Source organism: Gallinula chloropus (genome assembly GCF_964237585.1).
Source record: "Gallinula chloropus genome assembly, chromosome: 9".
In the NCBI taxonomy this organism is placed as follows: domain Eukaryota; kingdom Metazoa; phylum Chordata; class Aves; order Gruiformes; family Rallidae; genus Gallinula; species Gallinula chloropus.
Genome location: NC_140094.1, coordinates 1,571,984 through 1,693,354, shown reverse-complemented (window position 1 = coordinate 1,693,354; position 121,371 = coordinate 1,571,984). Strand labels below are relative to the sequence as shown.

Here is a 121,371-nt window from a genome sequence, read left to right as displayed (position 1 = left end):
TACACCTACCAGCACAACAAAGCTAAAATACAGCTGTCAGCCCTGTTCTGCCGCGTTGGCTCCCTAACGTCTCGGGCTGGGTTGACATTTTACAGCACTTTAAAAGAAAAAAAGAAAAAACTAATAAAAAATTTTACCCAAACCAATTGTTCTAAGCACTCTTTACCTCCTGCTATACCTGTCCTTGCAGGCCTGGAGAATAAAAGGTAAATGGGGATACAGCTCATTTAGGAAACAGGAATAAAACTGATGGAAAGTGGCCACAGAAGACAGGCAGACAGAGAGAGATATGGGAGTTTCTTAGCACAGTAAGAAACTCACCATTTATTCAGGAGGCAGTACAGCAGTAACACTCACAACCTCCCTCCCAAAGGGGGCTTAGAAACAAATCAATGACAAAAAATATACAGCCAGATTTTTTTAAAAAACTCTTATTTTTGAGATTAATCTCAGGATTTTGAGAGAACTTAAGTCCTACCAAGAGGGCCAGCAACACACAGGACACAAACGTGAGACATTCACCTCTCCAGAATACAGACTCAGTCTTTTCTTTTTGTTTTAAAGCTATTTTAAAAAGTTCACATTCACAGAGAATTCAGTTTTAACAACCAGATCTGACCTGTGGTGATGCCAACAAGCCAGACCCACAGGAGTTGGCAGCTCTACAGACAGTTTGCTCACCACCACGACTGAAGGAGCAACTGGCAGCCGGGCAGCAAGCTCTTCTGATAGCTCCGATGGCTCCACAGGGAGCAGAGTCCAACTCCTCTTAGCTGAAGGGATCGTTACCATGACATAAGACATTCACAGAGGTGAGACAAGGAACGTGGAAAGAGACCTGAAAGGAGATAGAGAGAGTCAAGTCTCCAAAGGACTCAGTGGAGCCTTCCTGAGAGAAAAAGTGGCAAAAAGTGAGTAATTTCTGGTACAGATGACTGATGTATGAGCTGATTTAATGAATCAAAATGCAAGTAGTTAATATGTACAGTAAGAGGGCAGCACAGCCAAAACCTTTGAAATGGACTCAATAGGTTGTGCATATCTATATCCTAAATGGATTATTATGATTCATGTTTCTTTCAAGGCTTTATGCAAGCAACAGAACTGTTCTAACATCTGATGATATTTGGCAGAAACTTGCTCTTTCCATCCGCTCTATCTCATCTATTTGCTCTGTTCAAAACTTCCTTAAAAACCAACCTTTTCTAGCAGCATGAAACACTTCCAACTTCCATGGGAAATTTCTGTGCAACTGAGTGGCTGTTAAAGGCAATAAGGAACAGCAGGGAGACCTCATTCTTCTGTACTTACCACTCACTTTCATTCCTAGAAGACACAGTGGAGACAAAGAGCAACGATGTGGCTCTCCCCCCTCCCAACAGACAGGGCAGAGGGTAACCCTTGGCTATTCCATCCACCACCCAAGAGCGGAAACCTTTCCATACAGGCCTTTCCACACCTATCCCACTTAGTAGACAAAAAGCCCCCTCATTTCGCATGGTGTCACCCACGGGAATTTGTTGGGGGGGGGTGTTTCACTTCTTGAATCTGAGGCCAGACAGCACACAGTGCCTGTTGAGTAGCCATGTGAGTATGAGCAGTGCCCATTTTGCAAGAGTTCAGCAATTGTGTTTATTCGTGGTATAAGTGCTTTCAAGGTGAGACAGTTGTAGAAGGAGCAGGGTTTCTCAGGTTAAACAAAATTAGTCTTAAAAAGAGATATGACAGAAAAGAAAGAATTGTCCCAAAAGGTTTCTAGTGCAAGTTTCAAAGTGGTGTAAAACCCCAGAAACCTTCACTGGACTAAATGACTGACATACTGTCTTGTCTCATACCAAGAGGACAGCGCAACCTGATGGGAAGCACATTGCTGCATGGGGTTTTCTGTAGTTTGTAGACTAGTAGCCCAGCTTAAAATGTGCAGGATCACAGTTCAAATCCCAGCAAAGCTGAATCAGCTCTTCACCCCTCCACACCAGGTAAAGGAAGTTGCACCCAGTTCACTGAGCTCCTCCAGAGGCAAGACCTTCAAAGCACTGAAGTGCAAAGCCCTTCAGCTTTCCTCTGGTGTTTCCACAGGTGTTACTTACACACACCAGTGTTTCTCAAAGCTTCTACAAGGTGGCCTTTGCTTGACAGCGATTTCTTTGACCCTCCCCTCCACAGAGGCAGCGGCAAGCAGCCGCTTCACAGTTCACGGGCGCTGCGCAGAGAGCAGGGTCATGCGCTGTAGTTGAGCAAAGGTTCCTGCTGCTGCCCTTGCCCAGCACACATCCTGCCCGTTCATTTGTTAATGTTTAGATCAACCACCTACTGTCAGTCACCACACCTTGGCTGTAGTTTGCTACTAAAGAGATAAAGTCCATCTTAACCAACAGAAAGCACAGACAGCCGTACGTTAAAGCGTAGCACGCGTGAGATGGTGTCTGTACGTGCACTCCAAGATTAAAGAAAAAACCACCTGTACTCCCCCTGTGCATGAAAACCAGGGCTTGCAGCATTGGTTTAAGCAGTGTTAGAAAATATGTGCCACAAAACAGCAGGACCAGTTGGGGCAGGGAGCTGGAAAATGGTTTAATTTAAGCCTTTTGTGCCAAAGTCTGTGGTAACTTCCACCTTGTTTAGCTGAGCTGAAGGTACAATGACATGGTTCAGAGGGGTTTCCTGCACTTGCTCCTGTTCTGAGGAGTATTACCACAAAGCTGTGAGCTTCTAAACAAAACATAGAGACTGACTGAAACATCTGAATTTATGTAGTTACAAAGCCAAATTCTAACATGTGCTTCTAATGAAAGATTCCTTCACACAGCAGCTTAGACACAAGGACAGGCTTGGAGTTTGCATCCAGAATAAACTCAACAGGGCACACGTTGAGGAAAAACATGGGTTGTTGGTATTCTTGCCCAGCTTCTGCTCCTTCCTCTGCACATGCCATAGCTGTGTGTCTGTGCACAGGCTATTACTGGGAGCTGGACCTGGAAACTGATTTGGTATATCAATCAACAACAACATTGTTTCTCCCATGCTTTTTTCTTTTTACAGCAGGATGGCTTCCCTGAGATAGGTCACAGTACAGCTCCAGAAATAGTTATGTCAGCAAAACTGAGAGGGTAGGGCAGTGCACTGCAGGCACAGCCATAGAAACAAACAGCATGGCAGAGGAACACTTAAGATCAGAGATACTGAAATCAAAGAGGATGTGTTGAGCCCTCACTAACAGCAATATCCAACCAGAGTAAACATCTGACCTAAAAATGCTTAACAGACTGGGGAAGAGCTAGGCAGTAGCATGGCTTCTGTGTGGGTTTTTTTCTCCTTCTGTGTCACACTGGAGCATTTTGTTCTGAATAGTACCCCTCAGGAAAGGGAATTTTGTTTCCTTTGTGGGGAAAAATGCATTCTTATTTCAGTTTATAAATTAAAAATCTTATACAGTCTAAAGGTCAAATGCAAATGATGGCAATTAAGGTTCCTACTGGGCAATCCTAAGAAGGTCATGGAGCTATCCAGAAAAACAGAGAGAAAGGAAAAGAAGGAATACTTTGAAACAGGAGTAGGGAAACACCTAAGCAGACAGTATCCCAGAAGCTTTCAAAAAGGGGAAGTGTGATTTAAGGGAAGCTACATTTAGCTCTGGGGAACCATCCAAATTTCTCTTGTCATTAACACCACTGATGTCACCATGAGGATCAGCATGAACAGGATGTGACCGCTCTTCTCTACTCCTGCAAGTCACATTTCTTGACCTGAAAGCAGGCTCCCTGGGCTCACAACTTGACAATTCTGACAACTGCTTTTGTTTTAACCTCTCTGTGAGGATTTGAACCAGCTCCACACATCTGCATTTAAAAATTTGTATTAGAAAATGTTATTGGTTGTGTAACATCAACACTGTTTCCTTCAGAAATCCAATGATTTGCACTTCTGAAGGGGAAGCCCTGAAAAGCTCCCACAGGGGAGGCCCCAGAAATTCCTTGCTTCACTTCAGGTTGAACAGAACTGTTTGGGGTGTTTCCCCCCTCAGTGGATGAACAGGTTCACTGTGTTTAAAAAAAAAACAAACCAGATTTCTTTTGATTAAACTGACCCTTCCTAATCCCACACTTATTTCAGCCAAGAGTACAATGAAGTATTTGTTCATATGTCTGTATAGGTGGGTAAGGAATATTTCCTTTATTTGTTTTTAAAAAAGAAAAGAACTAGATTTGTCAAAAGACTATGAAAGGTGTCACACAGCAAACAGTCAGCAAACTAACTGATACATATTATTTTAACACTGTAGATTCCCAATTCCATTCATTAGCATCAACGTTCCCATGCAGCATCCAGAAAGGAAAGAGTTTTTTGTTTCAAGGAAGAGACACTGAATTTTTCATCTTTCTTACGCAGGTATCTCCAATAAAGTTTTTAAATACATCATATTAAAAAGTGGAAAAAACCTTCCATCACAGGAAAGTTATTTAGATTGGAAAAAATCAGGCATTCATAAATTAGGGAATGGCAGATTTGTACCTGCTCATGCAGCCATAATTCTATCCCCTTGTGGAATCATCCTATATGCTGAAATTAAAGCAGAATGCTGTTTGGGGAAAAAAGAGCATGTCATCATGTCTCATTTTTCATAAGTACAGCTCACAGTTTCTAAAGAGAAGTTTAGACAGGCCAAAAAGGAGAAAGACACACAATTATAACAACCTCTGCAAATTCATCCTAATCATTGGGTGAATCTTGAACTTTTCAGTACTAAAAGACAGATCACACTGGCTGGAACAATGCCTTTAGAAGGCTAGACCAATGCAAACTCCCAGGAGAGCCCATCCACTTTTCCAAGGAGCCTGCAGATGTGCCGCACATGGCACTTCAGACAGAGAGAAACAGGATGAACCGCTCTGTCTGGGATGCCCATGAAAACACTCGCTCCACTCAGGCTCCTTCTCTCTGCTATGTCTTCACCTAGAAACTGGGGAGCGAGGGCAGGGGCTGGGCAGCAGGTCCACAAACAAGAGTTGTGTGATGTGCAAACACTCCAGCACAAACGTGCTTTCACCACACACCAGTGCTGCCCTGGCAGCTCCTTCGTGCTCTCACCCCGGTTCAGCTACGTGGTGCCTGTTCCTGACAGGCTACCAGCATTTTCCAGAGGAGGCACGTGCCCAGCAGGCACTGCAGCAACCCACAATGGGCCTAGATCTGAAGATGCATGGGGCAAAGTGAAGGTGCTTCTCTGGACTGAGGGCCTTCTGCTTGCCAAATTTTAACACTCCAAGGCAAATAATGGGAACAAACTGGCATGTCACAAATCTGGAATAACTGAGTAACTATCAAAGTTACTCAAACAAAGTTTGCATTTAGCTCCATAATAAAGAACAAACATTTATTCAGCAATAAGATTACTTATTGGATCTCTGCCTCTGGAGTAACTCTCCAAGCTTGCCATTTACCTTACTTTTACAAACTTCCTCCATTTAACTGGAATAAACTGGTAATTCCAACAGTTGCTCTCTGTAGCTTCCCCGTGTGGTTGAAGTGGAAGAAAAAAAACCCCACATTATGGGGCTCTTGAGTCCAGAGAACAGCAACAAAACAAAACAAAAAACCCAGAAGAGAATAATCAGAAATTTATAAGGTCCCTTTACAGATTTGCCTTGTCTCTGAAGTCTGGAGCTGCTTAACAAGAAGGGAAACCACAATAGCATTCTCGGTGTTTCACGTGTGCACGGGGCACAAGGCTGCCAGCTTACACTGTTTTACTGCATGTCTAATCCCTGCTCTGCTTAAAGCTCCACATGGTACCTTCACATGAGAAAAAGTGAGGTCATACCTACACATACAAAGCAGCACCACTGAGACTAGATGTGGCTCCTAGTGAGAAGATCCCTCTTTACATCTCTCTAGAGCCCAGCACAAGGATAGTGACAGGGACCATGGGCTTGGATAAAGAGCTTTGAGAAGATGCTGTGCTGATACTGATTCTGGGCTCACAGTTGAAAAGCTCAGCATTAGTTAGCTTTTGCCATGTGCCACTGCACAAGAACAAGCCTGGCATCAACAGCTCCACTGGACTGAAAACAGTGGCTGGGTTTTTTTTCTGGTCTGGGAAATTAAATGATTTTGGGCTCAGCCAACACACGGTTAGAAGATCATTTGGACAAATTTCTTAACAGAGGCATCCCCAACCCCCACCTGAGTTTTTTTTTGTGCCTCAAGTTCTGGTTGTCAAAAGAAAAAACAAACCACAAATTCTAATCTCCCTTGAATTAAATACTGAGTTTAACCCAAGCACAGCTGAGTTTACATCTGCTTGGCTAACAACAATTCCAGTTCTGAATTTCAAATGTTTGGGGATGACACTGACCTAGCTGAATCACATCAAGCCAAACTGTTACTATTGGAAGTAAATCAAGTACCAATTTCCTTTCAAATTAGTTTGGTTTGCTTGTGTGTGTCAAGAGTCAACTCTTGGATTCTGTTGCTTTTCCTTGGTCCCTATTCACCGAACTGCAGTGAAAAGCCACTAACCAGAGACCTGCAGCCAGGTCTTTTGTTGGCAAGCCAAGCAAGCCTGATCCCATCCACTCTTTAGAATGGTGAAGGAAAAATACAAACACTTCTCAAGAGGCTAGAATGAATAAGCTTAGTTCTATACAGACAGAGGTATAGATATCCAGCAGGTCTTCTCCAATCAGATTGGGGCAAATCACACATGCACTTCATTTTTGCAGTCTGCTAATGGTTTTTGAGGCAAAAATACAAGTCCACTTTAATCCAACAGCAAAATTTATTTGGACAGAGCTGGAATTCCACTCAGGCATTTGACACTAGCAACTGAGTAACATAAAAACATGACTCAACCTGCTTAGAGATATCCCTCAGTACAACGTATGTTTCGGTTTCAGGGGTGTTGCTGTCAATCTGTCATAAGGGAAGAGTACCTAAAAGTTTTAAAGTATTCTCTAATTTTCTAGAGGAGCTAATGTCAAACAACATATAAAAATTAAAAATCACACCACTACAATAAGAAAGGGGGGGGGGGGGGGGGGGGGGGAAGACAGAGAAACCTCATGAGAAATTCTTGGCATTTATTATTCTCTTGGAGCTGTGGATTTCAATGCATCTCACCAATTATGGCTCTGTGTAAATATTATGTTCCTATCTAAGAAGGAGACTGAGAAGAAAGTTCTTTAGACCAGTTGCGTGTGTGTCTCACAATCAGCAGGACAGAATCAAAACAAACCCGAGCAGACTGGTACTAAATCCAGTCAAGCTATTAGACAAGTCAAAGCAGCATCTGGAATGAAAGATTTTATTGTAAGAACTATACCACAAATGCATTTGAGAAATAACTATCTGTGTTCTGTCATTCCTGATAAGTATTATGGGCATCATTCCAGACAAAATGCAATAAATTTATATGAATTTATGACTTTACTGTGTATCTTAAAAGCACGTATATAATTAGCCCACAGATGTGAAATACACAGCTCTTGCCCCAAACAGCACCCTGCTTTGTAGTTCAGCTTTTGGAATCAAGCAGCCCAGCTGTTTTCATAGCAAATTTACAAATAGCTGCAGTATTTCACCCTAGTGCTGCACAGAGGGTAAACCTCACCCTGCAAGACCAGAGAGCTAATAAAATTGTTGCATTCTCTCTCCTCGTGGCTGGTGCTTTAGAGGAGAGTTATTTCACACAGTGCAGGCAGACACGACAGGTGCACTGACAGTGGCAGGGAAATTCCCAAACTCAAGATTTAACTGCTGCACTATAGCAGGCAGCATACTGACAGTCACTATTCTAATGTACAGCTAGTGCATGAAACTCTATAACCCTGGCTCCCTCAGCAGGTGATGGAATGCTCTTACCACATTAGTAAACCATGACCCAAGTTCTCCCTGGGAGAGAGAGGGGGAAGATTTTTTTTTTTTTGGTTTTTTAGAAGTGTTTTGACAAATCTAACAAAATGCAGAGGAGCCTCACCCCTGAGCTGGTCGTCCAGGAGCAGTACCAACAACCCCTGAGGTGCTGCAAAGCCCAGTGAGGCTTCTGCTGTCACTGGCAACAAGCAAGCAAAGGAAACTGCACAGGCAGGGACCTGGCTCAGCTTCTCTGGCATTCCAGAACTAAACTTCCCAGTAATTCTTCTACTCAATACTTACCAAGTCATAGCAAAATAGGAAGGAATAAATAGCATGCAAAAACCCTCACATGTATTTTCAAGGCATGTAGGTTAATCCCTAGGCTGCTTTTTATATAGAGCCACAGCTGTTTGTTTACAGATGAAAGGACTGAAAAAAAGTTACTCTCCTCTAAAATGCCCAGTGCTAACTCAGAATCAGACCACAGTTGCTGTTGCCTGTGTATTCATTAATTATAACAACCATTTACTAATGAAGATACCATGATTTTCTGTGAACACTTCTATCACATAGGACTATCTGCTAGAGAAACGTACAGTGGATGAGTTTATGGAACAGACTCTGCTACCCTGGAGTTCATGAAGTAGGTAGACCAAATGTATTTGAAAAAGCTTTGTTTGCTCTCTGTTTTCTTTAACATAAGATCATAAAGAAAACACAAGAACCTGGCTACACAAGTCTTTTTTATCCTTTAACATTCTGTGCTGTTGTCCCCAAGCACCCACCGAACCAAACTGGAACATTCTGCCTCTTCTGGCACCACACAAACAGAAAAGCTTCGGCTACCACTGCGTGACCCAGCGTAGCAGTCATCCCACCACGCTTCTCAGCTCTATTTTAGCAGGATCTTATTTAGTACTTCAAGTCCCATGACCCACATCCAATAAGGAGGTTCTGTCTAATGCACTGATCAGATAAAAGGATGCTTTTCAAGCAACGGTTATGCAAGGGCTCCATACTGCAATGCAAGCCCCAAAACACTAAACAAATGCAAAGTTATAAGTAAAACATATTCTTGCTCTTAAATCCACAAACATACCTGCCACCTGCTTGAAACAGAACTGTGTCTGCTGCAAACACTAAGTTTTGTTAAGATTTATCAATTCGCCTTTACTAAGACTAAAAAACACGTGACTGGGATACAATAATTAACATTTCAATACAAGAAAGATGTGGAACTGTTGGAGAGGGGTCAGAGGAGGGCCACAAGGATGATTAGAGGGCTGGAGCACCTGCCCTACAAAGAGAGGCTGAGGGAACTGGGCTTGTTCAGCCTGGAGAAGAGAAGGCTGCGGGGGGACCTCATTGCAGCCTTCCAGTCCCTGAAGGGAGCTTATAGGCAGGAGGGGATTCGACTTTTTAAAAGAGCAGATAATGGCAGGACAAGGGGGAATGGACTAAAGCTAAAGGAGGGAAGGGTTAGATTAGATATTAGGGGGAAGTAGTAGATTCCCCGTCCCTGGAGGTGTCCAAGGCCAGGTTGGATGGGGCCCTGGGCAGCCTTGTGTAGATCCAGGCCTGGAGGTTGGTGTCCCTGTCCCTGTGGCAGGGGGGTTGGAGCTCTATGATCCTTGGGGTCCCTTCCAACCCAGAGCATTCTATGATTCCATGATTTCCAGGAGGTAGGAGACTCAGAAAAACATGTCTGAAGACAGACAGGTAAGAGCAAGGAAGGTGTATCTGTACCAGCTCCTGGATTACAGACAGGATGCACTGGAAATTTTTCAGAAATATTGCACTAAGCCAATCACTAAATAATTTATCAAATCTCCAGCCCAAGAATCACTAGTAATCACTTTTCAATAAAATCTACCACATGGCAAATAGGTGCCAGAGTCTGGATGTGAACTCAGGTTTCTGACTTTTGGTCTGGCACCGAGTTAGTAAAAAATACCTCATCCAAATAACTGTAGCTTGTTGTGGGTTTTAAGATACATATATAAAATCTTCCAAAACCAAAATTAATTTTATTTTTAAGTCTTGTTTGAATGAGAAATATAAAAGAATGGAAAGTCAATTCAAATTCTCCAATAAAAAAAAGAATATCTGTAGGGAATTAAGATTATATTGGCCTCAGGTCAGATATTTACTGCACTCTAATGCTGTAAAAACAAGCAGTAGAAGGCTGGAGAGGGACTTTTTACAATGGCATAGAGTGATAGGACAAGAGGAAATGGCTTTAAATTGAAGGAGAGGAGATTTAGATTAGATAGGAGGCAGAAATCCCTCCTGGGGAGGGTGAAGAGGCCCTGGCACATGGTGTCCAGAGAAGCTGTGGCTGCCCCTGGATCCCTGGCAGGGTTCTAGGCCAGGTTTGGGGCACACTTAGCTAGTGGAGGGTGGCCCTGCCTAGGGCAGGGGGTGGGACTAGATGGACTTAGAGGTCCCTTCCAACCCAAATCAGCCTGGGATTCTATGATATGAGACAAACTGCTCGCTGCAAAAAACAGTAAGGGGTTTAAAGAGGCAATACCTCATGATCATTCATTTCTAACCTTCCTATTTCCAAAACACTGGGCCAAAATGAAAGCTGCTACTCTCTTGTGTTAATCCTTCTCACTCTCGATATACTGATTTCAAACATCATATTGACAATTGACAGTCAATGACTGTTGAGTTTCCAACATTTGAACACCAGCATAGAAAGCTTTCAGATGGTATCAAGCATCTGTTCTCAGTGAGAGTCAAAGACATCCACCACAAACTTCCCCACAAGATTGAGACAGGAAAGATACCAAGATGGCAACAGAATTCTGTGGGGTTGAAGGTCCTAAAAATGATCAGTCTTTCGGGGCAAGAAAAACCACCTCATACTTTTGTTATTCACATTCTACTTAGAGACACATTATGTACTTCAGAAGGTGTTTTATAAAGTGCCATAAACCCTGCCCCAAAGTACTTAATCTAATTTGAGATTATGTTTGCAGTAATAAGATTACACAGTTTTGAACAAGCACATACTAAATAGCTTATAAATATAGGTTGGTTTAACAGACCTATCATAAATATTGTGATACTGAAGATAGGATCCCTTAGGAAAAGCTGAAGGATAGACAGCATGAAACAGGGAATGCTTCAAGGACAGGAAAGCTTCTGGTTTGGATCACAGAGGAACGAGCTTTTATACAAATATTCCATTAACAAGTAATTATTATTTTTTAGCACACATTACCCTTCTTTAACATCTGGTAACACAGAAACACTCCTACTAAGGATAAAACAGCATCCAAATGTTAAAGCAATAATCTGCAAAGTACAGGCAGGCCAAAACACAGCGCACCCTCATCCAAGAGCAGAACACTTCTGACTCCTGTGGGACCACGACAATCAACGAGTTTAGATCAGTTCAGGCAGCAAAACGCTTCTAAAGCCTTTTCCCACTAACCTGTGTGCTGCTGCAGATGGCAGACAGAGCACATGGATACAGGGCAGAACTAATCTCTCCCACTTTCAACACGAGCATGCCCCATTCCCAAAGTCCCAGCTACAGCATGATACGGAATTGTAGCGCGCACCAAACTTCCACACATACAAGGAGCGTACTCATTTTCCATTGAATTACCACGCCTCCCTTTCTTCTCCTAAAACATGAGCCATAAAATTTAGAGACACATACACACTTCCCCCTCTCTGCTTTAGGGGAAATGGCTTACTGAAAGAAAAGATTGGTTTGCTGTGTCCAGGCCAATAGTTCTCTTTGGATTACAGAGATGGATTATAGCAGCTCACGCTGAGCTAGCACTGCTGCAGCTGGACTTTGATACTAGTCACCAGGCTGCCTGGTTTAAAGCTAACTCAGGTAGAGCTATACAAACTGCAGTCTGCAATGCAGCAGCAAATTAACTATTTAACTCAACACAGAAATCCTTTATCCCTACTTACTGAAAACCAGCAGCTGACAAGCTACGGATTTGGCATTCTTTCACATAAAATAAGATTTGCTGCAAGTATCTAAAAATACACTTCATGGCTGCCAGCCCAAGGAACCGATCAATGAAAGTTCAAGAGGTGCATTTTACAGTCCAGATGTTCTCTAACTGCGCTCCATCGACAACTTACAGAGATGACTGGTCACATTCTGCTGACTTCTCTTCCCTTTACTGTATCAGTTTGTGTCCAAAAGATGAAAAGTACACCTACAATTCTTAAAATATTTCTCCTTAAGCATTTTCTCCTTTTGCTACAGTTAGCATAAAACATCACAGCAAATCAATGGGATGAGAGCTTGTCCCACAGAAAACGTGGTATAAAGTATGAATCAAACTTGAAGCTCTGAAGCAGGAGGACCTTAAGAGCTCTGAAGGCACAAAAACGACAGGATCCACGTGTATACACGTGCACTCTAGACACTGACAAAAAAATTCCACAAGGCAAACATGCTTTTCCTAACCTACCTACATGCTTTTTCTCTGGATGTAAGGGAGAAACCCGGGCAAAAACAGGGAAGAGATCTTTCTTAGTTATTTAAGGAAAACCCTGGTAGGATTTTCGAGGCAAATGGATTGCAACAGTGAACAGCATTACTAGACCTTCAATTATTAAATACTCATGCCTGAAAGGTTTCCTCCAACACTTCTGTTATAAATTATTATAAAAATGCAAAACTAGACCTTGGGGAAAAGATGAGGACTAGTTTAAAAATGCATTTATTCATGCATTAAAACAAACACAAAGCCACCTCAAAACCAACAGAAATCAAAGCTTGGATCCATCGCTGCCGCGTCCCTTGTACAGGGGATACACGTACATACCCGTGTCTTCATCCATCTTGTCATTTGGATGTCATTAGCAGTTAGCAACTTGACTGTCATTGACACCAAACACCATGATAGGTGAGAAGGGAAGCAGCAAGGTCCAGCACGCAGATTCAGTAGCTGTTGCTATATGTATCTCTCCTTGCTCAAATCACGCGATCCCTTACAGTTCAGTCCTTTGGGGGTGAAAGGAAAAGAATGCTTAGCCTGACATGAAGCAAGCCATTAGAAACTGAGCACCATGTAGTTTCATTGCCCATAGCAGAGAAGTGAAAATCAGGTCACGCACGGCGCCTTGATAAATCATTTTTTATTTTGATCTTGGCTGGCAAGTCTTTTCTTTCTCCTTCCCTTGCAAAGGCACACACTTCTCCTAGGAGTGCAAATCTCTAAGCCTCCCCAGAGCAGCCTCCGAGGCTCTTCCACTGCAATTCCCAGTAAGCAGCCTTCACTTTGCCAAGTCACCAATCCATCACCTTTGCTACATGTTACAAAGCAAAGAGGATGAAAGCAAAGTTCAAGTGTTTGGTGTTTTTCCTTGGAAAAGTGCTCTGCCATTCCGGTCTGCTCCATCTTTCCTTCCCCAAACAACAGAACTTTTGCCCTTGGTTTTGTGTCTCTGCTTCAGCTACAGGACTCTTTGATGGCAGGAGAACATGCATTACATTCTGGGCTTTTATCATTCCTAAATAAACCCAGACAAACTCACTGCTCTAATTAAAACATTGGTATGCATTTATATTTTTGCCTTGAAAGCCAACAATTCAAACTTTGGCCGTCATTTCACTCCATTTTTCAGCCACAGCATGCTATCTGTATACTCAGTTTCTGGAGCAAACAGGAGTTTGTTTTCACCTAGAGGTTCATGTCTTCACAGCACAGGCCAACAGTTCCGTGCACAAGCCACTACACCAGCACTTCAGCCAATATTCCGCTGGCAGATCCCCCTACAGCCACGCTACAAAATCAGCCCAAGGGGTAACCATTGCTGTGGCTAAAGATGGGATTCAGGTGAGAAGTGAGGAAGTTTCCTTAGGGCACCACGAGTTTTGCTGCCTGAAGGGTTACTGGGACCACGGACACGCCTTCCTTGTCCTTATTTTTCACATGTCTTTTTGCAGCTATATACAGCGAGACAGATTCCTTTATGTATGATAAATGCTACAATCACTGCCATCTCCTTAGGGAAGGCAAAGAGTGCTGATCACAGCTCAAACGGGTACACAGCTCAGACTGAAAATACAACTTCTCTGCTGCAAGGCAGACTGATCTTCTGCAGGCTAAACAGTCACAGATATAGAACACGGGGTCTGATTAACTGAGTATGCCACACTTGATAAAATAAAACCATTACTGTGAGAGGGTTTGATCACTTTAAGTGGTTTTATTGTGTCAAGTGCACCATACTCAGTTTGATCACTTTTGTTGTCCTTTAAGGCAATAGTGTTATCACCTTATTGCTTTTCTTTTAAACTCCAGTTTGGGAAACAGAAAATAAGATGCCTGTCTTAAGCGTGAGGAAATCTAGAGACAAAAGGTCCGTTCATCATCCCCTGTTCCCAGCCCTTTCAAAACCGAGTACTGAAGCACCTGGGGATTTTACCAAGAGCAAGCACTTACATAAGTGAGTATCCAGAGACACCCTCAAGCTTACCTTAGATCATAGCATGCAAAAATGATCTCCTATTGACACTGCAGTGAATTTTCTACTCCACCTTGAGGTTCTAAAGCGTTAAAAAGCCTAAGTAATTATTCATAAGGTAGAAATACTTTCCCTTCTATTGATAAGTAAAAGAAGGTACAGTGCATGACAGACATACAATTTCTCTTCTAACTCCTACTTGTGTGTATTAATCATAGGCTTACTCCACTATTTATTTTCCACCCCTTCTATCCTCGAGCAGTTTGGGAAGCTCCTGAACTGTTCTACTCTTCAGGGCATTTTGTTGTTTGGTTTGGTTTTTAATACAGTCTGTGTGGTCCTAAGTGTTACTGCAGAGAAGCACCCATACAGAATTAAATTCAGTAAGCCAAAAAACTCTCAGACACTTGCAAAACTGCCGGTAGCATAATGTAAGGAAAAATGTGACTTGCACAGTAGAATAGGCAGTCTTTGCTCTTATAAAAACTTTTACTGAACTCTGTTCTATTCAGCTCTTACATCAGCTGGATAACAGATTATTTAAAATACAAATATTCTATATCATATACTTCAAACCTAAGCTCTGAATGCAAACAGTGCCATTATCTGTGGAACAAAGACCAATTATTCAATGAATAATCAAGCTACTCTGTGCTAGTTCTGAATGCCTATAATGTGTTATTTGATAATATGGTGTCTTCTGACCTAGACAAATCTGCATACAGCACATAATTAAAGGTTTCAGATACATTACATTGCTCTCCCACCAAATGCTGTTCATGTAGGATGCTTTATATACTCAGTGAAAGTAACAGAAAAACAATCTATTTCAGACTGAAGTGCTTTGTTATACCTTTTATACAAAACCAGTACCCAGCCCCGAGATCAGATGTCCTTCTAGAGAAGCAAAATACCACCACCACCTCTTTTCCCTCTGATGCCAAACTTTCCATTTTATAATTTAACATTTTGAACACTGGCCTTTGCTTTTTCTATCCTCATTCTGTGATAAAACACTCTGTAGCTTCACAACAGCATCATAATCAAGTGAAGTATTTCATTACGTTAGACATTACCTGGAGGGAAGCTCCTGTCCCACCACAGCCAACAAGAAAAAGTGAAAACTTTTTCTAGTGATTTTTAGAGCCTGTGAAGCACACAGGCACTGAGGCATGAAGCCCTCCCTCTCCACAGAATGTACTGTCCAAGCCTTATTTCCCAGTCAATTTGCCCCATGTACCTTCATCCTTATTTGAAGCAGAAGAAAGCTCCCTTTACATGTTCACTCAGTCTGTGAAATCTCTCCACCAAGGCAGTCTCTGAAAGTCAGTTAGCAGCAGGTTTCGATGAGGATGTAGATCATTTCTCACTAGATGATACACTGACTTCATTTAACCAAGCAAATATCAATTGAATAGCAGTTGATGCCAGTCACCTAGGCACTCTGCCTGCATTTCCAAACAGGTCAAACAGGTAACAACAGATTAGTCTCTGTTTGCTAGTGCACTGTATCAGGTACTTTTGTGCTCAGGCTTGGCAGGGTACCAGCTGCTCTGACTGCAGTCCCTTCCCCTCAAAACACCAAAATCATCTGACACTGAAACAAGCTCTTCAACAGCAACAAACCCATCCAATCTTCAGACAAACTGTACTCAGGGGGTGCAACATCCAGCTGCTAAACAAAAATGGACCATGCTTCTTTCTATAGCTTCAGAAGAGTACAAGGGAGCTGCTGACAAGCATTCTTAATCAAAAGAGAATGTAATTACAAACAAACAAACAAAACACACCCTTAGAACTGGACAGAAGAGAGCTCAATAGTCAAAGGGTTGTCAAAAGGTCCCCGAGCTCCTATTCCTCCATCTTTCCAGGGAATCCTTTGCCTCAAACTCCAGGCCTTCCAGGCATTTCAAAGAATACCTTCATTTACACTTCAAAATTCCTTTACCTTTTAGCAGAATAGGGATCTAGGTACCAGCCTAAAAGTAGCACTTCAAGATAACTGTTACAGCCTCTTGCTTAGCTAGAACCATGTTACCTTCTCTGCACAACAGTTGCTTTTCCAACAGCAGAATAAGAGTCATATGAAAATAATATCTTAAAGATTAACTAAAGATCTTGAGCTTAAACTAAACCAAACCTTCTTCTAAAGTTTCATCTCAAGAGTCACTCCGGTGACCCGCTCCTGACTTCCCAGACCATAGAGGAACCACCTTCTCAGTTAGTCGTGTCTCACAATCAGCAGGCTACCAAAGAAATTCTTCTGCATTTTCACATTAAAGAGCAAAAGCCAAGAGCCAAGTTTGGCAGAGACAGCCCTGAATTTGAGCATGTCACAGTTACACCTATGGCAAATCCATCCTTCAACAAACTCCTGCATATTTAAAAGACTGATTTCAAAAGATTTCAATACAAGTTCTACCAGACCATGCATTTAAACAAAGCCTCAACCACTACACACCAACTAGTCTCCGAAGCTGCCCAATTCAGCAGTGTCATGGCTCAGCCTGACAGGCACCTAGAACAACCACACAGCCATTCGCTCACTCCCCCAGGGACAGGGAAGGCAAAGAGTATAACTCATAGGTTAAGACAAGTACAGTTTAATATGACAGAAAAGGATGATGATGGTGATAATATAAAAGAATATACAAAACTGGTGATGCACAACACAATAGCTCACTACCTGCAGACCACTGATGCCCATCTAGCTCATGAGTGCCTGGGCAGCTTTCAACCAAGTTACATACTGAGCATGACATCATATGGTATGGAATATCTTTTTGGCCAGTTTGGGCCAGCTGTCCTACCTGTGTCCCTGCCCAGTCTTTGCACTCCCAGTTTCCTTGCTGGCAGAACTTGAGAAGCTGAGGAGTCCTTGACTTGGTGTAAACATTGCCCAGAAACAAACAAAATATGAAATCACCATCAACACTATTTTCACCCCAAGTCCAATACACAGCAGAACACCCAGTACTAGAATGAAAATCAACTCTATCCCAGCTGAAACCAGGATGGGGGGGTTGGGGGGGAGGGGGTGTAAAAGCAAACCCTTGGTTTTCTCTGTGCCTTTAGGTCGTTTTGTTCCTTGTTGTGAATTGGAAAAAAAAATCCACAGAGCACAAGTCTTGCAATGCTTGATGTAAGAATTAGCTCCATCCAAAGCACAAGATGCAGCTCAGCAGTGATTTAACAGACCCTACCATTCTGTTTCAGGCAGCAGAGCTGGCTGCCCTCAGCGATGCTACTACTACCACAAGATACTCAGCTATAGATCACCAACAGACAGGCCACAGCTGTCATCAGACTGTAATAGAAGCTATTAAATACTTCCTTCTCCCAAAAGCTACTCAGTATTCTGCTGTCAGCCTGGTTTCACAGCTGTTTACTGAGGGTTGGCTTTCCATAGATAAGAGATAGTAATACACAGGATACCTGTTCAAAACCAGTCCATTAAGAGTAAGGCTCAAACTCAGGTTTTCTTGGAAAACTTAAAATTAACTTCTTCCTCATTGCTCATTTCAGTACAGGACAAAAGCTTTCTAGAAAGCAATCTGCAGTCTTTTAAACTGACTCTTGCAGGGAAAAAAGGCAAAAAAATCCCAATGCTGTGTTCAAAACTTGACAGTGCTTCTGTTCAAAACAAAATAAAAACTTTAAAGAATGCAGCAAACAAACTCTATCCACTCTCTGCCCCAAAGCCAAAACTATTCTTAACTGTCCACAGGCACTTCCATATCACAGCAGGATCACTGCAGCACTGTCCTACATAATATGCATGTAACAATCACAAGGGAGGATCCCTGATCTAAACAGCAAGAAAGACTGTTTCAGACAAATCACTTGCTTCTGGTCCTCCCACCTTAAATAAATCCAGCCAACCAACCAATGCACCCAGGGGTTTCCAGGGGGCTATATGAAGATCTAACCATTGACCAATGAAGCAGACGGCGTATGAACGTTAATTGTCATATGTACAAAATAAACTGAATTTTAAAAGCACTTTTGGAGGTACTCTCATCTTCAGGAAAAATCCCAGAATAGCAGAGTATAAATAGAGCTTAATTGTTTTCTCAGAGGTACTATGTTTCGCTAACTAGAAAAAGTTAGGCTATGAGGATTTCAATACAAGCAACATGACATGAGCCTACAAAGGTTCATGCTGCCAAAGGCAGTAAGACTTCTCTTTGCCAGTGTTGATACATGATATGGAGATAAGCAGCAGTATCTGGATATATTCGAAATGCACTACACCTAAATTAACAAAGATTCTTAAAAATGTCCCACTTAATCACTTCAAAAAAGCAGCTACTACTGAGCAATGAATTTTGTATCTGCTGTGCATTTAAAAAGCCTATGCCACAAACTTGTGTTAGGATGCAAACATGTCAACAGAATTTTTAGTGACACGTATGCAGTATTACCCATATAACTAAGGCTTTCCTAAGCACCCATCACAACTATTCACAATGTTTTTATTAAAATGTACATTGCAGATCCTCCAGGCCAGGACCTGCCTTTTACCTGTACCTGAGCAGCCGATAGCACAAGGGCCCCAGGTTTTTTGCTTTAAATACTTGCATTGCCCATGTATTTTTTTAATGTGGAAGACTGAAAATGTTCAGAAAGCACCCTTTGCACTTGGTCCCTGTGCTTAGTTCCCATTTACAGTTCAGAACAAACACTTCAGCTGTCACTATTAACACTTTTACCTACATAAGAAAGTCAGGACCGGGCCAAATTCGCCTGCATAATGGTTTCACAGCAAGCGGCAACCAGATGGACAGCACACTGCCATATGCTTCCCTTTGCTGAAAGGTGGAAACATGAGCAAATACAAACCCAAAAAAGGGGAAGGTGAGGAGACAAATACCACTGCTCTATGCCATTAACTCATGCACACACTCCATCCTATGAGAGGCATGCACAAACTTCCCTGTTCTTGTACTGCAGAGTTGCAGGGACTCAATGGCATCCATTAGGAAGCAGCTAGGGAACAGCCGCTGGCCCCAGCATACCCCTTGCTCCGTAGGTCCATACCTGTGTTACATCCAACAGCATTTTGCCTTCCCCAGAAGAGCCACTGTCCAAGCGTGAGGAAAAGAACCAGCATCACCACAACCCTAACGAAGAGAAGGGAACAAAGCCCTCACCCCACAGGGTCAGCCTCTCTGGAAGCTGCTGCTTTTCCCATCGCAGCGCCCAGAGCTGAGATGCTCACAAGCTGGGGCCGCTCTGCAGCCTCCTCTGAATTCTTTTTGCCCAGAGGTAACACGTGTCAAAAACTTTTACGTAAACCCTGACGCTGTCTACACCTCACACTGCTCTTTCCATTGGAGCAGGCAATCTGGCCATATTAGAATGTCTCCAAGGAGTACCTGCCCTTTTGAGGTAGTTCTAAAAATAACACCTTTCAAAGTTAAACATATCTATTTAATTACACTACTGCTCCCTGCCTGGAAAGTCTTTCTTCCTAAGACCAAACAGAAGAGAAAGAAGGGGGGGAGGGGGGGCGGAAAGAAGGAAAAAAAAACAAGCATTCAGATTTCTGGAGGCAGCAGCTGGTAATGAGAAAAACAGTAAAAATGTGCAAAAAAAAAAATATCTTTCAGGTTGCTTTTGAGACACTTGTGTAAGCTAACGTGTGAACCTTGACCTATATCTCACTTTCCTGTTGAAAAGTTGTTTTCAAAGCTGTCTAATTTTATCACACCAGATAAGAATGTAATTATTTACTAGATGTGGGTTGTAAAATCCAGGCAGCTATCATATACAAAGAAAAATTACAGACTCCTTGCTAGCATAGACACACCACATGCCTCATGTTTACATCCTGGATGTTTGTTTCATTATTACAGACAGGAGCTCACTTCAAGGAGAGCTGTCCTTACATTTGCACCATTAGCTAAATCGACTGGTAGTCCAAATGGGGTATTTTTATATAAGAAATTATTTTAAAGTATTTAAGGCCAAAATAAGGTAGCAGCCAAAGTCTCACCAACTTCAATAAAAATTCTGTTTTGCCAATTTTATATATAACCTTTCATTTTCTATGATATTTAGAATATCAATATTTATAAACATACATTTTCTATGATATTTAAGGGATAGGGACCCTTAAATATCAGACACCCAACACTTTACACTACAAAGACTTTCGCAACTTCTCTGAGGAGCTCTGACACTCGCCTGTTTGCAGGCAGCCTTTGAAGCTCCTGGGAAGAGCAGAGATGCTCTTTGTCTCATGGCAATCCACTCAAGTCAAACGGGACTGATTTCCTATGCCTGTTTGCTTGCTTTTTAACCAAGTATTTGGTGGCTTATCAAACCCACCAACCCCAGATTCAAAAAACCCCAAATGGACATGAACTCCATGTACCTCATGGCTGAGCAGCTTGCTCCTCTGGCAGAACAGCAGCAGACAGTGCGCTACGCAGCACTTAGAGGTTGCCGCAGCAAAAATCAGAGCAGCAGGACAACAGGAGGATGAGATAGGTCAGAATGTTGCCCTAGTCAAAGCACAGACCCCAAAGGTCCTTCCTCATTCACCAAATAACAACCTTGCCAAGTAAGGCAATTACCTGAATTAGAAATCACTACTGAAGGCTCAAATCCCACTTAGGGATTTGTTAAGGTCAACAAGGGAAGTTTACACCTCCATATAATGCTGTTCTACAAATAAAACCCAACAAATCAAAATCTAAACTCCAAAATGCTGAGAGGTTTCAGGTTAGAAACTAATTTGCAAGGAGGTTATTTGGGTAGAAGGTTAAGCTCCTGAAAATTAGGAAGCATCACATTTAAGACAGTATATGACTTAAGCTCCATCTGCATTAATCCTCTTTTTAACTGTTAAGATCACCTACAATCTTTCCAGTAAACCACTGGCTCGTTCAGTGGACAGTGTGTCTCACAATGCAGAGCTGCATCTGTGCAACCCCAAACCAGATACTCGCTGATTTACAGGTCTGACTTGGCAATCCAACGATATGAACGTCACTTCATTTGTGTGTGACGCTGTAGGTACACACGGTGCTTCGCGGGGTGCAAAGAAGTTGCCACGACAAATCTTACAGTTGAAATACATCAAAGCAACGCTGAACCCCACAAGATAAAATGGACAGAGGGAGAATCTCTTTACACTGAAAATATTATGATTTGGAATAAAGCAAGAAATAAGCCAACATTGCATTTTATAACACGTCATTAGAAAACCTCCATTGCTATTTGAGCTTACAAGGCGACCTTTCTTTCACTATACTCATGCAAAACCATCCATTTCAACAGGATTACGTGAAGCTAATTGTGTCCTTACAACTAAATTAAGAATTAAACCCTAATACATCACTCTTGTCAAGCCCAATCCTAAACTCCACGAACAGGTGGACTGAAATATGACAGAGAGACTGAAGTAAACTTTTTGTCCTTTGTCACCCAGCCTCTGCTCCCACTGCACCACCTAAGAACCTGACAGGGAAAAAAGCTTTCAGTTCTCCTCGAGCAGGAGCCTCCAGAGCCAAAGAGCACACAACAGCCAAGTTCTACCCCACAGAGACAGCAAGCCAACATTCTGTTATTTATCACCTGAAGATGAAATTTCACCACGCACGCTCACATCTACCCACACTACAACAATACTCCTAAAAGCACTGACAGAGTTCAGAATGTTTTTTTCCAGTAAAAAGCCCCCCAGACTCCCCGTTTCCCCACACTGCAGATTCCAGACTTGCACCTCACGTTATTAAACCTCACGAGTGCAAAGTTATCAGGCCAGAACCAGCCAGGAGAGGAAAAGGACGAGACAGATCACAGTCTTGTTCTCACATACCAACTTGCAATGAAGATTCTGCAAATAGCACTTAGCTGACACCTTTGATGATAATAGGAGGTAGAAAGGACTCCAGCTCACTCTCCTATGTCAATATTGGCTCTGCAGTGTTCATAAGGACAAAGTATTTTGCCTGTTAAGTAATCCCATTGTCCAGGCAGCAGATAAGTTCAACACCCCATGTGTTGCTCTTACAGAGCATGCAGACAAGTTTTATGCTACATAACACACTTCAACTAATTGTTCTATTGCCAGGTAATGCAACTAATTTAAATGAACACTGATGATATAGGGATCCCATTGGGCAATGCAGTTGAATGGAATCCAACACTGAAAGCATGCTCTCAACAATGCCTGAGGTTCTGCTAGTTCTATCCCTCCGTGCTAAAAGTAACCTGTGATGCAATATTGCTGCAGAATCAGAAACTACGGTGTACAGGCCATCAGAGGTAAAACAGCAAGCTGCAACGTAGCCAGGTTTCAGGGAGTCACCACTGAATTCAAGTTAAGAGTAACAGCACAACAGTACCTGGGGCCGGGAGAGGGGAAGCGTGATTAGCTGTGTGCATCTCTTACAGGGCACCTTCAGAATGGTAATCATGCACACACCCAACTAACATTTCAGAACAGCCACACTGATGGGGAAAACAGCTTCTGCATTTATGTTGTCAGTCACACTCTGAAAATACTTCAGCTGAGTAGCAGGCTGGCACTTGTACTCACACTGCAAGCCTACAAAGCTTACATCTTAATTTTCTTCCTGACCTGTCCATAAACCGGTTGGAGTCAAGATCTTCATCTCACCTACTGCTCCACTATCCGATACGTGCTCTGGCTATGGTCTCTTCGCCCACTGTTGCTTACTACCTGCTAACCACATCTGACTCTTTGTGCAACTCACAGCTTTTTCACCTTTCAGGCACACACCCCACCTTGCCCTAAACTGAGGAAAGCCAATTTTGCGACCCAATGGGTTGAGCTGCAAAAACTCCACTTCCTTCAGTAACATACAGGAACAGGTACGCGTACGCACTGCTCTGGGAACGCGGGCTCTCTGCTCACACAGTCACTTCACTGGCTGAAAGCATCCTTTTAACTGTGTTTAGGAACCATAACACATTTAAGGCAGCACACGTTTGCTTCTTACTTGGCACCCCCCTTAAATGAGAAGCATTTCATCCCTTCTCTGCTCAGGGTATACTGCCACACTGTAAAGACACTGTCCACAAGAACAGGTAACAGCTTTTCCCATACAAGATAATTGGTGCATAACGTTAATTGCAGTATCTTGTGGCAAAGCTCTCACGTGCTACTCTTGCACGGTGTGATTTAAAACCAGCCCCAAACATGACCACACCATTAACAAGTGTCCTGCAGGAACTTGCAGCATCTTCACAGGAACTACCAGAATCTCACTGAGTATCAATACTGTCTCATCCGATCCATGTTCAGGTAATAACGTTCTACAGCACATTAAAAAAAAAATACAGGTTGCATACCCTTCTTTCTTTGTGCAAATTCCAGTAATAAGTCTTGGAAAAAACCCCTAGGAATCCTGACAGCTGCTCATCACAAAACAGCAATTTCTAACCCTGGGCACCTATAATACAACATGTGTCCTGTGTTGAAAGGAGCCTTCTCTGCTGATCCCATCCACAGCTGTAAGCATTCACCGGTACCTTTTGTAGCCCACTACAAACAGTGTCAGGTGCATGTACTCAGTATTCAATTTGCAGGTTGGTTTGCTCTCCAAGCTGCACCTAAGAACCGAGCAACTCTGCAGGAGATGCGCTTAGCAGATCCTTTTCCTAACTTCAGCGCACTAACAAACTTAGAAACCAGGCGTGTTCAGGTACCATTGCCCTTCAGGAAAGTTACTGCGACACGGTATCCTGTTGCAGCACATCCATCCTAAATTTGCAGATTTCTCTTCTACAGACCTGACCAAAAAAAAAGGCCTATGAAGCTTAAAAGGTTCTTACACAAGGCAAACTGAAAACTGCCTAGTTAAGGACAGCCTAAAAGGATTCTGACTTCAAAAAAGAAACTCCTGCTCCTTCTCTTGTTTTGGCAAGCAAAGAGGCTGCCCTCGGACAGAGGGTTCCCAAAAAGAGCCGCAGCATCTTACAGATGTGCAGCACTCTGGACAACGAAATCGCTCGAGCGGCCGTAGCACGGAGATAACGTGCGTTAGGTGGGCTCTCACGCCCACAGGGAATCACAGCGACTCTGACGCCAAGGCGTTACCGGGGGTATCGGTATTCGGGCACCGCACGCCAGAAGTTGGCATCCCGCGTCCGCCCCAGGGGCGCAGGATCCGCAGGGGTCTGGCTGCGAGGGACGCCGCCGAGAAGCGGGGGCGGAGGGCTGCGGGGCGAGGGCCGCCGGCCGGCTGCCACAGGCCCCCCCCCGACCCGCACAGCCCCCTTGCCCTGTGGGAGCAACGCGCGCCCCTCGCCGCAGGCAGCCGCGGCCCGAAGACATCTCCCCCCCCCCCCCCACCCGGCCCTCTCAGCTCCGCCCGCAGCCCGACCGACCCCGCGGGAGGGTCCTCCGGCCCCGCCGCAGGCCGGCCCGCGCCGCTCGGCGCCCCGAGACACCCCACCCCCGGCCCCGCCGCCGGGAAGTTGGCGAGAGGCGGCGCCCGCCGCCAAACTTTCTATTCGCCGCAAAGGGGTTTCCCCCCCCTCACCCCTCGCCCCGGCCCCGTCTGCCGGCGCTGCGCGGGGGACCCCTCTGGGCCGCCCTGCCCGCCCCCAGGGACGGCCCGCCGCGACGACAGAACGCGCGGCGGCACCGGGAGGTGGAAGAGGGGGGTGGGGGGGTCCCCAGCGCCGCGCACAGCCGCGGCGGGGCACGGCACATACCTGCTGCCCGCGACGCCGGCACCCGCGCAGCCCGGGCGGCAGCGCTCCGCCAACGGTCCGGCGCGCGCCCCGCGCGGAGCCAGCGGCGGGGGGGAGGGGGGGGAAGGGGAATGCCTGCGCGCGATCCCGCCCGCGCGCGCCCTCCCTTCCTCCCGGGTCGCCTAGGAAACAACGGGCCGGCGCTCAGGTCGGTGAGCGGGAGGGGGAGCGGAGGGGGGGGGGGGGGCGGTTTAAAGGGGGCGCGCGCGCGTGCTCGCCCCGCGTCACGTGGGCGCCGGCGACCCAATCGCGGCTGCGAACGGCGGGCGCTGTAGTACTACGGGCTGGGGAAGGTGAGCCCCGGGGGGCGGCGGGGTGAGGGGGAGGTGGGGGGGGGCTCTGCCGCCACCGTCCCCGCTAGCACCCCCCGCGACAGGAGCCGCCGTGTCGCGATCGCCAACCCCCGGGACGGGGAAGGTGGGCGGGCAGGTGGGGAGCCGCAGGGCGAGGGGCCGCTCCAGCCCCGGGGGGGCGGCGGCGGCACCGCAGCTCAAGGTGTGCCCGCCGTGTGTGTCGTGTTTCCACAGGCAGCGGCGTTGCATAACCGCGGGCGAGAGGGCAGCTGCCAGATTACGCGATGCAGATTAGAGATTACGTTGATTCAGCAGATTGTCCTGTGCGTGCCTGAGGGAGATTACACCGGCAGAGATAAGAATACCCCGCTGCTGTGGTAAGCCGCGCTCTGAGCGGAACAAATTAACGCAATACAACGTTAAATGGGTGGGGGAGAGGAGGCCAGAGACCCGCTGAGGCCAAAACTGGGTAAAAAACGCAGTTTTAACAGTTCTGCCCCAGATGCTGAGCTGCTGTGCGGTAGCTGGCTGCCACTAGCAGTACCGGTGACCACTCTCAGGATGATGTTTAGCTAAAAACCCCTCAAAATCAGTGTTGTGAAGACAGGGTGCATGAGCTGCCTGGCAAGTGACTGCCACGCAAAAGTAAATACTAAATACCTAAACATATATATATGCATATATTATATATATCTCAACATTATTCTTAAGTGAAATCAGTCTATTTTATCACAAGCCCACGTGCTGAAGTGCCTCCCTGCACACCGGTTTGCCATAGAGCAGTTTTGGATGGAAGATTACTGAGAGTTGGGAGCGGACGTTCTGATGGGCACTACACCTACCACTGAGATACCAACAGGAATTAATGGTGCAGCCAGAACCTTTCAGTTCTGTTACGTTTCAGGCGAAATGTAACTCCCTTCTTAGAGAGTTTTGGGGTGAAACATGGGAGTGAAATTGCCATGGAAGAACTCAGTAAACACACAGAATGACAGAATAGTGTTGTGGGAGGTTTCTTCCAGGCTTGACAGTGGATTCTTTAACGCAAGTGTCTTCTAGACTGTATTAATTCCACCCTACATAAACACACACAGGCTTGAGACTGGAATCTGTATCTCAAAATTAAAACTATGTAGTATGACTACGAGTAGATAACGTTTGACAGAAGCCTCAACTGAGACGTAGCTTTGCCAACTTAGGTACGTGTATCTCCTGCAGCAGAACTGGGGTGTCAGGTGGGAAGTTTGGTTGCAAACTACTCAGGAAATTTTAAGAATGGCAAGTTCTCCCTTAAATTTACAGTAATTCCTCTAAGCTGTGATTCCAGCAGCGTAACAGTTTTACCAGCTGTTTTAATACGTAGTTAATCCTAGAGGTTATCCTTTCAGGAAACTATCGGAAAGAATTTTGAACAACTGCATTCAAAAAATTCACCTGTCAATCACAGGCATGTCCAGACTTGTGAGCTCTGCCTTTGCTTCTCTGTCGCTCCTTCCCGTTGCGGCTGTCCCATCTTAAAAGGGAGAAGAAAAAGTGTGTAACTTTGAGTAACACATTGTCCTGACGCAAATTTGCTGTGATATTTTGAATTTCTTCCTCGTTGAGACCTCCATTTTTTTCAGTTTGGTGATTTTTTTTTCTGATGCCTTATGATTTGCTGTGCTAACATCAGTTATGAGCTGCAAATGGTAAGGGTATTAGAAGTAACCTCCTAGAAAAGACAATAAACAAGACTCCTTCTAGCAAGACTTGGGGACAGTTCCTGGCTCCTGGAGAAAATGAGAGCCACAGACTACTGACTGCTCAGTAGATTTCAAGGACATATCTCTGAAGGAAATTCATTTTTAATTAGTCTACTAAGCATATAATGCATTTTTTAAATTTTTCCCCCTTCATCATTTTCGTGACACAAATATTTGAGCTCAGTATTGGGGCAGAATGAGATTTCACCTCCTTTGGATTTTAAAAAAGAATACATAATGCAGCAAAATCCCATTCTTCAAGACAGACGTAAGGTGCAACTTAATCTAAATGAACAAACAGTGTATATTTGAAATAGCCATGTGACTGAAATGATCTTCTTTAATTTGGGGGAGAGTTTATATAGAGATTAATTTTAGGAATGTTTGGATAGCAAAGAACCGTAAACCAAACCCCAAATCATTATTCAGTGCTTTCTTTTTATCTGCCTGCGCTCATTAAGGCTTCCAGTTACCATCTTGTGGGGATACTGCATCTCATGGATGCTTAGAATAGTTGGCCATTCAAAGTGACCTGATGATCCTAAAGGTCTCTTCCAACCTTGTGATTCGAGTAATAAAGAGCATAAAACAGTATCAGTATCTACCAGCATGTGCTGGTGAATTAACCTCGATGTATAAACTGTAATCTTTCAATGTGTTGCTATTAGCACCACCAGTTTAGATGATGAAATTGTGGGGAAAAAGGCAGAACTGAAGTATTTCCACCAAACTGGCATGGAGCAAAAGAGGTTATAGTTAAAATTTCGGATTAAAACACTTGACATGCAAAGACAGGACACCAGTACTCACCTAAACTTCTTTTCGGAGTGCAACAAGCACTCCAGAGAAAAAGATTTTCATGTAAATACTTGGCTACCTAATGGTTTAGTTTTCAGTTTTAACTAAAAAGCCACAAGTGTGAGTACTGTGAGCAACATCCCTTTTGAAAGGGATCTTTAGACCCAAATTGTGATGCTTCCTGTCAGAGCGGCAGAAGGGAATTGTGTGTGCCCAGGTGCGTCCTCTGGGATTGTTCAGGAAGTATTTTCACCCCCCCTTCCTTCACCACTCCCTGCTGCCTTGAATACACCAGCAACAAAGCTTGAAAACAAACAATTAGTGCCACAGTCCTGTTCAAACTGTCCCGTTCGCTGCAGTCAGTTTATAAAGGGTTTGTAGCACATGTAACAGTCCGAACAGCCAGAGGGGTGGACAGAACATCCATTCAACACACCCATGCAGTACAAAAATGGTCAGATTCCCCTAAGGAAGTTTGTGCTGGATCATTGGATTTAAGCATCTCCTCAAAAAGTTCAACTTATACCAGTAGTAGCACTGGAGAGCGGGCAAGATACAGACTGACAGTAGGATGAAGGGAGATGGGGGATGTCTTGTTTGCGGTAGCAAAATTCCGTTATTTGGCCTGTTTGAGGGCCCATATCCTAATTAAATCTGGAAAAGGAGCTAGTCTGAATTTTATGTTATAAACCCTATTTCTATTTTCTGTTACAAGAGCTGTTGGCCATTACAGAATTTTACAGCATTTTCTCAGAAAAGGGAAAATAAATTAGAAAGGGCTGCTTGCTTCAATAAAAGAAACATTGAAATCAGATTTTTGACTGCCACATGTTTCATTTTTATGATGCAGTTTCTATATACTGCATCATTTGAATGTTTTGAATGCAGCAGTACTCTGTAGCACTGGTAACCCTAGCAAAACAGGCAGGTGATTCCGTGAGCGCAATGGGGTGTTACCCTGCTCTGTACTTGGCCTCTGTGTTTGTCTTTGCTGTAACCTTACCCACCTTACACTGTGTGTACATTTTAAACCTTTGTAACAACACTTAAAAAAAAATCCACATCTCAACTGCTAAAAAGAATCATCACCAGGAGTATTTTTCTTCTAAAACCGAGGATTTAGTTCTGCAGTGAATCCTGTTGGGCCGTTTCCTCGTGCCGCACGCTGTGTTCGCTGCGCGTGGTTGTGTACACAAAGGAAGTGAGGTTGCCTATCCGTGAGACAGCCCGAGAGGACAGCCCTTGGGTGGGGAGCTGTTACAGCCCAGTGGCACAGGGAACTGCCATTTTGGGTTCTCTGGTATGGACGGGGTGCTCACAGAGCTAGGGAAGCCGTTGGAGGTCCCCAGAAAACCAGAACCGTTTGCTTATGCAGTAAGTACAACTCCATTCATTATACCTCTCGAAATGGGCCTCTACAGCAAGTTGCCTCTCTAGTACTAAAAGCTGAAGCACAGGCAATTATTTCTGGTAAAGTTGATAATTTCTTTTATTTGATCATTTAATGGGAAAAAATCTTTCTTCCAATATAGGACAGTTTGCTTAAATATTTACTTTGTGTACACTTTAAAGTGTAATTAAGGAAAAAAAAAAAGGGGGCAAACATTAAAACCCAAGATCTGTCATGTTAGGCTTGTTCAGTAACCTATTTGGTAGGATAAAACTTCCCTACACCTTATAAGAAAATAGAATATAGCAACGTTAGATGGTTAGAGTGTTGGCTTGTCTACAGAATAGGCTTCTTTTCAGCAGTGTCAAGCAAATACTGGTTTCTGGCCAAGCAGAAAGCTTCTATTCCATACTTTAAAAATAATTGCACAAGTCTTGACCTTGCTGAGTTCTGCTATATTCACAGCCTGTATTACTAATTTCACCTGACATCCAGACATGAGAAACACTCCAGTGAAACACACACATTCTCTCTGAGAAATTACGAGTTGGGAAGTTTTTTTTCTGTGAAATGCAAAAATTCTACTACCAAGATCTTTACCTGTCTGAATGATTATCTGTCTGACTCTCCAGGTACCAATGTCAATTTAACTTGCTAGCCAGAAGCAGTATTTCAGATTGCTTGAAAGCACCAGATATTACAATTCTGAATAAGCATGGCAGTTTGAAAATAAGTATTCATTGTTTAAACATGATTTAGTGTGAGTTTGGTTTTACTCTGTAGTACTGGGGAGTTCACTGAACTTCACAATACACCTGAATGTTTGTCATTAACTGTGAATTAATGGAACTTACATGTAACAGTAAACTACTGACAATGTAAAACAAAGGTTTTAGCAGCAACACTGAAAGATGCATTCCAGTAGCTTCAGGGCAAAAAAGCCACTGGGATTAAAAATGACATACTAAATGCATGTGTTTGTCTTTAGGTGCTGTTTTAGAAGAATAGCCTCTGAGCAAGAATAAAAATTGTTGTCGGAATAATATGCGAACAGGTAATGTATTCCCAGACTTGACTTGGATATGTATACACATCTAATTAGAATTCATTAAAATTGCATTGATTTTGACAGCTGCCATTGGGATGGTCCAAACTGCTCTACAGGGCTGTCTTCACTTACTGCTCAGCAAACTAGAGTTCACCGGTCAGGGGTAGAGATTCTCTTAGGGAGATACTTGCTTTACTCAGCCCTAATATTTCACAGTTGGTGACTGATGAGAGCACAGCCCAAAGCTGCTTACAGGCAAGGAGGAGCATCAGCCCCTTTACTTTCTGTGAACATTTCCCACTCCTCCCCCTTCCCTTTTCGTTTCAGCAGACGTCAGGATTAGACAGTCTGTAATGTTTCAGCCTCTGGACCAGGCAAGACAGATGAGTCAACATGTGGATTATCAAGGCTGGTTCAGTCCTTTGGGGGTTAAGGTGGTGATGAGCCTTTGTTTGTTTTTCTTTTTCATAGAAAGGTCAGTTTGCAAAAGTTTAAATGCAAACTCTAGTGTAGGGACAGCTTTTTGTGCATGTCCTCAAAAAGAGTAATTGAGATTCAGTGTATTTAGAGGCTGCTATTACTTCTGCTGGTGTTAAGCATTCACAATCTAGCATTAGGAAGAACAGTCTTGTTTCATTCCTCTTCACATCTCCTCCCACCAAAACTCGACTTCTTTATAAAGTGCCTTTTGTGTCCTATTTCTTCTTCTCTCTCCCATTAAAGGACATATCAAAATATGCATATATTATGGCAAATAAATGTTGATAAGAGTTTCTACAGCTGTATGCGTTGAAAAGCTAAATCTTCTGTATTTTTTTTATTACCCAGCATCACTTGACTTGTTAAACTTTTCCACTGACTGTGGCAGTCTGCACACAGTATACTTTTGACTTGCAAAGCGCACAGTTTGCATTTTTAGATTAATAAAATGTATTGACTTACTTACCTCATGAGAAATCACAACACATTCACCGATGGTAATGTAATTGGGTTTTGGCTCGCATTGAAGCCCCTTCTGATTCTCCAGCATATTCCTCTGCATCATTGACTATAAATGTAAAAGGATAAACTGTTGCTTTCTGCCTTTCCTGTCTATAAATACAGAGCTGTAGCTTTCAAATTTGATCCACATGACTGCATTTCAGTAAAGCAGGTATGGAGTACAATAACATGTATTTCTCTATTGTGGGAACCCCCGCTACTACTCGTAATTAATAATAGCTTTTTAGTGGTAAAGGATCCTGAATTTCTTTTCATTCTCTTTCATAATACTGTCATCTACTTTTTACTGTATTACTCTGGTACTTTCAATAGCTAGTAGCAAAGTTTTAATACACAAAATAGAATTAACCAAAAGCACAATTGGATGAAAAATGCAGCACCTGATCTACATGGACATAGAGGTCTTTTTTTCAGATATCTCATTACTGGTAAAATTGAGGTTACCATTTTTCCCTTAGCACTGGAAAGAAGTCTAGCTTTAGAAAGAAATAGTCTGCAGAGAAATTGTCTGTAATTACAATCAAAAAGGCTTCGAAGGCTTCCTAGGCACTTTTTGTTCTCTCTCTCTCCACCTCTCTAACTTTTCTCTAATAGACCTAAGACAGAGAGCCTGAGGTATTTTGCCAGAACAGAAATGTCTGGTTGGGCTGCAGAGCTGGTCCTTAGTATGCGGATAGCAGTGAAAGAATAATTCTCCAAAACGTTCTGAGAACGGAATGACTGGAGGCATTTAGCTCTCTTCAGTACTCTACTATCACACCAACATAAGACAGGCCTATTTCTGCATTAAGATGAAGAAATAGAACCATTAAGGCAAAGATTTTTAAGGAGGTTAAAAAGTTCTCATTAATTCTTGTGAGAATCTCTTTGAAGGCTTTCCACGAGCTCTCTGAAGGGATGTTTCTGTGGGGCCTACCTTCTATCATCTCACTTCCCCATCTGGTAGAATTTCACCACCACTCAATTCCCTCAGATGCTTGATAGAGTTGAGTGCAGGTCAAAGTTGAGGGTTTTGCTTTTTTTCCCTTTATTCTTACCATTGTCTAGATACCCTGATACTCTGTTTGCATATTCAATATCCTCTCTTCATTTAAGGAAGGATTTAGCCTTCAGTTTAATTACACTGTCACAGAAGATCCTCTGTTATGCTTGAATAGACTAAAATAAAATAATTTATAGTTCTTTCTTGATTTTTTTTTTCTGTTACCATTTTACTGCTATTGCAATTATACTGTTAAACATGCAAAACAGTCCTAAAAGTCTTTTAATAGGGAACTTGCAGTAAATGAATTGCCCATAGACAGGCACAGAGAGCTTCACAGTTGAAATAAATTTCCATTTAACTTCTAACAAGCATTCTAACACATCTCTGTTATGCCACATCCTGAGCCAGTGCAACAAGGTCAGACATGAACAGTCTTTCCAGCTTTACCTTCCCCCTCCTCCAGCTCCCTAATTTATCTGCAGACACGCTGAAAGGTCCAGTTACCATTTGGATGCTAGCACTTCAGTGACATGAATTCCTCTTGAGCTCCTTAGGATAACTGCCTTTGTCTTAAAATAACGTAAGGACTTACACTCCTACATGGATATGCCACTACAGAAATGGGAGAATGTATTAAAAGTTGGGAGTCTGGAATTATGAGAGGTGGTCTAGAGTATAGCAGGATGCAAGATGGTTTTGTCGCACAGGGTTAGAAGTAGCTAAGCTTTTCTGCTACTCAGAAAAATCAGGTTTATTTTACATACAAAGCTGGAGAAGCTCCCTCTAGGGCAGAACATCTTATGGCTACACTTCCTCACATTTTCCTGCAGGAACAGAGGGAAACTCCAACACTCTTCCCTTAAGGATACGAAGAAATTTGAGGTCTTGATTCCTCTTAAATACTATTATTTTATATAGGAAATGACTTCTATAAATAATGAGACAGAATTTCTGGGAGAAATAACAGCAAAAACAACACCTGAAGTGTGAGGTAACACATGATTCTCAGGCTTGTGATGTCAGAAGACTGCTCTGTTTTTCTTTTCTCTGAGATACCAAGGTTTCAGAGGATTGAAGAAATATACAGAAATACATACATGCCTATATATAGTTACTGATGCATTAAATGTATCGTAAATATATGCAGTCCAACTTCCAAATTTAGACTGCTTTCAAAGAGACTGAAATAGTACAGTTAGATATTCTCTTCAACATGGAACGGACACCTGCTGCTTCAAGTGCCAACATTAGTATCCTGCGTTTGAGGTTCTATTAGACTGCCTAATTGTGTTTCAAACACTAAAAATTCATGTAAGCAGCCTGCTGAGTTAGGAGAAAGCCTTTTTGAGATCTTTGGAAATTACATTGTACCATGCAGTCTCCTAAATAAAGTGACACTTGATAGCCAGCTCCTTCCTTGGTTGTTAAAAACCAGGGTAGGAGAACCTGGCGGTGTCCAGCTGTGCCGTGATTCAGCTCTTAGTACAGCCTGAAGCAGTCTCCCAATGACCTGGGCCACACCTGAAACTATTCTGGGTTTGGCAGTGCTGACTCCAGTTCTCTCAGAGAAGCTGGTTAAGCTAAAGATAGTTTGTGCTGCTGGAACAGGACAAACAAGACTTCATGTAGGTCATCATGTGAATCACTGTACTCAGTACTGTTTGTGGTCATGAAAGGCAAATGAAGTAACGGGGAATTCAGAAGTTCCTCTTGCTGTGAGAGAAATCTTGCATTATTCATATAATTTAGGAGCTTTATGTCAGATATGGTGATAAATTTGTGATCTTTTTGCATGTCGTTACATGAAGGAGTTCTGCAAGATAAATAGCACTATATATTGCTGGCCTGGAAGGCAAGACCAATACTTTGCTTGTTCATAGGGTGGTTTTGGTTGTGCACAGTGGTTTGTTTGGTGGTTTGGTTTTGGTTTGTTTTTAAGGAAGCCACCCCCTACTCTCCAAAAGTATAATTAAGGACTCCTTTTGTTGATAAAAATACAGAAATCAATTTTTTTTCTCTGTGTTTGTTTTGTACTTATTTTTAAGATCATGAAGAACTCTGTGGCACCAGTTATGGATCTTTTTGTCTAAATGGAGGGATTTGTTATATGATTCCTACTGTATCCAGCCCGTTCTGCAGGTCAGTATGTTACAGTACTGAGCAGGAGCTGTCTAAAGAGCATTTCTCCATTTTGCTTCTTTAAGAAATGAGTTAAATTGTAAGAGGAAATACCCATTACCTATGGCTGTTCCAAAGTAAGTAACTGATGCTCAGATTACTGATCTCACTTGCAGAGGCTTCACAATATCAGAAAAATAAATGCATCTACTCAGTGTATCCTTGTTTGACAGGTGCAGCAGTACTCAGTTGCATATGCCATACTTCCTCCCCCCTCACAGTACAGAAAGGGACGAAATACCCTTTTCCTCATGGGGCACAGACTGGAGGAAAAGCATTCAGAAAGGCCAAGTACATTCCCAGGTTTTCTTCCAGCTTAGTTCTACTGAAGGGATTCTTATCAAATCAAATGGCCTGACCTGAACAAAAGGAGGAGGCACAAAAAGGAATATAATCTTTTAAGGGCTAAAAAAGACCCTAATTCACGACTTACCGATTTCTCTGAATCTCAAAGTGCAGCTGTGCAGTGACAGCCAGAGACCACTTGATGCAGAAACAGCAAGGCAGCAAATGCAGGTATTTCTTACTCCATTCATTTATTGGACCATTCTTCTTTCTGAAGCCCATGTAACTCGCTGAAAAAGAAGCATTTCCTGGTGTTGCATGTTGATAGGTTTTCTGCATCAATACAGCCCTATCCTTTTATTTTCTCATTTACCAGGACGTAAAAAGACAGCAAATTCTGATTTTTCATGGCTCTGCATTTACTAATTCCACGTTACTGTTCATCAAAATAAATGACTGTTAATTTAATGGATTTACCTAACACAATAACAGGCATTCAGACACCCATTACATACACTTAAGGATATTACCTTCTTTTCTTCCATGGCAGTTTCTTCTCCCTCTTCAGTCTTGCACTATAACAAATGGCAACTGGATGAAACAGTTGAAGGAGGAAACAAAATCTTTTCTAAGATGCAGTTCAATATAAACATTAAAAGTCAAGCATCACCTAGTATATGAGAAGAGGCAATTCTGTGGTAAATTGCCATTGAAAAATGCACCCAGCATATTGTTGTCATTAGCATGTTGCCCAGTGTCATACAAGGAATAGAACCAGAAGGGAGGATAAAGCCCAGAAGTGCTGTATGATGGTGATTTATTCTGGCTGCTAAACCTTGCAAGGTTATATGATACAAAATGAATACTACACACCCAAGTAAAACCTGTTGAGGTACACTTTTTTACCCCTAGAAGGAATCCCATATTATTGACATTAAAATACTTAATACTAAACAGCATCTGCTACACAATTTCAGAGCACCCTTTCACCTAGTGCTAGACTGTGCAATGAGGAAGGTGTATTTGATGCAGTAACTGTAAATCTGAAGTCACATATTCAGAACGACTCATTCTTCGGGAGCACAAGCTGGCCAGGAGAAATTATTTCCCCTTTAAAAGGGCTCCAAACAAAGTAATTTGTAATTCAGGTACTAGAGGATTTTGTAATCTACAGAAGCAGACAAGTAACTTCTTAAGAGCATTTCTGTTATACTCAGGCAATCTTACTGCATTTAAATTGTCAAGTATTTTTCTTCTTGTATCTAGTGGTTAATTATGAAGTTATATGGGTTTAAATAGCAGCATTCTATTTAAGCATGTCCTCATTCTAAGCATGTTCCTTAATCAGTCAGAGAAGGCTAATTATAGATGAGAAAGGTTTTGTTTACACACAGATATCTTTGTAATCAGCAGCGATGTGAATAGAAACAACAGAAAAAATGCATCACTATACAGCAGAATTCAGAAACATATTTGGTGCTTTGGAACTTCTAGACTGGCATTATCACAGGGATGCACAGTGTTTCTTTGATGCAGGTTTCTGCCAGATCCCACCAAAAGCTTCCAAGTGTTCTCAGATGATCATGCCCCACTAAGAGAAAAACAGAGTAAGTTGTAGAATCAAAGGGTGGGTGATCATCAGCACAGCACTGATTGAAAAAGGAAAACAGAGCAAGAACAGAAGTGTAAAAATCTTAAAACATATTTGCCATGACATGCTGCTTACTTAGACAAACGTGTTGTGCTAAACAGAGGTATTCCAGATCACCTGCTGCAACATCACTGGGAGTAATTTCACAGTTTTCCTAGTTAAACTGTATCATTCTTTAGAAATACATATTTTGTAGCATGGTAACAAATGAAAAGCCAGTCTTTACTTTTGGAATGTCAGTTATTTTTACCGTTCAGACATCTATATGTGTGTGTGTATATATATGCAAGCTAGAGATTTAATAGAAACAAAACATTACTTGACACCCCCCCTCCCCTGTGCAACATTAGCAGACTTTAAATACAGCTGATGTGTGTCAAAACATGAAGTTGCTCAGCTGCCATCTTCCCTCATTCCTTTCCTCACAATGAGTTAATGTTCACAGCAGCAAAAGGCACACCTGTCACCATAAACAAGATGAGCTTCAAACCCAGGAATGCTCAAATGTACTAAATAAACATGCAGCTGAATGGAGAAGGATGGGAAATCAGCTGCCTCAGGTGTATCATAAAACAAGAGGCTGAAAGCTGTTTGCCTCAGCACCTGATGTGCAGCTGTCCCATATCCATTAATTAAATGCAGGGCAGAATTAAGTTAAGGTTTTGTTGTCTGATGGGAAGCTCTGGTATTTCCATTTTCTCTTACACAGAGCAAATTCCTGCCAACCTTCTTCCTCTATTTCAGACAAAATACAAATGGTGTAAGACCACGCAAACACAGCTCCTTTGCTTCCCAGGGCAGTACATGCATAATTGAACAGTGAATATTCTCCTTTTGAGGAAGGGATCATATTCTGCAGAGGGCAGTGTGTTCAGCTAAGTACTGCAAGGGACAGAGGCAGACCTTGGAAATCATCTCCCTGAAATTCTTGCGTATGGTTAAAGGGTTTCTCCATTTCCCCAACTTCGCTTCTACCCCAATCCAATCTCTCCTCTGCCTTTCTTATATTAGTCCAATAAATCCTCTGCAAATTATTTCTATTGCTTTCTGGATACTCCACCTTTGTCTGGCTCTTTCTCTGAGATGGGTCCTCCCTTCTCCCTTTAAAATGTCCCCACAAGTGATATACTTGCTGTGCTGTAAGCCCTCAGAACATACACACTGCAAGTTGCCAGTGGAGGGCTTCCCACTCAGGTGGATTTTTCTTTCTCTCCCTCCAAAGCTCTACTTTCACATGCCCCAGGCTCTTCTGAAAACGGTGTCCTAGTAGTGCTTCTGTTTTTAGCTTGAGAAGTAAGAAAAGAAAGTTAGAATGCTCACCAAAAGCACAGCAAAACAGCAATTCAGATTTTAATAGAACATAAAATATAAAGTGCAACGTAGTCATACGTGTTTGGAAGGTATTAGTGACCAGAAGTACTGTAGTTACCAGATAGGGTAAAGCTTGCCACATGAACACATAGCTAAGGGACTGCCAGAGGAAAATAACCCCTTTGTGGTTGTTAGAGACTACTTTTCTGTCTCTCTTGCAGTCACTGTGTACGTAGCTCCACTGAAATTATTAGAGCTAATTAATTAAGACCTTGTAGTTTCTTTCCCATCAATTTTAGGAGAGCACTTGGAGTAGAAACCTTTCCTTCCCTTGGTTGCCTTAAAGCATCAATTGCTTCTATATTTAACATAGTCCTTCACCTGTTTGTACATCAGCACTGACGACCTCATAAAAGCTCCTGCAAGCCAATCTCTGAATTTTCAGAAGTGCCTGAAGTGCAGCAGAGCCAGTTGGTAGGGTGGCATTAGCTGTAATCGTGTTTAAATGTAACCAAGAGACACCTTAGCTCAGTGTTCCTGTTTCTATGAAAACCTCCATCCTTTTTAGGTTGTATGACAATATTGTCTGCATAGCATGGAGTCACGTTTGGCAAGTGTGTCAACAGGTCAGAGGAGAGGAAAGCGGATGGGTGGGTTTGTAATCCCTAATCCCTGGCTCACAGTTAAACAGATCCTCTCGAACAGGCAGGTCACGGCACACATCTTGCCCAGGAAGAATTAGTAGGTGCAGCACCCAGGGTATTTCAGTTTCGTGTTTGCTTTTTTGGCACAGGGCTTTTTCCCTTTGCTGTGACCTTGGATTCATATTGACTCTACTTTTCCCATGATAGTCTCAGGCCTTCTGACTCCTTTTCTCCCTGAAGATTTAGGATTACCTTAAGCATCTGGTTCTGTTTTCTGTTTAGTCGGAAGCAGCTACAATCTCAGAGACCATTTTCATAGGTGGTCATGACATTCCCAACTTCTTTTCCATGGCCCTTGGCAGGACATGAATATGCCTTCCATGCACTCTTCACTCCAAGTTGCCCTACTGATCACAACAGTTCCCTAACCCTGACCTTTTACCTCATCCTACATGCAACCCTCTCCAACGATAAGGATTGTCTTGTCTTCCTTATGCTTCATTATTCTCTTCAGGCTACTGACTGACTCCCTTTACTCTCATTCTCTAGAACTTTTCCATGAGCCTTAATTTGATGCCAAAACCTATTTATTTTTTGTTCCTTCCTGTATCATTTTAGCCTGACATTATTCTCCAGTTTCCATTGGTATTCAAGAATACTTCCACGAATTTTATATTCCATTTTCTATCCCCGTTATTCTATTCAACTCTCCAAAGCCTTTCTCTCTCACTTGCCAGAGAACAATGCCCCACTCAAACTACACTTCTATTCTTAAAGTATTCTACAGTATTTCAGAAATAGGCCACTGAAATGCCACTATACTTACAGTAAATATCTGAAACATTATCTCAAGCAATCAGAGCAGTCTGCCTACCCTTCCTTCTCCCCCATGTCAAACATAGTAACTTTGAAAAGTTATGGTGCCTGTTTGATCAGTTGCACAGCTTTAATATATATGCTTATAGTTAAATCTTTTTTTTCTGGTGTCTAAATCTTCCCTTTTATTTCCAAAGGCAAAGAATTAAAAGAAGCAGTAATAATTCTTTGCACAGCAGTTTACACCAGCAGTACTGAAATAGTGGCCCATAATCTAGAGAAAGCAGTGCTGGGAGTCACATCAAGCATGCACAGTGGTTTGCTCACAGGGATCTGTTTGTCTTATTTAGATACACCAGGCATCTTTCTTTTTTGGCAGTTCCTCCCCACTCCGCCTTCTTATCCCTCATCTGAAATTATACCTTGCAGCTGCCAATGGCAGTTGAGAACTTCAAGGATGCTACGGAGTTCAGCCCATTTTTCTCAGCTGGAGCCTGAAATTGCTTATGTCACAGATTATTATGACTTCAGTGCCAGAAATAGCAAGAAGGAGCAAGATCTTCAGTAATACAAATAGAGAAAGCAAATATACATACATAAAAGATACATGCAGTTATTGAATGAAGTGCTTTCCATTTTCTCTGATGCAATAGATTCCTTAAGAAAACTCGGTGCAAAATACAGCAGAAGTGGAGATTGGTTTGTCTTCCACCTATTTTTGCCTCAGTATTAATTACTAAACCATCCATTTTATTCCTGTTTAGTATCATACCTGTTTTCCATGGTAGAATACCATATTCTATGAAGAATGTGGTATCTTTCTAAAGAAAGATTTAATCCTTCAGCAGAAGTTTGCAGAAGCTCAATACATAAAATAAGCATTGTAGAAGATGTCTAGCTAGGTGTCTCCAAGAGGAAGTCATGCACCAAGCACACAACACATCCTGACATGAATTATTACACTGCATAAACTAACTTTTGTGATTTAAGGTGTACCGTGCCTTTCCTTCATCTGTTTAGCTTCCAGTACTAGCTCTTCAACAAAGCAAGCCAGAAAGTTGCATGAAAGGGAGGAGAAGAAAGCACAAATACTGTGAGAGAAACCAGTAGGATGACAGTTACCACTCAAGAGGTGGATTTAATGAATTAAATCTGCCAGTGGAGCACGCAGATTTAACTGCAGAGCACGACACTGTGAAGTGTATTGCTAATCCTACAAACATATTAAGAAAGATATGGTTTAATATATAAAAGCAGTATGGATCAGAGTATAAACTTGATGCCAAACATGCCCAATTCCCTTTGTTCCAGAAGTACGAGGCAGCGGAAATTCCATAAGAGAACTTGCTGTGAAACAACAACTGGACACCTTGACTTGTGCTGTAACAAGTTCTCTCCCCATCTGAGACCAAAAGAAGCCTTTGTGCTTTTCATATTAGCTGACAAGCTACCATCTAATCCAAATAAAACTTGGTTTCCCAGGTGTATTGAGAATTACACAGGAGCCCGTTGTGAGGAAGTTTTGCTGCCCAGCATCAAGTCCCAAACAAAAGGTGACCTGTTTGCAGCTTTCTTGGCTTCACTTCTTCTTCTAGGAGTTCTTGTGATTGGAGCATTCTACTTCTTTTGCAGGTAAAAGTGCTTCAGAGTGCTGAAGCTATTTAATCAAGTAGAAATTTCTTCTGGTAATCATGTACTAATTATTTGAATGTAAAAGTACGTAATGAATTATCCATAAGGTTTGTATGGTTATTCAGCATAATTAATGTGGATGTCTCAACTTGTTGCTTTGTAATATTTTACTTCCTGGCTTGTAGTTTTCTCAGTGTCTTTTCCAAGCTGTTACTTGTAGTTGCTTTCTAAAAAATGCAGCAGTACACTAATTTCTGAGAGATTTTACAGTCTACCTAGAGTTAGTGGTAACATGTCTAAACATTAGTCAGCTCTTATGTTGTCCTAAGACTGAGAAGCAGCAACAAATTACCAAAGTGCTTAGGGATCAGAAACTGTTCCCCTGTGCTGAACTGTCAGCCAAGCCAACTGGTGCCATTAGCTCCCAATTCCTTTACAGCTCCAAGTTTAAAAAGGAAAACTAAGGACAGAATCAAATTCAAGAATAATCCCAGGTAGATGTTTATTAACTAGTGAAGGTGTGGAACAAATTAGAAGACTAACTCGTTTACCCAGGATGATCTGAGTAGCATGGAACTGTCACTGCTAGACAGCAAGTCCCACAGGTTTGGCTTTAGCAGCATTTTAGGCACAGTAGGACTTTGAATGAAAACAAGCAGCTACTGGGATCAGGTGAATGATGCTGTGCATGTATCAGTTCAGTCTGTCAGTACACCCCTACCAAACCCAAACTTACTGTCATCACTTGCTGTCTGCATTTATGTATTGCTAATCAGTCTCCCCTGTCCCCTCATGTTTTAGAGTACAGTGCTTTCTGGAAGAGCTCACTGTTCATATGTATTTATGCCTTTATGAGGCAGCATCCTAGTCCCTGTAATTCTTCACCTTCACGGACTCGCAGCCTCTTCCTGTTACTCCTCTGCTGCATTTCTCCTTGGTTATGACAACCTGAGGTTCTTGCAATTCTGTTCTTTGCTCTCCCATAATCACATTGCCAAATCAACCTCTCTGATCAGTGCCTTTCAATGAGCGACCTTTGGAATAGCTGGTCTAGTTTTACCTCAGCTGCTGTCATGGAAACCCACTGAATGCCAGTTTTTCCCATTGCTGAATATATTTAGAAGAGATAAAGAGCATTTGTATTAAAAAAACCCTGACAAAACAAAACAAACTTCTTGTAGAGGATACCCCCTACCTTAGTCATTTAAGTTAAATTAGTCCTGTCAGCAGTGGGACACCACGGCAGCTGTTAGCTAAAGAACATTTGCAGGTTACTATAAAGTAATCTATTAGAATAGAATACAGCTTTCACTAAAGAAAAATTCAAGTCTCATAGAGGTATGGAGAGTATTTTAGAAGCAAAGCTTGTCTCTGAGAAGAGGAAAAGGAAGTCTTCAGAGAGCAGAGAATTCAGAGTAATTAGTTAAAAGATCCCTTTCCTCTTGCATACAGTAGAACTAGGGGAGGACTGCAGATACAACCTACTGGTTTATGGTCCAAGAGCCTTGCACTGCAAAGAACAGACACTTAGAATAAGAGCAGTTACAGGTCTGAGCAAGACTCATTACACCATTGGAAGATGAACCTCAACTACTCAATTTCTTAATAGGAAATCAATTTACTCATGTTTTAGTTACCTGGCAGAACAAGGAGTAGGGCATCTTTATTGGAAGAGTAACAGGGGCCGCAACTCAGCTTTAACATAGTTGCCCCAGAATGTTACATACCAGACTGGCTTGGGAAATGGAAAATTATGATCAACTTCTACAGTATAAAGGACATAACTGCCTAAAAACTGTCTTGTTTTACCTTTCCACTGCAGAGACTCATGTAGCACAATCCCAGGGAGCTCATCTATTAAAGAAATACTATTATCTGAAAGTCCTTATCTCTTGACTGAAGTGACCAACATATGAGGAATCTGAAGTGGACATTTTAATCTACTTTCCCCTTTTCAACTGTATAAACAGCTGTCATTATTATTATTATTATTATTTTTCCCCCCACATTTCATCTACCACCTGTAACACAACATTCCAAAAGACAGGGAACTGCAGCTTATGAAGGTTAGCTGAGTTTGCATCATCCTTGACTTGTGACAGGATGTATTAAATTTAAAATGCTAAGAGAAATATTATGCTATCAAGTTTCCAGTATTACACTTTATTAACAAATATGTTTGATCCAGAATCAGAAAGCAGAGAGCTTTTTCTCCAATACTTTGTGTAAGCAAGCATTCCTGTGGCTTTTTCAGCAAAGGATCCTAGTGCAGGTTTAATATAAACACTAATGCAATCTAGAGGGAGACAGAAACTGAATCCCTAAAATTATACATCAAAGCTTTTAAAATTTAGGAAATCAATGCTCTATTTTCTTGTCCCTGTCATCCTCTCAGGCTGCTTGGGACAGATTTCAGGACCAGGCACGTGCAAGTGCATTTCACGCTCCCTACCAACAAATCTGTTCAGCATACATGGGGGGAAAGAAAGGATTTCATTGCTTTGCTTATGAAACCAAAACCTAAGTAATGGAGAAAGTAACCCATAAAAGAAAAGGGCTGCATAGGAAAAGCTCTGGGTGAAGAGTGGGAAATGATTCTCCTTTGATGCTTAGCTGAGTCATCACATTTTTATCAGCCGAGGATTTATTTTTTCCAATCTGCCAACAATCTGCTGTTAAGCTGATTTCATGCTGTATTTGATTATGTACTAGGATTCATCTAGATGGCATGGGTTGGGAAAGCAAACCTGCAAGGAGAAGGGGGAGAGAGAATTAAAGATAATGAAGAAACAGACAATATTTGAAATGGTTAGATGGGGAGAACAACGGGAAGCACAACAAAATAAAGATAGAGGAAAGGAACTGAAGGTCTGAGTGAAAGGAGTAGCAGAGGATGGAGGGAGAGAAGGTCAAGGACTGCTGATTGAAAAGAAAAAAAAAACCAGCAGCTTAGAATTGGAAAAGATGAACAGTAGTCCAAGGTTAAACCTCCCACCGTTGCTGGAACGTGCTGAAGGAAAGGCTACCGTAGAGCTCTCTGAGCAGGTCTCAGGTTGATAAAATGTTATTATTTAGGTAGTGAGTAGCTTTCATTTACTTTCTGAAAAAAATTCTAAGGACTGTTGTTGCAAAGAAAAAGACTAAACTTTTCTGCCTTCTCAAATAGGAGTCTTGAAAAACAATTTAGTATTCATAGGAATTGTACTGTCCATGCCCAAAATGAATGTGACCACCAGTGCAGTACATTTGCTTTTTGTGTTCTTTTATCAAGTGTTCTCCAGGAATGTTTCCTTTCACAGGCAATAAATCTCAGTTCTCTGTCCAAGGGGGAATCCCAATCTTTAGAGCATGCTCAGCTGCTTTTGCTGCACTCCCATAAAAACTCAGCACACGAATCTGTTGCTATTTCTAATTACTGGGATTCGCTAAAGATTTGGCATTGTGCCAACAGTTGTGTTTTAGCAGATAGTAAAATATTTACACTGCGAATGTAAAACTCATCCCTGTAGATATGGAGTCAGAGCTGGGTTTATGGGAGTGGTTTGCTAATTAACACTGAAAGGATGTTGTGGATTGTAGAGGGCTTCTGTGCAGCTCTAGGCCCGGGAGCTACATAACCTGTTAGCCAAGCAGAGCACAGGGAGGCAAAGCAAATCCAGATCTACCCCCTCTCTGTCTCCAATCAAACAATGGTACTGATAAACCCTATTTTTTCCACCTGGGCAAAAGAGGAAGGTAAGCAGAAATGCTTGCTATTGCATTGTTACTGAGCTAACAAACTGAGCAAGGGCTGCTACAAGCGATGCACCTTCGAGTACAGGTCCCTGCGGCCTTCCTTCTCCTGAAACAAAATACATTCCACCTAAGCAGCTTCTATTTAAAAACAATTGAGGGGCCTGAACACCATGCAGAGAGCTTACAGGAATTGAGGAGACCCTTGGGAAAGCTAAAGTAAATCCACAATTCGTTTCTGTCCTTTATTAGAAGTCCGTGTTGAAATGCCCAGTTATCTGTAAGGGAAGTGCCTGCTGATGAACAGGAACTCAGGCAGCCAAAACAACAGGGTCTAAGAACGAAGCCACTGAAGCTGTCCAAGACAACAGACTTTGTGGAGGAGTTGTATCACCACAGGACACAAACTGGACAGAAAGGAAAATAGCTCGTGACTCTTCTGGAGAGAGCAGATGTCTCCTTACTATTAAAAGCAAGGGAAGGAGACAGCAAGGGATCAGCTCTTTAAAAGATGTGCTTCTCTGCAAGAAAGTGGGGGAAATGCCACATTACTGATATTTCACTTCCAAATGCTAAGAGAGGTAATGGTAAATAATTCTGTGGTATCTATTAATTGCTTAAAGACCTGAGAAATCAGACAAACAGGATTGTATCTTCAGGAGAGAAGCCATGTCGTTCTGAGTGCTGTTCCTGCCTTGATCTCTGTTCTTCTCCCTCAAATACACACTCCTCAAAAATGTTATTAATTAGAAAGCCATTGTAGGAGATCCATGTCACTTTTTTCAGTGGAAGCATCATTCCATTTATTTATCTCTGATATCTTTTTTCACTGATAAGTTTTGCTTCACTCTGGTGCTTGCTGGGTGTTTTTACCTCCTTTTCTTTGTTCCTTGTGCTCAGGAAAGCTTCCATTCCACGGACCAGTTCTTCAGAGTGTGGTGCCAACCTGGTTGAGACTACAAGCAGCAATGGCTGCAACAGTGAGTACATTTACAGTTAAATGATTTGATTTCATAAGAAAGGCAGGGTAGGAAATTCTCTTTCATTAAAAACGTGTTTTGTTTATCTTTCAGAAATAATAACAGAGTAAAGCATCGGAGTGGAAGAATGGTGGGAAAACAACATGCAGAGCAGCCCTAAGACAATTTTTGTAGGGGATGATGTGGTAAGCAAGATGAGAGAAGAAAGCAGACTGAAATAGGAGGCTTATATCTCAGAGAAGACTGAAACTAAAACATAAAAGGCAACAGTTGCGCTTTAGTTCCTATGTATTTTTAAATGTGTATCAAATTATACAGAATTCCCTATACTTTATGTTTGAAATATGTGAGGTTTTTATGACAAGTTACTGTTTTCACTACTGCACAAGTAGAAGCACGAGATTAATTTTGGTTTTTACTGCATGGGAAATAAGAAAGAACCTTTTTTTTTCGCTGTGCAGAGAAGAATGAGATAATCACGGGGGTTTAGCATGAAGTAATACTATCAATTTGTGATAGGATTGTCCTTGTTCCCAGGATTGTCCCAGAGTTGTTGAGGACTGTCTTGATTCAAGAGTTTAAAAATTTATACTTGTGATACATGTCCAGAATTTGGCTTGTTTCAGATACACTTACTATATGTAGGGGGGGAAAAAGTACCTTTTTCTAGCCAACACTGATTTTTTTTTAATAGTAGGCAACATGTGGATGAGGTACCACTGCTAGCATACTGGCCAGCTTCCTGGTACAATATTTTAATTCACATTAAAAGAAAATATTAAGAGATTGGTAATGGTTAAAAGACATTTACTAGGCAGAGTATTTACCCTTTGTTTGGTATATATCCCTAATATTAAACAGGACACCTCCCTTGTGGGTTTTATTTTTATCTTGCTTTCTCCTGAAAATCTCACTCATACTGAGGGAGATTTAAACCTTAACTTAATTCTTCCAGTTTATATTTCAGATGCTACAAATCAGGAATTTTATTCATCAGGTCCATTCCTGGCACAGAACATTATCCAGCCACATGTCTTGGCTGTGCTCTCTCTAAAGATTTATTTGTTTTATTCACATAACCCTTTATTGATCACGCCAGCATATTATCTATCACTATCTGGTTCCTCACAGAATTCTCTTACTGAGACAAAAAAAGGCCAAATGACATGGTCCCTCTCTCTTTCCACCTTCACAGCACAAAGGGACCATCTGGTTAGCTGGAGGCATAGAAAATGTAAACTAAACAGTTCTCCTTTCACCTCATTCCGAGCACTGGAAAACAGCAAAAACCAGATACCTTTCCATAATGGCACATTGCCTGACAGCTCATTCCATGGGATCTGTAAGGCTGCACTGAGGAGAAAGTTAAGGGAGAAAACTTCAGGAAATGGAAGGGGAGAGAATGCAGAACACAGATTTCTTACCCCTGAAATAAAAAATCTGGAGGGGTATAAAAATATAGGTGCAATGCAAATGTTGCATAAGCTTCTATTCCTGGGGTATCTACTACAGGCTCTAGTTTCAGGAAAAATAGTGTGTATTTGCTATCGATGTAGACTGAAGTACAGCAAGACAGAGAAGAGAAGGCAGGCTGTTACAGTGGGTAAGGTAATAAGTCAAACAGAAAGCCCTACAACAGTAGCTACTAGAAAACAAAACAGAAAACCACATCACCTTCTGAGGACTCAAGTCAGAGAACTTACAGTCCAAGTTAAAGGTCAGCATCTGAAGGGAGAATCTGAGGGCACCAAATCAAGTAGAGGACTGGATACAGTGAAGTCTCTGGTGAAGTTACATAAAGCATTAAAAGATCACTTTCTCCCCAGACTAACAGATCCTCTAAGCTATTTTCTGGACTTCAAGCCTTTAGCAGATAGTCCGAAGGGAGCTGATAATGTTTTAAAGGCTAGGAAGGGTAAACATGCTTTTTTGTCATGTAAGGACATGCCACTGTCAAACACTGAGTTTTGGAGATGTGTAGCCACATTAAAATTACTATTACCTAAAGTACTTTGCACAGCCTCAGTCAAAGCTGATCCAAGACAACTGCTGTCAAATAACTGCCATACGTTACTGATCCTGAGACAGTCCAACCCAGTAAGGTTAAAGTTTGGTACACTGTTTTCATTGAAGAAGAAAAAGGCTGGTTGTCATCTTAAATGGAAATTCAAGGTGGAATTATCAAGAGAAGAAGTAAGAAATACATGGGCTGTAGTGGTACTCTATAAACTCCTAGAAGCCTCCCAGCTCTCTAGACAGACACAGAATCGTTATTCACAGTTACCAATCTTGTTTGCAGTATTCAGGCAGCCATTTATACAAACAGTGAGGATGAATAAACCAAAGCCATGTTTAAAAGCAAACGAGTTGATGTATGAAACAACAGTATCTTTAAAGGAAACCCCAGTAGCGATTCAAACTGCTTCATACCTGTTGCATTTGAGAACATTTCAGCTTCTAAAACCAGTCATTTCAGTTCACAAGCTTTGTGAATTTGATGTTCAGGTCAGAATGAGATCAGGCTACAAATTCATTTTAAGATGGTCAAATGCCACAGAAAGACCAGGGTAGCTGTCATTTAAGAGAAGAGCACAACACTCTCTAGCAATGCTTGCTTACGAAATGAAGTGAGTGAGTGGTCCTGTGAGCAATGAAGCTAAGGAAACACCAGTTCCAGCGGATCAGATCTTGCTACTGGAGTCACTGGAGTCTCAAAAAGTGTTAGGTGTTTATGCAGGGACAGGTAATAAGGTCTCCCTTCTCTGCTCAATTCCTGTTTTCATGAAAGAGAAGATCTCGTGTCTTTAAAATTGCCCCTCCAGCACCTGAAAGGTTATGGAGGGAGAAAAAGGGGAAAAGCTAATTTCCTAAGCACCTCCACTGATGTGATCACACAACAATTGATTATAATGTTATGGCAAAAATATTTTATACCCAAGGATCCTGTTTTCATACCAGAATCTTGTAGTTATGTGTTGAAAATAACTTTTCATCACTTGCAGACCTGTGTGCCAGCCATTGACAGAAAATCACTTTACAGACCTATGTAAGAGGTTGCTCATATGGTACTCTATGCGATTTCTTTTCATTAGTAGCCCAAACACACACTGCAGCAAGGTGCAATGTAAGGAGGAAGAGAAATGGCTGTTGAAAGAAAACAAGAGGATTTCTCTGTGCTGCATAATCTTTTGATTTCTATTGTTAAATATTAAGCAGGAAGATCAACAGGCAGTCTGGTACCACTTCCCATTTTTAAGTTAGCTGCAGCCTTATTCGACCCCTTCACAATTCACTGCACTAAAAGATTATTTTCCTCCTGGCCCTGTTTTTAAAGAGCAGTGGAGGGGTTCTGATAGTCTGGCTCAGTTACTTGAAAATGGAATGCAGAGAAGAAACAGCAGGAGAATGTCCAACCACAGAAATAGTGTCTGTGCCATCGCGTTCTCTTGGGAGTGTTCTGACCGGGCGCTACCAAACTGAGCCCAGGCAGAGAGGGAAAGCAGTGAGCTCACCTGAAAGGCTAAAAATCCCATCCTGTGATCAGCAAATTCTGTGTCAGGAGACACGTACCTAGAAAGGACTGCCCAGGGAAAGCGTTAGCCAGAGGTGGTTATGGGTTTCACAGATGTAAAGGACGTCAAGCTGCTTCCAGTAAAAACCAAAAAGACTGTGCATTAGTTTGGATGAGAGTTTTTGCTTGTACTGTGACCACCTTCAAACTCAGGCCTGTTAATGAAGACTTACCTGTACACATTTGGGGGAAAAAAAGAACTAAACTATTGCAATCCTCTGGCAATGTTACTTAGATTACTGGGATGCGTATCTATGTTCACCGTACCTCTCTGAGGTATGTTTCTGTCAACATCTATACACCTAAATGATTTAAGATATGGAATATTTCTGTATCTCAGATTATACAAAATAATCAAAACAATACAGACATAAATTATTTTCTCTTTGTGGTCAAGATTAGTGAAAAATGTGTTTCTTTCAAGTGAGTAATGCAGCATTTCCTGCGCTCTGGGGGGAAATGAGCAAACAGAAAACCCCAAACATCTGCATGCCTAAAGATGTTTAAAAAAACCCAAAGCTTTTTCATTATTGCATGTAACATTATCTGCTTGTGCTTATCCAAAGCCTGTTTTTGCCTTTCTTGTGACTGTGATGCATTCAACATAATCTGTATGTAATGTGAGAGAGCAATTTCGAGATCGCCAAGTACCCAGTACCAAGTCAGTGGAACACCCAGAGGCAGGGCTGGCCCTGGGTTCCACGCTGGGGACTCTCACAACGCCTTTCAGCAGGCATTGTTTCCATAGCCAGCTAAGGGGGCGTGAACAAAACCTGCAGCTGGAGAACCTGATGTAACAGGACAGTGCTGGCTTCAACCCCCAAATTAAAACTGCCCTTCCAAGCGCACCTCCACCTCATCAGCTTGTGTAACATCTGAGCGTTCCTTTTCAGTGTACATTAAAAGAGACTGTTTTAAAATTGTCCTCTCAATGTAAGTAATGATATTTTGACAAGTTCTGTACAGGCAAATTATGGGCTGTAAAACTGTAGCTGAGCATCAATTGCTGGCGTTTTTTTTAACAGGGCTCTGTAATTAGAATCTATGTTGTGTGTTCTCCATCACAGAATTTGCTGCTGTTTCAAACTATTTGGTCATTTTCACCAGTTCAGGACATTGTAGGAGAGTCCCTGTTTGGAGGGAATTAGCACTTGCTCTCATTGTTGCCAAACTGACAAACTCAGCTAAGACTAGCTCATTTTAAAAAAGCTGTTTCTAACTCTTCGGGCTGTGAAAACTTGTCTTGAAAAGGTGACGTGACTGCCACTGATTCAGTGATGTGAATCACTCCCAAACATTTATTTTGAGAATTTTGTGCTACCTGCTAATCTCAGCAAGGTTCTAGCTGTGAAATGTAATGATCACAATTTATAAATTGTTTTTTAAAAGCATTGGGGAGCACAGATTGATTTGGGAAGAAAATTTTTGCTCCTAAAAAAAAAAAACTTAGCAGAGAGGCAGCTAATAGGAATAACTCCAACATAAGTAACCAAGTAACATCATTTCCAAATAATCCTTTTTCCTTTGGGGAAAAAAAAAAAGTCTCCTTCTTTACCACAGCTATATACTGTCTGCTTGGCAAAAGACCCTACATGGTTACTGAGTGTTGGCAGGAGTATGGTAATCAGCACAAAGGTTGTACGATCATAGACTGGTCTGGGTTGGAAGGGACCCCAAGGATCATAGAGCTCCAACCCCCCTGCCACAGGCAGGGACACCAACCTCCAGGCCTGGAGCTACACAAGGCTGCCCAGGGCCCCATCCACCACCATCACCAGCAGAAGTGAGTCCAGTTTACCTCCTTGCACACCTCGGAGCCTGCAGTTCAGGAGATGCTTTGTTAAAGGCAACACAACACCCTCAAGGCCAATCCAGAGTCCCTCCGAAAAAACAGCCTCTTCTGGAGCCTGTGCTGGCTGCAGAACGGGCTTAGGAACAGGAGGAATTTCCAGTAGAACCTAATGCATTATGTGTGCACAAAATACAGCTGCTACATTAAAGTGAAATGTATTTGAGATCCACCACAAGCTCCTAAGAGTATTAAAAAAGAAAGTCTTCCCCACAATAATGAAAAATTATCCTACAGCAGGGGAAATAATTATTTTCTTAACACTTGCAGAGTGCTCATATAAAAGACCGTTTAAATTTACGTGTTTACTACCTTTGTAACTTCTAACTAAACAAACTTCCAGACCACAACCTTTGTTTTCCAGTATCATTCCACTGAACCAACGAGAAGCAGGCATGGCAGATGTTTTTAAGTTGTTCTCTCATTTGCCCAGGCACCAGGGCTTCAGAAAACGTAGGTCAATACCAAAGTTAGCCTTGTACATGACAGCTAATGAGCACCACTAGAGTTACTTCTGGTAGAAAGAAGGTCTCCGTTTATTTTTAGAAAGACAAAAATAAACTAAGGAGGGGGGTAGTGACACTGAGTGAGTTTTAAGGTAGGCTTTTAACTAACAATTAATGAAGAATCATTTGTAACCACTTGTTTTTTTCCAAAATTTGGTCTGAGGTTTAACATGCTTACCCACCCTCTCTGCTACATGCTGAAAGTCATTACTTATCTTGTTACTTAGTTGTTCCCTGCCAAGGGGGCACAACTCAGTCTGAGTCATTCATCTACCAAAGGCTCATTCCAATATTAACTCGGGCCAAAACAAACCTGACACGGAGACTAACGAACCCCAAGTTCACCATCCTGTCCGTTTCTGACTGGAATTGCTTCCTGGCAGTACAGTTGTGACCATTTAGCAGAATCTGACTCCTGTTTATCAAATTATTCTTGCTTTCTTACAACTGCATGTTATAAAAACATTCTATAATGAGGGAAGTTTGGTATTATTAGTTTTAAAATAAAACTTACACTAATAGTTTTATGTTTGGTAGTTGCTGTTTTGGTTGTGCAAGCATGAGGCTATACATCACTCTCCTCACATTAGAAGCACATGATTTCTGTACTTCTGAAACCTACAGTTCACTTAATTGAAAGACACATTAAGAAAACTGCACAACACAATACTATTCTTATTCAAAACATGGAGAGAAAGAATGTTGTTTACCTTTTGTCAGCAAAACCATCGCTCTTCCCTGCACGTCTTATGACTTTGAAGGTTCTTTTTTCTTTAACAAAACCAAAATCCAGTTGTGGTCACTTGGGGACTACATTCTCTTGCTGGAAACACACTACCATCAGCACTGCAACTGCAAATAATGATCTTTAGAGCAGTCCTGTTGTTCACATTTCCCTCAACTACTGAATATTCATTTAACTAAGTTTGTTCACTTTAAAACCTCATGATTATCTTTTGAGTGAGAGAGACATAAAGCCCCACACTGTTTTTTGGTACATGCACCTCTTAAGCAGATGTATTTTGGGCTAACTCCGGAGATGCCATGGCTGAAAAGCAAATTACAGTGCGGAGGCCAAAGGAATTTGGATAGCAAAACCCTTTCATCATAGATTTGGAATGACATGACACGCTCCAGGAGACAGGACATGATCCTGGGGTGCCCTGGGCTTATGCCCATTCCCAAAGGTTGGGGAGGTGATCCTGGACTCTGGTCCAGGCTCTTGGGGTTCCACCGCAACGCCTTTCCTGTACTACGTTTACCTCTTAAGTGTGTGTCCGCAGCTACAGGACTACAGGACTGGGCAGCTACAGGACCTTGCTGACAATTAGCCCCTTCAGACCACTTTTGCTTCCTGTTTTGCCACACCATCGCTGATCTCATCTGCTTCTTCCAACACTTCTGGACAGGTTTGCACCGGAGCACAGGACACAATGATTGGTCGCACTTCACCTACTTTGACTACAGCAAAAAGTTAAAGTTTAGCCTTCTTAGCGAGCTTTTCAAGACTTTTTTAAAGGCTTATGCCAGCAGTGATGCTGACTAGCCTGAACTCGTGCTAACAGCTGCAGGAATCCTGCCGGTGTTACAGAAATGAATCACGTTCTTTGCCTCCCATTAAACATGTACCTTGTGCAGACAGAAGGGGCCAAACGCAACATTCCGGTTACGCTGAAAAAACACGTATCCACCTCCCACTGAGAGGCTTCTCTAAAAATTCCAGCATACCCCGTTTCCAAGCACCTTTCCTTCTAAATGCAGTAACTACACCCTTTCTAAGTCACGCCTGCACTTTGTAATCTCCTATCCCTAGGCAGACGCTGGGAGTTCACAGCTCGTCCTGTCTTCTAATTACTAAAAACCATCAGCAGCACAGCCGCAGCCAAGTGCTGTCCCAGCTTAGCACCCTCTGAAACCAGCGGGTACCTCTCAGGCCCTGTGCCTATACCTGGGCTCATTAAGCCAGCTCCAGGAAAAGTTTTACTTAGGTATGGGCAAAAGGCTGTCAACTGTACCTTCTGTAGGTACATTTAAAGCAAAATACTGTTATTTTGTTGTACAACATACAGCTAAGTATTTCCTTTTTACTCTGCTAAAAAATGAGCCAGACGCCTGACTGGGCACTTACAAGTGCAGTGAAATGGTACAAAATCATTATTTCCTTGTTGTTTGATTACTAAGTGAAAATAGAAGGGAGGAGAGAATTTAAAAGGGAGCAAATATATTATTAGCTATAGTGAGACTATGCTGAATTTAGAACCTCACAACACCGCATTCCAGCTGCAGCAATCAAAACAGGTGACTGACGTACAAGGATGGGAAAACCACGCGAGAGCACGAGGCTTGTTTAAAGGCTGCACACAAGGAGAACACAGCCAGATCTTGCTGCCCCACAACTTCAAATTAAAAAGCAAAAAACCTTTTAAAAGGAACCTTAAGACAGCAGGTTGTCTTAATCTTCAGCACTCTGGATTTAAAGGCTCATAACAGAGCATCACACTACAAAAGAATCTAAAAGAAAAGGCAGCCAGTGCACTCTGACTGTATGAACTTCAACAGAGAAAGCCTGAGACAGCTGGTACACACGAACTGCCAGACTATCTAAACCAGACAACTGAAATTCAGTTCAAGATGGTGAGCCAAGACAAGCCTGTGAGTGGACAAGACCTTTTCAAATCAGAGCATTTCCTTTAAGAATAGAAGGCAAGGTGCTTTTATGTATTTTCATCTTTATTTAACGAACACTTTTGTTATTTTTCTCTAAAGATTTTCATTCCTTTTATCTAGTAAAACCATTCAGCTCTGTAAACAGGACTCAAGTCTGGGCAGGTTGTGCATCTCTCTTCAAATGAAATAAAGGAAACAATGGATTTTATGCAGCAGTATTTCAGTATGCATCAGAAGTTCTTCTAGACTGTTTGACATACATAGATAGAGCACATCAAGGTCCTGCTTCGTTATACATGTTTATATTTGGACTCCAACTGCCATTTGTGCAAACCATTCTCCTTTTGGAAGAAAGAGGCTCTCTCCAATTGCAGAGCTCCATCAAACAGCATTCACCGGCAATTCTGATGCATACAGAGGATTACACAAAATGCAAAGCTTTCCTGCAGCTATGATAGTTAACTCTATTCCAACTAAAAGATCTGATATTACCAAAATGATGTTTATGTTTTGGAAGGGGTTTTGACTGCAAGACATCTGCTCTTCCAGACTTCTCAGCTTTCTGGAATGAAACAAACAGCTCACTGAAGAGTTAAAAACATATTTACACTTGGTTTGCTTTAGTTGAACCAAGATGAATGAGAGTCATAACAGTAGTATAACCATGAAGCAGGTCATCTTTTATGTCATTACATTCTCTCAGCACAAAATTCCCAGTAACTATTCGATCACATCCTATTTCCCCATGTCCAAAGAAGCCAAAGAGGGGAACGTTTGGAAAAAACTTCCTAAACGCATCTGCTTCCATGTTCCTTTTGGTTTTGTAGTGGCGGTATCCTCTGCCAACACAGGCAAACATGAAGCCAATGGTGTTGCGCTCGGGGATGTTTGCTGCTTTGAGGCGCTGCATGGCGGCTTCGGCTGTCCTCTCATCGGCTACATCCTGATCTAACAGGACAGTGGCACTCTGGATCTGGGGCCCGCTGAAAGCCAGCCCAACCACCCCGCAGGCATCGCCGGGCTGGGCGTTGTGACTGAAAGGCAACAGGCACCGAGTTAAGAGAATGTTCCGGAGAGACCACTGCCAACCGGAGTAACCTCTGCTGTGGCACAAGTAGATTTCAAAGTAGACCAACATCGTAGAGCTTTTTGCAAGCCAGCCCAGAGCTAAAAATCTCACGTTTTACCAACCTTTATTTAATGCAACCTTCTGCAAGGAACAACATGCAGATCCATTGCCACGGATGAAGCATAAGCCTGCCTTTCACATATGTGCCAAACGCAGCAGTTTGTGTACGTCACAACTCTGTAACTCCATCTAACCTATTAGTTAAACTTAAGACAAGCAAAGGTACTCAGCATTTACCCATCAAAACAAGGGAGCAGTCAGTAACTACTTCAGATTCCTATTGTTTTCAGTCTCCTTGGCTGGCCAGGACACATTGGTTTTAGTTCTTACCTACTTGGGCTTTACCAGTGAGAAATTAATGTACAGTCAGCTCTCTTATTTGGAGTAATGGTGCAGCTGGCACACATCAGGGACAAGAAAAATGTTGGCATTACTACAGACTAGTACAGAGAAGAGCCCGCAGCAGTGTCTGCACTGCACAGGATACACAGTGAGGACAAACCAGCAAAGCCCTGTGGGGTCAGGCAGCACAAAGGGCTCTCCTCCCCTGTGCAGCAGAGCAGGTGGAGCAACCGGGACCCAAATCTGCCCTGCAGGGATCCAGGAGGAGGGAAAGGCCGTAAGCTAGATGAGATCTAGCCCAGTCCTGCAAGTGCTGCATCCATCAGCAGCAACACCTTACCAGGTGTGCTCCTAGGGCACAGTCCTGGTCGCGTGTTCAGCTACTGCTCTGCAGCATAAACAAAACAGGGTTGATACAGAAACAAAACGTTCACATAACTGGCCTCCACCACAGTGAGTGAGAATTTATCTGCAAGCTAGAGAGTAAACAGACTGCAATGAACACACATAGGGTATCTGGAGCTGGAGATTTCCTTCACAGTGGGTTTCTCCCAGCTGGGTTTCTGGAATCCAGTTTGTCACACAAAAAAGTCACACAAAGCTTCCAGCTTTTCTGGCTAGATCACAGTGTAGCAGTTGGACCTTATTCTCTTAAAAAACCAAACCACCTACCGTTTTCCTCCTGGTAAAAGACATCTCTAATAGGAAGTAACTAAAAGGCTATGGCTTCTGCAATGCTGCTCCCACTTTAAAATCGTCTTTAAAAGGTACCTTAGAAGAGACACCTACTTCTCAGAAGTCAACGATGTAAAACTCTCCACTTGTCCCCCAGCCAGGATGATACTTTTCTCATTCAAAGGGTTGACTATTTGATGAAGAAACCGAGTTGCTCCAGACTTCCAGGAGTTGTATCCAAACAGAAGAACTACCCGGAGATCTGGGTTATTCTTCAGACCTACAAATGAAAACACGAACAGCAGCCCTCTTAGTTTTATCCCTGACCACTAAAGCTCAACCATCCTAGCCTCTCCTCAAATAATGTGTCACACCTCTAGGAGTGGCTTTCCAGTGCCATAGTTGGGAAGGTGACACACAAGTTGCCCAGGTATTGAGGAGCTAGGCTGCATCCCCCATGCAAGGGAGAATCTCCAAGAAGAACCTAGCAAAGAAGAGAAATTGGCATCTGCTTCCTCCAGCTTTCCACCTCTTTAGCAGAGCATTTGCATTTTACCACAGCCTCTCAGTTTTACTTGGCAGCCTTACTCAGATAAGAACTGAGCATACAGGTTGTTCAACGAGAACCACAATGCAGTAAATCGCTTTACATATCGTATTTCATTTTCAGGTAAGTCAGACAGTTGCTTATCCCAGGGAAGAAGCTCCCAGGTTCCGCAAGAAACCTTCCTGATCCATCTTGTCATAAATTATCTACCCTGCTGAGGATGCAACGTGAGGAACGCGCGCTGTCTGCTGAAATACGGTCTCTTCTGTTCTCCCTTTCCTTGCTGCAGCACTGCACTGGGATCTAAGTGCAATTTTGGAGAAGCAGCAGGTCCTCCCCGCTCATTTCTCAACTGTAGTGATCGCTTCCAACAGCACAGACTCGTTTATCATTAATTTTCACCCAATTAGAGGTTGCTCAAAACCCAACAGCCCCCTCTGAACAGCTCCACTTGGACGCAGACCGAGGTAACTCAAGGTAACTCAAGGTAACTCGAGATCAACAATATAGTAACACTCCAGCTGCAGCCCTGGAGAGCCACAGGGTGCTCTGTGAATGGAACCAGCACAGAAGCTGTCCCATCCACACTGGTGCCTAGGAGAGCAATACAACGCTTCACCAGAGCCCGCAGAAAGGAGGACAAGGACATACCTGCTTCAGCAAATTTACTTTCATCAAAGACCCTGTTCTTCACATCTTTTGAAAAGTGGAAGGTATGAATTTTCACCCCATCAATTTTGGGAAACAGCAGGGCAAACCCAGCTTCTCCCCCTTCGATTTCTTGCGGCTGATTGCTGCTTGAACCCATGGGGGTAACTACAAGAGAGAAAGGCAGACATCTCGTGTTCGGGAGTTCTAATACTTTCACCTCTGCTGGAACACAGACTAAAGAAGCAAAACAGCTCAGATGATGTAAAAGCGTGACAGTCCACTTCCTTAACCCCATATCTAACTGACAGCAGGTGTGATTTTTACACTGAAGTTTCAGTAAGATGAAGCAGGTTGGAGCCCTGCTGGCTACTGATCATGCTGAAATCACAGCGAGACGCAGCTACACTGGGACATTTCCCTCTGGCCATGCCAGCTATAAATGAGTTGGAAAACAAGCAGTGCAATACCAATGTCTCAAGCCTTCCTGCTGGCTTCAGCAGGTCAGTATACGCAAACATACTCAGATTTTTAAGGACCACAGGTGAAATGAGAAAAGGTGTTACAGGAGCATTTGATGGCAGCATACAGCAAACGGACGCAAACATTGGGAGCCTATTATAGGGAATTATCACAGAATCACAAGGTTGGAAAAGACCTTTGAAGATCATCAAGCCCCATCCTAAGCTAAACCATATCCCTAAGTACCTCGTCTACCCTTTTTTTAAACACATCCAGGGAAGGTGACACAACCACCTCCCTGGGCAGCCTGTTCCAGCCCTGAAAACTCTTTCAGTAAAGAATTTTTTTCTAATATCTAATCTAAACCTGCCCTGGCACAGCTTCATGCCATTATGCTAGTGACAGCAATCAAACATCCCACTTATGCTATGGGACGAGAATTTAGGTGAAGAAACTAGGACAAAATGGTCTAATGATTAAAAAAAAAAAAAAGCAGCACTTGAACACGACTACCAAGGAAGGCTGTGAATTTTCCATCATTGTTGCCTACACCTCCTGCTGTAACACAGGTACCCACTAAGGATGTCCTGTACTACAGGTCATGACGTGACCACGAAAAGCACAGATAAATCCAAGAAACGATCAATCACTACACTACAATGCCAGATAAAAATACAGTAAGCTACCTGCTCAATTAAATCAACACTTCAAATTATACTGGCACTGCAGGAAATAAGAATTTAAGACCTACACGACCTACTAGTGATGCTCTGCACTAGTAAGCTAGGGCTGAGCAAGGTGGGAGCACACATTAACTGCCATGAGAACTCTCCCAGCAGTCTGCACGACTCTGCTTTCAGAGACACATGAAGCTGTGACAAACAGAAGAGGACTAGGCTGCACTAGATGCCTTCAAGCTAACCACCCATAACACCACGCGTTCCCCTCTTACCTACAATCCCTGGGGTGACCAGTCCAAGAACTTGACATCGCTTTGGCAACAGCTTTTCCAGGGCAATTGCGGTTTCTTTGCTATTTCTTTTCCTGGCTGTTAAAATAAAAGAAAAAAGGAAGGGAAAAAAAGGTGAGGTAGAAGTAAGGCCGGGTTGTTCCCAGCAGCCCTGGGACGAACCTTGCAGCCGCTGCCGCCTGTGGTGGGGCTGCTGACAGGCAGATAGACAAGCCGTTTGCATCCCAAGTGCAAAGCTGGCGTGGGGGGCCCGGACTCCCTGGGAAGGGGCGCGAAGGGGGGGGGGGGGGGAGGGCTGCCCCTCAGGCCGTACCTTTCTTCTGCTCGTGGCACTCCTCGTGCCCGCTGAAGGTTTCCGCATCCGCTACGTACAGCACAGTCTGGGGCAGTACGTGCACCTTCTGCAACGAGAGCGGGGGGAAGAAGCGGGGCCGCTGCCGGGCGGGTCCCGCCGGAGGGGGCCGGGCCGAGGGGGCCGAGGGAGCGGGAGGCCGGCGCTGCCCTTCCCGCCCTGCGCGAGCCGCCCTGAGGCGCGCAGGCACCAACCGCCCCCCCCCCCCCCCAGGAGCGCGCGCCCACCCACCTCCAGCTCGCGGGCCAGGGCGCGCACCAGCGCGTGGCTGTCGGCGGGGCCCGGCTCCAGCGCCGACACCCAGGCGACGCGCTGCCGCGCCCGCAGGATCCGCCGGGCGCACTCCCTCCACAGCCGGCACACGCTGCAACACACCACGGACGCGCCGCGTCGAGGAGGAGCCGCCGCCGCCGCTGCTGCTGCTCCCCCGGCAGCACCCCCGCCCCCACCACCCCCACCACCCCCCCCCGCCCCGTACCCCCTTACCAGGCGGCGCGCAGCAGCGCCTTGGTGGGCAGGAAGCCGAGGACGCGCTCCACCACCTCGGCCAGGTTGCCGAGCACGAAGGCGCCTTTGGCGGCGGCCTCCATGGCCCCAGCCGCCCCCTCCGGGCCTCCCCTCCGCCCGGACGGCGCACAACGTCACCCGCGCGCCGAGGCTGCTGGCGGCGGAGTTCCGGTCACGGGGTGGGGGGGTGGGGGGGCAGGGCGGTGACAGCCAGTGCGGGCACAGTGCCGCCGCCTCGTGGCGGGGATGACCCGCGGCGCAGCGCACCGGCCGTTTGGCCGCGCACCTGGCGCAAGGCGGGGCGGGGAGGGGAGGGGGCGGCCGGCGGGACGCAGCCACCGCCCATCCCAACCGGCGCTGCCCGAGGCCTTCAGCCGCCGGCGCCCTGAGGCGGCCGCAGGCAGCGAGGCGCCGTGAGGCGGCCGCGGCCCCTTTCCGCCCCGAGCAGCGCGGGTCCCGCTCGCACCACCCCCGCACGGCGGCGTCGCTGAAATCTCTGAAGCGCAGGGCGAGTTTTTGTACTTTATTGCAGCTTTTTTTTTTTTCCTCTTTTTTTTAATAGATATATATAAAAAAAAAATAATAATTCATTCAAGGCCGTTCATCACCTCGATTTGTGCCAATCACGGTCTCAGTTCATTAGTTTACAAATGATTGCAACAACCCGTTAACAAAAGGGAACACCTACAAAGGGTTTGTGTTTTTTCTTTTAGTAATTTAAATAACTTCAAGCTTCGTACTGCGGCTCTTCTGGTGAAGGAGCTCGAGCCAACGCGCAGCAGGCACAGCCCAGCAAGGTCCGATGCCCCAGTGGAAGTGACTAGGTACAAGGTTCTATTGGCACAGCCTCTGGCTCTGCTCCAAAAAACCAACCAACCAACCAACCAAAAACCAAACCAAAACAAAGGAGTAATCTAAACAAAAAGCGGCTTTTTTTGTTTTTTTTTTCTCTCCAAGAAACAGTTCATATTCTCATACAGCCATGAAAAATGTTTAATGACTTAACATACAGGTGGTTTTCCTAGATCATTAATCTGGAAATACTACAAACGCCGTCATTTTAGACCAGCAAAAAAAAAAAAAAACCAAAAAAAAAAACCCCAAAAACAACCCCCTACCATGATTTGCAAGACCTGACAGTTCCTAAGACAGTATTAAACAAGGTATTAAACTTCTTGGCTTTAAATGAAACGATACAACGCAAGTCTCTGCGGCCCGCAGTCTGCGAAAGGTAAGAAAGACACCAAGGTGTGCGAACAACTTGCCCGCTCCTACCCACTGATGTTTCCCGGCTGGAGAGCTGCCGTAGGGAGCTGATGCTGCCAAATCAAAGAGGGAGAAGGGGAGGCGTGGCCCACACACGCTGAATCCATAAGAACAAACACGGTCAAGGCCCAAACTGCTCAGTCCAGATACCTAAGAAGAGCGGAATGGTAATGCTGCAACTTATACTTTACGTGTCAGTTGACAGATTATCCACTAACTTATCTAATAGCTAAAAGTCTTCAGTACGGCTGTTATAGGGGCACTCATAGCTTGAGTCTGTGTGTTGGAAAACATAAAAAAGAGCTTGGTTTGTTGACATTGGTCCAGGTATACAACAGTCCTCAATATTAGCCATCTTCTTTCGGAGGAGTGTACCAGCCTACAGAGAACAGAGAGACGCGTTAGGCACCAACACCGCTGTGTCCAGACCATCTCAGCACTTCACTCTGCACCTGGGGAGATGGAAGCCTCATCTGACTCCTTCCTAATCCGGCTCTTAAAGTAGGCCAGCTCGGTGAGACTCAGCACCCTACGCGCTAGCAGCCTGCTGCAGAAGATAAAGCATGTGGCTGTAACAATCCCAGATGGAAGACAGGTGAAACCTCCATGTCTTCAAGCTGCTTAATGCACAGACAACACCAACACGGCCACACTGGGATACATTTTTATATATATATAAATCCCATTCTGCGTACCAAAGAACAAGGCACACACGAGCACTTGAACACTTCATCCTGCTTCTCCAATCTTGCTGTAGGAACAGGCTCAGAAATGTCAGTTGAATAACTTGTCTCCTGATGGGATTTGGCATGTTCAGCAGTTGAATCGTACCTGACCAAGCATGCAGAGGCTTTTCTAGCCACCTCCAGATCTCCAACCTGAATTCTCCCAGCCATTACTGTAAAAAAAAACCAAACCCCCCAAAACCCAAAGCCTGCATTTCTGTACAGTGAGCACAGGGCCTATCCAGGTAGTCCCAGAGAACAGGCAGCAGCTACAAGTTACAGACACCTTTTGCAGCAGCAAGAGATGCTGCGAATGCTGTGTGTGCAGCTCTGGATGCAGCAGCTATCACCACAGTCAAGGCTAGCACAAAGCCACCAGTTACCAGCCAGCCAGGCTGCCTTCGGTACCAGACTAAAAAAGGTGAAAGACTCAGTAGGATCAAAATACTGCAAAATGGGAAGAATTTTCAAGTTGTGCTCTTTGATCTTCCTCCCAGGGGTAGGGAAGGCACCGCTACAGTCTCACCACACAACCAAAGCTTTTCAGCAGAAGGGGCAGACTCACAGCAGAGCCCTCACCAACAAATACCACACTTGGGCACCCACAGTGACAATAAAGTTACAAGATCAACCCACAGAAGGAGGATTGGAACCACAGTAGGAAGACGGGGAACATTCATGGAAGCTGTGGAAGTAGTAGCAGTTGTTAGTCAAATTACTTCAAGTTCTATTGTCTTCCTAGGGAAAGATGAGTAAAAGGAAAAACCCTTTATGGTCTTCCCAAGCCAAGAGAAGACATTGGCACTTCAAGTTTTCCTGTGGGCAAATACCAAACCCCAGGTTGCTGTGCAGGTGAGAACAAAGTCACAAGGACATACATACCATTTTTCTCATGTATTTGTACTAGTGACTTATAGGACTGCTGTGCTCTTGCTAGATTATATTGATTCTGAAACGAGAAAAACACAACATGAAAACCCTGCACCTAGCTTTAACAGAACTCCACCGTGAGCTCACAAAGCAAACCCATACCCAGTGCTGCCACATTTCCCATTTTCAAGTATGAGGTTTGCAAGACCCTTATTTTTCTCATTTCTCCTCCATCCATGTACAGATGGCAATTTGCATGCCTCTGCTGCTGGTAAGGCCCTTCTAGAGCCTGCAGTAAGTCAAGAGTGCGTGCAACTGGAACAGGGGGCTTTGGGCAATCCCCACCGAAGCTGTCTCTCCCTAGTTAGAACCCCTTACCCGAGGTCACGATCCTACAGTTGGTACTGACAAACTGGTGTCCAAGCGACAGTTTCACTGACTTAAATATTGAAACATCCTTTGAAAACAGTGTTTAGCACTTCAAAGTCTTTTAAGTCATGGCCTGTTACCAGCAGCAGCGCTTGAACTGAACTGTGATTTCAGCTGAAGCAGAATGGCTCGGTCAGAGGCACTGGCATGGTGTCATTTTTCACCCTCTCGTGCAACTCCGCAGGTGTCTAGTCCAGCACCAGGAGGGAAAGTTCTGGTATGGATCCTGGCTGTCACCCACGGCCCTTCTCAGAGCCACAACTTCCAAATCCTCCTGACCTCCAGTTCCGATCCCTCCTTCCCTCCCACCCTTGCCAATACAGACAGTACAGGTCCAACTACTTCCACACCCTGCCCAACCCAAGGTTTTTCTCCTGCTCAGGCATTCACCATTCCTTAACGAACTCAGTTAACTGCCAATTAAACACTCACACATGCACCAGACATCAAGATAAAGCAAAAGGCAAATACATTTGCAGTGGCAGCTCTGTCACAAAAGCATCTTCTGTACGAGTCAGCAAAGCAACGGAAGCCTAACAGCAGTTTGTGTAACTGATACACACAGCGCGTTTACCTTATTGGCTCCAAACTGTACTCTGGCTTTTCCTTTGACTAAAGTGGCATTGATCTGCATGATGACTGATTCTATTGAATAGGCACTGCTCCAGCCCTGGAGGAGAAGGAGACCGTTCTTTGTAACGTGTACTTGCTGCTTGTGCTCCCCTTGCCAGCCTATTTTGGAACGCGCGCTTCGGGATATGGCTTTTCTGCTGCACCCCAGTTTTAGTTTTAATGACTTGTTTGCTGTTAATCTTTACTTTTCCAGAGAACCTCTGGGAAGTCACATACAGTATTAGTACTACGAACCTGTAGGAGAAGTGTAAAGGCTGGATTGCACGTTTCCAAAATACAGCAAGGCAGAAAACAAGAGCAGCTCCATCATGACAGCACTTAAGACATTTCCAGCAATGTCACAACAGAAATTGCAACTCCTTGTTGCAAGCAGCGGAAGAGACCGCTGCCGGATGACGCCGTGCAGGGAGCTATGACAACTCTGCTCCTGTGACAAAGTTAACAGCTTCTCTCTGGCATTGCTTTACCTTCCAGGGTTCACAGCAGGCTCTGACAGAGCCTGGAAATAGTTACTTTGTTAATTTACTTATTTGGAAGAGAAAAACCAATCTCTCTGTCTCTGCACAGGAGTCACGCCTATGCCTACTCTCTTCTGCATTCCTCACTTCTCCAGAGCTGACTTTGCGCAGTAGCAGAGGCTTCTGGAAAAGCAAATGTGTCTCGCTCCTCAGAACTCACTCCTCACACCAGCTTCCTCACAGAAATTTAGAGAATTCAAAAGTTGATGTGCTCTCCCTTCTTGCCTCTTCCTCAGACCTCCTGTAAGCCATCCAAGGCAGAAAAGATTTCACACAAGATCAGCAAGGCAAAACTCATGGAACTGAGGTCTATTCCACTGGGTTCCCTTTGGAGTGTGTAATTTATTCCACACAGGGATTCTTCAATTCAGGGGAAATACCTATTTGTCAGTATTTTAAAGCATGTTTATTAGCCAGAGAACAGAGTCTGCGTTCACCTGTTTAGTAAGAAGTTCCATGCATAACGCACCTCCTCCTAGGACATACCTAGAAACAAACATGAAAGAGAATATATTGGACATCAGCAGATGGTAAACAGATGAAACTTCACAGCACTCAAGGCTCTTGCAGACTAGCTTGTTAAATACTTTGTTCACCTAAACTCTGAAATGAGCTTTAACTGGGCAATGTACAGCTGCTTGTCCAACTGTACACCACCCACGGAAAAAGGAAGGTTCCCTTTTACGTCTACACTGTGTCTATGGAGCACTGACGTGCAGCTTGTAAAAGAACCTGACAAAATCACTTCTGTAAAGAACTCTGACAATTCCAACCAAGGTAGGAACACCTATAAATTAAAGATGTAGACAAATGAGATAGCAAGCAAAGAGCTGGGCTCTTTTTTCCTGCAAACCACTTCCTCATTTCACTAACACGTCATCAAGCATCGTGCTGACCGGGGCGCAGCAGTCGGCATGCCTGGTCAGCCCAAAACCTGGACCAAGGGACTAGAAATAGTGCCCCCCTGGGATTGGGATGCTTAAACAACATAGACCTGCATGACATTCACAGGGCAACGATCACAGGGATCCAAACCTCCCGGGCCATTCCTCCTTTCATTCTACAAAGAAGTCCAAGTCCAACTAAACCAGAATCCAAGGGAGTTTTCTGGTGCCTGGCACTGCTGGGTTACTTTCTTGGTAGCAGCAACCCTCATGGTCACTCTTTAGCTGCACAAATCATTTCTCAAATGCAAAAAAATAAAGGATGTGTAGCAAATAAAATCAAGTCATAGCACCAGCTATCACAGGCTGTGTTTTCAAATATGAAGGTATAATTTCCTGTCAGCAGGAGATACATTAAATTCACCTTCTAAAGCTTTTATGTTCTCCCCACAGAGAGATACAAGTTTCTGTGCCACAGACAGCACTTCAAACATGGTTTACATGACTTTTGAAGTGTGGCATTGATTAGATTTAGTAGTTTCGGCTCAGCATTTAAAGAGCTTTGAGACAAAAGCTTTATGGCAGCCTTGCCAGCAAAAGGGAGCCAGCTAAGACTGTACAGCAAGTTTAAGGCAACATAGGGATCAAAGCACCAACTGAAAGCCCCCTACTATCCTGAAGAACGGGAGAAATAGCAGTGATGCTTGCTTACCCTTACGGCAGGCGCAGAGTCATTTATAGCTAGACACAAGCTAACTGTTCAAAGGGGAATCGTGCCCAGCTCTTTGCTTACTATTAGTTCATAAAGCTCAAGAAGCCAGCCTCTGTATCACCCTGGGAGCTTTTCACCAATCTCACGGGCTCCAGCAGGTCATGCACAGCTTTAGGGGAAAGGGCTGGAAGGCTACATGGAAGTCTCACAGCGTTCCCTCAAGCCCAGACAACCAACATCGAGTCGTAACGTTTTTACCAGAAAGTAAAGTATCTGTAAGGAAACTCAAACCTACCCTCCTGTGAGCACAGGAGATACCACTCGCACGAAGGGAGGATCAAAAGGGAAGTTATCCTGGAAAGCACAACAAAAAACAGGTTAAGGACCGTTCCGTGACAGTGTTTGCCTCGCCTGGAAGTATTTCAGTAGCCTGATGTGGCAAATGCCATTTAAAACAGCGATATTGTTCAGTTCTGTAAAAGACACTTTTCCACAGTACTGGCTACAAAGCAATCCTCTTGGGAAGCTTTAGCACCACACTTAAAGTAGTAAAATTGACTCTTTTTTCCTTTTTTTTTTTTCTTTTTAAGGCTACACTTCCATCTTTACCCAAGGAAGAGCTGAGGTTCATCTCAGTCACTTTCTACTGTGAGCAACACACTTTACCCCAGTGTTTCTTCCCATAGTCACATACCTTAAAAGAGAAGTTGAGTAAAATGTATTCTACACCTTCTTTTTCTTTTAAGACCTGAAGATCACTATGCAGCGGGCTATCGGGATCGACCCTATAAAAGAAACACAAGAGGAAGACCTTGGATGAAGTTAGTATTCCCACTGCCCGTAAACAGCAATTACTCTTAAAGAGCTCCTTTAGGTGTTTATGGTTTACAAACTACAAATCAAAGTGAACTGTACAAAGTTCTATGCTTCCTTTAGAGAGTAAACACACTTTGCCACAGGAGCAGCGTGCAAGCTTGCTGCAAGGCCCTATGCTTCCCAGGCCACTGTTTGAACATAGTTAGCAGAAAGTAATTTCTTCATTTGAAAACAGCAAGTCTCATTCTCTTCAGTTCACTGGAAATGTCATACAGAACCACAGAAAAAAAAACCAAACCCAAATCAAAACAATTCTAACAGGAAGACTGTAGTGACCCAATTTCTAGTACAGTTAGTGAATCCTTTAGGGAATACGGGAACACAGTTCCGAACCTGCTGCTGAAGTCACCTGCATCAGCAAAAGTCCTAAAGCCAACAGCTTCTGCTCAGCAGAACTGCGACAATTGTTTGTTGTGAGCTGCCAGTGGTTAATCCCACCCAGGCTCTGACACCCCAGCAGCTTTCCAAAGAGTCTAGTCAAAGCACACTCGCAGCGAGCCAAATGCAGGTGCCGAACAAAGCCATGGGCTGTTAAATCCCATCCTGTGCCACAGGTGAAACCACAAATTGATGAGATCTCATTTCAGAACCCCATGGGTAGTTTGTCCTCATCCTACCAACTGGAAGCTGTTGCAGAAGAAAAGCTCCCAACACTCAGAAACCTATCATTCCCAGCTCACTCAGGCAAGGCCAGTTCAGAGTTACTACTTCTAGTAACACCGCCGTTCCTTTGGCAAATGGGCTCTCGCCTTGCTGACATTTACCCCCTCAACTGCTCTTAAGCCACCCAGACCAAAACCCTAGACAAAAAAATTCCTCATTAGAGATGGGTATTTTGGAGTAGCTTTGGAAAGAGAATTGAACATTGATGGAAGTTACAGCAATGCAACCTGTGTTAGCTGTGCAGAGGGTTTGGGGCTTTTTGCCAGCTCAGTCTCCATAAGCCTTTCTGTATGCCAGAATTGTAGCCACCACACACTGCTTTATGTGCTCTGGCTAAAGATTCTTATTTACCAGAAATAAGAATCTCTGCAGCAGTAATAAAACATGTTCTTCAGAACATGAAAAAACAGGCTTTAATAACTTACTTCAGAAGCTTAACGTGCCATTCATACAAGCTGTCATTTACCAGTTCCACTGAATATATCCCTGTAGAAATATTAGATGAGAGTTAATTACACACTAAAAGTTTAACAAGGTAACGTTTAACAAAAACATTTCTGCTTTTAAGCACACACACAGTCAGTAGGTGTAAACAGCAGCTACCATGCTGAGATACTGAGGCCCATCCTTCCTCCGACTGCAGAAGCATTTCCCAGTAAGTACAAGGAAAAAAAAGTTCTTTTGAATCAAGAAAAAAAAGTTCCATGTGAATCAAAATGTTTTTGACACCTCATCATCTTCCTCCTCCCGGTTCCCTTTCAGACTTTCCACAGCTTGCTTACTCCTCAGTGTTTTTTATCCCCAGTACATGCCCAACACGTGTTTAAACCACTTGACAGGCAGGATGAGTACACAGCGTTATGTTCACAGGTTCTCACTGGCAGACCAGGACAGGACACTGGACAGCACATGGAATAGAAACCCCTAAAGAGAAGATGCTGCACTGGGCAAGGCACATTCCCAACAGCTGACAAAGACTGTCCAGAGACACCATCCAAAAGCATGGCTGTCTCTGGAAGCCAGCAGTGATTTTCAGTGGGTCCGTTTGTTCCAAGGGTGTTAAACAACAGTTCAGTGTTTCACTCCAAGGGAAGGACGAAAGGGTTGCTGCCATTTTCCTGTGTACACAAGCTGCCCCTCCACAGGAGTTCACAAGCAGCCCAGGAAAAGGCAAGAAATCTTTAACCAGCACACACCAGTTAGAAAACGCTATCAGTGATGTTCAAAAGTCTAACCTCTTCCCCCACAGGCTATCCATGCAACAACTTGGATTAAACTCATCACTTGGGCTAATATTTAACAGCATATCTGCTGCTGACATAATTATTTGGAAAGCATATGCAAATCATGAATCTGCCTAGGACTTCTGAAGGCTATATGACCAATAAACTGCTGTCACCACATTCTCTCCAAAGAATTACAGCATTCATTTCTGAGCTTTACTCTTCTAGAACACAATATCTTGTGGTTGCAACTTCTACAAGTAGAGATGGCACTGACAGCTGTCCAGTCACCTTCATTTCTACAGCATTCCAAAACTCAGTAAAAGGTAAAGGACCCATGCTTGTTTCTCCTTACCACAGCGCCACAGGCAAGTGGGTACTGCAGCCAAGATGATGATTTCAAACTTTAAGTCTAGGACAACAAAGTAGGTCTGAAACCTTAGTCACTGTGCCCTCAATGTCCTTTTTGATCGGCAGCTGGTTCAGACACACCACACTTTGCTGTTCAAGGATGAGCAGAAGGAGCTATTAAGGCCTTTTTCCAATTTCCAGATCCAAGGACACTATTTTCTGAGTTGCCCTTACTCTAAGTGGAAGTCACAAAGCATACGAATTTCAATTTGTACTGCTCTGATGTAACAACAAAGAGAGATGACATTCAGAACTCTGCTCACAGGCAACTCCCATTAATGATTAATTTATTCCACTGTTACATCCAGAATGTTTTCTCCCACCTACATCCAAAAGGGAATGCAGACTAGAAGCTTCCTCTCAGTATCACAGCTCTGGCACCTAGCAGGAGTATAAAATACTTGCTGCAGAACAAGTTCCAGTACAGATTCTGACAATATCCTAAATAATGCAAGATCACAAGAGGCCTTCCATTAGGTTTTATGTTCACTAAGCCTCCAGCCCTGTTCTGTGTTCCTTCCACTGCCCTTACCCAGAATTATGTACCAGGCCTTCAGCTCCGTGGGTTACCAAGGTCCACATGCTTTGCTAGCTTCCCTAAAGGAGTAACTTGTGCTGGTCCTAGAGCTGCAGCATACCTAAACCAGAAGTTGTAGAAGGGTTCTTCAGAGACACAGGCTACTTAACCTTTAAAGCTCCCAGATTTTGAGCTGAAGAGTATCTGCATGTCCTTGTGAACAGGAGCAGCATTGGGGCTGCTCCCTGTATTGATACAGAAGCTTCTTAACAACACTATTGAAAACTGAAGGGGATTTTGTTTGTGGCTTTTTTTTAGTAGTCAAGAGGTGCTATCTGGAGCCAGCTCATATGCTTTTTTCTTTATTTAGGTAGTAAGAAGAAAAGAAGAGCCAGCTACTGTGAAGAAGCATCCATATGATTGGTGCCAGTTCCTAAGAGGTCTTTAAATTAGGGAAGAGAATCAAGGTAGGTTCCCCTCACTGAAACACAAGAAGGTTTTTGCTTTATTCCTCCAAGATGCCATGCATAGAGGTGATGAAAAAAGCGAGCACACAGAGCCACAAAGCAAAAATAAACAGACAAAAAGGTAAGAAGAAAAACAAGCCCTTCCAAGAGGCAATGTATTAGAGCAACTTGCTACAACTGCAAGCAAATCTCAAAGTCTTTGGATAAAGCAGTAAGTGGAAGTCACTATATATGAACAAGACAGCCAACAAAGATATGAAGACTTTACTTCATATCCCCAAATTTTTCTTCCTCCACCCACTAAATTACATTAAGACCTTTGTGAAGTCTCTCACATGAGCTAACCAAATCTCCCAACTTTGTACATGGGCATGAGAGCACCTTAGTCTGGAGGACTTATGATTCCCATTATCAAAACAGAACTCTGTCTCATTTACAGCAGAACATGATTGCTTACTGGAATGGTTTTTTCTTCTGTTACCACCTGAGAAAATGGGTTTCTGTTTGGTTTTAGGGCAGTTCTTTACCTAGATTCTCCAGGTAAAGAAGCAACTTTCCTGTTGATAGCAAGCTCGTAGTCATCTTGTACTTGAACTCCAATGGTAGTATTTCAATTGCTAAAGGAGCTTCTGTTCTACTTTGAATATACAAACCTAAGTGAAGTCCTGGCAGTATTTTTTAAAGATGCCTGTTTATAACACAGATTAACAGAAAAATAAAAAAAATAAAGGAGTATTACTACAAGTATTATTCACTTCCAAACTCCCAGTGTTGTCCTGTCATCAATCTCAAAAACATGTAACCCCACTAAATACTAAATAAAGTGATTCTTGGGCCACTTTGAAGCAGCCTTCAGTTTTCTGGCTCATATTACACAAAATGAAAACAGCGTTTAATAACCTTGCAACAGTTACTAGAACCTTGAAGTTTCACCATGGTTCCCCCTTTGTGTGTTAAGAAATTAAATTAAGGGGGGAAAAAAAAGGGACCATGGAGCAAGTATTTATAACAGAGATCACATTAGGAAAAAGAAGTCAATTATCTCCCACGCCACTGCTTACATGGCAACAGTTATTTAACAGCAAGAGATGGAGCAAAACTGCAAAAGCAGGAGATTAGTGCAAAAGAGAGGAACTGATACTTAAACTCACTCACATCTTAGGACCACATGATACCATGAGAAAGGACTCTAGCTAAGTTTTGTAACAAACAGCATAGTTTACTGGCAAAATTTAATAAATATATCAGTAGGACAGGCCTTCAAAGCAGGATGGGCAGCAGTTTTAGTGTCAACCTCCACTCGACTCCACTCCATTAACAGGTTTTGGAGATCAACACAAGGCATCCAGTTGTCATCTTGTCACACAGTCCCCAGCTGTAAGCTGACACGAAGTTCCAGCATTTGCTCTTCAGCATTTCAACTGTCTCTGCAGCCTACCAAGGTTCACTTTTCCTCGTTCCCTACACCAGGAGTTCAGTCTTTCACAGTCAAGTAAGACTTGTTATCCATCTAAAGCCAAGAAAGGGCATCAGTAAGCAGCCCAAATCCTCACCTCAAACTACACCTATTATGGGGGCTCCTGGTTGTGCCTCCAGCAGTGACACTGTGTGACTGAGCACTGCACCATATTAACACTTGGGTACATTTGATATGTGTTCTAACCAAAACCCAAGTCAGACACTGCAGATGGCACACCAGCAGCAAATCACCCCTCATGAAGTAATACAGATCTATTCCTGGGCTCTTCCTGAGACCCACCAATCCCTTTTTTACCACATAGATGGTGACTAGGGCATGCTGGCAAGCCCTCAGTGGCAATAAAGCCTACAGGTAGGCTACACTAGACCAGCACTAGGTACCTAAATCAAATTTGTACGTCAGACATTTTACCACTGTCCACAGTACTTCAGCACCTGAATCTATTTACCTAAAAGGTGAACATGGCAAATTAAGGCAGGACCCTATTTTGTCTTCAACACTGTCCTCTTACACAAGAATCAAAACACCACAGCCACTAAGTGAGATTTAAGCCCACTAGAAATAAACTAGGGGAGAAGTTCAGGAAAGTAAAGGACAGAGGATTGAGGCCTCGACTGACTTGTTAATCAGGCTTCCTCCTGCTCCCAGCCAGGCCTGCCCCAGGTTCTCACACCGGGCCGCAGCGATGGAGCTGTCTGCTTGGCAGGCCTAGAGGAACACAACTCACCTGAATTTTAGAGTTTCTACTTCTTATGTGGTAAGACACAGGGAAATCAGTACCTGATTCCTTTGCTGAGCTCGGTTTTAGATACAGTCCCTGCATGGAGCAGACAGAACAGCCAACCAGTGTTTGCTACTCAAGCAATTTCTAGAAGGGGCTAGTTCTCTATCACCATTAGTATCCTCATTCCAAGGAACCACAGAGGTCAGGGGCAGATTAATACCAGTTGCAAAATAAAAGTAACAGCAGCATAATTAAGGTTAAATCCTACGTAATAACAAAACCTTCTGCTGTTGGACAGAACTCCCTCTACAGCAAGGATATTTGTGGGAACAATACTGCCTGCTGGTAGTAGTTGAAGCTTTTGCCCTATAGTCCTGGAGAGCCCCGTTTCAGGTAGTTCTGAAACCTGAACAAGTGCCACAGGAGTAATCTTGAGTCGGGTCTGGTAGGCATCCACCCCAAGAGCATTCTCACAGTGACACTAATCTTGTATGAAGCTTGGCATAACAAAAAGGAAGAACATCTTAGAGGGTATGTATCCCAACTTCCTTTTTCTCCACAAATACACTACTGTATATATGATTATATAGAACTTAACTATATATTATTTTTTTATATATGTGTACACATACATACACACACACTTGTATACATACACATGACAACAAAACACAGGATTAGCAGGAATTATTTGCCAAGAGAATTCTTTCAAAGTGTATTTTAAGAAGGGAAACCTGAAGTATTTTACCTGTTTTATAACTCTGTGATCTATATATATCCCTGAGTTCTTTCATAAGTCGATCTGAAGCCTGAACTGACCCAGAGACTGCACCCTGAAACAAACAAAAAAAACTCCAAATAAGTAAAAAGTAATATTTACATTAAACAGCTTTATTTCCATTGCAAAGTTACACTAACTAGAAGGTATTAGGAGGTTTCTGAACAGTTGAATGTTCTAGTGAGCAAAAGCTACTCAACAGAAACAAGACAGTCCTTCTAAAGCAGCACATTAATATATACTACTACATGGTATAGGTGATACAAACTTATAACCAAGGAACAACCAACATTTTTCTGTAAAGAAGATGAATCTCTTTGCCATTTGAATTTCCAAGATACATCCACAGTACATTTCTACATAGGGAAACATTTCCTTGTACCTTATGCCCTTATGAAATGGAAGAAGGAGTAAGACTAATCCTAAGAACAAGCTTCTGTACATAAGGTTTTGCTCTTTTCTCAGAGTATACTTCTATTTGGTTATGAAAAAAAAAGGAGGAGTTGGGAGCTCTCTGCTACAGGACACCAGCTTCTGGATCAAGTGAGCCCCAACTACGTATTCACACGGCGCAGAACACAAGCAGCACTATTACTTGCAGTACAATGAAAAACACCACCTACACAGAGGAAGACTAAGGTAGTAAGTAAACCTTAAAATCCCAAATGTTTTGTTCTGATTTGTCATAGTTCTTGTGGTTTGTGCAACCAGGGCAGAAATCTCTGTTATTCTTTTAGACCTCAGTTCTGTATTACTCAGCATCTCAAAGGGACTGAAAAATTAGCATCCGATTTCTGAACCTGGTATTGCAGCCTGAGACATGGTGCTAAAAGAAGAAAAAAAGAAAAAAAGAGAGCCCTTTGAGTGACATGCATATAAAGTAAGACTGTCTCTAAAAGCCACCAGTTACCAAATAGCTGATGTCTCTTTGGATCAACAGTGGCTGCACTGGATGTATTCCACACACATCCTCGATGCTGACAGCTCTGTGACCTTGGTATTAACATTTGCCTCAATTTTCTGAGCTGTACAGTGAGGACAGAACTTCTTCCCCTTCTAAAATGAGAGTGCCTATTTAGAACAACTTCATCACCAAAGCTACCCAGATTTCTCTCCCCAGTTCAATGCCACAGCTAGGAGGAAAGATTTTGATACTAAACCTCAGATGCTACAGAATTACCCTGCTTATATACTCCACATCAAATCCCATTTTACACTCAAGATTTTTAGAAGACAGAGAGGTAAAAGATTTAAAATACAGGGAAGGATGAATGCCCCACGTGATGTAAGGTTGCTATGGCCCTGAACCCCATCCCTGTGAAACTGGCTTTCATGAGCAGTCTGTTTCCCAAAGGTAGGTTACTCCATGAGACCCACAGTCCTCTGCTGCCTCTCAGACTTCAGACACCCCCACTGAAATACAGACTAACATGTGTGGCTCATAAACGTGCTTTCTGGGGCAGGGGGGACTAAAATACCCCACCACCAAAGGCAAAAATAGCTCCCACCTCAAATAAAGGTCAGTTCAGCCTATTTACATGAAGTACTGTTTAGTTTATGGGTCTGTTTTTCTACTCCATCTAAAAGCTGAAAGCAATTTGTCTTCAGTTCCCCTTTCAGACACTATGGACGTCTACAAACAGATCCTTTTTGGACAGAAGTGTTCCTGGAGGAATCTGAAGCAGCTATGACCATTGGCTAATGCCTGAAGTCAATAGTGATATTATATATTCTTCAAGGTCTTAATCATAGACTCGAATTATTTCTTAATAAGGATTATGTATCAGTAGTAGCTACTTGATGCTAAAGCCTCCACATACTCCTTGGTCTTCTCTGTTCAGTAGCATCATATAACACGTGTAGCTCCACACTAGCCTGTAGACTGTTCTTTTAGGCTATTCATTTGCATATTCCTCTGGATTTAATTACACAGATTACTGAACTTCCACTAGTTTTTCTTAACGGACCGGTATGAAGAATGAATTAAACATGCAAATAAAAGGGAACTCTTCTCCTCTGATTAAACAAAAGCTACATAAAGACACAGCTCCAGACAAGTCACCCCTCACTTTACTGAAGCCCTGTCTGTAAGAGCAGTGTCAAAGAAAGCAGGGATTGCTCTTCCTTTAACATCAGGCAAACGAAGTTGTACAGAAGAAAACCTGATTGTTTGCATACACTATTTGCAGATAGCGACTACTCAGAGCCACTGCTCACAGATCAGCTGGAAGATGAAGCCTGACACTTAATCAGTTAACACAAGACAGTGTTCACCACCACAGAAGTGCTGTGTTTTTTCAGACCTCTGCTGTGAGTGTTAAGGTTGAGACTCATGAATCTGTTGAGTCCAGAGGAAAAACTTGCCAGGAAGTGTTGAGATTTTGGCTTTCTTCTGTACAGGTCAATATCCTTGACTCATCTGCTGTACTGCTCACTGGAAGAAGGAATTGCCTTATATTTTTCACAGAATAGCAACCTCTAAAACCAGGCAATTTAAAACCAACTTTGATTCTCAAAGACATCCTGTGGAAAACTAGTTTCCTCACTGCATCTTTTTTCCCATCAAATTAAGCTACTGATTTCTCTGCACGATCTTGGAAACTCACTTAAATTTTCATATGCAAAGGTATCTTCTGTATTACAGTCATTTAAAAAACAAACCTTAACATGCCCACATACACCTGAGTGCTATTATAACTGCTTATAAACTGAAGTGGTATTTAAACAAAGGTTAATTTTAGTATGTGTAAACTAGTCTCAGTAGTCTTTGCCTAGAACAGCATTTTAACACCTTTTTACCCCTGAGTTTCTGGTGTGGCTGCCAGCATTTTACTCAGCAGTAATAAATATAGTTAGACTCAGTACTCCAAAGAATCGACAGGCTGCAAACCAGCAACCTGTGACCAAGAGAAAGAGGCTTGCAAGCTTAACCTAGGAAGGTTAGCACAGGAGCTTCCTTTACATGCTCCAAACGTCCCTCGGAGGAAGCCGAAGAGGAAACTTTCGGGGATCAACTGCTACACCTGCAGCCAAGCATCACTGCCTTAAATCACAAAAGTTAACAACTTTACCTTTCAATAGCTCACTACAGGTAAATTGTAATGATAGACAAGTTATAATTGCAGACTTAATTTGTATGTAACTATCTGAGCATCCTTCTTGAAAAGGAGGGACTTCCCACTCCAGGGAGATAAAGCTACCATTTCTCCAGTTGTCAGATCAAGACTTACAGTGGCGACTGGACAAATAACTGGTCCCTTGTGGGATCTGCCAGGAATTCACCCTCTGGGGCTGGTGCCAGACAAGCCTCAAGTGACTTTTCCTATTAAGTAATCACACAGGCCCAGTGTCTCATCCGCCTCCGTACCAGCGTACTTGTGTTCCTCCAGACCAGCAAGCAGGTAAGCTGGAGCAATCCCCACTACAGGAGGCAAACATTCATAGGGACAGCGTGCCATTTGCTGAGTTGCAAACAACAAAGGAATTCCCAGAACCAAAACAGGGAATGTTGGGCAGGGAAACTATTCCTGAGATGCATCACCACAAGCTTGTCCTGTTCTTACACTCTTCCCCTAAGGACATGCTTATGCCACTGTCAGAAACATGAAACTTTGGTCCAAGTGAGTACAGGCATTTCAGAAGTGTTTCTATCCTTTGTGTTTTACCATAAACATATAGATTTCTGTAAAATACTTGATAGAACAGGTATCTTCTAAGAAAACCAGTTCAGAAAGAGCTTCTGTGTGGGAGCCTGGCTAGCTGATCAAGGCCACAGCTACTCGGGCTTGCAAAAACAGCCTTAAGAATTCACTAACAAGGGGCTGAAAAGCCTGGGAATGAGAACCTGTAACAGGATCTCATGGTACTTCGAAATTCCACTGTGGTGATAAAGACCTGATAGGTGCAGATGGCCTTTTCCCTCCCCATTCTGACCCCTAGCTATGTAACCCTCAGAGGTATATAAGAAGCTACTGGCTTGAATAAAGTGTGCTGATTGCTTTTCACCATACTGGTGTGCAGGCTGTTCCCAGAGCCTCTCCGCACTGCCAAGGCCCTGGATAGAGCTGATTTCCCAAAACCTGGATTTTGGAGCTCACAACACTCCTGCATTCACAAGCCAGCAGAGCACAGCTAACTGGCAGGAATCTGTCCAGCACGTGCCACTGCCCTCGCCGTCTGCTGCACCAAGTCTCCAGAGAGATGTTTTGCAGTCTTAGCTTTTCTCCTTCAGACATTCTCTGCTCCCCTTTCACCCCTCAAAACACACCACAGTTGGCTCCTCAAGTGAGTTATCTGGAGCAGGAGGTGCAGTTCAGTGCAGTGATAAATCCAAAGACCAAATTGCCTGTTTCCTGTCTGACCAGAAAAATACCATCACGCATTGAATCAGTAAGTCCCCTCACGTGCAGTACCTTGCAGATAATCCAGCCACAAAGCCAACAGTTCCCTGCTAATGCAAAACACAGAAAAGGGAAGCTCTTCCAAGATAACAAAATAAAATCTGAAGTGACACAGAAAGAGCTGAAGAATACAGGTTTGCTCTTCTGTCACCAAACTTCCTCAGTATTTGTGCAGAAGTACATTCATTCCTGGAAGTTAAAGTAGATTCCTGCTTCAGGATGAGACTGAAAATGGAAGTGACACCTTCGACTTCAGAAAATCTGAAGATGAAAGCGAAGACATTTCAGACTTCTGAAGGGAAGTGCACAAACTCCTCAGTAGGAAATGGAAAAGCTAATAGCATTATCTAAATAAGAGCAGCATTAATCTTGAAAATGACTACGTGGGGAGAGACCTCTGAAAAGCAAGCAGCAGCAAGTTGTTAAATATTTGAAGTTAATTATTCCAGTTCAAAGACCATTTTTTATTCCCAGTAAGCAACTGGTTCTTTAAAGTTATTACAACATTAAGAGGAGGATTAATTCTTGCTCCAAGTTACACACTGTACCACAAGCCAAATTTATTTCCTGATGCGGACAAGAATAGGGCTCGGGGGTTACTGCCAAGGAAGAGGACTAGTTTCTGGAATGAGTGGATACTCTATGTATTCTTAATTTCTATAAACCACAGAAGCCCCCTAACAAGTCCTATGACAAAAGTCTTTAGCAGCAGAAAAACATCTGTTAAGAGTACATGAAAACAGGACTGCAGGCACTCCTTCCCTGCAGAAAAACCTTTACCGTGACCCACACCTTCCACCTGCATTTCAGCCCAAGGGGGACAGGATGACCCGTGGATTTGGGCCAGTGAACTTGTAAAGAAACTGAGAAGTGTTCTGGTTGTACTGGACACTAGTCAAAGCCCCACACGAGACATCACATTCCCTCTTCTAACAGCAAGTGTGTCAACAGCCCAGCTTTGTTTCACTTTCCTCTGCTGAGGAAACAAAGGAAACCAAAAGAACCCTGTGAAAGCCAGACTATGCTCAGTCACTACATTTACCTTTGTGAAACTCAGGCTGTCCTTTCAGAAAGCCCACAGCAAAGGGCTGTACAGACTGAAACGTTGCTTTATGCTAACAACTGAGCAAAGTTCTTGGAGCAAGTTTGTGTTCTGTTCAAGTCGCATCTCTCGGCAGCACAATGGGGTATTTAGGTGCCACTGGGTTAGCTCTTTCCCGGGTCAGTAGTGCAGCTGTATTCCCAAGTGCTTAAGAGTAAACCCTGACAAGTCCTTTGAGAAATTATTTCAGCAGCACAGCTATTTCTGGTGACCCACAAAAATACCACAGTTCCTCAGCAGCATCTGAATACCCTGTTCCCTGCACTCAGCTGACCTTGTTTATGCACCAGCATCAGCGAGAGTGTCTTGGCATGAGAAGCAGCTATTATGTAAGTTGAATCTGCTGTTGTCAAACAAAAAACCAGCAGCGTTCACTCCAGCTCCACACTAGATGTGGAAAGAAAAAGCAAAAGGAAAAGCAATATTTGCCAAATTGGAAAGAACAGATAGCAAAAGCAAATCTGCAGCTTTTCACACCAAGAAACAATGCTGACACTACAAAAGCCTTTTTTCAGTCCTACCAAATGTGTATAGGATGGTGATGCAGAGCACACCTCTACAGCTGCAAGAGGAGTTATTTTATTTAACAATTAAGGAGTCTTTACCATTGGGTCTGAGTTATAAACACAGAAATACAGAGAACCTCACAGGCATCTTCTCAAAGCCTAAACAATTAAACAAATCCAGTGACTGCTGTGTTTCTGGTTAGTCAAGTCCAAAACCAGACTTGCCTATACAGCAAAAGCATTTGGCACCTTATGTCTACCTGCTTTTAAACACCAATACACTCATCAGGTTTGGGATTGGAGTTTTTGTTTGTTTGCTTGGGGTTTTTTTGTTTTCAAGGGGTGATCGTTACCATACACCCGACAGGTAACTATGGAACTCACAAATCAAAGAGCAGTCTCCTCTAGCCAGCTACCTCATGCTGCCTATTTCAGCAGAACACGGGTCTCCTGGTATTCTGGACACTGGCCTCTGAAAGAAGCATTTCTGGTTTATTTCCTTTGCACAAGAGATGGCTACAAACTGAATCTTTCCTGTGTTAGTGTCACTAACCAAAAGGAAAAAGGTTTTTTGGCTAAACTAGATACTTAGCTGAACCTTCACTGTTTCTTGCCATGCATTATTGGTGTTAAATAACTAACAGAGCCTTTTCCCTAAAATTAACCATCCAATACTGGGAGTGACTGGCATGGCCAGCGCTGAGTGCGTTGAACGTACACAATTCTCATACAAACTGAGGTGCCAACAGCAGCAATTCTCTGCTGTCTAATGTGCACTTTAGACTTTTTAGAAGTTATTTACTGGAAAATTGACCAAGTACAAGAACTAGAACAAAGCTGGTTCACTTGGGCAAAAACCCACGTGCTCCCTACACATCAACCCCAAATCTTATTCCTTTGCTAAACAATAACAGGCCTTCCCTCTGGACCAAAATAGGGCTCACATCCTTGACTGTTAGTTAATGAGAAGAAGCATATCTTGTGCCTGGCCATGATCTATTTGTCTGCTGACTTGCCAAACGGTGTGTAAAAGCTTAGGAGCTCACACAGTGGAGGGCACCAACTTAAGGACGTTCTTTCTGTATGGGTGACTTAGGAAAATTTTAGAACCCCTAACTTTGAAATTGGTCATGAACACAAGTACTGAATTGCAGGCATTATACACTTTAAGCCTCTGTGAAACAAAAGCTTTGATACCTTTGGAAGACAGGGTAAATAAAATTAAGTTTGTATGACATCATCGCTCCCTCCTACATGCACCTTTAAGGAGTAGAAGCTTCTCTGGAACATGGCACTTGTGACAGAATATTTCTAAGCCTCCTGAGAGCAAACAGGGTTTTTTCACAGCAGCCTGCTGGCAGAGTCACTCAGAAAACCAGTAAGGATGCAGAGCTGCTGAAGGCCCCTCACTTTACCTCTGGAAAAATAACATAACCAAAACACAGCCCTTCAATCATTCCCAAGCAGCAGAGGCACCACTGAAAAACAAACTCATGCACAAAATTCCTGGGTTTACTGAGTATGTCAGGTCACCAACAGCTTCTAATGCGGCTTTAGGCACAGCTTTACTTGTGACTTCAGCACAGAATTCATTCTGACAACCTAGGTGCTTTCTGCTGCTCTGGCAAGGACAACTACTGCTTGCAACAAAGGCAGTAAGCAAGAGACAGAGGGACAACAAGCTGTTCACAAGTGTGAAACCTGGATTCACCTGTAAGACTTGACTCTACTGAAAAGCTAAAAAATGCTTCTTCATCCCAAATGTCAAGAATACCCCCTCACAGTTTGACTAAAGACATGATGATAGTGTTCTCCCAGGCTGAATGTAAAGTGCTTTGAAGTAGTTTTTGTGCTTCTGTGGGACACAGCTGACAACTAACTTCCTGCTCCAAAGATTTTGATGAAAGATGAGTTGATTTACTAAATGACCTTGAAATTTTAACCTGCCTGTTCAAACTTCTCCAAAAAGAGCTATTTAGGTACCCTAACTTGACACACTTGTCCTATATATGCAAGTCAGCTACAAGTTAATTTATGCCTAGGTGCATAGCAACAAGCTTTGTCTGCAAAAAACCCATTCTCCTCTAAAGGCAGAAATATTGCAAAGAAAAACCAGAAATGATTAACTCACATTTAAGTGATCTTGCCTTTGATTTTTTCTGATTTTTTCTAAGATAGCAAGGTTCTCTTTTTCAATGCCTTCATCCTCAGATTTCTTCCCATCAACTGGTTCCTCCTCCTTCATATCATAGTGATCCAGATCTTCAATGTCCTACAACACAGAAAAAATTCACCGTAAATAACTTTAATACGCTCTTTGTTCAACAAAGCCCCCTCTGAGGGCATTCAGGGATACAGACTCATACTGCATAGCACTGTGCATTAGTGATTGCTGGATGCCACTGCTGTTTTGCCCTAACTTTGTTCTCAGCCAACAGCACTCACTGAAAGTGCAGGGAGCCTTGACAATATGTTTCTGGTCACAGAAACAAGCACAGTAAAACCTTTGCGAGAAGCTGAGCTCCTAGTGAATTAGCCCATTATGGGAAGTACAAAACAGGAAGTCAAGGCATTTGGAACAGGGCTCAAGAATCCAAAACCAGGCAGTTAGGGCATCTCCAAGATGTTGCTAAAAACAGGCTCTTTTTTCAATTAGAATCCTATATTACACTTCTGGCAAACACTGATTAACATACCTGGCAGGGCTACAGCAACCCTTCAAGAAAGATAAATATTAGAAAGCGACATGTACTTTATTCAAGTGAACATTTCAGCTGGAGATGAGATGCAGCATTAGCATATGACAAAGTTATGTGGTCAAGAATCCTGATCACAGGAGCCAACATTTCTGTTCTGGGTTCTAGACTAAGCCACTGAACAACCTTCCAGGCTGTATTCAGAGATGGGGTTGCCCTGCTGCAGGGGAGTGCTCTGAGCTGGACAGCTGCCTCTTAGGGGATTCCAGTGCTATTGTGGAGAGGAGGGGAAGGGTGTAAACACCTTGAGATAGAAAAGGAAGCACCACAGCAGCCACGTCAGCACTCTCTGAGTAGACAGCTATCAGATACACTCCAATATGTGGTGTTCCATCACACCTGTGGCTACTCTTTACACACCATCTGTTCGCATGGCAGGAAAACCTGGCTGGAAATGCAAACTCAAGGATGTCTATGCAGCAAGAAGCACCACCTATCCAGTGCCTTGGACAGCACTGTTCCCTCCAATCCTAACAGATTTTGGCCTGAGCATTCTTTGAAAGATTCATGCTTCTCAAAATGATGATACAGCCTTACAAACAGTAAGCTGCTTTTCAATTCAGAAATTGGACTAGATTATAAGTTGAAGGTATCAGTGCCACACTCAGTGCCACCTGGCACCTTTAAATGACAGACATGACAATTCTTTTGTGTCTGAAGTAACCTGAAAAGAGTGCAAAAGGCTACTTACAAGTCTCCAAGCAACAAGAGCCTTGTGGCAGCAGGATATGGGAGCATACAAACTACCTCTACAAAAACTCTGGCTCCACACAACATGGTCTGGACAGGGCTAAACAGAGTGTAAGAGAGCCTGCTTCGAATTAATTCCAGAACATGGACACCATCAAAGTCTTTTCTCAAGGAAGACCTTCCAACTCAGAGAATGAGTTGTTTATTCCTACTACACACCTCCTTCGCTGAAGTCTAAGTCTGAAGGAGTCAGAACAGTGGCTATCTGTAGCAGGTTACAAAGCAAGCTTTCCTAAGTTCTCACACAGTAAAAAGCTCATGGAAAGGAGCCACATGTTGCCAGACAGTGACATACACCACTCAAAGCTTACCGTGTCTGGTTTGGGTGTCCTTCCATCTCCTTCAGTGTACTACAGTTAAGAACTAACTCACCTGCTTCACGAATCACCAAACTGATTTACTCTTAGCCAGTCTGCTTCAAGCTGGGAGGTGCTTACAACTGTATCAGAGTTAACAACCAAATTTACTGATTTGGCACACACAATTACATATCATTTGACTAAAGCACAGATACCCAGTTCTCCGTATCTAAGTATCTCCCAGCTGAGATGTAGGCTTAAGAAGAAAGGTTTGCTGGCTTTGGTGGTTCAAGTGAAAGCTGACACTAAGAGGAATATCTGAATTTGCAGTGAGCCTTGCTGTTGAACTCCAGGGATGATAAATTTTACAGCAGGCCTAATTTTTAAGCCAGCAACTGCAGAGCAAAATGCCAGAATCCTACTAGATCAGGACAACTCTCTCACGTAGACACATACTTCACCCATATCTTCTTCTTCTTCCTCCTCTGACGTAACTTCTTCTGTTGTTCCATTCTGCAATAGAACAGGGAGGTTTCTGCATAAGTTCTGCATATGTTCCTTTCTTTCAAAGCCAGGAAGCCTACCATTACCACAGAGAAAGAGTACAGACCAAAGTTATGCTTTATCAATACCTGCAAAGGACTAAAGTTTAACATGAAAGATGCTTTCTTGAAGAATGACAGTGAAGAGATTTTTGCATGAAGCAAAGATAAACAGAACGTCACAATTAATTTCACGTTAAGTTTTAAGTGGAAAGTTCAGATTCAGATAAGGTTATCCTATTCTAAGACAGTGACAAATGGAGTAAGTCAGGCAGGTCATAACTCATGATCTCTTAACCATGAAATCACATCATGCCTCCAACCAGAATCCATACATGTGCTCAGGCTCTAAAAAGAAAAAACCCACACAAACTTCAGACCTTTAAAACTTAATGGATTTTTGTCTCACTGCCTAGAACTGCTATGCAACAACTGCAGTCATCATAGAGCCATTGTTCTTTGGTTATTTGATAAAAGACTAGAACAATACACTGAGTTTGCTTTTCACAGTTTTCCATTTCAGGACGCCTGAGCTGCAGAAACACTCAGGAGCATTCTGACACACTTGTGCTCCGCTTGCTCTTCCTTTGGCAGAGGAGAAATGCTACTGCCAGAGACAACAGCGGGGACTGAAAGGATCTTTGGTCTCACTTACTAAGGCCACTGTACTTGAGCTCGTGAATTATCTGCTCTTTCTGGCTAAGAAACCTTCCACGAGTTTGCGTTTGAGTTTCGGAGCGTAAGTCAGGCTCTTGAACCAAGTGGCTTCCGAGATTACAGGCCTGTTGCCCTACAGCTGGGCTGCTACGTGGGGGCTGAGAGAAAGACCTATAGCATTACAGTCTGGCACGTGACCAACATTAAGCAAGTTATTTGTTATTGCCATAGCACTGTCACCACAGGAAAACCATCTGTCACGCTACAGGAATTTTTAGAAACCCTGTCATCTTAACACGTATAAGCAAAAGAAGATATCATAATCTTATTAAAAACACAAAAAAGAACAGTTCCTGGCAGTTGCCAGTTCTGTTTTCAGCACAATACGACACGATTCTGCGAACCAGAACATTTCACAACCCGTCACAACTCTTCATTTTGTCAAGTGCACGAAAAGCAAACAAGGCACCTCAGCTACTCCCTACCCAAAGCAGCATATGGTCTTGCTATCCCATGTCTCTGCAAGGGACTGGAGAGGAAGGAAAACATCAACAGCAGCTGATCCAAGCGCACGCTGTAAGACACGTCCTCTTAAAAGGAAAAAGCAAAGAGTGTTCAATCGCGTCTCGTTTCGGCAGAGGAGCAGCCTTGGGAAGCGCTAGGCAACGCAGAGGGGTCGGCTGGAACAGGATTTAGGAGGGGATGAAACTGAGAGCGCTGCTCTCGCATACACACCTGTCAACCACGCAGAAACTCCAAAGGCAATGGTGTAACACCATTATTAACTGGATTCCGCAAACAAAATTCAGATTGAGGACACCACAAAGCAACAGCGCTTCGTATCTCAGTTCTGGCTTACGCAAAGCTTAATCATTGCCACCATCTTGTTTCCTGGAGTTGAAAAAACAACTCCTCCGTTGCCCACAGCTTTTGAATTTACCTGTCCGGCTGGTAATGGCTGATCTAGCATTTCAACATCTGGATGCTGAGGAAGGTTATATAATCTGCAGAGGTCACATATTAATCGCTTCAGCTGTTGAAGAAGCTATAAAGAAAAGAAAAGAAAACATGGAAACATCTATTTAAACCAAAGCACAGAAGAACATATTTTGAATTTTCTTCACCCTCTGGCACTGAGCTTTCAGTGCACAACATTTAAATGGGCACAAGCTGAAATAAAGTTGAGACACCCCTATTTTTCTCTGAAGCAATGTTAATAAAACCCCCTCAATGGGAAATCAAAGACATGGCAAGTTAAAGATGGCTCCTGTTCATCTCCTCGTGGCAAGTGAAGGAAGTCAGGAGCAAAAGAATAATCTGCTCTTGCAGCATCATCCATGCCAGGCACAGGCGTCTCAGCCACGAATAATCACTAGGTGTAATCAAACGGTTGTATTCCATGAGGAGAGATGGGTGTTTGGATGTCCATTCCAGTTTCCCAGGTTAATGAGCCATGTCTTCACAATGCTAAGGAGGAACAGTCTGATTTTCTACATGCTGAACCCCTTTCCTGGGATACCCCAGGGAGGCACTACAAGCAAGACAAACACCACGAGGCACAGGGACTGGCCAACCTCTGAGCTACAGCCCAAGCAGTCAACTTGCCATATCCTGCATCAGGTCGAAGCACAATCTGTTACTATCACTGACTCCCACTTCCAGCTTTCAGGCCTACACTGACTACAGGACAGGCAGCACCTTTCACTCACTGCAACGCTACCCAGAAAATAAATTGGCTTCTGCAGGAACAGAAAAACTTTAAGCTCTCTGCTGAAGTGCAGTTCCATAGCTTTTCACTTTCCCTGGGCAGCCTCAGATTCCTAGTTAAGGCCAAGGCTGCAAGATTCTGCTACTGCACTCCCTAACTTGGCAAGGTCTTTCCACAGTTGTGTCATGAAAACCAAGGAAGGACTGCAGAAGACATTTGCAGAACAGTCAGCGCTTCGTTACTTGCAGAATAATACCTGAAATGGAGCTTGTGGAAGTTACACACCCATTTTGGGGCTTTTCTTCCAGATACCAAAGGGAGTTTGTGCCAGAACACGTAGAAGGCAGCGTGCAGGACAGACAACCAGTTGTGTACACACAGCCTTCAGCACTACTAGTAGTCTTACTTAGATTAGGAACGCCCTCTCCCCTTTAAATATCTCTCCATAAAGGAGAGAGACTCAGGCAACATGGCCTCACCTAAGGCACCACACAGGTGGCATTTTCTTTAAAGAACAACAGCTCTACAACACTATTGGGCATTTGCATACTGTATTTCTTCAAATACACAATAAATTAAGGTATCTAAGAAAAAATCTAATCACCCCAAAATATTCCAGATGTCTAAAGCCCTGCTACTGGCCAGTTTCTGCACCGTTCCTGGCAGTCACCCTTTACTCAAAAGCACTGGTGTACCAGCAGCACATCTCTTGGGAGCACCTACATGAGCTGTGAGAGTTTATGTTGCCAGAACCTTTCTGTAACAATCGCATTTCTCAGACTCTACCTGTGTTTGAAACTTCCCAGGTGTCTGAAACATCAGGAGATGTTTCAGCAGGCAGAAAGCAGGTTAGTCCATCAAAAAGTGAGTCGGTAGATAGAAACACAGGTCTCAGAACTATTATTCTCAGTGTGTGTAAGATGCTTGAAGTTGCAGTGCTATGCATTTTGCTGAGAAAATTTTTCTCTGCACAAGCAACACTGTCTCATGGAGAGCTGAAGCAGAAACTAGAACATGGCAGGAACTGTAATTGTGCCTCATGCAAAGCTAGGCAAGCAATCTATTTACATCTGTTATGAAGCTTACAAACAAAATAAATCTATAAGCAGTGGGGGAAGAACACCACCACTGACATTTGGCTGGTCCAAAGCTTGGAAGAGCGGTTGAACACAGGTGGGTCTGCACAGAAAGAGAGGGTCAGAGCTGGGAAGAGAGGAAAGAACCAATTCCTGCCCTGCTTCCTACACTTGATTCAATGAAATGTAATCATGCTGCGTGGATTGATGTAGGTGTAGCTTAAGAGGCAATTAATGTAGCTTTGATGTAAGAATTTTCCTGGTTTTAAGAATAGATTAGTTTAAGAGAAAGCTGTAACTGTGTACGCTGCTTGTGAGAGCAGCTGCAAAACTTAACCATAACAATGCAATAGTAACCAGCCTTGAAGATAAAGAAAGAATTTGTGTGTTTTTAGGAACAGGTTAGTTTTGACTTTAGCAGAATCTGGCTGTAATCACATGAGCTGTTTCGTGAAAGCGGCTGCAAAACTTAGCCATAACAATAGTGTAGCAGCCTTGAAACTGGAGGGAGTAGAAGATAGGGGAGTCATGGATGGTAAGACTGATGACCAGTTGGGAGACAGAGTATATCATGTTTCCAGTGAAAAGGAATGTGTTTTTGAGCTCAGATAACCAGGGAGAAGAAACGTAAAGAGCATGCGCTGAGAGCGAGGAAGACGACTGAAGACCACCAGGAGCCCCCCTGAGTGTCACTGAGCATGCTCTATCTGGGAGAAGTTAATGGAAATGATTTCCTGGAAATAATTTGCATAACCCTGCCTTTTCTTAGAAATTATAATGAATATGTACAGTTAATCTGTATAAATATGAGAAATTTGGCTTTAACAGGCGCACACATTCAGAGGAGCGATCCCCTGTGTGCCCAGAGCTGCAATAAGGAATACTTGCTTAGTAGTCACCAAGGCTACTGAGTTTTGATTCCAGCTTTCTGAGGCATCACACTCCCCATCCTCTTCATGAGCAGTCCTATCACCTGAACTCCAATCCAGAAAGAATCTGTGCAGGCAAGGACCCAACACACTGTAAGCTTCTCTCACCTCCTCCTGGATGCAGCACCGCTGTAAGTTACACAAGCACCCTCAAAAGCAACAAGCTGCTGGCACAGCCTGGACCAAATTCCACAGTGGCTGCGCCAGCAGAGACCCCTCCCTGCCTCCAGTCCCACGTTTTCAGTTTCTCATTTCCCCTGGCACCAGAGATCACACAACCATGCAGCATCTTGCAAGCTTTGAGGCAGATCAATTCCTAATGTGCTTCAGCACAGAAGCCCTGGTTTCACCATAGAGGGGGAGGCAGCTGAGAGCACAGACCCCTTTCCTTGGCAGCGGTCTACAGCTCAGGGTTAGCTTAATAAAACCATCAGACCACAGGCTGATTTTTATAGTTAAGTTGCTTCCCTTGACATCAATTTCTACAATCTGCAAAGGTGGTGGCAGAGCAAGAAGCTGATCCTGACTCTACAACCCTTCTTCCTCCTCACTGTTTTCCCTCCCCATGATTTCATTTCAAGCCCTTGATCCCTCTGCCATGGGTCTCCACTGCCATTATCCTTTACACGCTGCACACATGTATGAAAAAACAGGGGACAGCTTCCAAACATGCCTTTTGGCCCAAGTTACCTGATGCAGCCCCCTGCTCTGAAGCAGGGCCAAGCATGATTTGGTACATGCCAGTGGTAGGTGAACAGACTGCGTCAAAACTGATAGCAGATTTCTGCTGCACGTGAATAATTTCAAGGTATTTCCAAGCTAACTTCACACACTCAGCTAATGCAAAACGGATGCTTAACACCCCCCCACCCTTTGCTGCTACTGCAGAAAAGTGGGCTATCCCTACACCCCAAGTTTCCTGGAATCCAACTGCTTAAAGCTGAAACTAAACAGCACCTGAGAATGCCAAATCCACAGGGTATTAATGGAGCCGTGCGAATTGCCTGCATGAGGTAAACGCTCAAGGGACCAAACACAATAACAACCTTATAAATTGATTTATTATAATGAATATAAAATTAACAATATACAGATACCTACATCTACAATGTAGCCTTTAGTACTTCAGGAGTCCTGAGAAGTTAGCAGCTCTTACGGACACCATAACTCTGCTTTAGAACACACACACCCCTCTGAATTGTTTTGTTTCTTGCGTTAATGTCTTACAAAGCTGAAAATGGTTTAGAACAGCTTTTCTGAAACCTGTCCTACATTAGGAGGCCTTTTTATGCACAAAGAGATCCTTCTAATGCTGTACAGAAACATTAACAATTTTAGGCTACCCTTGATGATACTAATATCTTGTCAGGTTCACTATGAAGCACCTTGTTGTCTGATCACCAAGAAACACAGACTGAAGCAGTATCGTGCACGTATACACATACTTACTCTTCTCCATGTACCTATATATACACACACGCTATCCATAGCTATATAAAAATAAATAAATGACTCAAACCTCAGCCTGCTGCTGAAGGAAACTGCTGCAGGAGAAGAGTCAACTGTCGTTTGGAGTGCAGCCACTGATGTTTTGTCTCTGTGATCTCGATACACAACTAGCTGCTGCTGCACTGGAACTTTGCAAGAGCCGATACTCTTCCCTGACATGCCACCACACAGGACTAAATCTAAACTCTTAATACAGAAGTAGTGTGCTTAGGGACAGCAGCTTATCCATGCTGTACACACGCCAGGAATTCTAGACTTTCAAAGCCTTCCATACAAGTTTAAGCCCTCAAGGTTTGGAGAGTGTGAGAAGCTGCCCATCTGATCTCAAGTCCATTTCACGACTGTTGTTAAAAAGCAAACCTCCAAATCATGTATAATTATATCTAATAAGCCACAAAGTGAGGTTTGAAGCTTTAGACTTGCAACTGTAAATCCCATTCTATTAAACAGAACAGAATTGAAACGGGACCTCTCTATTACACAGCACATCCACAAGTAAGCAGCTGACAGCCTAATGCAATCGTGGTTTTAGGATCTCCAAAGGAGTTCAGGAGACAGCAGGGGTCAGAAGGAATTCTATAGCCCCTTCATCTGCTGACTGGAACTTGTTCAATATGAATAGTCAAGCAGCTAAAGCCCCCAAAATCTAATACTATCTGTGCTCATCACAGCCTTAATGAACTTTCCTAGTGAAACAGACCATGCTGATGCCAAGGGACCAGAGCTTCAGACCCATGGAAGATTCTGCAGGAAGCAGTGCACGGTTTTAGCATGGGAAAACCAGTTTTCCTTTTACCATGCCAAATTACAAAGCTTCTGCACACATGGCCCAGTCCAGTTTATATGCCTGAAGAGCACATTCTTCAGTTTCCCACGCAGCCATTACCTGTCAGATGTTATAAAGCAAGTAGAAAGAGCAGAGTAAGACTCTAAGCCAGGGTACTCGTGCTAGCAGTGCTTCTAGCACGTTCCCTGCATTCAGATGAGCTTCTGGAAGAGTTCAATGCAAATCCCCACTCAAAATTCGACTGTTCTAACCCCTTTATGAGTCTATAGCAACATGGCTCAAACAATCCTTTGGCTGCAATAAATTAAAGCTGGTTTGAAACATTCTAAAAACCTAAAATGCACTAAGTGGAATTTTAGGAGATTGTGTGATACATCAGCAGCCTCTGAATTTCTGCAGGTAGCAGCCCTTTCCCTTTCCTACCCTACCTCAAGAAATCGGTGAGTTGCTCCAGCACCCTTTGAAGGGGAGAAAGGGAGTTGCACAGTGAAAAGTTGCAGGGAGAAAAAACACAAGCCCAAAGCCCATGAAGTCAAGCCTTTCGAGCAAAACAAAGTCATCAGGTGTTGTAGCCTATGTGCCTGTCTCTTGAACCACTCCCATCTTTTTTCATCTTGGCATAGCATGATGTGGGGTGGATTCCTGAGAAACCACTGGGCCATCCACAGGTGCCTATTACCTCAGCCCATCAGCTTTTACATGGGCAAGTACAATCTTGATACCAGAAGCTGTTTCTCACAACATAGATCAGCAGTCTATGTGCATATGCAATTCAGCACAGAAACTCCTACTGCAGATGAAGCTTTCTTTGCTTGTTAGTTTTCCAATTATTTCTGCTAGAAGTCACATGCACCCAAAATATTGTTTAGAAGAAGAAACTTGTGCATCCTAACTTGAAGTCAAGTATGCTGGATTCACATTATCAGTAAGGGATTTCATGAGAAAGAGCATTCCCAACTTTTCCAAAACCAGGCAATTATTAAGGTCAGCACATAATCCATGCAAGCAGCAGTATTCCACAGGCTGATTTTGTATTCATCATAATTTGCCAATAAAGACCAGCCTCAAGGGCTATTAAAGAGGCAGAAAGCTGAATTTGGAGAGGATAACATGTTTAATCCCTGAATTTAGGAGTAGGCTGCAATACTGCTCTTCATGGAACAAAGTGCATTTCTACTGATTTTTCCCCTCAAGGAATACTCAAGAACACTTCCTTTCCTGCATAAAAAGGGAAGTTATTTTTTTCCATATATGCAAGCACAGTGAGCTCCTATTCACCACATCAAAGGGGGACTCAAGTAAGATATAATGCCCAATAGCTTTCTGAAATACAAAACTGAAGTTAAGATCTGTGCAAAGGTTTTCTTTAAACAGTGATTGTCCAAACACTGCTCAAACTTATCACTAAGAACATTCCAATGAACCAGAAGCTATTGGGTCAAGCAGGCTACCAGGAAGTCTTTGCATTAGCTACCATTACACCCATGTTTTGGAGACTTGCACACTCTCAGAAACACAAAGCTTTTGCCTCTGTAATTGATTTCTGTGCAAAGAAAAATATTAGGAGTGTTTATTCAGTAGCTTTAAGTTCTTCTCCATTTCACTGTCTAATTATTTCCAGAAAGCCTCAATCTGTGCAATTACTGGGGCTGAAACTAAACTTCCTTTAAAGAGCAAGATTTCAGTTGTTATCTTCTCTTTGTGCCAAGCCTTTTGAATTACATTTGGTTCCTTTTTTTTTTTTTTTTGGAATAGAAACCTGCATTTACACAACCTCCCAAATAACCCCAAATCTGAACTAATTTAATTGCTTCTTAATGTGGCAAAGCTAAACAGTCAATCAAAACTAAGCAAACACCCGAAACAACCAAAACACTTGCTCACCAGTGTATTGCTCTTCTTAATATCTTCTAAACGTTCTAAGACTGAAGTCAGGTTTGGGTCATCTGATTCTACAAACCATATTGGTGATGAAGAGGGGTAAGACTCCTGTTAAAAAAAAAACAACACAAAAGACCCAACAAATAAATAAACAAAAAACCCATAAAGCTTTTAAAACTTATTCACCCCCAAAATTTCCCAACACAGTCTTAACACCACCTTTTATCTTACTCTAAGGCAGGTAACATAAAAGCTTTTAACACAGCAGTTTGAGGTAATGTGAGAGAAGTTGAAAGAAACCAGCCAACTGGTTCTTCTAGTATTCCATCCTATTTTCATCTGGATCCAGTGATGAACATACATAAGGAACAGTGCTGAGAAGTTTAAAACCCTGGATGTGGGTGGAACACGAGGCAGAAATTTAGAAGTGCTGCACAGGTGATCACCAAGAAACCAGAACCACAAGTAGCACACGTCACAGAGCAGAGCTGTCTCGATGCTGGTTTGTCACAAAAAAGCAGATTCTTCCAGACAAAAGCTACAAAAGCAACAAAACCCAGAGTCTTCAGATTCCCTCCTCAAATAGATTTATTTCAACTGTTCCAGCACTGCCCCTCAGAGTGAAGCAATATAACTCAAACCTCCTGCCCCACAGAACAAGTTAAGAGGCCGCTCATGATGCCAAAAATCTGCCATTTTATCTGCGTACCATCAAGGCTCGGATAGGACTTTCCACTGTTGCAATACATGGTTTGAGAAATCTTTCCTACAACCCTATCAAGAAAGCTTACAGGATAACTTGCTTCCACCAAGAGAGTCCTACGGTTGCCAGGCAGGTGCCACAACACGTCCGAGTGACAGAGCGATCACAGGGTTTCGCAGGGTTCGCTGTGTACGGGATTGTCCAGAACACGCCATGGAGAGGGTGCGCGCAGCTCCGGGAGTAGATGTGACCCACAGCCGCTCTCACAATCCATGACCAGTGGGTTTTCTGTCACTAGGTTTCCACAGCATGCAGTGCTTCAAAAGGTGCTAAAAGGCCCTTGCTACACGAAGGTAAACACAAGTCCTTCACCTCTCAGTTAGATGTTTCAAAAACCATGGGGTTGGTAAGGTCGTGAGGATGGAAAAAACCATGCAGCTCCCAACTCAACAGCAAGTTTCCCCTTTTTTTGTTGTTTTGTTTTAGTTAAGGCCTTTCACTAATTCTCACCCATTCAATTAAATTCTAGTAGCTGAGAACAAATTGCTGAACCTCAGTTTTATGACCCAGATAGTATCTTATCCTCAGGTCTTATGAAATAAGATGCGGAATTTTTCATTCTTTCCTCTCCGTGCGGTTTAAAAGGAAAACACCATGTTTCTCATTCCAGAAACAACAAAACCACGCTTCCTTCTTCAACACTTAGTGTCCAGGTTCCTACCACTACTCCTACAGGGACTCCAAAACATGCATTATACATATTTACACTCTTCCCTAATTGCACTGTGTATTTCTTGCTTTATAGTTTTCAAGACAGCAGTAAGATGTGTCACAGGAGGCAGACGACATACCTGTTTGTCACTCTTACTGCCTGGTCTTAAGTTGTGCCCAAGCAAACTTAACCTTAGCAAGCTCTTAAAGTCTGAGTCACAAAGGAAAAACCCAGACCTTCCTAACTTCAAGTAGCTTCTGCCACTTCAAACACACAATGTATAATGCTATCTGTTTGCAAACTGGAGAAAAATACAGGCATGTCAGAACGGGCTTTTAAAACACTAACTGACTTGCTGAAGTTCATCACTTCAGCTACAAAGTCAACCATGAGATTAGATAAAGGACTTTAGCACTGCAGACTATCAGTTCCCACCTGGCAGCATACTCCAGGGAAAGTCTAGCTCCAGCAGACTAAAATACTCAACTGAAACCTTTGTATAGACTTTTTCTAACCCACCTCAACCCTTGACCCCCCAGCCCCCACCCCAATTAATATTTATTTCTTTTTAAATCACAGCTAAAAATACCTTAGAAGAATACATGATATTCCTAGTATCTCTATGAAAAGACAAACTGTTTACATCTTGCACTTTCAGCTTCACTTCGAAGTATACCACAGAGACCTCAGAGTATCTCTTCTGGAACAGCTAAGGTCTAAACACCTCAAACATCTACCAAGAAATCCCAGTGCTGAGCTTGCCAAGACTTGAAGGCGAAGGCAGGCAAACAGATGGGTAGTTACATGTGGTTTAATTGCATTTTAATTGTATTTGGTAAAGGAAGAAGACTATTTTCTCCTTGGTTTCGCCGAATACACTCTTGCAAGACTAACCACTATCGCTGCTGGAGACACGGGATTGAATTCCCAGCTGCTAATTGGGTTCCCAAACTATGATTTTTAGAAACTACTCTTCCTCAAAGATATTCCAGGTTTTGAGATAACGTCTCCTTTTCAGTAACATACTACCTACCTGTAAAGTGTTCGCAGCAGCGCAATGTTCTTGCCTCGAGACTTTCATACCGCTCGCTGGATCTTCAAGCGCAGTGGGAGCACCAGAAAGGAGCCTCTGCTAAGCGTGGCCCTACTGCCTGGAGGCTCGTTGCAACCTGCTGGTTTTGAGACCTGAACTTTGCTAGCCAGCTCACTAGGTTAAGAGAAAGGCAGTAAGGTAAACACTTACTGCCACGACTTTCTGACACCAACATTCCTGTGAGAAAATACAAGGAACAAGCGAAATCCTTTCCAAGATTCTCTGAGCCATCTGCCTCTCAAAATCCTCATCTCATTAGAACATGAGTCAACTGTGCACACACATTCTCCTAACAGGTATTTCACATGTGTTTTGGAGCTTTTTCTTTTTTTAATCAAGCATTTGTTAATTAAGGTAGTCTGTGTCTAAGCAAGCCTATTAACTGCAATGATTTATCAGAGATAAACGTCTGTCAGATCAATCTAAACTGTATCTGGAACCTGAAGGCTGCCTACTGAATGAAGCCCAACTCTTCTCCATCTGCAGTCTCCTTTCGTGACAATTCTGTTCCTCCTTTCTCCACCAGATGCATGTAATGTACAGGACTTCTCTTGGTTCCAATCAATACCTATCCTAGTCTGGGGGCTCTACACAAAAAAAACCCTCCTCCAAAACACATGTGGAAAAGCCTTTGCCAGGCAGGGAAATTGCTTGATCATCAGATCTGCACTGTCAGCCATGTGTTTAAATACATTTCAGAGCCTACTTCAGCATGCTGATGCCTTCCCTGCTGAACAACAGCCCTTCCTCATCCTCTGCTCTCATTCCACCTTGTGCCATTTTTTGCAGTGAAAGCAAGAACACGCACTGGGATTTGATGCTGCCTGGACTGTCAGTGCACAGCACATGTGAATTGCTGCATAGCACACAGGAGTTACTGCAGTGCATAGCACCACGTGCTCAAAGTTAGGAAAGATTCCAGTTTTTAGTCTGAGCTTCCAAAAAATGAATGGGAACACTGCATTTATCAGAAAGGCTGCTCTTAAATGCTGTGTGAGCATATTCACTCAGCTGGATCAGAAAAGACTTCTGATTTTATACATTCCAACTTTTTCACTACAACAGCTTAATATTAAATTCAATCAGCCTTCCAGTTTGTTGCAGTGCTTCTTGACTCTCCGGACTTACTATGTTCATTTTACCTAAAAACATAAATGGCACTAAGTTTCTCTAGATCTGTAAGCACTCCATATTTTTGGAACAGCTGAGTTCCACGCGGATATGAGTCACTATATTTTAAAATACAGAATTCACACACAAACTTCAAACCTTCTGATCTCAAGATTCTGAGTTTGTAGCAGTGTAGCATGCAATGAAGAACTAAGCTTGTGGTTTGTAAGGTCAAACAACTGAATAAGCTAATTCTGTTCAGAGAATTGTGTCAGCTTTTTTTTCTTCCCTATCTGCATGCTACAGAGAAGAGATGGGTTTGAGTTATGTCATGTCACGTCATGTCATGTCAGGAACACAAGCTTCCCAAATACAAAGACAACATTTCACAAAAGCATCATCAGAACAGCAGTTATTTTACCATTAATTCTCAATGGCTAAAAGCCCAACGTTATTTTGGGCCTTTCACAGCTACAGAGCTGACGTATGGTGACAGAAAATCCCCTCTCTCAGCTGCACAGGCATCGCCCGCATTAAGTGTTGGAGATTTTTTTATGTAACTGCTGCAACATGACATTTTCCTGCTCTCCACAAGCAAAACCACAAATTCATCACAAGAGCCAATGCTTAGATTTGGGCAGCTTTCACAAGCTAACGTGTGCTGCAGAGCTTAGAAAGCTAATACAACTGCTCAGTAAGACAGGACAAGCTGAGATGACATCACACCTCGCATGCACTGAGGCCTGAGGACAAAGGCTGAATGTTTACAGCCAACCCAGATACAATTACAATTCACGGGATTATCACTTCTAGAGGGTCTTTGTACTAAACCCAGGACAGATCGGGAGCTTTGTCAATGCAAATGCTTCTGCAGCTCTTGTGACAGAGCGCAGCAAGAGAATTCAGCCTACTCACAAACAGACAAAACACAGAGAGAACCGAGCCCCACGCTCCCACAACCGGGACAACTTCAGAACCAACCAAATCCTTTCGGGAGACCACAACATGTTATAAGGATACACAAGGGATCTCACTCTTCAGGCATCCTCTTCCCTGTAACAGGGTCTAACGTAAGTTGTACTAACAATTATGCTTACAAAAAGCAAAGCACATCGTGACAGAAGATACCAGGAACACGTACATTAAGACAGCTTTTCCTGCATCTGTCATCTGAGTATATCCTATCTGTGCTTCCTCATCCTTAGCAGCAAGGCTGATTTACCTTCAGTGTTATATAATCTCAACCCTGCTCTGTAAAGCTACAGCGACACAATTCCGCTGTTCACAGAGACTTTTAAACAAGCCATTTCTAAATTACCAGAACACTGTTGAAACGGTGAGGTTGCTAAATTAAAACAACACATCTTGCTCACATTCCAAAGATTGGAACAACCTGTACGCACAGCTTGCCATGAGGTAATAGCATAACCACATCTCCTCGTACGCAACAGAGCCATTTGATCACGGTCAAATGGTAGGAAACCACATTTAAACACATCTTCAGCATCAGGATTTCAAACCGCAATTACAGGCTGACAGATCTTCCTTTTAATTTCCAGACCATTTCAGATTGAAAGAGTGTTTTTACCTTTTAAAACCCCTTAGCCTACTGGCTGGAAAGCCAACCAGTTTTATTTCTTGAAGATTTTGCAAAGTGTCCAACACTGACAGAACCCAGTTCTGTTCTTCCCACAGCAGCTACAACTCAAACTTAACTGATTTTCCTAACAGCACATCTGCCTTGCACCTTCTTGGTCCCCAAATCTTTTTACCCGCCTCCCCTTTTACTTTCCAACAGAACATCAACCCCCCAGCTCTTTCAAACTGCTTAATTGCTTTGAGGCAGCCAACAAGAGACCTTTGGAGCTCTCACAAATCTTGGTAATGAAATAAGTAAATCCAAAGGTAACCAGACATCGCAGAGGCTATTGCAGTCTTTCCAAGGTGAATATATCTGCAGCTATAAACACGCATCAAGTAATTGCTCCTAGGTTGGAGATGGCTTTCCCTCAGCAAGCACAGTGCTGCTACCAAGTATGATTGAGTTAAAGAGCAGAACTCGTGGGGTTTTTTAAGTAACATCAAGTCCCGTTTGATCATATAGGCATCCTACACAAACATTCAAAGAACACTGGAGGTGAAGCTATACAATTAGCTGCAATTTAGTACACATGATTTCAAATGTTTAAGTCAATCATTTGCTACTTATGAATTGTTCACCTGTGTCAACCTGCCTTCAGAAGGGAAAAATAAACCCAGAATATTAGTAAAAATACCAGGACTTGAGAACACATACTGGAAGCTAAAGTTTAGCTCAATGACCATAAAACACCAGTACTTACAGCTCCTTAGAAGTGCATTAATCCCGATTACACAACTGGCAAACTCCTTCCCATTATTAGGCCAAATTTTCCAAAGGCAGCAAAAGATGCAAGTCAGCATTTTCTACACCAGTAGGTACTGGAGTGCCTGTGAAATGCACAGGCCAGGAACCTTTAAAAGTGGGCAGATTGTCATCTGTCCTCCCAGCCCATTTTTTATAAGAATTAAATACAAAGTAGTGACAGTTACTCTCAACTCTGTTTTTCTGAAACAGGTTCAAGTAAAAATTTGCACTTCTATGTATTAAAGAACAGTCATTTCTTCAAGAATGTAACAGTTCAGTGATCCAGGTTCTCAAAAGAAAAGTGCATGCAATGGGGGGTGTGGGAGGTGGGTTTCAAAAGTAAAATCGAATATTGAGGGCAGGGAGGGAACAAAGTGAATTTCACCTCTACTGAACAGGGGAAAACTTCAACCTGCTTTTCCTTTTGAATTTTAAGATTGTATACACCTATAATTTGAAATTTAGACTTGTATACAACTTACTATTAACTTGCTCAATGTATGTGAAGAGAAGCACATCCTTTCTTTGGTAATAACCAGAGATCATAACGGTTTCTGCACATCAGAAAACAGCCCTGTATTATTAGCTCTTCCTGAAGTCAAAGCCTGACATGCTCAGTTCAGCAAGAATACATGTTACAGCTCATGCATTCGGCAAGGTACCAAGTTCAACTGATAAAACTACTCGTATCTCTCTCAAACACAGACAATGACTCCACATCTACCCTCCAGCTTAACAACTGTCTTGATGGCTACACCCAATACAGGACAATCCCAGATGAAGCTGCACGCTTTGGTCAGTCCCCTGGAGATTGCAGGAGCTTAATCATCTTGCACCTTTAGAGGAAGTAGGTGAAAGAATCCTGTAATCCTGTTCTGTGTAGGTTCTGCTAATATCCTCGCCACCGCAGAACTGAATTCCTACAGGAGCGCATTAAAACAGCACAACCAGGTTGTGGTTTTCCCCTCCTGCACACTCTCTGGGGAAGGATGCAAGTTGTAGCAGAGTACCTTGGTTTAGAACTGTTTATGTTCTCAAATGCAGCCATGTTAGAGAAGGCAGGGTCAAAAGGCACATGCCTTGCGGAACAGAAAAACCCCAAACAGACCATGACTCTATGGACACCTGTAAACTCACTCTACCATCACAGATTGTTCCCAAGAGAAACACGGTTCTCTGCACACTGAGGTTCTACCCACTCTAGAAGTACCACAAAAGCAACCACCAGGAAACGCCTCTGTTAACGGCACACAGAGCTGTTAGGGACATCACTTGGGCAGAGCAGAGCAGTCCCCTCCTGTCACATCAGGCCTTGACAGACAGGCACGGGACGGTCTGACACTTGGCACTGACACCAGCCACTTCCCGTAGGAGTGCATGCGGACTACAGTGTGTTGTGAAGTGAAGAGCTCAGACCATGGAACGCTGCTTGGATGGGCACACTCACCTGCAACTGCAAGTGCCGGTATTCCCAAGACAGGAGGCACGTACAACAGGGACCGCACTGCAACGGCAAAGCCCTTGTGTCAAAGTTATCCCAAAGGCTTGTGATTTGCAGCTTCATCGGCACAAATTCATTTGTTCAACCCAGACTCACAGATTATGTTTCTGGATTCTTTGACTTTACTTCGGAGACACTTGAGACAGAAAGTGACATTTTGAGAAACAAAATGCTCCTGAAGACTGAAGCAAAGACTGTTTTCACACCAGCAGCTACAAGAGGCAAACAGTTTCAAATGTGGTGAAATAATCTGAGCTGCCTCTGTGTTTTACCTCCATGCCTCTATCCAGGAACGCACGTTCAAATCTCACCCTGCTCAAACACCACTACCTCAAAAAAACAAGCAAAGTACAAAGGCACAAGATTTCACTTCAGGCAGCCCCAGACATGAGTGCAGACATAGCATTGTGGTTCTTACACTTCTTATGGACAGGTTGTTCTGGTCAAATTTTTACGGCTTTGAACTATTTGATCTAAACAAAATGTTCCCATTGCTGATTCCGATATGTGGAATTGCACATTACCCTTGGAAAAATAGGTTTATCGAGTCCCTTATCACTTGTCACAGCCTCGGTCGTTCCCTTTAGCAAACAAAAGGCAGCAGGCTACTTGTTGTCCACTAAAACATAATCAAACAGAATTAAAAGACAAACTTCAGAGTATAAAAGCAAAAAAGGCACTTTGCTGATGAAAACACAGTTACTGCCCTTTCCTGTGAAGCAAGAATTTATTCCCCAGGTGTGAGAAAACACAGCCACTGATCCGTGCAAAGGAATTCACAGAAAGACTAAACACTCTCCCGACTTTTGGGCAGACCCAGATGAAAATCCACCGCAGCGCAGTAGGGCAAGTACTGCTGCACAAACACACCTCAAGGTAACTCCAAGCCTGACTGCACTAACAGCACAGCCAGCGACAGTTGTTCGAGTGCAACGTGCAGCCTCTGAAAACGAAGCCTGTTGTCAAGGACCAACCCAGTTCAGCAAGCTGAGGGACGCTCCTCGACCAGCACAATTAACATCAACAAATGGCCCTCGCCGAAAGCCGAGCTAAGAACATGGGGTGGCTGAAGACCAAGTGCCCTGCTTACTGGGGAGGGGGCTGTGGAGCAGGGGCTACAATCCAGATTTTTACCATAGCACCTCACAGCAGTCAGACCAACCCATCTTGCCCCTCACCCACCAAAGACCCACTGGAGGTCCAGTTACTTGAAACAAATTGTCAACTCGTTCTAATCAACAAGGGTTGTTAATTACCCACTTCTGAAGCGACACAGGCAGGGACATTCAGAAAAGGTCACATCAATGCCAGTGTCACAAAGCCAGAGTAGCACGAAATAGCTTCTACGAGGGCTATAACTGAGGAGCTGCTGTAACCGTCTTGCATATCACTCACCCACGACTTGAAAAAAGGTTTCCTAGCAGACATGCTCTTGCCTTCCTCACTTGGACACTTCCTTCACAGCATGCAGAGTCTGACATCACTATTGCTGTCACCCAGAAAATCCCAGCTTCTTCCCCTTCGTCCTCCTCGTTCTCTTTACCTTCAGGAATTCACATCTTCCAAGTGTTCAACTCACGCACCCCTTTCCATTGAAGGCACTGAGCCCTATTCCCCTCTCTGAGGGCAACTCTCCCCTTTTCCCCTCTCCCCCTTCACAAATTCACAGTGGTCCACATATCTGGAGATACAAGGACCTCATTCTCACCCACTACCAGAGGTTCTGCAGCTCGACTACTTCAACCTGAGCCACCACCTGCCAGCCCAGGGTCCTACTTCATCCCTTCCCTTCACCTCACAGCCCTTTAGATGGGACTTTGTCCCCCCCTCACACAGGATTTCTGTACCATGGAGTTAAACCCACATTTATCATAAATAAATTCACTACTGTGCTCTTACCACAGTTATTTCCTACTTCACAAAGTGAAGGAAGCCTGTGGTATCTTGAAGAGCACTGCACAGGAACACACCAATTTTTTTCTGCCACCACCACGTAAGTTCAAACAGTGTGTTGCTGCCTCTCTGAGTACACACTGAAGAAGCTATCTCATCTCAACTTCTGCAACTGCATTCAACTCTTTCTTTCAAGGGGTTGAAAAATCAGAGACCTGGGTCCAAGACAGTCCAAACTAAACCTCAAGAAGTCAAGCACTAACTGCGCTGCAGCACCTAACACACCAGGATGCCTTGTACGCACGAGGTGACAGGAAAAGAAACAACAGGCATAAGGTTGTTATTTTAATACCACACTTAACAGATTACAGCTGGGAGCAAGGAACCAGTAAGACACAGGCTACACTAGCTGAACGCCTGCTTCCAGCAAAGATCAGTCGAGAGCTACTCTGATCACACCAGCTTCAACTGTCCTGAGCACAGGCAGGCTGGTGCAAGATCTAAATGTTACATGGGCTCTCCTTACTACCATCAGTCATTTCATTTTCCTGTTGCCTTCTTATGAGCTGGTGACAGGCCATTTTCACCACTTCTACAAAGCTTGCAACTAAAGCACCACAGTGGAATGCTCAGTGAATCCTAACCCAGCATCTCTCTTAATAATGGCATATTGCTGTCCAGGGTCTAGAGAAAAAAATAAAACAAGCAAAAAAAAAAAAAAAAATCACTTAATTCAAGAACTCTGGGGTCTATCACATTCCAAAAGTACATAAAGGCAAGCCACCCAACAGGACTGAACATTAAGTCTACACTGAGACATAACTAAAACAGTAGTTATTCCTGTTGATAATTTCTACAAACATTTGTTCCTATAGAGATGTCATGTTCCCCCCCTTTCCCCCCCTTTTTTTCTTAGTTATACTATTTAGAGAACTGTCTCCATCTTCACCTCTTCCTGAAGAGAACTTGACTTTACAAGTAAACAAACTCCTTCAGTTAGCCCAGCCCAGCTGTGCCTGTACAGCTGCCCCTGTACCGAACCAGCCAGACATGCAGGCCCTGGGGACTGATGCTGGCTCAGATGCTCCACGTCGGGAGGAATCCTGAGTGCTGCAGAGGACTCAGCCAGCACCCAGCAAGCAGCTCTGTGGGCAGCGCTGGCTCCAGCAGCACCCCCAGCACTCTCACCCCTTCCCTTGGCCTCTGTTGTGAGGGTACAGCTGTGTGTCCAGCCACACAGGGAACCAAATGATCCTGATGAACAATAACCTGGTAACAAATCCTTGTGGGACAGCCAGGTCCTTCATCCAACAAACTCAGTGTGGGCCACCTCACAAGGCACACAGCCTCTGCCGCTCTGCAAGCCACAGCAGCCTCACAGGACACAATCAGACTCTGTTCTTCCTGGCAATCAACATCTTTAATTCACATTGAGGGTATCAACATATCATCAACACAGAATATCCTCTGGCATAACACCGAAAAAACACCTGCAAATTCATTCTAATCTGAGTAAGCCCAGCAGAATGAAGTTAGCCTTGGGTTTTTTCAAACACACTTGATCACCTCCATTAACAACTTCTGAATTTGCCAGGTCCCACTGCAGACAAGACTGCCACAATGAACTGCAAGTGCAACCTTATTTTCCAGAACAGACTGCACTTCCACAGCACTCGCTTATTTTTCTTTCATTGATAAAAAGCTCGAACAGAAGAGCCAAAATCTTAGCATGCCCTGACCCCTTCCAAAAAGAGTCAGGAGTAGCAGTCCCTACTCTTTTCTTCCTGCAATGTAAGGTCTCTGGTAAGGCCAATTACTACTCCAATTTAGGCACAAAGTATCATTTGCAACACAAATCAAAGGCAACCTCCACCTGCCATCTTCAAAGTCACTAATTTTAAACAAGCTTTAAACAAAAATTACAAGGTGTCCCTTACAAAAGTCTCCTGAAAAGTTAATGTTAAGGTGAGGAAGCATTCTGAGTATAAATACGATTCTTCCTCCAGAACTTCATTTTAATTATCAAAGGTGCAGGGAGAGCTCTTTTGAGGACCACAATAGCTGCAGTTCTGAAATTATTAGATCATTAGCTCACACAAGTAACCCACTTGAAGTAAGTGTAGCTTCCTGTACATCAAAACCTCAACATAAGCCAGCATTTGTATTTGAAGCCCACCATCGTGGTTTCCTTGGGTGTTTCATGAACACTTTGTACCTTACAGAGGGGACAGGACAACTGACCTACAAAATCCTGCAGCACTGGTGACAGCCTTTCACAAACAGCACAACTAAGTTCTGGTGTCGGGTCTTACATCTTCCAGACATAAAAGACTCCCCTCCTACCACTTTTTGCAATATTCCTTCTCCAATCAGAGTCTTGGCTTACAAGGAGAAGTTAAAATCCTCACTCTTTTAGTACTTTTGATTAATTTTGGTTTGCTACATAAAATTAAACTTCCCAATTCCTATTATGTAAGTTACATTTGATCAATTACTCAAGTGCCTTTTTAACAACTCCAACATATCCAATTTTAGTTAGAAAAACACACTATCAAGATGAAGCTGTGCCCGTGTTTGTTTAGCCCTGGTACCCACACACTGCAAGACAAAGGTCTCAACCTCACTACAGAATGTCTAGTGAACAGCAACAAAAAAAAAAAGGTCACCCAAGGCTTGACCTGAAAGCCTTGTTTGTTACGTAGTTAGTTCTGTGTACACACAGGTAACTTCAGGAAAAGGTTACCAGCTGCCTAGGTGCAGCTGAGGGTGTGCATCCTGTTAGGGAGCTTCACGCCTTTGAAGACCCGGCGCCTGTCCTCACGTGCTCGCTTTTCGTACACACCCGATCGGTCAAAACCCTCACAGGCAACACCTTTTCATCCAGTCTGGTTTGGAAGGGAAAATAAAGTCTTCTCCCATCAACTGCAGTTATCCATAGACAGCAACCCTTTCAAGTCTTTCATAATAGCTTCTAACTCCGATTTAGCAGCAGGGTATTTGTCAGTGGAAGCAGAAGATGCTTCTTCCCAGCAGAGAGGCAAGAGTACGCCGGAGTCAGCCACGTCAGGCGAACTGAACTGCTGATGTGCCAAGGGTATCGCTGCACATCAGCACTCAGTACCTGTTTGGGGCAGAACCCGCTCCCACACAGCGCTGGCACAAGCCCCGCTCTCCCTGCAAGTGCTGCTTGAGGACACAGAATTTCAGTAGCAGCCCTGGGCATGCGTGGAGAGAGATTAATAGCCAGTTTCTCTCTGAAGAGGTTATATAAAAAATACAAGATGTTTTATAGCAGCCCAAATCGATCCTCCTTCTCACAAGAGCAAGGAAAAGACTGAATAATTCTCACACCCCCTTTGGAATACTATGACATAAGCCTGAGAAGGTACCAAACTGTAACTATAGGATGGACTGAAGACATTTACCTAAAGCCAGGATCAAGAAGCACAATCCCCCAAGTAAGGCCACTGTTTTGATAGTATTTCAGAACACATGCAAAAGCAGGACCAGGATAAATACATATCCTTTGTAGAGGACACTGGGTTATTGAACTCAATTGATCGGAGTACCACTGTTAGATAAAAATGAAACCTGAGAAACCTAGAAATAAAACCCCAGAACAGAGACGCTGCTGTTGGCATAACAAAATGGGCATGTGAAGGGACACAGCCTGAACAAGTTCAATAATTAGGCAGTTCTCAGGAATAAGCAGCAATGTTTCTGACAAGGGTGACTCCGCCCTAAAGCGCCTCTTTTAAAAATAGTGTGATTAACCACTTAAGTTCCAATATGGGTCACTATCAGATATTACAAAGGACAAATTTAGAGAAAAGTTCGTTTGCTGCTTTAAGGAACTGAAGTGCCCTCAAGTAAGACATATCCTGCTGTGACTTCAAGCATTGTAAACTCCTCTTACTCACAGGTTAACTCTTCTAGGGATGCTGCAGCAAACACGTAACTTCTGACAGTTCTACAAACTCACACTACAGGCACTCAGAAAAGCATCTCACTGAGAAATTCCAGGCCAGACTTCTAATCAAGCTGTGGAATTCAGTCTAGGAGACTTGTGGAGATCCACGCAGTTCCTAAGCAGACACTCTCCCTCACCTCTCCAGGAGAATGCTTCCTCTTTCCTCTGCCTTCTCTCTCTAGGCTGGAGAAAAGAAAAGAGATCCATTGTGAAGATCAGAAAAAGTTAGTTACCAGGTCTCTTTTCAGACTTAGTGCTGATGCAATGGGAAGCTTCCTGCCCTACCAGATCTTCCCCATCCAGTAACTTCAGCATCAGTACACGCTGCTAGATAGCTTTCATGTCAGGTAAAACACCGAGGTTCCCAAACAGAACCACAGAGAAAAAGTGATTATTGAGCTTTGTGCTTGCTCTTCCCCTTCACAGGATTCCCAGGTGTCCAGGTGTGCTACCTGTCATCATTTGTAAGGGAAACACCCTGGCTTCGTCAGTACTGTAGGAGTTAAACTGGTTCAAAGAAGCAAACAGCTAGAGTGACATATTTGCACTCCAACTCCAGACACTAAGATAGCAGCTTCCAACACAGAAGGCGAGTCTGCCCAAGGAAACACATTTACCAACAACTCTGTAGCCTTTACCAGCTTTCATATGCTGCTACCGCCATCTGAAGTTCCAGTTCCTGCAGATCCACTGAAGCACAGTAAGCAAGACATGTTTGTCTAGTTTACAGTACCTACAGAAAAAAACAAACAAACTGGAGACGACTGGGAGTTAGAACCAAAAGGCTGAATTCAGTGAGAAGGGGAAAAAAAGAGAAAAGGGGGGAAAAAATAAATATATCACTTTTGTCACACTTTGAGGTTTAAAACCTGTATCAAAAATCTAGGACACAAGTGTAGCATTCAGCTTTCTCTTTTTGACTCTGTTATCTGCTTCCTACTTGCTTCAAGACAACCACCTCTCTTATCCCAGGTGGTCCTCTCCCCTTTATTTTAATAGGTGGGAGAAAGAGCCACCTACCTCAAAGAGCCAAAAATCAGTCAACATTGGAAGGCACCAAGCTGCTCGCAAACAACTGTGAAACAGAAGTTTCAAGAAGCCTGGACACCCAGCTTCAAAGCAGAAGTCTCAGCTCTAAGGGTTGAAACAGCCCTTTTACTGATCTTTTTGAAGCCTCATATGCCAGAGTTCTAATGACATGCAAAAGACCTCTTGATCTTTAGGGCAAGCGACTGTAATAGCACATCACGGACACTGTTTCATTAAACATAAGAACTCCAGGAGTGACCTGAACCTGTTTCTAGCTTGCTCAGACACACCTCAACCAAAGGCTTCCAAGTAAGCCAGCATGTTTCTCTGATAGTCATTCTTTTTTCACTTGCACCAGTAGCTCCAACGAGAGCAGCCTCAGAAGTAGATACACAGCACAAATCCACAGCATCAAAACCTTCAGGCCTCACTGCCCTGTCAAGCTGTCACTTGACAAAGAAGAAACAACCTGCTAAATTCAGCTGGTGATTGAGGGAACAGTCTCATCACACCTATTATTTTAACCTTTAGAGTCAGACTTATAAAATAGATGATTTTGTGTGGAAAGAAACAGAGAGACTTCCCCGCAATGAAACACTCTTTACTGAATTAAAAAAAAAACAAACCCCAAACCCTGAACACTTAGGGAAGTAACACATTCCATCATCAGATAGGTCTAAACCCAAGAACACCAAAGCATCTTGCTTATTTTAGAAAGTATGTCTTACAAGTGTATATGACAGTCTGGTAAAACTAACACCTGTTCCACGACCACAAAACCAACCGACTGCTCGTAGCCATTAACTGAGAACCCTCAAAGACCCTCTCAACAAGTCATTGAATTTAAAGACCCTCTCAACAAGTCTCATCAAATTTAATAAAGTTAGGTTAAGTCTAGTAAGTATCTGATGAAGATTATTAGATTTGTCTGTTTGCATGCACGTTTTCACCTTTCAGGAGTCAAATATTCCCACTTACACGCACCTTTGCATCTCCGTGCTGTTTGCAACGTTCATCCTCTTACAGACCAAAAAGGTCTTGGAGCTTGTCTTCTATCAAAGCCAAACACACCTTTATTTTCACACAGTCAAAATTTTTCAACACTCTGTTCTTTAGCTGAATCTTGATAAGGCATTTACAGTCCCTAATAACTACAGGCAGCCCGATGAAAAGGCACCTTCAGCACCGTCCTGTGCAAGAGCCACAGACACACTCACATCCTTCAGCAAGTTTGTACCCTGAACTTTCAGAAAACTAAAGGGTATTTACCACGGCACATTTTTCTCCTGCTCGCCCCCTCCCACTCATGTAAAACAAACCAACCCACCCCAACGAATTCAGACGGCAAAAGAATGAAAACCGAACAGAAACGAGAACCGCTGAGACCGCGGGCAGAACCCCCGCGGGCTGCTCACGGCCCCGTCACAAGCCTGAGCACCGCTATCACGACAGAATAACTCTCTGTCAGGAGGCAGCGGCATTATTTTATCCCGGAACGAAAAGTTTCACGGTCCTTCCTTACGGCCGCGGCTCCCGAAGCGGTGGCCCCCGCCGCGCCTCACCGGCTGACCCCCGGGGGTGGGGGGAAGGCCCGGCCGCCACCCAGGCCCGCCCGTGCGGCGTTTCCCCGCCCGGGTCAGGGCGGGCCGCCCGGCTCCAGGCCGCGGCGGTGTGGCGCACTCAGTAAAGCGTTCGCCCTCCGCCTCCCTCCCGGGCTCCCACCTCTCGGGGCAGGGAGGAAAACACTGCCTGCGCCCCGCCGAGACACCGCAGGGACGGGGGCAGGCAGGGAGGGAGGGAGGGAGAGCGCCTCTGGTTCCCCCATCGCCCTTCCGCTGTCCCGCAGGACGGCCCTGCAGCGGGGAGCCGGCCCGGGGGCTCTCTCTCCCCGCTGCCCCGGGCCCGGCCGCCCTTTGTTCCGGGCTCCCGGACCCGAAGCAGCCGGCGGCAGGCGGCGCGGCGGCCCGCGTCCTTCCCCGCACCCGCGTATCCCCCAGAGGAGCCGCTCAGGGGGCTGCCTGGCTCCCGCTCCGGCGGGGAGCGGAGGCCGGGGGGGAGGGTGAGGGGGGTGGCGGGGAGCGGGGTGGGGGGCGCTCGCTAACTTTTGTTATGGTCGCGACGGGAACTGGGGGGAAGAGACACAACCTCCGGGGGAAGCGGGCCCAGGCGCCGCGGCAGTCCCTCCGGCCCCCGCGGCGGGCGGAGGCCCCGGTCCCCCCCGGTGCTGAGTCACCCCCGTGGCGGGGCTGCGCCCCCTCCCCGCGCCCCGCAGACAATGGCGAGGGCGGGCCGTGCCCCGGACCTCCCCCGCCGCCCCCAGCCCCATTCGGCCCCGCACCGTGATGTTGCAGTGGATGGTGAGCGGCGGCGGCGGCTGCGGGCTGGAGCCCGGCGGCGGCGGCAGGAGCACGAACTGGCAGTGGAGCTCGTCCAGCTTCCAGGAGACGATGCGGAAGCGCTCGTGGTCCTTGTCGAAGATAGACTCGAGGAACTTCAGCTCGGCCTTGAGCCCTGACACCGACATCCTGGCCTCATCTCCGGGCCCGGGCCTGTGCCGCCTCGCCCGCTCTGCCGCCGCCTCCCTCCGCCTTAGCCCGGCCCGACCCTAGCCCCGGCCGCGCCTGCGGGGCGGAAGATGGCGGGGGGGGGGGGGTGGGGGGGGTGGCCGGGGCAGCCCCAGCCGGCGGGGGGACGGCGAGCGCGGCGGCAGCTCCCTTTGTACCAGCCTCCTGCACCCACTCGCTCGCTTAAAAGGGCAACAGCACAGCCAGCACCCCCTTCCCTTCCCTTCCCCTTCCTCCCCGGCGGGCTGGGCCGGCCCCGCCAGCCGCCCCGCCCTCGCCCTGCCCTCCTCCCGCTCGGCCGGCCCCGCTCCCGGGACACACGCAGCAGGGCCGGCCCGGCCCCCTGCTCCTCCCCCGGGGCCGCCGTCCGCCTCCCCGCGCCCGCCCCGGCGCCCTCAGCCAGCGCCGCGACCGCCCCCGCGGCCGGCTGCCCCGCGGGCTCTGCCCGCCTGCCCCGAGCCCCGCCCGGGCACTGCCTCCCGCGGCCCCGGCGCGGAGCCGTCCAGCCCCCCCCGCCGCCGCCGGCAGCCCGGCGCCGAGCCGCACGCACTGCTCACCCTCCTGCCCGCTCCGCTTCCCCTCCCGGCCCTGCGGAAGGGCGCACGGGCTCCGCGCCTCGCCGCACTCGCGTTGTGCTGAGGAAACCGCGGCTGCGGTTTGCACTCGTGTCTCGGGGTCCCCCCCGGTCCTCCAGTCCCCTCAGAGGTCAGCCAACGCTACCCAGGAATCCCTGTCCGGCCACTCCTGGCAGATCGAGGCGAATAAAACCCTGTGTCGATCTCTGCAGGCTGAAAAGAGGCAACGCAGAGGCCAAGAAACACGGTTACTGGTGCATTTAAGTTCCACTGCAATTGTTTGGGCAAAATTTTACCCCCAGAAAAAGTGCCACAAAGAATGAAAGCAGAGTAAAGTGAATACTTGCTACGTTTGGGGACCTGGAGATGCTGCCCTCTCTTCCTTATCACTTCCTGACACTGGAAAAATCACCTCTGCACCTTCATTTGTCCCTTTTTGCCTTGGTTTTACCTACTGACAGTTGACAGCTCTTCAGGAACAAGGATCAGCTCTCACATGGCGTAAAGAGACAACTATGATACAAGTAATGTTGTTGCAGAGCATCTTCCTTGTTTCCCAACCAGCTTTTAATTAATGCAGTACACATATGAGCACACACAGACCTGGAATAAGGAACAGCCTTTTTTTTTTTTTCCCATTGATATTTTATATAAATCTTTAATTCCAAAGAAACTGGCAGCACTTCACAAACCACAAGCTGAATCTTGTCGAGTGGTGAGAACTCTAATCTTGATCCAGAAAAACAGTTATGCACTTGCCCAACTCCAAGCATATGGAAGCCTTACCAATTTGTGGGCTGGAAATCTCCTATCCTTCCAGCACAGCGAGCTGCAAAGAAAAGAAGCCAGGAAGGCTTGACACTGGTGAAATACTCTGCATGAGGGAGCTGAAAGTGACCGGCGTGGCAAGACCTGGGTTTTATTTCCAGGTACTATTTGAGAGACTCCTGTTACACAGTGTGCCCAGCTCAGCTTTCCTAGAAGGGTGTGTTGGCACAGACTGTATGGCCTGCAAGGTGAAGGTAGAGAGGATATGACTGGTGTCTGTTGTGGCATTGACAAGCAGGGTGAAGACCTGTGAGAGATAAGGGGAGAGATATATCTAAGTATAAGGGCAAACGAGCTATAAGCAAATAGCAAAACATTATGACTGTACCTATTAGAAAGGGAGGGCCTGGAAGAGCCTTTGCTGATGGGACCAGAGACACAACTAAACAAAACAGGCTGTGTCAGACATCGCATGATGTGCTGCACAATACAGCAGAGGAATGAATTTGGTGACTCAGCCCTATTTCCCTCATAGGATGGGATTTTGGCCTAGAACACCTCTCCACAGCAAACAGGAGGGCAGGCTTAGCAAGTTCAAACCACATCTTTCATCATGCTATACCAGAACTGCCTCCACCATCACTGCCCCTGCTCTTAAATCCCCCTTGCCTTCTCACCTGCCTTCCTTCTCCTCTGCCTCTCCATTGACTGCAACACCCCATATTCTTTTGGCAGCGGCACAGCCGAGCGCCCTACGTACGTGCTGGCTGGGGGGACGTCCCACCTGCACAAGCTGACAAGCTGGTGGAAGGCAGGAGAACCTCTGTCAAGCACCCAGTGATCCAAACCATGGAGTACCCTGACCACCCAGCAGGCCAAAGAAATTGCTTCATCAGCCAAGCGTGTCCTGCGAGCCATATATTAAGACTGGTCTAGAACTTTCTCCAGTGCTCCTTCAACCTGCCTGTTTGTTACGGGCTTCAAGAAGCAACATGCAGCTGCAGAGGCACCACTCCCCTGTTGTGTTGCTCTTCTCTGTATTTAGTAGGCATTGTGCAAGCTGTGACGTCGCCTGTGAACTCATCCCTGCGATAAGAGCTTGAGAACACGTTGAGGCTGCCCCGGCTCCCTGCAGGACAGAGACAGCTTCAGAGGTGTAAAGAGTTGCTCGTCATGTCTGACTCATTCCCAATTCTTCCTTCAGGGACTTGCCACAGGGCCTTGACATGAACCTCACCTTGGTCATGAGGTGACTCAGGAAATCCCAAGCCTCCCAAGACCAAAATAAATGCACACAGGGAAGGACCTGACATCTCCAGGTAATAAAATAAACTAATCCTGGTAAAGACCCTCAGGAGCACTGTATCAGATTTCAGTAATTACAGAAGCTCTTAAGTTCCCTTGATCTATATTGCCTGTAAGCACCGGTTTTTCTCTACCTTTCTTCACAAGAACCTCTCTCTACCTATCACACAGCCAGATTTCCTCTTCCAGAGGTCTGAAATTCAGCCACACCTCTCTGCTATGAAGATAACATACCTGCATAACCTTTGTTTATTTTTCCTCCCTTTCATTTAAGTATATCAAGTTTTGTAGCAGTTCTTAACTAAATCTCTCAGAAAACCAGCAGGTTCCTCGTTGCTTTCTTGGGTGGAACTGGCAAGGAAAAAGGAAGCAAATGGATTAGAGCAAAATTTTCTTTCCCATTAGCATCCACTGCCAGTCCTGTCTCCAACACATCAAGGAGCCACGTCCCTGGTGAGACAGAAAGCCAGCAGCAAGGTGTGAAGGGAACTGAAGGAAGCATGAGTTCAGGATGAGCCATTAAGAAGGAAAGGAGTGACGATGTAGGATGGATGGGCTTTGATGAAAGCAAGAGCTGTTCAGGGCTTAAAGAAAGGATGTTCCAGAACACAGATGACTTTTGGTTTATGTTAGTCCCTTTTCTTTCCTGCGAATGTCTCTTCCAGGTCTGCTGTATTTCCAGCTTTGCCCCTGAGTGAAGCTCCTGTTCATTCATTCAGTTGGGTGTTTGTGCCCAGCAGAGGATTGATTTGTTTCTCTGAGAATAGTTTATGGTTTTGTCTTTTGACCTCACTTCTCTCATTTACAGCCCAGCCTTTAATTCCGATGTCACTTCCCTGAGAGAAATGGCAGGCACCAAAGGAGGAAGGCCCAGATCTTTGGTAACCCTGAACCACAGCAGTAGGAGAAAGAAAAGGATAAAGATAATGAGATGGGAGGAAGCACAAATTGGTTTTAGTGATGGATGATGCAGCTTGATAATAGCTGATCCTGAGGTAGAACAGACACTTCAAGTTTTTCACAGGTAGCAGCAGAACCTAAGCCTAGAAAAGACAAACAATGCCCCAAATGAGATGCACAAAGCAGGAACCTTACCTGAAACCCTGGGCAAAGGCAGAAAGATGCAAAAGGTTCCTACTTCCCCACAATACAACCCAAGCTGTCTTGCTCACCAAAGCCAGGCCTTCACATCAACATCTGAGCTCGCAGCACCAAAGTCACTGCTTCAGTAACAGAGTCACTTACAAAGCATTTTAGGAAAAAAAACAACCAAACAAAAACCACACAGCAGTGCACAAAAGCTGATGAAACGGCTGGACAACGCAGCTCCAAGCAGCACAGCATGTAGTGTGGGGATTGCTTAGTCCCTCAAACACCTGTTTTCCTTTTAAAGGCTTTAGCAGTTAAGGAACCTCATTTCAAACCCAATTCATCTGAGAGCAGCATTGGAGAGAGATGCTATTGCTCCCATGTCCAATGACAGGGGCAAGGAGGTGTCTGCAGGCACTCACATATTATGGCCATGAGCTTAACACTAAAAAAATACTTTAAAACATTAAATAGTGGTGTGGCTTTACCCAGGATGGCAGGAGAGCAGTTTTCAGGTATAATTCCTCTGGGTCCATCCCCATGGCTGCCAGCAATGGAGTCAAAGGTGTCTCTTCTTTAGGGTGGTTTTGCTCAGCCACTGAAGAGTGTTTGTAACCTTGTACAGGAAGCAGCACTGACCTTTTGGGGAAGATTTCATTACTGCTTGTGGACTTGTAGTTCTGGTAATGTTTATAAACGTTGCTGAACAGTGTGTATTTCAGAGCAGTCAGAGCTGAACCGTGCCTGCAGAGCGAGGTAAACGGTGCAGTTTTGTTCCAGGTGAAAACTGCAGGAATTAGTTTATTAGCAAGAAAGGTGCCACAGGAAAGCAAGGCCACCTGAATCAGCCTTACAAGGCTGCAGATGGGGATTAGAAGCCACTGTACGAACACATCAGAACCCCAGCTCCTTGCGCATACTTTAGAACAGGCAGTGTGGGAGTGCACCTGGCCTTCTCTATGGCTCACAGACCACTCTCAAACCAGATGAAGAGCACTTGTGTGAAGGCAATAAAGAGGGACACAGCCACCTCTGAGGCTTATAATTAGTTTATAATTATCTGAAGCAGGGGATGCAGGGGGAATCAGCCAGCCCCTTTTCAGTGTCTGTGGGGATAGGACAAGGGGCAATGGCTGCAAGTTGGAGCATAGGAAGTTTCACACCAACATGTGGAAGAACTTTTTCACAGTGAGGGTGACAGAGCCCTGGGCCAGGCTGCCCAGGGAGGTGTGAAGTCTCCTCCTCTGGAGATATTCCAGACCCGTCTGGATGCCTATCTGAGTGATATGTCCTAGGGAGCTGCTTTGGCAGGGGGGGTGGACCCGATGATCTCTCAAGGTCCCTTCCAACCCCTACAATTCTATGATTCTATGCCACTGAATAAAGCATCAGAACAAGTCATAGAGGAAAGGAAAACCTGATACCATTTTTCCCAACCCAGCTGGATGAGGGAAAAGGGAACTGCACAGAGCACTGTTCAGAGCATGGTAACACACCTTCCCTCAACTCCGGAGAACGTGCATCCCTCCCATGGGATCCAGAGAGAGTCATAAAGCCTTATGGGGCTCAGCAAGCTTATCTTCCCTCGCCAGCACAGAAGCTTAAAAGGGATGGACAGGAGCAGAGGTCAGATGCTAGGCTCAGTCCTGCTAAATACATTTCTGGCTGAGGGGGGGGATAGGGAAACAGGCAGATCCTCCGGGTCACGTACTCACCGTGCTGAGATGCAATCTTAATCACAGCTGAACACACAGCTCCTTCATCCCCCTTTTTTTTAATACTACAATAGGCAATGAAATGGTTAACGTTGTCTGTATTTAAAGTGTCAGCACAGGGCATCTGAGTTGGCAGGCACCGAGATGGACCAGGCAGGACAGATGATTGTTCCAGGTTCTGCAAGTGCAGCCAGATATCACCACGTCACTGAGCCTGGAAAGCACAAATCAAATGCACCTCAGCCACTGTACCAGCCAGAGCTTTTCATTCACTCTCACTACTTTCAGTGGATGAGTTTAGATTTTGGAGAACAAAAGCAGTGCCTAGGACAGCACTCTCCCTACTCAAACCCTCAACAGGACACATGAGGTGCTGCACAAACACCACCCCTACCAGCATCACACTGAAACAGGCACAGGATGCAGCCTCACTTTATACGTGGGGAAGTCAGAGACACTTTGGGAGGCAGCATTACTGCAGAACTGTTATTGAAGAACCTGGTTTAGCACTGCAGTGACTCAGCTAACTTCGTTTCTGACCCAGACTTGCAAGAGACTTTACCAAAGTTACACAGACAGCCGGTGTCAGTGCTGGGGTTTGGTCAACAAAGCCCAGTTGTTCGAGAAGAGGACAAATACCCCAAATCTGGGCCCAGTTCTACAGCAGCTGTGTTCACAGCCTTGCTGTAGACTGAAAGAGCCACAACTCCACCATACGTAGCCACGTCCTATCCTAATCTAGCACCATCCTTGCTTGAGGGGAGCAGGCAAAGAGCCATCAGAGCTGACACAGCCCATATCTCAGGTGTTATCCACTCCTCTGTTCTGAGATCTCAAGCAGAGGGGTGGAAAGAGGCTCAGGGCCCCCAGTCCCTGGAGAGGCAGCAGGAGAGGTGGCATATTTATTTGAGCTGATGCTGAAAGTTTTACAGGGATCAGTTCATCTCAGATCTTAAGCTGCTCCCTAGGACACACCACAAAGAGTTCTTTTCTCATTATCCCCAGAAGAAGACAGGCTATGCTTTACCAAGGTCACGCAGTACTCGCAGGAATGAAAACACTGGTGAGCTGTATCAGTGGTTTTTTGGTCATTCCCTGATTTGGAGGTCACAGGGCTCCACAGAACACAAGTCAAGGTCTACCAAGCTCTGGGATGTTTTGGGTTTTTTTAAATTGGTCTGCATCTTGTAACTTCTAAATATCAAACACACCAAATGGAGCTTGACACAATACTGCAAAAAACCTTGAAAAGACCTGAAAATACTTGGAAATTAACCCATGTATCTTTACAGATGAAAGGAGGAGAGAAAAGACATTGTCTTCTATTGTAAAGATGACTTGAAGAATGAGAAGCTGCCTGAGAAGAAGCCACAGAAAACAGCAGTCTTGGAGGATCAGATGCAAGACCAAACCTCAGAAAAAAATGATCCCAGCAGTTACCACCCTGTAAAGCTGATGCTTTTCCTGTTAGAAACAAATTCTAAGCATGAAAAGCCAATAAAACAGATGAAGGAAAACAGACTTACAAACAGTTAGTTATATTTGCCCTGGAGTTTATAAGGAAGGGAACCTCCTATAGATTTACACCACGAGTAAGAGAAGTAACAGAACAAACACACTTGGCTCTAAACAAACATTTGAGAAAAGTTAATTACAAAAATTTGAATACAACATTAACTCACATCTCTTGACATAACAGCACCCACGGAGCTTATGAGCTACCTTAAGAACTGTGAACAAGGAAGAAAAATAGCCTATTACTGAGCAGGGAAAGGTGCTTAGGGTGTTTAAAATACCTTGTGGTACTGCTGTGTTAGAGCTAATCTCAAGACTTTCATAGTGATCTAGAAGAGACTCTACTCTATGAAGACACCAGGGGACAGAGAGGCATTCTGAATGGACAAGGAAATGATTTCCAGAGGTGCAGAAAATCAGGAATGTGAAAAACCTAACCCTTTGATCTACAAGCCCCAAATCCAGTGAATCCCGGTTTCCTACAGAGCACATTTTTATATCACCACCACACTGCATCTCACTTGGTTTCATGCTATAAATCCCCTCACCCTCTCCCAGTTCCTTCCCGTGTCTTCACACTTGTTACTTCCCACAGGCTGCTCTGTATTTCCACCCACTTTCACCACCTGTTTTGGCTAGGGGAGACAGAGCAGATGCTGTGGCTGGTTTCGGAATCTATCCTGCCTGGCATATTCTATTGTATTCCTTACTTCAATCTGCTTATTCAAGAACATTTTGATAGAGAAGTCTCCCTCTTTTTGTCCAGTACGCTCTGTGTACGCACAGATAAGCTCTGGTTTGTGGACAGGGTGAGACCATGGGTCTCAGCAATGTTTCTGAAAGGGAGAACGAGTTCTTTCTTCTACTCAGTCACTGGGTTTTAGAAAATTTGTAGAACATAATATTTTTCCTCTCTGTTCCTATCAAATTTAAACAGTCCAACAAGTTCAAGCAGCAGTGAAGAGCAAGGTCAGTATAATGTTAGGTAGTTGCCAGTATAACTTCAGGAGAAAAAAAAAAAAAGGAAAGCTCCTCAACATACAGAGGAGGCAAAACTGCTCCTAGAACGCTGCAACTGTGATCTTGGCAGATAATTATAAAAGAAAATCAGAGCAAAGCGTAGGACTTGGAAGGCAGACGACAAAGTGGGACTTAAAAGGACTGAACACCAGAGCTAGCTTCTCAGATGTAATCAATGTCCATCTAGATCTTCCTCTACACCTCCCAGTCCTAGACCTGACCTGTGCATGAAGCTCAAGTGAACACACCACAGAGCAACCCAGCATCTGCGAGACACCTACAAGTACAGCTATATGCTCACCAGGGCGATTTTTTCCTCTGGACAAGAGTTGTGACTTGTCCCCCACTTGGCTGCAGAACATCTGTCTGGCTTGAAGAACTAGTCTCATAGACACTTTGGTTAAAGTGTTATATATAAACTAAAGTTTACAGTTAAATATGGATACACTGGTGTTGCGAACTCCAGTGTCCAAAATCCAGGTTTTGGGAAATCAGTTCTATCCAGGGCCCCGGCAGTGCAGAGAGGTGCTGGGAACAGCCTGCACACCAGTATGGTGAAAAGCAATCAGCACACTTTATTCAAGCCAGTAGCTTCTTATATACCCCTGAGGGTTACATAGCTAGGGGTCAGAATGGGGAGGGAAAAGGCCATCTGCACCTATCCGGTCTTGATCACCACAATGGAATTTCGAAGTACCATGAGATCCTGTTACAGGTTCTCATTCCCAGGCTTTTCAGCCCCTTGTTAGTGAATTCTTAAGGCTGTTTTTGCAAGCCTGAGTAGCTGTGGCCTTGATCAGCTAGCCAGGCTCCCACACACTGTCTCCCAATAGGGACAGGAGTTAAAGGATCTTTGTCATCCCCTCTCTGTATTAGCACATGGCATCACGTACAGGTAGTTGCACAGCCCTGCCTTGCTGTTCTGGCTCCCAAAATCTGCTGGCTGCAAGCATGAAGGACAGGGATTGTTTAGCACTGACACACAGAGGAACCTGGGGATTTAAAGCAAGGTAAATTCAATTAAGCCAGGAAGAAGAAAACATCACCAGAACGTTGGCTCAAAGCTTCCCGCCACCGCGATGTAAGAGACCAGCCACCTCCGCCGTGCAGAGCTGCCAAGGGGTGGCCGCTAAGGGGGGCACGACGGGAAAGGCCGGGGGAAAGGATGCCATGGAGTCAAGGCGAGCTGGATAAGGTGAGAAACCTTGGTTAGAGACCGCTGCGACAGCTCCTCTGGCCCAGCTGCCTCGGAGCGCCAAGCCCTGCCGCATCAGTGCCTCCGGTTTAACCCCATTAACAGCCCCGGCCCGGCCCAGCGAGGGCTGCCGCCCGGGCCCGCTGGCAGCCCGGCCTCTCTCCGTGAGCACACACTACCACCTAGCGCCCAGCCAGCTTGCTGCAGGCAGCTCGGTCCTGGCTCCGGGCTCTCCCGGGCCAGGCGGTGCCCTCGGGGCTGCCCACCCGCCCCGACGGGCAGGAGACGGTACCGGCCCACGGGGACGGAGGGCGTTGGGTAGCCGGGGTGCTTGAGAGGAGGAAACAGACCCCGCGGTGTCAATAGCCCCGAAGATAAAGAGAGGAGGTGGCGATGAAGAGCGGCAGCGGCCCTTTCCCGCGCTCCGAGGCCGCCCTCGGCCGCTGCCCGCAGGCGGCAGGGAGCGCGCTGGATCCCGGCGAGCTCCGGCAAGATGTATCAGGGCTGAGCAGGAACCCCGTGAGCCTGAGAGAAAAGTGATTTACCCTCCCCTTTCCCGGGCTCATTCTCAGCTTGACAGCTGACCTGGGCTTAAATTAACTAAATTTATACCGTAATATCAACCCAAACACCTCCTCTGGGGAGCTATCCTTCTGTGTGGCTGCTGGCCCCGTGAGTGAACATGGCAGAACATAAACTCTTCTTAATTCTCCCCATCAATCACGCTATTTAATAAAATGTTTCTACAGAGGAGAAGCTGTGTTTTTGTTCAGGTGCTTTAGAGTCAGCAACATCACTAGCACACTCACTTTTGCAGGTACAGGAGGGCTTGTACTTTCCCCTCCCAGAGTGCCCAGTAACATCCCCAAGCCCTTTTTCCACTCACAAAGCTTTAGTTTTTGACAAGAGCAGCTTTAAGAAACACAGAGTGCTTTGGCTTTCATTTCCACAGAAGCTTAACACCTGGTAGGACCTTACTATTTTTCTGCCTGTGTTGAGCATCCTAAATGCCCAAACGTCACTGTGGAGTTACTGCCACCTTTTCATCTACCCAAGGTCTGCAGAAGAGGTCCCCTCGCCACAAGCAGACTAGACACAAATGTGTAACTTCCTAGATCAACTGTAACAGCTGTAGGTAAGCCCAGTCATAAACTGCTGAGTTTGGTGTTGCTGTTATCCCTTCTCATTCCATTACCCAAACTGGCCAGAGTTACAGCAGCAGCTCCATGCAACTAACGGGACCAACAAATATGAATTACAAATCCAGAACACAGACTAAACCACCTAATTCTGATACACAGAAAGCCTGCTCATCAAACCCAGCAAGCTTTGACTGAGGCCCTATCTGCAGGGCAACAGTCAGTCACTGAAGAGTTACCCCAGCTACGTTGTTTGTAGTATGGTTTGGGGGGAAAACGGCTACAGATAAAGTAAATGACTAAAACATTACATATCTTTCAGAGATATTTGCAAGAGGAATTCAATGTCCAACATGGACACCTATTCAAAGACCCAACAATGAGATGTTTTAAAAACCCTGTGCCTTTGAACTAAAACACATGTAGGGGTTTCTTAATTTGTCTCCAGCTATTCTTTGCTATCTTAGAGGGATAAGGATATTTACATACTTTTCTCAGCCACTTTGCTAAAACATACTTTAAAATGAAAACAAGAATTCTCAAGTACTTATCTATTAATTGAGTCTTCATAGAAAAAAATAATTAAATACCCTGTGAGCAGCTGTATTAAAAGAGCTGTTTAATCTGGGAGCATGAATGTTTGTGTTAGACTGAAACTATGAGCAAAAAAATCTAGAGTTGTTAAAAGATGTCCAGTGGCTTAAGTACTGGAAGGAATTACAAAAGGTGTTTTTCTAATGCTTTTTTCAGATTGCAGCAGCAGACAGTGATGGGGCCTAATCAAGCATTCAAATTTCCAGTATATTCTCTTAAAAAAAAAAACAAACCCAAAACAACCTTCTGTTTAGACTCTGTTTAGACTGCTTCTGTGCTGGTAATTTTGGTCATTGTGAAACATCCATGCTCTTTTGGCTTAACTAAAGCAACCAGGTGCTACCAGGCCTCACTGCTCTCATCTAGGGAAAAGCTGAAGTGCAGGCTTTGTGCTGGGCACACAAGCAGTGCCACAGCAATAATTGCAATTTAAGTACACGCTCTGTATTAAAAGCAAATGCTCAACTGTTTTGCTGGATCAAGAGCTGTAAGCCTCAGTGATGCCATGGTTTCTATGGCAACTAAGTGTGATATTACATGAAGGATTATAATTTAAAGAAACACTATTACATCTGGCCTTTTCAACTGATGCAGTCCCAGTTTATCCTGTATGTACCTCATGTATCAATCTGCTTGTCTTGCTTGAATCACCGAGCCCATGAGCCAAGGGGAAGGCTTCAGCAGACCAGACTGAAAGTGAGTGAAGGACACTCTTCATGCAGATTCCAAGTAGGAAAAAAATAAGTTCAGACTCAGGGCTGCACTGTCCTTTCAAGCATAGCTGCAGCCCAGGAGCTTGCCAATAGCTAAGGGATAGCTTTGCAGCTGCAGTAAGAGCTGGATAGAAAGTGGCAGCACAGGTACTCCCTCCCTTCAGAGCCCTTGAAGCCCTGGTGCTGTTCCCTGCACCCATCACAGCGTCTATGGGATCGGCTCCACATCCTGTTGAAGACTCAAGTGCTCATGAAATTGCTAACAAACCTCTAGGATGAGCAGGTGTCACCTCCACAGTATCCTTCCTCCACGCCAGTAATAATCTCTGCTGGTTCTCTGCTGCTCTAGGCCCTGCAGAAACTCCAGTCCAGCCTTGCTTTCTACTTAACCCATCCAGTTCCAAGCACGTTTCATCTCCTGGAGATGTCCTCCAGCTAGCTCCATGGTCCTCAGTACTCTCTACAAACATAACCAGAACTTTATTTTCCTCTCTTGGGAGCAGGGGCCAAAGCAAACAGGCATGAGTTAGCACTACAAGCTCCCCCATGTGATCTAGTTTGGAACAGGGCAGGAAATCCCCAAGATGTAAACCCCTCGCTGTCCTCAGTGTAGTACCAGCAGATCTAACGGAGAACTACTCAAGACAGAGCAGACCCACAGCAGCCAGGGGGCTGCAGTGCCTTCCCAGCTGCCCACATACTGTCACCCACATCCACCTCTGCCAGCTGCACCCATTTTGGGTAGGAACATTGTCTCCTCTGCCTCACGGTCTCATTTTCAGGGAGCTGTCTGGCTCCAGGGCTGCTGTGCATTCGGGACACCCCGATTCACCCGCCGCGGTTACAGGCGAAGGAGAGCGGGTGTTGCACATGTGTTCAGCGGCCCTTTAAAGCCCAGGGCTGGCTTCCTAGCAGCCAGCTCCCTTCAGATCAGGATAAATGCTTTAC

General features: G+C 44.1%; 3 protein-coding genes across 4 annotated transcripts; 1 reads left to right on the top strand and 2 right to left on the bottom strand.

Annotated features, from left to right (window-relative positions):
• The first annotated feature begins 25,686 nt into the window (after positions 1-25,686).
• Positions 25,687-45,911, top strand: NRG4 (neuregulin 4). The gene is made up of 6 exons (XM_084268187.1): positions 25,687-25,714; positions 30,256-30,321; positions 34,348-34,441; positions 40,670-40,819; positions 45,452-45,531; positions 45,625-45,911. Exons 2-6 carry the CDS (start codon positions 30,312-30,314, stop codon positions 45,639-45,641), a joined length of 351 nt encoding a protein of 116 aa, XP_084124313.1. The 5' UTR covers positions 25,687-25,714; positions 30,256-30,311; the 3' UTR covers positions 45,642-45,911.
• An 8,263-nt stretch (positions 45,912-54,174) lies between these two features.
• FBXO22 (F-box protein 22) lies at positions 54,175-59,905 on the bottom strand. Its single transcript, XM_084267962.1, has 7 exons — positions 59,736-59,905; positions 59,481-59,613; positions 59,211-59,298; positions 58,880-58,975; positions 57,469-57,633; positions 56,385-56,550; positions 54,175-55,158 (listed from the first exon to the last, which is right to left on the bottom strand). Exons 1-7 carry the CDS (start codon positions 59,837-59,839, stop codon positions 54,729-54,731), a joined length of 1,182 nt encoding a protein of 393 aa, XP_084124088.1. The 5' UTR covers positions 59,840-59,905; the 3' UTR covers positions 54,175-54,728.
• Positions 59,906-60,264: 359 nt separating this feature from the next.
• Positions 60,265-108,860, bottom strand: UBE2Q2 (ubiquitin conjugating enzyme E2 Q2). 2 transcript variants are annotated; one of them, XM_084268011.1, is made up of 13 exons: positions 108,570-108,860; positions 91,838-91,942; positions 84,885-84,989; positions 83,202-83,258; positions 81,072-81,212; positions 72,903-72,987; positions 67,758-67,818; positions 66,488-66,578; positions 66,089-66,147; positions 64,635-64,683; positions 63,621-63,716; positions 62,630-62,696; positions 60,265-61,401 (listed from the first exon to the last, which is right to left on the bottom strand). In XM_084268011.1, exons 1-13 carry the CDS (start codon positions 108,753-108,755, stop codon positions 61,370-61,372), a joined length of 1,134 nt encoding a protein of 377 aa, XP_084124137.1. In that variant the 5' UTR covers positions 108,756-108,860; the 3' UTR covers positions 60,265-61,369. The 2 variants fall into 2 exon arrangements, with proteins under 2 accessions (XP_084124137.1, XP_084124138.1); XM_084268012.1 differs by lacking the exons at positions 60,265-61,401; positions 62,630-62,696; positions 63,621-63,716 and adding an exon at positions 64,411-64,438.
• Between the last annotated feature and the right edge of the window lie 12,511 nt (positions 108,861-121,371).

What these genes read in the sequence shown, in the direction of transcription:
- NRG4 (XM_084268187.1), top strand. An exon ending in GTATCCAGCCCGTTCTGCAG is followed by an intron (nt 34,442 to 40,669) that starts GTCAGTATGTTA and finishes TTGGTTTCCCAG; the next exon opens with GTGTATTGAGAATTACACAG. An exon ending in GCATTCTACTTCTTTTGCAG is followed by an intron (nt 40,820 to 45,451) that starts GTAAAAGTGCTT and finishes CCTTGTGCTCAG; the next exon opens with GAAAGCTTCCATTCCACGGA.
- FBXO22 (XM_084267962.1), bottom strand. Translation starts at nt 59,839, where the DNA reads ATGGAGGCCGCCGCCAAAGGCGCCTTCGTGCTCGGCAACCTGGCCGAG. An exon ending in GCGCTGCTGCGCGCCGCCTG is followed by an intron (nt 59,614 to 59,735) that starts GTAAGGGGGTAC and finishes GGTGTGTTGCAG; the next exon opens with CGTGTGCCGGCTGTGGAGGG. An exon ending in ACATCGTTGACTTCTGAGAA is followed by an intron (nt 55,159 to 56,384) that starts GTAGGTGTCTCT and finishes GTTGCCTTTCAG; the next exon opens with TCACAACGCCCAGCCCGGCG.
- UBE2Q2 (XM_084268011.1), bottom strand. Translation starts at nt 108,755, where the DNA reads ATGTCGGTGTCAGGGCTCAAGGCCGAGCTGAAGTTCCTCGAGTCTATC. An exon ending in AAAGGCAAGATCACTTAAAT is followed by an intron (nt 72,988 to 81,071) that starts GTGAGTTAATCA and finishes TGTTTGTTTCAG; the next exon opens with GGTGCAGTCTCTGGGTCAGT. An exon ending in ATCACAGAGTTATAAAACAG is followed by an intron (nt 67,819 to 72,902) that starts GTAAAATACTTC and finishes ATATTTCTACAG; the next exon opens with GGATATATTCAGTGGAACTG.